We start from the raw sequence: 144,179 nt of genomic DNA on the forward strand, positions 1-144,179 counted from the left end.
CACAAAGTGTCAACGGACAATTTCTGTTGGCAGTTGAATGAGAAGTAATTAAATGATATAATGATTGGGCTTGTCGTAAATATTAAAATATATAAATTTGTAAGATTTCTTATAAAAATAACATGAGTGCTGTTTAAACTCTTAGATTATTCAGCTACACGAAAATAATAAAAGTGGCTATGAAGCGACTTTTATTTTTAGGTATAAAGTTTAGTGTCCACACCAGAGACAATTTAGGAAGTTCATTCTAAATAAATGAAGAAGTTAAAATTATGTTGAAACTGAAAATTACCAGGTCCACTCTGGCCTCATAAAAAAAATTACAGCCGATTTTTAGTCGTTAACGTACGATTTGTTTTTGTACTGGGGAGAGTCTTATTTATTGCATTTTTAAGGAAATTTCAGTTTATGAATATTGTTGCGAACCTCAAGAAATTCTCGATAATTTAGAACTGTCGAAAAAATACAATTAAAATTCTCTTTACTAACAGCACTACTATGATAGTAGAATTTCACAATTCAAATTATTCGTATATTTCACATAAAACATCTTAGAACCAAACTGAATCATCATCACTTGAACTGCTCTGGTACACTCAGTTGCCTCGTTAGACTATTTCTCCTAGTGTCTCGACTTGTGGTGAACAGCCTTCTCGATTAGTCCCAACCAGTATTGTTGCCAACGGTAATGCTGCGAACGTCGCTTCTAGCTCTAGCAAAAAGAGGTAAACTTCTATTTATGTTGTATATGTTTTAACATTTACCACCCGCTATTCATAGTGTAGCGAATTTTAAAAAATTCTTATCTTTCGATTCACTGAACTGTCGAATAAATACAACTGAAATATTCAGTAAAGCAAACTGTTCGTTATTTCTCACACTACTTTGGTAGTAGTACTTTAGAATTTAGTTAGTCTCGTACTTCACTTATAACTTGTTAAATTCAAACTGATTTATTATTCCTCAGCTTGCGCTTCTTTTATACTCTCAGTTGCTTCATTCGCCTTTTTCTCCAATGATCTAGACTTTTCACGAATAATCTTCTCGAATAGTTGTATCTCATAGTTGGTTATTTAGCTATATATATGTATATATGTAAGTTATGTCATCTTGGCTCTGAACTGATGATTACATGTAAGTTATAACAGCAGTATTCAGTGGTTGACCCATTTACTCACGTTGCTGAGCATGTGACCGCGCTATGTTGCCTGTTGAAGTTTCGCTGACGCAGCACACGCGCACAACAAGCGGAAGTTAATTGGGACAACGATTGGTGTAGTTGCAGAAATTGTGATTGAACAGCATAATCTAGTTTTAGTTAAGTAAACTATTTTTTATACAATAATTGTTTAGCATAGCAAAATTACTTTAACACAAGAACTTAGCTGCTAGGTAAATTACTTTGTTCGAGTCAGTTCAATTTGGATAGTGCAAGAGCACAGAATAAATTTTATAACGTTGACGAAATTCTCGTGTTTATTTTAATTCGGTGAACGGACAGTTCACCGCAACTTTAATTTTTTATCGCCTCGCTTGTTGAGAGGCTTAACTGGCGCCCGAGCAGTTCTCGGTGCAGAGTGATAAAAAAGGACCAATTAATAAAAGTCTTTAAATCGAACATAAAAAAGTAAAAGTGAAAGTAAAGTGAAACTAAATTTGATTAAAAAAAAGTGACAATTAACAAAGAGTATTCAAATCAAACACAAAGGGGAAGTAAATTGAAACGGAATAATTAGTAAATCGAGCACGCAGGAAAAACAGCGAGTATTCAAATCAAACACAAAGGGGAAGTAAATTGAAACGAAATAATTAGTAAATCGAGCACGCAGGAAAAACAGCGAAATCATAAAAAACAAGTACCAGAGTGTCAAGAACCAAAACACCAACAGCGGCCGAATGAAATTGTGCTATTTGTGAGTAGATAGCGCAACTGTTAACATCCTTTTTTCTTTTCTGTATATTCCTAGAAACATGAACACTGAGGAAATGAAGAAATCCCTTTTGGAAATGAATGGCGCAGTAAACGCCATTCTCTCGCAACTAAACCGCTTCGAGGAACGCCTAAAGAGTGTCGAAACAAAGAGCAATGTAGAGTCCATTCAGGGACTCAGCCAAAATTTGGTAAGGCTAGAAGAACAACTAGAGGATGTGCGCAGACAATCTGCAGACACCGACCCACAACCAGTAGAGGAGCCACTCGTAAGCCCTCGGACTGAGGGCGAACTGAACGAAATTTCAAAACTTCCAGATTCTGTCAAGGAACTCCAAATATTTGACGGATCACGAGAACACTATTCCTCTTGGATCCACAGCGCAGAACAAATCGTTAGGGATTATCACGTTGTTCGGCACAAGCCGATCTATAGGGCCATATTAAGGCATATTAGGTATAAGATTAGGGGGGCAGCAGACGCTGCACTGGTATCCCACAATATCCTGGATGCTGATTGGAAAAGTATTAAGGAAATCCTTTCCCTACACTATGCCGATGCTAGAGACATTGAAACGCTCGATCAACAACTAACCCACATGACTCAAGGACGCCAAGAAGTTTCCGAATTTTACGCTCAAATTAACAAGCAACTATCCCTAATGATAAATACTATCAATACGGAAAAATACGAGCATAAGGAAACAGTTAAGGCTTTGGCGGAGACGCACCGAAGAAGGGCACTCGACGTCTTTATAAGAGGTCTAAATGGGGACTTGCCGACGCTGCTCCTCATACAGAAACCAAAATCCTTACCAGAGGCATACTCATCATGCCTCGCATTTATGAACATGGATAGCAGAAACGCCATTTATAGAGCCCCACAAACATTCAACAGAAACAACAGAACGTTCACTGATGTTTATCAATCGCGTCATTTACAGCAAGGCAACAGGGATTACCCACCTCAGTACCAATCTAGATATAGGTACACAGCCCCAGCAAACAAAAATCTTATAAATAGAGTCCCAAGCCAGTTAGGACCAAACCCATACCACCCAGGGTCAGGACAATCTCGCGTTAGTAATCAATATTCGCAGAGCTGGCGCAACAACAACAGCCCCTCAGGCGTCACAAGAATGGATGTTGATCCATCTTCCCAAAGCCGGCAATCCAATAGCTCCAATTTCCGAAGAAACGATAGTCTAAAAAGGGGACCTGGTTCTTCAGGGTTTTCAGCAAACAAACAACAAAAATTGTTCCACTTGGTGCCAGTAGATGAAGAGGAGGGCGTAGAAGGCACTATAGAAAGCAATAAGGAACAACACACCGGAGATCAGGTAAATTTTACGGTAGGGGCCTCGTGTCCGGCGTACCGTATTTAGAATACACTACGCAAGGTCAAGGAACACTCAAGTTTTTAGTGGATACGGGGGCAAACAAGAACTATATTAGCGAGCGCATAGCTCAAAATACCATACCGGTGGAGAAGCCTTTCCATGTATTCTCTGCGGGGGGAGAGATAAGAATAGACAGGAAAGTGTGCGGAAATTTGTTTAAATTCGTTGGTAAAGATCTACATACCACATTCTTTGTTCTTCCAGGACTCAAATCCTTCGATGGTATCATAGGTGACGATACACTAACAGAGATTAAAGCAGTCTTAGATAGGGAATTAAATCTTCTCATACTAAAACCAGATATTTTTCTGCCCCTTAAGCGGCAAAAGGTACAAGAAGTCAATAGTATCAACGTAGACATTCCCTTTGACCCCAGTATTACTGACTCTATTAGAAAAGGACTGAGAAAGATACTCAACAAATATGAAAACGTGTTCGGTCCAGTCGATCGTAGGATGGAGATCGAAACCAACGTCCGGGCAGAGATAAGAACCGAAACAGAAAACCCCGTCTACACTAAAAGCTACCCCTACCCAGTCAACATGCGTAGCGAAGTAGAAAAACAAATTAAGGATCTACTATCAGAAGGCATCATTCGTCCTTCGAAAAGCCCCTACAACTCGCCCATATGGATTGTGCCAAAGAAATCGCAGCCTGATGGTGAGAAAAAATACAGAATGGTTATAGATTTTAAGCGTCTAAATGCCGTAACCATTCCTGACACATACCCTATACCAGACATTAATGGCACCATCGCAAGCCTGGGAAATGCAAGATACTTTACTACCTTAGACTTAACCTCCGGGTTCCACCAAATTCCTATGAAGGAGAGCGACATCCCAAAAACCGCATTTTCCACCATGAATGGAAAATACGAATTTTTGCGACTCCCTTTCGGCCTCAAGAATGCACCCTCTATCTTCCAACGCATGATAGACGACGTGCTCAAAGAATTTATAGGCCGCATTTGCTTCGTATACATTGATCATATCATCATCTTTAGCAAAGATGAAGCCACTCATTTGAAAGATATCGAAGCAATTCTTGCTAGACTCTTAACAGCTGGTCTTAAAGTCAACTTAGAAAAAACACAATTCTTAAGAACAAGCGTAGAGTTTCTTGGATATATTGTGACATCCGAGGGTATACTACCAGACCCAAAAAAAGTGGTCTCAATAAGAAACATGCTCCCTCCCTCCAATTTAAAAGAACTCAAAAGTTTTTTAGGATTAACTTCCTACTACAGGAAATTCATCCGGGATTATGCAAAAATCGCTAAACCACTAACCAACCTAACACGGGGCGAACACGCACAGGTAAGAGCAACACAATCAAGAAAAGTACCAATAATAATGGATGAGGAAGCACGAAAGGCATTCAGTAATCTTAAGGAAATACTGACGACCGCGGAAGTCCTGACATTCCCCAACTTCGAGAAGGCCTTCAATCTAACGACTGATGCATCCGATTTTGCGATCGGTGCGGTGCTCTCACAAGACCACGATGGCAAAGACAAGCCTATAGCGTTTATATCACGAAGTTTGACCACCACAGAGGAGGGGTACGCAACAAATGAGAAAGAAATGCTAGCCATCGTCTGGGCCTTAGACAACCTACGAAATTATTTGTACGGTGCAAGGAAGATTCGAATTTTTACCGATCATCAACCGCTAACCTTCCCTTTAAGCAACCGTAATTATAACGCCAAGCCCAAGCGATGGAAATCTAGGATAGAGGAGTATAATTACGAACTCATCTATAAGCCAGGAAAATCGAACGTCGTAGCTGACGCTCTCTCTCGGCTAAAAACTCAGGTAAATCAACTAACAACGACGTCCGAATCCGAATGTGCCAGCGAAAACGCAACCATGGGCTCAACGTCGTACTCGACAAACGACGGCAGCTCAACCTGCGACACCGTTCATAGCGCGGATCGGGATAACTCGAATTTAATTCCATTCGTCGAGGTACCTCAGAACGTGTTCAGGAATCAAATTGTGTTTGGGGGTAGGTTACAAATATGCGAAGAACCTCATCCGGGCTACCTGCGACACTATGTAGGAATAGAGGGTATAGGCGAACAAGAACTCGTTAATGTGCTTAAGGAAAAGCTTAGACCGAATGTAATCAACGGCATCAAAATGCCAGAAGGTCACTTAGGGTTGCTCCAGAAGGTATATTTAGAAAACTTTTTACACTATAAAATACGGGTAGCTCAAATTCTTGTAGAAGACCTACGAAACCCAGATAGAGTCCTTGAAGTCATATGGGAGTAGCATAAAAGAGCGCATCGAAACCCCACTGAGAATAGAAAGCAAATCCTAGAGCGATACTACTTTCCGGGAATGAGCAATAAGATTAGAACATGTGTTTCATCGTGCGAAACATGTAAACTTAGCAAGTATGATAGGCACCCAAATACGCCAGAACTACAAAGGACACCAATCCCATCACGTCCTTGTGAAATCATTCATATAGACATATTCGAAATTCAAGGGGAAAAGTTTTTAAGCTGCATAGACAAATTCTCAAAATTTGCTAAACTTTTCCACATTAGAAACAAATCCACTCTGCACCTTAAAGAGAAAATGGTGAAACTACTACACTATTTTACGACCCCTACAATTTTGGTAACCGACAATGAACGAGGATTGATAAGCCCGATAATACAAAATTTACTCGAATCGTTAGGAATCAGCCTTTATCGTACGCCATCCCAGAGAAGTGAGGTGAATGGCCAAGTAGAAAGGCTCCATTCCACCCTTATCGAAATATTTAGGTGTTTAAAATTAGACAATCCCACTTTCAAGACAAAAGAGCTGGTAAATATAGCAGTAGATCGCTATAACAATACCATTCACTCGGTAACAAACCGAAAGCCAAGTGAGATATTTTTCAATCGTTCAAAAGCCTCTAATTACCAGGAACTCCTAGACAAAAGTAGGAAGATAAATAAATACCTGAAAACACTGCTAACCCAAAAGCAAATTGCCCAGATCGAACGGCACAACAAGAAAAGATCCCTACCGGAGCGTTATGACGAAAATGATGTCATATACGTGAAGGATAAACAGATTAAGGGAAAACAGAAACCACCTTTCAAAAAAGAAATAGTTGCCAAAGACAACAAAGTCACAGTAACCACACTTAGTGGTAAAAAAATCCATAAATTGCACATAAAAAATTTAAAGAAACGCGGCAATGCACACAATGAATAGAAACCATTTGAAATCATAGCTACAAGAGCGGGCTTATTAGTGGGACCAATCGTGCCTTAGTAGGTTGTGGCGCCATCGAAATTGACAAATGGCTACGCTACTCCCAAACGGGATACCCACGATCCCCATAGCTGGTTCGAGAACAGCATGATGAAAAAAAAAAAAAAAATTTATTACTTGCTACAATAAAAAAGAGAAGAAAAACCAAAGAAATGAATTATTTATTACTTGCTACAAAAAAAATATACAAACTTATACAAACTATTACATACTACTATGTAGCGCAAAAACAAAACCAACAAAAAACAAATATACAAGAAACCCAAATGATACGTACAAGCAACAAAAAAAAAAAAAAAAAAAAAAAAAAAAAAAACAAAAAAAATTAGAATGAAAAAACCTCTTTTCTAACAATTTTTTCACTCCCACTAACCTCCTAACCTCACAATAATATAAATAACCTCCAACAACCACTAACCCACTAACACCAATAATGTTAGGTATGGTCTCTCCAATTGCAGACTCCCACTGTTGGCGTCGGCCATCAGCGGCCTCCACATTTTTCTCTATAAGGCACCAATCGTTAGTATCCAGAGCGGAAATGGGTGGATCATCAGCGGATCCTTCAAACTTATACATGCTATCGACCTCCACCAGTATGCTACTATCATATCGAAGATGGAAAAACTGGCTTACCAACTACTAAAACGAACCGACGACCAGCTCCTGGCACAAGTCTATATCAACCAAACTCTGCAACGCCTCGAAGAGCTGACGGGGAACACGAAAAGAATCAGACCCTCCCGATCTATTGACTGGATAGGCTCTGCGTGGAAATGGCTAGCAGGATCACCCGATGCCACTGATTGGGACAATATCCTCCACAGCCAGGGTGAAATCATAGAAAACAATAATCACCAATACAAAGTAAACAAGGATCTGTTCACGGCAACCTTAGAAATTTCCAAAAAAATTAATGAAATCGTAAGCCGCACCAATTCGGTAATGAAGGAAGCTGAGGCAGAACAATTCGAGCAGAGCGCCCTTCATAATATCGTGCTTGTCCGAGAAGAGGTCAATGAAGTAGTACGGGCATGTCAACTAGCTAAACGTGGAATTATTAACACTAACCTACTCGACATGGACGAAGTTAATCAGATCCTGTCAGAAATAGAAACACTACCTTACCAAAATATAATTGAGGTAATTGAATACGGAAAACCATCAATATATACAAATGGGACTATGCTCCTATACGTTCTATCAATACCCAAAGTAACAGAGAAGAAGTATAACCTTCTAATTACTCGCGCTGGTATCTACGAGGGCAAACAACTGGATCTTCCATTCGATAAGATGCTCGTCAACCAGGAAGAAACATATGGACTCAAGGAAAATTGCTTGACAATCAGTTCATCTACGGTATGTGAATCAGAGTCCTTGAGCAAATTGGAAGAGATTACCTGCCTACCTCGGTTGCTGAAAGGAGGTGACGCTAGCTGCCAATTCATCAGGCGCAATGGAACCATAATCGAATTGATAAACGATAATACAATTTTTATCTCAAACTACCAAGGTGTAGTGGAAAGTACTAACGATACCAGCAATATAAATGGCACCTACGTTATCCAGTTAAGTAACGAAACGATAAAAATTGGCAACCAAGAGTTCTCCAGCAACGAAGCAATCACAGCTCAAGCCTTGCCAGCCGTACTAGCAAACGTCAAAAACCACACTACAAAGATCAATCTGGAGTATGTTCATGATATCACGATGGAAAACGTTAGATATCTAGGGTATGTAAATGGGAAAACTAACTTCTCGTTGGTCACGGAAGCTGCCTCAATATTCGCAATAGCCCTCATCGTCACCATGCTATGGAAATGGTATACTAAGAAGCTAAATATTCCACCAGTTCAAATTCCGATGAAATGGGCCACAAACACGAAGATCTTCAAGGGCCAATCTGCCCATGAAATCCGTAACCTGGACGAAAGCGCACCAGTGAAGCCAGTCAGAATCAACATTACGCCAAATAGCCAGATCGACTTCATAAAAAATATATCCACTTCACATATTTTAAGGGGGAGGAGTCATAACAGCAGTATTCAGTGGTTGACCCATTTACTCACGTTGCTGAGCATGTGACCGCGCTATGTTGCGTGTTGAAGTTTCGCTGACGCAGCACACGCGCACAACAAGCGGAAGTTAATTGGGACAACGATTGGTGTAGTTGCAGAAATTGTGATTGAACAGCATAATCTAGTTTTAGTTAAGTAAACTATTTTTTATACAATAATTGTTTAGCATAGCATAATTACTTTAACACAAGAACTTAGCTGCTAGGTAAATTACTTTGTTCGAGTCAGTTCAATTTGGAAAGTGCAAGAGCACAGAATAAATTTTATAACGTTGACGAAATTCCCGTGTTTATTTTAATTCGGTGAACGGACAGTTCACCGCAACTTTAATTTTTTATCGCCTCGCTTGTTGAGAGGCTTAACTTGTATGTACATATGTGAAACATTATCTTCGCTCTTAGCTTTGTTGTTAATATGTATGCATGGCTGATTGCTTCGCTGTTGTTGTGAATTTATTTACTAGCAGCATAGTGATGCATCGATATGCTAACATTCGCCAAAATAGTGTCAGATAGTGTAAGATGCATGAAGAATAATGTTTTTGCTTAGGTAGATGAATCTCCTAAGTTCAAGGAATGGAAAACCAATATAAAGTGATATGGTAAGTAACCCGAGTGTATTGTCTTGCAGATACCGTGCCAACTAGGCATAGAAAAATTAGGTTCCGTAGCGTTAATTTTTAGACCTGAAGTATATCGCGTGTTGTATTTATTTTACTTTTGATGATACTATAATTGTAATGTTGGCTACTCATGAATTATTAAGCATTTTATAATGGGGAAAGACAACAATATCATTGAAAAAGAAATAATCATGCTGCTACTGAAATAGTTCGGGTTAAGCGGAAGACCGAATGATAGTATCTACAAAATGTTGTACAGTTTCAGGCATGATGGCTGATGAGCTGCACAACGGTTTTGAAAATATTGTTGAATATCTTGAGTTAGCTCACAATGATATCTACATATGTGATTACCTAGCAGAACTTTTCGCTTCATGTATGTAGATATTTCGGGGCTGTTCCAGACGTTATAACATTTCAATATGGAATTGCACAAATCTCCCCTCATTTCATCATCATTATTAATTGGCGCTTATTCGGCTAAACGATTTTGGCCATTTCATAAAAACTCACGCCAGCTATTCCTGTTTTGCGACAACTGACGCTAGTTGCACGCGCCAAGGAAGGTCAATGCTTCCTTCACCTACCTCTCCCATTTAAGTGGAAGTATACTCTTTCCTCTGCTTCCAAACAGCGATGTCTACTGGAGTACTTCCTTCCCTAGAGCATATTCGTTCATTCGCATAACATGACCTAGTAACTGAAGCCTTTGTGTTTATATTCGCTGAACTATCTTCATACCTGCGTATAGCTCATAAAGCTCATCATTATACCTCCTTCGATACTCGCCGTCGACATCACGGACAGAACCATTAAACCTCCGGGAAACTTTTCCTTCGAACAATCCAAGAGCCATCACAATTTCTCTCGACACCTTCCATGATTTCGAGCCATACATCAGGACAGGTCAACAGTGACGTGGCTGCCAAGGCGTGAATGCGCCGATTCTTCTTTGGATGAAAGCAATTACTTCGTTTTGTCCTCCCCTTGTTCAGGGGTTCATATTAAATTATTTTCGCATACATACATATATGTTCGTTTTTAATTTCCCGTGACCATCTGTCTTAGCCTCTTAGATAACAAAAAATACTTATTTGAGATGTTTCTGGAAATATTTGCTGCGCCTGCGCCTACAACCATATCCCCTCAACGCAGCTGTTGCGAAACTTTCATACTTAAGTATTTTGCGCTATATTTCGCGACTCATTGCAATTTTTTCTTCTTAATATACATTAAACTGCAGAAATAAGAAACACATTAATTTATATTGCAGCAACGAAGCAATTTGCAAAATCTGTTGCGGCAAACGAATAAAAATAAGGCAGATATTACAAAAAAAAAAAAAAAACAAAATAACATTATTGAAACATGAATAAGCACAAAATAAAGGCGAAAAGATTGAAATGATACAATAAACAAAAAAATTATATCACGCGCTTTTTCGCGTTTGTTTCTTTTTTTATTTTTTGGCAAAGGAAGCGATGCTATCGTAAATCAGCACGTTGTAGCAACTTGTCATCGGCAACAGCGTCGACGGATGTTTTCCAGCTTTGTTGGTGGCTATAATTTCATTGTTGATGTTGATGTTTGTAATTTTGATGTTCATTTATGGCGCTACAATAAAAGTGAAATAAAGCAATTATAATTTTTGTGCAACGCATGCAGCATTTGCAACGAATTTCTGACATAAGTATGGCGACCTAGAAGGGTTGTTGTTAATGGAGGGAGTTTAAAAACAAACATAAGCGCGGTATACACATCGTAAAAAATTGCGTATATGTGTCTTGTGTGAAAAATAGTAGCAACCAAGTTATTTTGACATTTGCTTTCTTCTCTGTTCTGTATGAAGCCGCGTCCCTTACCAGCAAGATACAAAAATATATGCATTAGAGTATGTTTACACAGCCACCGATAAACCGAAAAATTGCAATGTTGATTTTGTTGTTGTAGCGATAAGGACACTCCCCGAAGTCCTTGGGGAGTGTTATCGATGTTGATGGTCCTTTGCCGGATGCAGTTTCGGTACGTTCCGGTACCAAGCCCGACCATCTCGGGAACGATTTGTTAGGACCATATGGGACCTTCTAGGCCATCCCGCCCTCCCACCCTCTACATCCATGAGGATTTAGGTGTCGCCAGAGCCTCGGCTGTTTATAAAACAGGATTCGCCGCGGATAGGTGTAGTTGACAATTGGGTTTGGAGAAGCTATATATTTCGTTGGCAACCTGAAAGGGTTGCACTACACAACTTCTTGAATCTATTTGGTATTTTAGGCGCTTTTACGACAGGTATACCTACCGTGGGTATATTCTAATCCTCTAAGACGCTGGGGAAGAATTGCAGATTCCTTTCATGTAGGTCAAAAATACAGCCACTGTTATCTCTGGTATTTAACCGACTGTATTCTTATAGTGTATGAGTTTCCTTCAGAGGTAGATATTACTTAAAAAAAAAAAAAAAAAAATAATTGGTGTTAATTCAAAAACCAAAATTTTTTATGTATAGTTGTGCCGAAGGCGTCTTATATGAGTAATGAAATGACAGAAGGCTGATGCGCATAAGTGAACAAAAGTTGTTTTCTAGGTTTAAATCGTCAGGTTCAGATGGTGTAATCCCTGCCGTTCTGCAAACCTCGAGTAGAGTGATCGTGAAATTTCTTAAAACAATATTCGATGGGTACATAAGACTGAATCTCATAGCCAACTCTTGGAAAACTACTCGGCGGCGAAGATGAGTTATATATATCCCTATATATCTACAGACACATTTGCTTAACAGCATTTCTGCTGAAAACCTTTGAGAGGCTTACAGATGTGAATATAAAGTTTTCCAAAAACAAAAAAAAAAACATGCGTAACCCAAAAGTAGGTCGGTAGACAGGGCACTGCATTGGGAGATTGTAAATATAAAGAAAGCATGGCTAGTAAGGGTTGTAAGAGAAAACGATCGAGTACGTTTGGTACACGTGCCCTGCATTCGAAAAGCTTAGACTCAAACTTTTAGGCGTGGCACAGCTTTCAAACCTAGAAACACCAGGTAGCATTGGTCCTAGAAAGCTTTTGGTATTTGCTAAGAGGATGACGCTATTTTTGAACAGAGGTCATGATTTCTGATGGGATTTTTCAGTTTGGTCGTTTAGAAAACTCTTTGTAATACTATGGTTCCATTCAGTTCATGTGAGGTCCTCACGGACCAGCTAGTTCTACCTGACCTAACCTTAAACGGTTTTATTTTGCTTGACTTGGTTTGTGTTATAACCTGCCGTAATGCCAACAAAATGCGTAAGTTCTGTATGCTGAATACAACGGAATATAAAAAATTATACCTACATATGTAGAAATATTTACCAACAGAGCCACAGTCATATGCAAACAAAAATCATGCTTTTTACATAATATGAAATAAACATGTTTATTTAGACTTACACTAAGATTAAATAACTTTGTATTCCATTATCTTCGAACATAACATGTTGCTCATGCCGCTGCAGCATGTTGCAAAACGTAAGAGCAACTTAAATAAAGCAAGTTGCACAATTTATCAGTGGAATATCAATGACCGAACAGTAAACGGGAAAATTCAAAATGTATTTACGACTAAGTTGCCAATCAGTGACAACAGTTGTGACAACAGCTAAAACTGCAAAAACAATAATAACCACAACTAAAATGCTGCATATTTACTACATGCGCCACATCATCGTCATCGTCAATGCCATCATCATTAGAGTCATTTGGCAGTAGATCGGCAAGTAAGTTATCTATAAAACTATACAGCAACAACAACTTATCCGATACTATTAATGCATTTGGCACAAAAATAAACATGAAAATATGTGGTAAGATGCGCGTAAACTAATCGGGCTGCATCTTGTTTGGTAACTGCCGCAACAACACAGCAGCCAATGTTCATTAAATAAATTGAAGCGGAAAACCGTTAACTCTCGAAGTATGACAGAGTTATAAAGTAGCTTGCTAATAATTTTTGTGCCATAAGTGAGTGTGTGTGTGTATTAGGCGAGTTGTGCGAATGCGCGCCACTTGTTGCACTACAAAGCCAAACGCTACATATCACTTTGAGAATTCCATCAAAGAACAATTTTTGAGTGCCGCAAGAAAATTTCGCTACTTAGCCAATGAAGCGGTTAATCCATTAGCAACAAAAGTCGTCATATGTATAAAACAACAAAAATTGTGGCTCAATTTGTATTTATGAGTGATTCTGTGAGGTAGTTGTAATGGAGAACCATCTTCTGCTATCGGTCCCACCAAAACATGTTGCCAACTGCTATCGGCTACTCCGTACCACTTGATGCTAACTTTTCCAGAGAGTTTATCCAATTAATGAATTGATGTGTTGGTGCTTAGAGAAAATATCATATCATAGTTTGATTGAACAAATATGTTAATAATCTGAAGATTGACAAGAAATTCCGCTGGGTATGTTGACGGGTTAATGAAATGCTTAGCCAGCGATACTACAGTTCCAGCTCCGGTGGACAGACACTAAAATGAGGTTTGATATTACCATTTCTTTACAGTGCATGCTAACTTGAAATAATTTCTGGGTAAATGAAGTAAAGCAGTATCATCACAATTAATTGGCGCTTAAACTATTTCGGCCGCGTCTTGAAATTTCATATCAGTCATTCCTCCCTCTTTTAACAAATTCGGGTGTCAATACACTGAACGCAAAAAGCATGTTAAGTAAACCGAATTACAGGTCAATTCAATTGAAACTTCAGCCCATTTGTATCCATCGCAAATAGCTGTTGAATCAACATCGCACATACTGTTGATGCTGATTTTACCCGTTCAACAGCCAAATCAGCAAAAAAATGTCATTATACGTAAGCCGTAGATTTGTTAACTTAACAATGATTACTGTTACCTTATTAGCAAAGAGAACTGTTACAACATATTTTTGTAAATATTAAAAAAACAGTGAAGACGGTTGATACGACTCAAATTTCTGTTAGCTTATGTAATTTCATAATTGCTTTCTCTTGAAACGACTAATACAATTAAAACCTTTAAATATGTATATATAGCTGGCTTTAGGTCCGTGTTTTATAATTGAAAAATTAAAAAATACCCTTTGATTCTTCTTTTAAATCGATATATTTCGATTGCTCAACGGCAATCATCTTCAGGATTGTAGCAACTAACAAAAATAATAAAAATAACAATAAACAAATTTTGCATTTTACATTTCACATAAATACATACTTTTATTAACACGTCTGCTTTGTCCGACGTGGAGTATGGTACTGTTTTTTAGTGAGCAGGTGTTTGTAGATATGTGCGCTGTGATCTACGTCGCTCTTATAGTTCAGTCGTGTGTTAGTCGGAATATTAATAATGTGTAACATTTCTAGTGTGAAGCGTTTGTTATAGTGTTGTTCCTGTTGCAGTATTTTAGTCTCATCAAAGTTTGGTGTGTGGCCGCTGTCTGCACAGTGGGCCATGAGTGCTGTTTTTTGATTACTAACTTGATGGCAAAATTTAAAATCAGACTTATGCTGTGAAATTCTCGTTTTGAGTTTGGACTTTGTAGTACCTATATATATATTATTGCACGTTTCATCGCTATTGCCTTTACATGGTATCTTGTAAACTACATTATTTTTTTCCATTATTGGTATTTTCGATTTTGTTTTGTTAAATATGTTTTTTAAAGTGTTCGTAGGTTTATGCGCAATTTTTGTAGTTTCTTTATCATAGTAGTCAGATTTTGCTAAACGTTCTGATAGCCGCGGTACATAAGCCACCGACTTGAAAATAATGGGTTTATCGGGAGTTTTTGGTCTATTTAAATTTTTGGTTTTTCTTAATAAAGTTTTTATGGTTTTTTTCGGAAAATCATTGTTTCTTAGTAATGTGAAAATTTCTTTTTTAACTTCTTCGTGGTATACTTCATCTGAAGTCTGCAACATTTTCCGTATACAGCCCTTTGCTGTATTCATAATCATTGTTTTCGGATGTTTTGAATTAAAGTTTATAATTCGTCCTGATGCTGTAGGCTTTTGATACCACTTTAGTTTTAATTGATTTCCTCGTCTGTTTATTATGGAGTCCAGGTATGGTAATTCCTCGTCGTTCTCTAGTTCTATACTAAATTTTATATTTTTGTCAAAAGTGTTTAGTGTGTCAAGTGTGTTTTGTATTTCATTTTCTTTTATTATCGCGAATAGGTCGTCGACGTATTTGGTAAGTATTCTTGGTTTATGTCGCAACTTCAGCATAGTATCATCTAATAATTTTTCCATAACTATATCCGCTATTATTGGGGATGTGGGTGCACCCATCGGCATTCCTTTTAGTTGCGTATAGATAGTATCATTGAATTTGAAATATCTGCTCTCTTGAATGCAGAATTTAATTATTTCCATGAACAGCGTTTTTGGTATCTTTGTGTATTCTTTAATTGTATTCCATTTCTCTTGTATTATTTCAAGTGCCAATTGTATCGGGATGCTAGGGATCAGAACGTTTAGCAAAATCTGACTGCTATGATAAAGAAACTACAAAAATTGCGCATAAACCTACGAACACTTTAAAAAACATATTTAACAAAACAAAATCGAAAATACCAATAATGGAAAAAAATAATGTAGTTTACAAGATACCATGTAAAGGCAATAGCGATGAAACGTGCAATAATATATATATAGGTACTACAAAGTCCAAACTCAAAACGAGAATTTCACAGCATAAGTCTGATTTTAAATTTTGCCATCAAGTTAGTAATCAAAAAACAGCACTCATGGCCCACTGTGCAGACAGCGGCCACACACCAAACTTTGATGAGACTAAAATACTGCAACAGGAACAACACTATAACAAACGCTTCACACTAGAAATGTTACACATTATTAATATTCCGACTAACACACGACTGAACTATAAGAGCGACGTAGATCACAGCGCACATATCTACAAACACCTGCTCACTAAAAAACAGTACCATACTCCACGTCGGACAAAGCAGACGTGTTAATAAAAGTATGTATTTATGTGAAATGTAAAATGCAAAATTTGTTTATTGTTATTTTTATTATTTTTGTTAGTTGCTACAATCCTGAAGATGATTGCCGTTGAGCAATCGAAATATATCGATTTAAAAGAAGAATCAAAGGGTATTTTTTAATTTTTCAATTATAAAACACGGACCTAAAGCCAGCTATATATACATATTTAAAGATAAAAGGTCGCCAAAAAATTCATAATTTATATAGACGGAAGGCACGCCGCAGGCATAAACAACCAAACATGGGATATGCTACAATAAAAAACAACAACAAAAACGCCAAAGAAACAATCAACAAACTGCAGTTTACATCTAAAAAATTGGTAAAAGTAAAATCAAGTATTAAGTTTCTATTAAAATGTAGGAAATCAAAAATTATTCCGAATTTTATAAAAAACTCCACTAGATGTAAGAATTTATTTGTATCTGACTTGGACAAGCACTCGGACATAGATAAAATGTTACACAGACATACACACTTTTTCCTTACAAAAGTCTTAAGCTTACTTATAAAACAAAAACACTACATATTGCAACGATTAAATCAACAAAGAGAACAATTAACCAACAAATTAAAAATACAATTGAGTGAAAAAGATTTCAAAGAATTACTGGATAGCGAGAGTAATGTCGCTAATAAAACCACAACAACTTTAAAGAAACGTCAGGAGCTGAAATATGAGAAAATTAGAGCGAAACGAAATGAAGTATTCACCAACAACACCAAGCATAAAGAGTGGTTTGTAAACAAAACCAAATTGGAATTCCCGCCAGATATTCAAGCATTGCTAGCAAAGGGGCCGAAGTTCGGACTACCTGTAGATAACAAGAATTTCCCTCTCTTTAAATATATAGCAGACGGCGAAGATTTGGTACAAAGCATAAAAAGCAAAGATCAACAGGAGGAAGCTCGCACAAAACTCTCTTTGTTAATTTCAAATCATGCAACAACAAACAAACATTGTACAATAGACAATGCAATTTTAGATACAGTGGAGCAAACTAAGAAATTCCTGAATGAAAATAAAAACATTAGAATTTTAACATCCGACAAAGGGAATAAAACGGTGGCAATGGAAATTGGAGAGTATAATAAGAAAATGGAAGATATATTAATGGATCTAACAACATATAGAGTTCAGAGACAGGATCCAACATCACGTTTACAAAACAAGAATAATGCACTAGTAGAAAAACTTTTTAACATGGAAATAATCACAAAGATGGAGAGAAAAAGAATGATAACAACCACCGCACAGCCACCCAGAATCTACGGCCTCCCGAAGATTCATAAGGAAGGAACTCCATTAAGGCCAATATGCTCAGCAATTGGGTCACCTTCTTACACACTGTCCAAATATATGGCAGACATTTTAAAAAACGTAACGGCGAGTTCTACGTACAATATTAAAAACACAATTGAGTTTAAAGAAAGAGTAAACAATACATACATATACGAAGATGAAAAGCTTATTTCCTTTGATGTAGTTTCGTTTTTCCCTAGCATCCCGATACAATTGGCACTTGAAATAATACAAGAGAAATGGAATACAATTAAAGAATACACAAAGATACCAAAAACGCTGTTCATGGAAATAATTAAATTCTGCATTCAAGAGAGCAGATATTTCAAATTCAATGATACTATCTATACGCAACTAAAAGGAATGCCGATGGGTGCACCCACATCCCCAATAATAGCGGATATAGTTATGGAAAAATTATTAGATGATACTATGCTGAAGTTGCGACATAAACCAAGAATACTTACCAAATACGTCGACGACCTATTCGCGATAATAAAAGAAAATGAAATACAAAACACACTTGACACACTAAACACTTTTGACAAAAATATAAAATTTAGTATAGAACTAGAGAACGACGAGGAATTACCATACCTGGACTCCATAATAAACAGACGAGGAAATCAATTAAAACTAAAGTGGTATCAAAAGCCTACAGCATCAGGACGAATTATAAACTTTAATTCAAAACATCCGAAAACAATGATTATGAATACAGCAAAGGGCTGTATACGGAAAATGTTGCAGACTTCAGATGAAGTATACCACGAAGAAGTTAAAAAAGAAATTTTCACATTACTAAGAAACAATGATTTTCCGAAAAAAACCATAAAAACTTTATTAAGAAAAACCAAAAATTTAAATAGACCAAAAACTCCCGATAAACCCATTATTTTCAAGTCGGTGGCTTATGTACCGCGGCTATCAGAACGTTTAGCAAAATCTGACTGCTATGATAAAGAAACTACAAAAATTGCGCATAAACCTACGAACACTTTAAAAAACATATTTAACAAAACAAAATCGAAAATACCAATAATGGAAAAAAATAATGTAGTTTACAAGATACCATGTAAAGGCAATAGCGATGAAACGTGCAATAATATATATATAGGTACTACAAAGTCCAAACTCAAAACGAGAATTTCACAGCATAAGTCTGATTTTAAATTTTCCCATCAAGTTAGTAATCAAAAAACAGCACTCATGGCCCACTGTGCAGACAGCGGCCACACACCAAACTTTGATGAGACTAAAATACTGCAACAGGAACAACACTATAACAAACGCTTCACACTAGAAATGTTACACATTATTAATATTCCGACTAACACACGACTGAACTATAAGAGCGACGTAGATCACAGCGCACATATCTACAAACACCTGCTCACTAAAAAACAGTACCATACTCCACGTCGGACAAAGCAGACGTGTTAATAAAAGTATGTATTTATGTGAAATGTAAAATGCAAAATTTGTTTATTGTTATTTTTATTATTTTTGTTAGTTGCTACAATCCTGAAGATGATTGCCGTTGAGCAATCGAAATATATCGATTTAAAAGAAGAATCAAAGGGTATTTTTTAATTTTTCAATTATAAAACACGGACCTAAAGCCAGCTATATATACATATTTAAAGATAAAAGGTCGCCAAAAAATTCATAAATTAAAACCTTTAACAAAAAAAATTGTTTGACTGATTGATTGGAACCAAACTCGGGTGATTAACCATAATGCGATCAATTTTACCGAGTGACTGTTAATTCAAGACAAAACAAAGCCAAATTGTTGATTTTACAATGACAATTTCTTTCGGTGTAACAATTTTCATATTTGCGAGCCATACATCAGGATAGGTTTGATGAAAGACTTATGGCGTCGCCATTGTAGAGTCAAATTTTCGGCTAGTGAAGGCTTTGCTTTTTAATTGCTTTCTTCGCGATTGCAAAACCATATTAGCTTTAGAAGAAACTTCAGTTAAGACATTCCTGCATACAGTAGATAAGCCCAATCGTACGCTCTGAAAAGGTATTTAAAATGCGAAAACCAGATGGTGGGTGTCAATTACTTTATCACGCCAGCACTTAGCATGCCGCGAAAATGTGCTCGACGGCAGACCTACGAGGGCAAATAACACTTAATCAGTTAGTCGAAAGTGGGCTTAGGTCTCTGGCATAGTAACAGATATGCGAAATACCGCAGGCTAATTCCACGGAAATTGATGGGGTTTGCGCTACGATGTTTCCTGTCGACCGAACAGACTACACTTAAATTAAAACTGGGAGTTATGCACTCATCTAGCCATATTTTTCGCAAGACGCTTTTTATCAATTCTACTACTTCGCGTTCGAGCAGTTTTTCGCACAGTTCGTGGTTTCCCAGTGTTTAATTACATTTAAGAAAGCATACTGCTATAATAACCCCGTCATATTTGGCTGGTGGGCCGCATCTTCCATTTTCAGGGATAAAGTAGTCGCATTCGACGTCTCCATCGCTAATGAGCAATGAGGAAAAATATTTCCTTCATAGGTTAGGTACGAGCTGTATATCGGTTACCAGGTCAAAATTATCGTATTTGCTGTAATGAGACATAGTTTTAAATCTTCCTAGATCCAAAAGATATTCTGATAAAATTTTCCTGCGTTAGTCCTATCACATGGTGAAGAAATTATTAGCCTTTTGTTCCATAAGAAGTTCACCGACACTAAACTTCCATAGTGTTACAGTGTTCTTACTTCGCTGCTCAAAGGCACATGCATGTATTGGATGAACCAAAGTAATGATTGAGAAGGATGTGATCAATTCATATTAAGCGTTCATTGATCAGAATACAGCCTAAGAAAATCGAATATATTTTTGTGCTGGAATCTTGAATTTTTCTGGCAAGTAACCCTACTTAAATACGCTGCGTTTTTGATCAATCTTAATCCGGGGGAGGGATGTAACTGTGTGTGATTGTGGAAGCCAAATTTTTGGAATGTAGCACCAAAGGTTCTTTCTTTATTCGACCTGGCATTTAAAATCCCAAGCACGGAGTTGATTTCGTTTCGATAAGATATCGAATTAGCTCCACGAATTAAACCAGCTGACGCACTGGCAGTTGACTAGACTGATAACGCTAAAATAATAAATCGATAAACTTTCGATAACAAATTGGTAACTTTTTGTAAACAATTCTATAAATGTTCGACAACAAACTGACAACAAGTTGATATGAAATTGGTAACACCTCTATAACAAATTGATATCTTTTCGAAACGGAATCGATAATTTTTTAATAACACGCTTTTGGAAAATCGATAACTTTTCGGTAAAAAAGATAACGTTTTGATAACATACCGATAACTATTCGATAGATGATCTATAACTTTTTGAGGTAGAAGTCTAGAACAGGGGTCGAATTTTCTTGTAGTTGTTGTAGTATTGTTGTGCACCGAAAAAAATGTGTGTACAATGGGATTTTGCACGCATTTAATTTTGATCTCATCCCATTGGTGGACCGATTATAAGCGTGGCCAAAGGCCGCCAACGCATAAAGGTGTTCTGCGCAAAAACACCATCGACCCCAGCTCGGTTTCGGAAGGATCCGGGGTCAGTTTTTCGTTAATATCTTTTGAACGAGTTAACATTTTTATTCTTGTCCTTCTGATTATTAATGCTGATGTCAAGCCGCGTCGTGGACGCTAATTAAACTATTACCATTTTCGATAGTAAATCGATGTGCTTCCATAACACGCTTATTAAAAATTGGTAAAGGTCCGATAACAAATCGACAAATTTCCGTTAAAAAATCTACAACACACCGATAAGAAATTGGTAGTACCCCGATAGAAGATGGACAACTTTTCGAAAGCAAATCGATTACTTCTTGACAATATATCAATAACTTTTCTTTTAACTTTTGATAATTTTTCGTTATTAATTGGACATTTCTTCGATAAAAAAAAGATACATTTCATCAATTCGATGACAAATCGATTTCTTTTCTATAACAATAACTTTTCGATAAAAAGAGATAAACTTTTGGATAAATAACAGGCAATTTTTTAATTATAAACTGATACCATTTCAATCCCAAACCAATAACTCGTTGAGCAACAACCGATCACTCATCGATAGCATATTTATATCACCTCAATAACAAATCGATAACTCGCGTTTTACACGTCCATAACGCACCGCGTTAACCCGTCGATATAAGACCGATATTTCATTGATACAAAACCGTTGAAATTTCGAGAACAAATTGATAACACATCGTCCTGAATTTCTTTATCCTTTGCTTCCCTTTCGCTCCTTTCCTTCCCTTTCCTGCCTTGCTGTGGATTCATCTCCGCATACCATACCATGACTGTCATTTTTGGCCACATATTTATTTATTTCTATGGCATCTAAATTTTTACTTCTTCTCTGAGTAATGTGTAAATATTATTATTTCAAATTAGTGGAAGTATAAATGAGCAATATAAATGAATATTTATGAATAGTAATTCATGCTTATTATTACAATCAATATTTTACCTGATTTAATTGAGCTGGCCAACTTAACAAGTTGCTACCGTGATGCTCATCTCATGCAGTAAGAGCAGTGAAGCCAGTCCGAAACATGACACATTATTGTCTGCACGAATTGTGACTAACTAACGCAGCAGAGGTAAATTTTTCGCAGTTTCAAGATTTCTTTAATAACATAAATATGTATGTACTTCGCATTCCTTTCATATTAACTTGTATTCACTTGAAAATATTTGTATTTGGTTGGTCTTCAGTATGAGGCCGGTGTTGATGTAAAGTTGACGCAAGTCGTGAGTTGTCAATTTGTGCGACATTTACCACTTTCAGAATGCAACAAATATTTTAGCTACGAAGTATGAATTTGTAAACGAGTATGGATTTTTTAGCCCTGAGGTGTGAGATACGGTGTTAAATATTACTTGCACTCATTGCACGCTTTCCAACATCTCACATTGGTCTTATTGTTGATGGTAAACCTTAATTAATGGTGCATGGCATTTTGTAGGTAAATAAATTTTATTACACATACTGCTATATATGTGCATATATGGCCATGTAATTAAAATGTGTTATAAGTATATTTTTTTTACTTTGTATAATAAACAAATGGAAAGTTCGAAGTTTGGCGTGCATGGCTAGGATGCTAACAAAAAAATGTCTGTACTCTGAAGGGAGTCCCAACAAAGCCAATGCATTTTACTATTGCTATAAAGTTTGATCTAGTCTCCGAGAACTCCTATGGAATCAACACTTCGACTCCATGAAAACTAGGGCCACGAGGTCCATCATGGTATGCAAACGTCTAGCAGGCAAATCATGGGGCTGTAGCGCACATGTGCTAAGATGGATGTACACCATGATAGTAAAACCTATGATAACATATGGCTCGATAGCCTGGGCATCGAGAACAACTCGGGCGACGACGAGGCAAGCACTGCCAAAACTTCCGCGACTGGTATGTGTGTGCATCACAGGAGCTATGCGCACATGCCCAACAATAGCACTGGAAGCTATCCTCAATCTAACCCCGTTGCATATATCGATAGAGCAGACAGCCAAGCGAACACCCCTGAATATCGTCAAGGAAGGCTCGGGCAAAGGTAAAGTTATAGCGTCCCGGATCATGGAGGAAGTGAGAGAGAAGGTCCCACTCAGGGACTGTCAGGCCGCCCTTAAGGCAATCTCGGCGTTTGAAATAAAATCAGCTCTGGTCCTTGAGTGCGTTTAAAAGCTAAATTAACTAGGAGCACGCAACGAACTAATGCTGGCCTGAGTTCCTGGCCACAGGGGATTTGAGGGTAATGAGCAGGCGGACAGCCTTGCCAAGGAGGCAGCAGCGATACGAGCTATTGGTCCCGAGCCGTTCCTGCCAGTAGGCCCGCAGGAAATAAAGGGGCATCTATTAGTAGAAGAAAGGGAAAAGAAGGAAGAATACTGGCGCAATATGCCAGGTCTGAGACAATCTTAGTTACTATTACGGGTTATAGCACAACTCGATATAGAGCATTAAAAGCCTCTCGAAAGATAACCTAAGAATCCTAACAGCTATTCTTACAGGACACTGCAGACTGAACAGCCACATGCAGAAGCTGGGCATAATATCGAACAACACATGCCGATTTTGTGATCGATCAGCGGAGACGGCGGACCATATCCTCCTAGAGTGTGACGAAATCTCAAAACGTAGGGCTAAGTTTATGGGCTCACCATGGCCAGAGCATTCTCACTTCAAATCGATCAAGCCAGGTGAACTGCTAGGGTTTATCAGGGATGTCGGCTTGGATGAGGTGCTGAGATTTTCATTACGATCGAAATCTTGGAAAAAACCCACAAAAAAGAAATTGAAAGACTTCACTTCACCTCTTTGTCGATTTCTAAGCCGAATTTGACTACACCAAAAAAGGCTGCATATATATCTTAATCTGAATTTGATCACCCCGCAAAACTTATACCGCGTGCAAAATGACGTTGAGCAACTCCATCAGCTCAGTCAAAATCGGAAGAACCTCACCAACCCTTATATGATGCTGGAGAAAATTATACTAGCTGCAGAGCTTAATCACTCTGGAACAATATTGTAACGAATTTACTTGCAATTCCCTTTATTTGCAATCTTCTGCTGAGTTCGAATCACTAAACTGTTGAATAAATAACTCCAATATTTAATAATGCAAAAAGGCCTTTATTAAAGTACTTCACAATAACACTCAAACTTTGCAACGAATAGCTTGCTTAATAACCAAACTGATTGATAGCTCAAATGAAACTCTACTATTCAAGATAATACTGCTCTTGCTCGCTAGATAGCGTCTTAATCGAAATCTCAAATCAAACTGAATTCCAGCGCCTCTACAATTGCCGCCTTTTATACTCTCGGATTTCAACGTTCGCATCTTCTAGGCGCTTCCAGAATCTACTAGTCCAGCAGGTCCAAACTGCTCAGCTGTAACTACAATTGCATATTTTATAGTTTTTCTCATTGCATATTTTCAGGAGTATCTCAGATATATGCATGTGTTTGTGCATTGACTCTCCGCTGCTCGTATACGTACATGGTACATATGTGTAGACGCAATTATTGTTTCGTTTATGTAGATACATAATAGGGGGACTCATGATAGCATATAAACTTATAAGGTGTAAAATTATATCCATTTACACACGCGGTTATATGAACGCACCTAGTAATACTCTTGATAAACTTGATTGTTTTTCAGCTGTATTATTTCCAAAAAAATTTTTTTGATTGTTATACAAATTAAAAATACCAAGATTAAGTGAAAAATCAAAACTAAAACGCCCTTACTTGCTGATGTTGGAGATTTTTGATGAAAATGCCGTCTGTAATGTCTGCAAGGTTGCATTCCTTTGAGTTTACCGCATTTACACAATGAAATGTGCGCGTAAATTTATACAAATTGTGTAAATGATTTTTCATACAAAATTTGACAGCTCGTGCGTAAACTAGATAAATTTATACGTTTACACACTTTATAAGACATTTATACGGTTACATGAGTCCCCCTAATGATTGATCTATGGATGTGTATTCACGTCACTGCTTAGCATCGGCTTAGAGACGATAGCATCGCTCAGTGCTGCTAACATTCGTTACAATATTTTAAAGGAGCGTGATGACGACATTGATATCATGGGCCTGAGCATGCGCGCTGTAAGTTCTGCTTAATTCAAACTGAGAAAAGAAATGGAAAATATGGGTTACTCTTGCCAATGTATGCTTCTTTGGACCAGGTAGGCAATTTAAAAGGGAAGTTCTCCCTCGGCAAACAAAAATCAACCTCTACAAGTCACTCATAGTACTCTTCCTACTAATGGTGCACAGGCGTGGAGCATGAAAACATCAGATAAGGCGGATCTTCAAATCTCTTACGGGCAGCAATTGGCCAGCCGCCTGCATGCTAAGCGTCCTCGATATGGTCGCCTAGTCTAAAGGTTACTCATGGGAAGAAAATACAGGTCTGTCAAATCACCGCTCTCAGAACCACTACCAGTTGTCTTCTTATGTCCCCAGAACACACCCTACACGGTTAGGTGAGAGTACTCTAGATCTGGATAATGTAAGGGAGAGAAATGAAATACTCAATAAACAGTTTCTGTTGAATCATGACGCAATACGGCACCCAATAATTCAGCCGTATAAAGAATAATGACACAAAAAGGTCCCCAATGTAATCCACAAAGAGGTGTCGGACCCCTATGGAAGGAATTGCCGCGCGAAACCCGTTATTAAAATTAAAAACCCTTAACTCTCAGAAGAGGAAATCAATCTTCCTAGGTAGACGCGCGTCACTCTAACTCAACTTCGATCTGGATACTGCAACAGATTAAACTTTTACCTATCCAGGAACAACCCCAACATACAAAATGTATGTCCTGCTTGCACTGTGTTCGCACATAACACCAACCATATCTTCAATTGCAATGTAGAACCAACGCTTTAGCACTCCTTTCCCTCTGGCCCACCTCTGTTAAAACTTCAAGCTCTGGACTTCCATAAGAGGATATTGATGACAATTTGTGAGTGGTCACACCTTTTTGATAGGGCGAAGCACTGCTCCAACAACAGCAACAACAACAAGCGATTTTAGAAGTGTTCGAGAAAATGTTCTTCGAAAGATTTATGGGCCTCTACGCGTTGTAGACGGCGAGTACCGAAGCAGATTTAATGTGCGAGCTTTAAGCACAAAAATAAAGTCCAACGGGTTATGCGAATTAAAGATGATGATTCGCCTATAAAAGAAGTCTTATCGGAATGCGGAAAAGAGAAAAAGAGGGCAGCCCCCTCTCCGCTGGAAGGACCAGATGGAAAGCGATAAAAAATTTCTTGGTGTGGCCAATTGGCGCCAGTTAACCTAATGTAGTAAGTAGTGGCGCTGAGGTAGGTGAAAAGAAATGGAAGAGAAAGAGGAAATGGAGAACAAAGGGGAGGGATGCGATATCAAGGAAGGGGAGAAGAAAATTAAAGAGATACTGGTGAATTTGATGTTGAAAAAATAAGATTTAAAGGAAAGGAAAAGCAAGAGGAAATGGAAAGTACATAGCGAGATGTAAAGAAGTGAACCACCACTTCATGCCCATTCGGATACGAAGACGTAAATTTGTTCCTTCCAATTGATTAAAAGTGGCATCAGTAGCATGAATTTCTTCGAAAATCCCACTAGCATGCTGGATTAACCTTACAGTGCAACGAGCTATTTTTAGGGCCGTTTTTTCATGTGAACTTAAATTGTATCTGCACTATTAATACAAACTTTGGCCATAGTAGTATAGCGTCATCAATCACAAGGCGAACAGACTACCTGATTCCCTATCTGCGCTTCGAGGGAGATCTTAAGGCCACAATAGAGGTGGACGGTTGGCGCAAGGGTGCGCGAATGGCGGATGCGGCGATACATGTGTACACAGATGGTTCCAAAGTAGTGGAAGTAGTAGGGTCTGCGGTACACTGTGCTGATCCGGAAATAAGCAGATCCTACAGGCTGCCGGATTAATGTAGCGTTTTCCAAGCAGCAATATTAGCCGTAACCAAAGCAGTAGACACCTTGGAAGAGAATAGCTTAAGCTGCAACCGTGTTAACTTTTATATTGACAGTCAAGCAGCAATTAAGGAAATAATCTCGCACAGTACAGCATCTAAATGCATGTTAGAGTGTAAGCAGTCTCTGGAGAGAATCGGGACAGGGCGAAGCATACATCTATATTGGATCCCAGGGCATATGGGAATAGATGGGAATGAAAAAGCGGACGAACTAGCTAAAAAGGGCGCATCCCTTGAAGCTTGCACCGTAGACGTCCCAGTTAGACTGGCAGAGATTAAGAGAAGGCAAAAGGTGCGCATGATCGACCAAGCGGGAAAAGCGTAGGTTCAAGCGCTGGCCTGTAAAGTGTCGAAGATTATGTGTAGGTCTTACAACCTTAGAGTAACAAAGTTGCTTCTATCATTAAAAAGAGCGGAATGTAGACCCATGACGGGTATTCTGACTGGACACTGCCTTTTGGCGTCACATGCTTTAAATTAGGCTTGGTCAGTGATACCAGATGTAGGAAGTGCTGGTTGGAGGAGGAAACGATCTAGCACGTTCTCTGCTCCTGCCCTGAACTTGCCAGGCTAAGACTCCAGCTATTAGGAGTGCTACAGCTGTCAGATCTGAAGCAGCAAATGGCTTAAGTCCAAGGAAGATTCTAGTATATGCCAAGAGGACGGAGTTATTTTATAACATAGGTCCTGGTTTTTGATAGGGTTTTTCAGTTTGGTCGCTAAAACAAACCTCTGGTAACACTACGGGCTAAATCAGTCTGTGTGAGGTCCAGTTTAACGTAATTTAACACAAACTTTTTTCTCAAGAATTACATACTTTTATTGGATAGATAAGCCTTGAAGTTTACTTCAAAAAACGGCCCCTTAAACTACATATTTCCTTAAAAATTTTAGTTTAATTTGTGTAAGTGAAAACAATTTGAATGCCGCCAAGCGCAGTGGATAAGTACACACTCAGATATCGCATGTGGCTTGACTCCTTGAAGGCCCCAGGCGACCAAACGTAGTATGAAGCAACGGCAGTATATTCGAGATGAAACGGGGTTTTTTAAAATGATACTTTCTTTCATGAGATGTTTTCAATTTAAATGTTATTATCAGGGATGTTCAAAAATTTGTATATTGAAGTGCAAATCGCTGTACATATACAAAATTATATGTATCCTGAACTTTTTAAATTGAAAAAATAAAAAATAAATAAATAAATAAATTTATTAGTGTGAATTTGAATATCATACCGAAGTGCCTTGGCTTCATATGGAAGTGTATTTTCTTTGTACTTTCATCTGAAATTCAGGCACTTTCATATGAGTCGAAATTATGTGTGAGGGCATATGGCAGTGCAATGAAAATTTGTTTTATATTCAATGTGTGAAGTTGTATCTGTGCCTATTCTTCGGGGCAAAACTAAAACAAAACTGCTATAAGTGTATAGGGTTGCAGTTTTGATTATTATATATAACATAATAGTATATGGCATGATCCCGACTTAAACTATCACGAAATACATAATTCAAGCACAATCATCAGAGCAATCATAATCAAGGCGCTACCACCGGCCATACATACATCATATATAATCCCGACAAAATAACATCCCGAACAAAAATTAAACATTATTATTATAAAATTCTTCAATTATAACCCAGGATCGATTTCTGTGGAGATTTCTGGAAATTGTTTGGAATTGTCTTGTCCGTCTTACGTATGTAGGTAAGTAAGAGTAGCATTAACAGATCTGCAGCACTTAATGGTGCCCATTAAGAGAGCTAATGAATTTCATACATCTTTTAAGCTGTTTAAAAAGTCAAGCTGCTATAACTGAAATCACTTTGGATGGAGCATTACTATAAATCATATATTACTGGCATCCTTTGAGTTGAAAGAAAAAGGGAGGATAAGGAGGCAAATGATACACATACAGCGGCGTATTCTTCAAAAACTGAATTCTATTATAATTAGAGTAAGCTGCTTCCCGAGTTTCATAATGGTACAAAAACAGAACAGATAGGGAATAAACTAAAAAAGAGGTTTTTCAAACTATCTTGGGTTCTTTGCATTGCAGCAGATAAAGATACTTGACGACGAAGCCGAATTTTGTATTTACCTTTGTCCTCTCGACGATGTTACTAATAAGGCAGCTAAACATCCATTCTACTAATAGATCGAAATTATTTGGAAATATTTTAATTGCTTGTTCCTACAGAGGACAAATGGTACAGATACAACCTTAACTCTAGCTGCGATATTGTGGAAAAGTCTTATCTTTTTGCAAAGTAAATTTTTGTTTCTTTGACTCCCATAAAAACCAAATTCCAAAGCTGAGTTTGCATAACTTCTCATTGATGTGTAATCACCATATTTTTCGCTGCTATTTACCTTGTTTTGTTAAAAATCTGTTGTTTTGCTTCATCGCATTAATTTCGTGTATTACGATGGGACATCCAGCAGCGATAAGGTTTCAAACTTTTAGATATTTTATTGTTGTAGCTACAATTGTTTACTTTTAATATTGCTCCCACTCTCATTCACTTCTTGTTGCCCGAAATTGAAAATGGTGTAGAACAAAGGAGGAGCCGATATACAAAAATGCCAGCAAAAAAAGTAATAGGAACACCAATGCTCTGTAGCACATTTGTCATTCTTAGCTTCGTTATCAGACGTCAAGCTGCCAGAATTATCATGAATACAATTTTAAATTGTCATGTCGATGGCTTCATTTTGTGGCGAAATTAAGAACTCATTAAGTCGTGGCTAAGATGTTGAAGCAAGAAACTGCGGTGGTTGTTGGTGAGTTACAAAAGGATGTGGTTCAGGGGCGTAGACAGGCGTTGAGTGGGTAAAAGGAATTATTTTAAAAAAAATGTTAAGTATAATAAAACAAAATTAAAGAAAGTATAATAAAAAAAATTTTAAAAATTAAATTAAATTAAATTTAATAGAATTAAAACAATTTTAATTAAATTAAACAAAAGAAAATGAAATAAAATATAACAAAATTAAATAAATTAAAATTAAAAATATAGAATAAAAAAAAAACAAATAAAATAAAATGAAATAAAATTAAATTAAGTTAAATAAAATAAAAATAAAATAAAATAAAATAAAATAAAACAAAATAAAATAAAATAAAATTAAGTAAAACAAAATAACATAAAACAAAATTAAATACAGTAAAACAAAAAATAGAATAAAATATAATATAATAAAATAAAACTAAATAAAGTAGAATACAAAAATAAAAAAATAGAATATACTAAAATAAAATATCTATATATATATAAAAAGAAGTGTACATTTTGATTGTCACTCCATAACTCGAGAACGGATTGAAAGATTGCCATGAAATTTTTAGAAAAGGCACAGGAAGGAGAGGTGATGGTTAGTTGATTTTGAAATCACAAATCGGTTTAGCCATATATCTATATATATAAAAATGAATGTTTGAATGTATGTCATCGATTAACTCAAAAACTTCTGGACCGGTTATTATGAAAATTGGTATATATATATGTATTTTTCCACGGGGAAAGTTTGTATAATGAGTACTTTGATACCGGGTGACTAGGGTCTCGAGATATAGGCCGAAATATGAACCCAGGTAACTCCAGGAAGTGTTTGTACAATATGGGTATCAAATAGAAGCTGTTTATGAGTACTTTGATACTTGGTATTTTTTGTACCCCAGTGTGGCTAGGGTCTCGAAATATAGGCCAAAACACTCGGGCACCCCTAGAATGTGTTTATACAATATGGATATCAAACGAAAGCTGTTGATGAGTGCTTCAGTACAGGGTAGTTTTAATATCTATTGGTGACTAGGGTCTCGAGATATAGGCCAAAACGTGCACGCGGGTACCCCTAGAATATGTTTATAGAATATGGATAACAAATGAAAGCTGTTGATGAGTACTTTAGTAGAGTGTAATCTTCATACCCCTGCGTGACTAGGGCCTCGAGATATAGGCCAAAACGTGTGCCCGTTAATGCCTAGATAGTGTTTTTACATTATGGGAATCAAATTGAAGCTGTTGATGAGTGCTTTAGTACAGGATAGTTTTCATACCTATTGGTGACTAGGGTCTCGAGATATATGCAAAAACGTGGATCAGGGTAACAATGGGATGTGTTTTTAAAGTATGGATATCAAATTGAAGCTGTTGATGTGTGCTTTAGTACAGAGTAAGTTTTACACCCCTGGGTGACTAGGGTCTCGAGATATAGGCCAAAACATGGACCGGATACCCCTAGAATGTGTGTGTATTATGGATATCAAATGAAAGTTGTTGCTGAGAGCTTTAAAGTAATTTTCATTGTGATATTCGATTTAGTCGCATCAACCTGGCAAAACTGATAAATATGCATGCGAAGCCGAAATAAAGACATGAATTAATAATACCCACCTACCTATTTACATACATCCTATTCGATTTGCCTGAAATTTGGTATATAAATTTGCCTATATTAGTATTTACGATGCTTTTTTCCGGGAAGTAGACCAGAGACGGACTGGGACTGTGATTAGGACTAGGACTGAGACTGAGACTCGGAGTGTGACTGGGACTGAGACTCGGAATGGGACTGGAACAAAATCCATACCACCCTCTGGGACTGGCAATAAGATTTGAAGAAGAATGAGAAAAACTTGAGTGAAAAGAAAATAGAGAAGGAGAAGGAGGCTGAGAAAGAGATAGAATGAGACGAAGATGGAGATAGATGAAGTGAAAAATACGGAGGGAGGAGTGAACACAAAGATTAGGAAAAAGAGTAGAGGGGCGAGGGCAGATTTAGATGGAAAAAGCTTATTAAAATGTATGCAGATAGACCAAATTTAGGGCAGAACAACGTCTGCGGGGTCTGCTAGTAATAAAATAACATAAAATAAACGAAATGAAATAAAATAAAATAAAATAAAATAAAATAAAATAAAATAAAACAAAATAAAATAAAATGAAATAAAACAAAATAACATAATACAAAATTAAATAAAGTAAAATAAAAAAATAAATATACATAAAAAAATAAAAATAATATAACATAAAATAAATAAATAAATAAATGATCTAATAAATACAGTAAAATAAATAAAAATTAAAAAAGAAATAAAAAAATAATATAAATCAAAATAAAATAAATTAAAGCGAATTGAAGGGAGATCAAATAAAATAAAGTAAAACAAAATTAAACAAGTAAGGAAGGTTAAGTTCGGGTGTAACCGAACATTACATACTCAGTTGAGAGCTATGGTGACAACATAAGGGAAAATAACCATGTAGGAAAATGAACCGAGGGAAACCCTGGAATGTGTTTGTATGACATGTGTATCAAATGAAAGGCATTAAAGAGTATTTTATGAGGGAGTGGGCCATAGTTCTATAGGTGGCCGCCATTTAGGGATATAGCCATAAAGGTGGATCAGGGTTGACTCTAGAATGCGTTTGTACGATATGGGTATCAAATGAAAGGTATTAATGAGTATTTTAAAAGGGCGTGGACCTAAGTTCTATAGATGGACGCCTTTTCGAGATATCGCCGTAAAGATGGACCAGGGGTGACTCTAGAATACGTTTGTACGATATGGGTATCAAATGAAAGGTGTTAATGAGCATTTTAAAAGGGAGTAATCCTTAGTTCCATAGGTGGACGCCGTTTCGAGATATCGCAATAAAGGTGGACCAGGGGTGACCCTAGAATTTGTTTGCCTAATATGGGCATCAAACGAAAGGTGGTAATGAGTATTTTAAAAGGGAGTGGGCCTTAGTTCTATAGGTGGCCGCCGTTTCGAGATATCGCCATAAAGGTGGGCCAGGGGTGACTCTAGAATTCGTTTGTGCAATATGGGTATCAAACGAAAGGAGTTAATGAGTATTTTAAGAGGGATTGAGCCTTAGTTCTATAGGTGGACGCATTTTCGAGGTATCGCAATAAAGGTGGACCAGGGCTGACTCTAGACTTTGTTTGTACGATATGGGTATCAAATGAAAGTTGTTAATGAGTATTTTTAAAAGGGAGTGGGCCTTCGTTTTATAGGTGTTCGCCTTTTCGAGATGTCGCCATAAAGGTGGACCAGGGGTGACTTTAGAATTTGTTTGTATGATATGGGTATAAAATGAAAGGTGTTAATGATTATTTTAAAAGGGCGTGGGGCTTAGTTCTATAGGTGGACCCCTTTTCGAGATATCGCCATAAAGGTGGACCAGGGGTGACTCTAGAATTCGTTTGTGCAATATGGGTATCAAACGAAAGGAGTTAATGAGTATTTTAAGAGGAAGTGGGCCTTAGTTCTATAGGTGGACACCTTTTCGAGATATCGCCATAAAGATGGACCAGGTGTGACTCTAGAATGCGTTTGTACGATATGGGTATCAAATGAAAGGTGTTAATGAGTATTTTAAAATGGAGTAATCCTTAGTTCCATAGGTGGACGCCGTTTCAAGATATCGCCATAAAGGTGGGCCAGGGGTGACTTTAGAATTGGTTTGTGCAATATGGGTATCAAACGAAAGGAGTTAATGAGTATTTTTAAAAGGGAGTGGGACTTCGTTCTATAGGTGTTCGCCTTTTCGAAATATCTCCATTAAGGTGGACCAGGGGTGACTCTAGAATGAGTTTGTACGATATGGGTATCAAATTAAAGGTATTAATGGGAGTTTTAAAAGGGAGTGGTGGTAGTTGTATATGTGAAGGCGTTTTCCAGATATCGACCAAAATGTGGACCAGGGTGACCCAGAACATCATCTGTTGGATACCGCTAATTTATTTATATATGTAATACCTGCCAAGATTTTAAGGGTTTTTTATTTCGCCCTGCAGAACTTTTTCATTTTCTTCTACTTAATATGGTAGGTGTCACAATCATTTTATAAAGTTTTTTCTAAAGTTATATTTCGCGTCAATAAAACAATCCAATTACCTTACCATATTTCACCCCTTTTTCGTATTTGGTATAGAATTATGGCATTTTTTTCATTTTTCGTAATTTTCGATATCGAAAAAGTGGGCGAGGTCATAGTCGGATTTCGTTCATTTTTCATACCAAGATAAAGTGAGTTCAGATAAGTACGTAAACTGAGTTTAGTAAAGATATATCGATTTTTGCTCAAGTTATCGTGTTAACGGCCATGCGGAAGGACAGACGGACGACTGTGTATAAAAACTGGACGTGACATCAACCGATTTCGCCCATTTTCACAGAAAACAGTTAACGCCATAAAATCTATGCCCCTACCAAATTTCAAAAGGATTGGTTAATTTTTCTTCGACTTATGGCGTTAAAAGTATCCTAGACAAATTAAATGAAAAAGGGCGGAGCCACGCCCTTTTTTAAATTTTCTTTTATTTTTGTATTTTGTTGCACCATATCATTACTGGAGTTGAATCTTGACATAATTTACTTATATACTGTAAAGATATTAAATTTTTTGTTAAAATTTTACTTTAAAAAAAAAATTTTTTTAAAAGTGGGCGTGGTCCTTCTCCGATTTTGCTAATTTTTATTAAGCGTACATATAGTAATAAGAGTAACGTTCCTGCCAAATTTCATCATGATATCTTCAACGACTGCCAAATTACAGCTTGCAAAATTTTAAATTACCTTCTTTTAAAAGTGGGCGGTGCCACGCCCATTGTCCAAAACTTTACTAATTTTCTATTTTGCGTCATAAGTTCAACTCATCTCCCAAGTTTCGTCGCTTTATCGGTCTTTTGTAATGAATTATCGCACTTTTTCGGTTTTTCGAAATTTTCGATATCCAAAAAGTGGGCGTGGTTATAGTCCGATATCGTTCATTTTAAATATCGATCTGAGATGAGTGCTCAGGAACCTACATACCAAATTTCATCAAGATACCTCAAAATTTACTCAAGTTATCGTGTTAACGGACGGACGGACGGACGGACGGACGGACATGGCTCAATCAAATTTTTTTCGATCCTGATTATTTTGATATATGGAAGTCTATATCTATCTCGATTCCTTTATATATGTACAACCAACCGTTATCCAATCAAACTTAATATACTCTGTGAGCTCTGCTCAACTGAGTATAAAAATTAAGAAGTACATTGTCATATTCATTAGCCATTCATTACGATAGAAGGACGATGCTCAGATTTGCGTTAGGGTGGGCTCATTTCACATTCTTGCAAGGTAATTTCGAATTCTGTGGAAGATGGTAGTATTGCTCATTGCGTCATTCAACACAGCCCAGGTAGTTTTTCCAAAACACCATTTTCAGACATAGAAGTACATATGCGGTTTCTTTAAATATCAGTTCGCAGATCACGTGCTCGTAGTACATATGCAGCGGACTTTTATGAAAAAATGTTATGCATCAGTAGAAGCTATGTATTAAAATACACTGCTGTGCAAACCTTAGCTGGGGACAATTGAACCCCCTTCGTGCCCCTTTTCACATCCATCCTGTTGGCAAAAACGCATGTTTGCTTTGATTTTTGTAAATAGAGTAGAAACCAAAGACTGTGGTATACTTAGAAGCAAGTCTCAATGAGCAGTCTTATCACATGCTCCTCTACGGCGATTGCTTCTCACAAACGGTTCAACCTTATTTGCAATTATTTTACGTCAAGCGCAAATTATACAAGTTTATATGTTTGTATGTGCGTATGTGGCTACAGTTTAAATCAATGCATACGAAAATTATTAATTTCTTCCTAATTTGAATGCTTTGGCCATTACTCGGCATGACTTTGTTAATTAGCAAAATATGCGTCGCGATTAAATCGCTGCACCCAACTAAAATTGTATTGTTGTTGCATTTATTATTACATGCGCTAAAACACTTGGTGCTGCGCGTGGAATTGACAACAAATTCAATGCCATTGCCTGCAATTAACGTAAGCTTACACTTGGCTGCTTCATTTTATCGTGATCGTGAGCAAAACATGCATGCAAATGCAAACATTGCAAGCCGAATACATATCAATGCTGATAATGTACTTCGTTTGATAGCTGCTGCAACGCGAATCATTGCGTCCTTCATGCGAACTGGCACTGCAGATAAATGGCGTGGCACGCATGCGTGCAAGTGCAATGATATGTGCGCAATGCAAATTGCTTAAACGCTTCGGCAGGTAAGCGCTTGAGCGCAAGTTTAACATGCGAGTGACTGCTATTGCTATCAATCGAAAATATCAAATGAATATAGAATGGGAACGAAAAAAGAGGCACCCATAAACGATAACTTTGTACATTTTTGGTTCAAAAATTGTTTACGAAAACAAAAGGCTTTATTTATCTTGACTATGGCATACAGTTTGGGAGTAAGGATCATAGTAGCTCCGGGCCTAGTATATTTTATCTCAATAGCTTCTTGTCGATTGAGTCTTAATTCAAATGATCTCAGGAAGTTTTTTTTCAATTTTGACTAACTGAATTAAAATTGACGGTCATATGAATTTTACAATTTTCAGTTGTCCTTATTTTATTCCAAATTCAAAAATTATAACAAATCAAAGTTATTGCATAGGATTTTCACAATATCATGTTGTCCGCTAAGTTTCTAGAGACTTCTTGGAGGACAATCTTTCAACGCTTCTGGGAAATAATTGACGTCGCTCTCACCTAAAATCATTCACTATATCAAAACCTTAAGATCACCTTTGTGCTTTAAAGTATTGGGGGTCGGCTATATGAATAAATTGAACGAACGTGTGTGTTGTGAAACCGGGAAAATTAGATCGACCATGTAATATAACAAACGTATCCCTTTTTTTCCAAATTAACGAATTCGGAACTTCGGATTATGCATACCAATGAGCCCGGGTGCGTTATGCTAAACGTTAGCAACAGCATTTTTTAATACGAAATATATAACATTTGTCCAATGGCAGCTTTTGACAGAATCCAAAAGACTCATCTTATTTCTAGAAATGTAAAAAAAGATGGTGAGCTTGCTCGGAAGCACGGTTCGAGTTAATTGGAATTTATGCAACATTACCGATCACTCCTGTTCGACTGTTTTCTCCATCAAGTGCGTTGAAGTATTCGCTATCCACAAGACATAACTGGCACTAAAAATTGTCGTTATAAGTGTGGCCTTCTCCTCTCCCTTCTTAGCAACAATAACATCCAGTATAGTTGATCCACCCTAGCAGGGTAAGGTGCGGTTAAAACAACAAATCTAATCAAAGCATCTAACTTATAAAAAATTGCTGAACCAACCACAAATGAAAGATTAATACTAGTCAAATCTCGAGAATGAAGGTTGTTCAAAAGCAAATGTGAAATAGGAAAATTATGTAAAGTTTTGATGACAAAATCGATAACTTTTCCATAAATAAAACAAAATCTTCTTGACATCTCATCACCAATTTGTTGATAACATATCGATAACTAATTAATAAAACTCTGATTTGCTATCGATATCTTCTCGTTAATTTTTTAATAACATAACTTTTTGATAAATAATCAATAATTTTTCGATAATAAACTTAAATACATTTCCGAGAACGATTAAATAACTTTATGATAACCTATCGATAACTTTTCGATTTTAATGCTATACCTTTTCGATAACATTTATGATAAATAATTAATACCTTTTCGATACAAAATCGATAACATTTTAATAAAGTTTCTCTAAATTAAAGACGTATAATAATAAATGGATAGATTTCCGATACCAAATCGCGATATTTGATATAACATTTCGATTAATTTTCGATAAATAATAAATAACTTTTCGAAAAGAAATCGATAAATTTTCAATAAAAAATCGATAACGTTTTTCAGAACATCGATAATATTTTCTTTCCTTTCTTTGCCTTTTTTTAACTTCGCAACCGTGACGATAACAATAAGCGTCGTTATTATCATCGACATCATTATTAACATGCTTATTATACTGCTCCTATTTTTCCTAGTCTTCCTATATCATCTTTTTATACTCAGCTGAGCAAAGCTCACAGAGTATATTAATTTTGTTCACATAATGGTAATACGTAACGGCATAAACTAATCGAGACAGATATAGACTTCTATATCTCAAAATGATCTGGGCGAAAAAAGAAATTCATTTAGCCATGTCCGTCCGTCCGTCCGTCTGTCCGTCCGCCCGTAAACACGATAATTTGAGTAAATTTTGAGGTATCGTGATGAAATTTGGTATGTAGGTTCCCGGGCACTCATCTCAGATCGCTATTAAAAATGAAGGAAATCGGACTACCACCACGCCCACTTTTCGATATCGAAAATTTCGAAAAACCGAAAAAGTGCGATAATTCATTACCAAAGATGGATACAGCGATGAAGCTTGGTAGGCGGGTTGCCCTTATGACGCGAAATGGAAAATTAGTAAAATTTGGAGAATGGGCGTGGCACCGCCCACTTTTAAAAGAAGGTAATTTAAAAGTTTTGCAAGCTGTAATTTGGCAGTTGTTGAAGATATCACGATGAAATTTGGCAGGAACGTTACTCCTATTACTATATGTATGCTTAATAAAAATTAGCAAAATCGGATGAAGAACACGCCCACTTTAAAAAAAAAAATTTTAAGTCACAGTTTAACGAAAAATTTTATATCTTTACAGTATATAAGTAAATTATATCAGAATTCAATTCCAGTAATGATATGGTGCAACAAAATTCAAAAATAAAAGAAAATTTCAAAATGGGTGTGGCTCCGCCCTTTTTCATTTAATTTGTCTAGGATACTTTTAATGCCAGAAGTCGAACAAAAACATACCAATCCTTGTGAAATTTGGTAGGGGCATAGACTCTATGACGATAACAGTTTTCTGTGAAAATGGGCGGAATCGGTTGAAGCCACGCCCAGTTTTTATACACAGGCGACCGTCTGTTCTTCCGCTCGGCCGTTAACACGACAACTTGAGCAAAAATCGATATATCTTTACTAAACTCAGTTCACGTACTTACCCGAACTCACTTTATCTTGGTAAAAAAATGGCCGAAATCCGACTATGACTGCGCCCACTTTTTCGATATCCAAAATTACGAAAAATAAAAAAATTTCATAATTCTATACCAAATATGAAAAAAGGGATGAAACATGGTAAGTGGATTGGTTTATTGATGCAAAATATAAATTTAGATTGTAAAATGGGTGTGACACTTGCCATATTAAGTAGAAGAAAATGAAAAAGTTCTGCAGGGCGAAATCAAAAGCCCATGGAATTTTGGCAGGAATACTGTTCCTGGTATTAAATATATAAATAAATTATCAGTACCCGACAGATGATGTTCTGGGTCACTCTGGTCCACATTTTGGTCGAAATCTCGAAAACGCCTTCACATTAATACCTTTAATTTGATACCCATATCGTAAAAACACTTTATAAAGTCACCCCTGGTCCACCTTTATGGCGACATCTCGAAAAGGCGTCCACCTATAGAACTAAGGCCCACTCCCTTTTAAAATACTCATTAATACCTTTCATTTCATATCCATATCGTACAAACAAATTCTAGGGTCACCCCTGTTCCACCTTTATGGCCATAACTCGAAAATGCGTCCACCTATAGAACTAGGGCCCCTCCCTTTTATAATACTTATTAACACCTTTCATTTGATTCCCATATCGTACAAACAATTTCTAGAGTCACCAACTGGTCCACCTTTATGGCGATATCTCGAAAAGGTGTCCAACTTTTAAAATACTCTGAAATACCTTCCATTTTATACCCACGTCATACAAACACATTTCAGGGTTTCCCTCGGTTCATTTTCCTACATGGTGATTTTCCCTTATTTTGTCTCAAAAGCTCTCAGCTGAGTATGTAGTGTTCGGTTTCACCCGAACTTAGCCTTCCTAAATTGTTTATATTTACTTCTTTTCCTTTGTCCTTTCAGATTCTGCTTAATATATGTACCAAAGCGTTGTTTACTTCCATTAATTGATTCGCTGTCTGATTTCGTTTATATCAACTCTACCACGTACATTGCTGTTGTTATAGGAGTGCTTCGCCCCATCCAATAGGCGCGACCGATCACAAATCTTCATCAATATTCTCTAACAGAAGTCCAAGGACATTTGCAGTTTCAACAGTGGACCATGTTGAGAGGGGTGTTAGAGGCATTGGTTCCACATTGCAATTGAAGAGATGGTTGGTGTCACGTGGGGACACATTGCAAGTAGGACGTACATTTTGTATGTCGGTGTTGATTCTGGATAGGTAAGGGTTTAATCTGGTACAGTACCCAGATCGAAGTTAAGCTAGAATGACGCGCAATTCCCTAGGCAGAATGCGTTCCTCTTCTGCGAGTTCAGGGTATTTTTCTTTAGGAATTGTATTGGCCGGGCAATTACTGGTACAGAGGTCCGACGCCTGTTTGTGGATATCACTGAGGACCTGCTTGTGCCTTTTTGCTTCATACGCCTGTGTTCTCATGTGCCGAATTTCCTCATAATGCTTACGGAGATCAGTGGCGTAGTTAGGTTTTCTTGCGCCCGGGCAAAAGTTGTAGTAACCAAACGGGATAAAAATACCACTTTCTGTTTAGATGAGCTGGACACATACTACTTAGCCGCAAAGTAGTTTTAAATCAATTAAAGCCATTGCTGGTTACTATTTGAATAGTCACTTAGTAAGTAAGTTAGCTAGCCATTATCGATAGCTGCTGTCATTATAGAAATTCCCAGTAATGTAATTTACTAATTAAATTAGCATTTGTCCTCATTGCATAGCAGCAAATGATAAGAGCAATTGGTAGTAAATATGCGTTTGTGTGCGTGAATAGAAGAACTATATTAATTAGACATTCGAAGAGCCTCGTTTATAATTTCTTCAGGAAACGTAGCATGAAGCAACCATAAACGTTACTCACTAATGCAAAAGTTGTGCACTAAAAGAGCTGTCCATTTCTGGCTTGTCCACCTTATCGTAAATGACACGCAAAGCGTGCGTGAGTGAGATAATAATGCCAGACGTGCAATGAGAAAAGTGAACTCAAAATGCTTGATTATAACATGTTCATACGCACAAAATCAAATGAGTTTAAAGGGGAATTACTTGAGGTTGTACAGGGGAACTATAGGTAGGAAGCTGCCCTACTCATATAACATACCTAAGTAGCAAGATCATATTTTCACGCCATTCTAAGTAAAATATTATACTTTATGACAAATAACAGAAACTGTTGTCACTTTGGTGCAAATAATAATACGGCTCCGGGAATGTTCCAGAGAAAAGTTCCTCGAAAAATTTAGGAACCTCTGCGCGACGGCGGGTACCGAAATAAATGCAATGATAAAGCTGTATGAGAAATACGCTGGCATAAAATACTACATTGGCTAGTTCATGTTATGCGAATGAAAGGTGCTGCTCCGGCCAAAATGGTGTTCATATTGGAACCTACCGACGGAAGAACTGGAAGAGGGCGGCCATCGTTCCACTGGAAGGACCAGATGGAAATCGATTTTAATTCCCTAGGTTTTACCAACTGGTGCTGGTTGGTCCAGCGAAGAAGGGACTTGTGGGGCTTGTTGGACAGCCAGAACAGATAATGGTTAAGCGCCAAGTAAGTAAAGGAGACAAAGACTCCTTTCACCTAAGTGTGTCGATTGAGTTATTAAACGGCTATGCTGTCGTTGTTTTCAAACGCAATGTAACAGATGGTGGTGATTAGGGTGTTTGGGGTTTTATCCCCATCACGTTTTTCTTTTGGTCTTTATTTTTATTTTTTTTGGGCCACCGGTACGGAGGAAGTGGATATTGAACCGATAGGAGCTCCGCTAACGAAAGTTCGATCACGAATATAAAGATGGTACCACGGGAAGCAGAAAAACCGCAGAGCTTGCCTCGTTTGTGTTCATTAGCGGTAGGTGGCTATGGTTGATATCTGAATACGGTAAGAGCTAGTTATCTCGAATATGGAAATGCATAGCAATCAGGTGCCATGACCCATAAATTGGAATCGATAACTTCATTTCCATCTAAGTGTGATACAAATCATTCAAAAATGTGTAGGTAGCTGAAGAGAAATTGTCTTATATGTAAACATAATGACCTTCTAAATAGTTTTCTTCAATATGGTTGAAGGAATATGCAGGTATATGCAGGTACACAGAAGATGGATTAAATGAAGACAAAAACATAGCTGTGTGGGATTGAGCTGTACAGGCCGTAAGGGTCTCACACAGACTAAATTTGTGTATAGCGCCCACCATGAAACTTCTGGTCTCTTATTTTAGTGATAAAAGCAGCTTTATTAGTTTGCTGTCGTAAGACTTGCACATGATTTCGCCACTTTAAAGCCCACGCTGCATGAGTCGGTTTTAGTGTGGTTTATCTGCCATATATTGTTCAAGGTTTTGACTCTCTTTTGGCAGATCCACCGTTCATTCACTGTCTGTTTCCATGTGACATGAGATTTTCCTTTCTATCTCAATTATCACTAGTGCTTGTTTACACTTAAGCACACGTCGAGATGCTGTGCTATGCGATATTATCGCCTAAGTGGACATAATTTGTTATTTTCACCATTCGGCTAGCTTTCATAATATGCTATTAGCGGATCAGCACAATATACCAACAAAAAAGACGAGCTTCATAAATATCATGGTGTGATGGTAGCGTGCTCCGCCTACCACACTGTATGCCCTGGGTTCGCACCCCGGGCAAAGCAATATCATCAAAATTTTAGAAATAAGGTTTTAAAATTAGAAGAAAATTTTTCTAAGCGGGGTCGCCCCTCGGCAGTGTTTGGCAAGCGCTCCGGGTGTATTTCTGCCATGAAAAGCTCTTAGTGAAAACATGTAGGTCTCGTCCGAATAATTTGTAGGGAAAATCAAGAGGAGCACGCCGCAAATTGGAAGAAAAGCTCGGCCTTAGATCTCTTCGGAGGTTATCGCATTTATTTATTTTTATAAATACCTAGGCACGACAAAAGGCCTAACGTAAGCCCCAACATTAGTAACATGCAAAAAGCGCAGTCGCCACATTCTTTACTACCTCCTCCACATTAAGTTTGCATGGAAATTGTTTCACTAATATGACTAAATTTTTTACCGTGTTTCCCAGGCTTGGGTCAGGTCCAATTCGCATTTATACATTCAGTTCATTATTCAGCGTTAACGGTCTATTCGAAATCATATGGCTAGGTTTGTACAACCCAATGCGTCTGAGCCATGAAAGTGTTGATTGTTGACAAGAACTTTCCACACATGATTATTGCAAAATCCTCTGCCTGGGTGCTGGGGTTCACGTGCCCCCCGTCGAACTGATTAAGCTTCTTTAGCAGAGGTGGAAGAATATCATCCTGCGGGGCGTCCCGTTAACTGTTTTAGTGGCCGCAGACCCCATATCTTAAAGTAGTATTTCTGCAACTTACCATCTGGAGGATATATCTTGTCAAGTTTGGAAGTACTTCAAATACAACGAAGAACATCCATGGTCCCCATATCGAGACATCTTTGAAAGCCTCGGCAATGCATAAGTTGAAGTGACAATTCTTTACCTTCATAACCATTTATGCAGTTTAAAGTCCACCGTCGCGTTTTAGGTTGAGAAGAACAGTTTTTCGTCTAAGCTCAACTTTATATACACATCAATAAGTCACAAAAATTTGGAGCAAAATTTATGTTTATCTAATTGGCCGGTGCCTTTGGTGGACATATGGCTGATTTTCCCGCCTTTGGTAGGAGAGCACCACTTAAATCTATTTTCTTCCCATTTCCTGATGACATTTTCCAAACGGCAGGGAATATTTCATATAAATCTGGCGATATATTTTGATCAAAGTCGCCACCGCTAATGCGATCTTTATATCAGTCACCGGCCTTGGCATGGAGCGGATAGGAGTATGACTTTACAAAAATATTGTTAGCACTAATTCGAAGATAACAAAACCAACTGAAACAAGAAGCTGCAACAACAACTTCAAGATTGGCAATTAAAACCACAAGTGCGAAAACAACAACAGCACAGCACAACATTAGCCACAACAACAAAAACAATGGAAGTGACAAATTTCTGCATAACCATGAACAAAAACGAAAATAGTAATACCATTTTTTTTCTTTCGCTCCACTACAAATAGCAAATCGTTCGTAGTTCTTAAGCTGCAGACATTGGTGCTTTATCGGTAGCCATATCGATAACCTTATAACAGCTGATTCGACCAACCTTATGAGAATCAATACAATCGATTATTGATGCCGCTAAGGTCGTAACCGTATCGTAGCCAACCAATTGGGTTTTGGTTTACCGTCGTAACGATAAACAGCTGATTACGTTAGGGATACGGATACAGCGATACGACATACGGCACCAATGACTACAGCTTTAGCCTGCTATTTGCTCCGCTCAAAAATGATATAGCTCATAGCAGAGCGTAAGAATTGCTACCACGTTTTAATGATACCGCTCTGTTCTTGACTCTGTTCGTGTTCAGTGCGGGAGCAGTATCAGAGCATATTCTTCGTTGCTATCTCTATTTGGAGTAGGAAATGCAAACACTGGTTTTATTTAGGCCTCGTGAAAAATTGTCAATTTTATAGCAGGGTAACACTCGATTAGAAGCACAAATACAACTTGTCAATAACTTCCTTTTTAGTACATTAAAATGTTAAATTAAACGTGACAAGATATAAAAGGCAAGACACGAGAAATGAGAGAAGCTAATGAAAATTAACTATAAATATTCAGTACATTCTGGCGTCACAGACATGAGCACATACTCATTTAATAAAAGTTGACGCCAACGCCGATGAAGCTTTGACAAAGAAAACAATGTCCAACAACGTGCAGATTACAAAACTCGCAACAAATGAACTCCATTTGAGAGAAAAAAATATAATTTTCTTCAACATTTGCTTAATTTTTATTGGTGTTGCTTACTGGTCAGCAGCATCCGCCAGGCGTTGATGAACGGCAATGTGGCGCGACTGACCAAACAATCGAATGAAAAAAGTAAACAATCAAAACAATAAAAGAACAACACTAACAATGCGACGCTGATGAGGCAACACAAATGTTGCAGACAGATGCGTGAAGGTATGAAGAAAAAGTGCAATAGCAACAACAAAACCAATAAAAAAAAACATTTGTGAAAGCTGTTGCTGCTACTGATGCAGACAAACAGCAAATTTGGCGCTTTTCAAGTGCGGCGGCTGTTGTGCGAAGAAGAACAGTTACCTGAGAGCCACTGTAGAGTGAATTTCATTGTGGTAACAACAACACAAACGCATATGCAGTGGCATGCAACACACGACTCGCGCACAATTACCGCAACAAATGAACCCGGCAAGCCTACACCGTTTGTCACAACAGTAACAAATCCAACAGCAATATACTCGTAATATGTATAGAGTGTTTCTGGGGTTGTTGTTGGTGCTGTGCATTGCTATATCTATACTAATGCCGAGCTGCCTTCAGCAACACCACCACTAACACCACAACAGTCGAGCAACATTCAAAATTTCACTTCCAGTTGCTAATTCAATCATCACCTGTCATTGCCATCGTCGCGACTATCGCATGTGGTTATTATTGTTTGCCGAATATTTAGTACAGACAGCAGTGTTGCCATTAACGAGTTTCTTTTCAATAAAGAACCTTCACCAATTTCTTAAACGACTTTCGAAGAATGAAAAATATACGATAAACAAATTTTTTTTCACATGGTGAAGAAAAGACAATGTACATCCTCTTCTAAATAGAGAAAATTGAGACAGCGATGTACCGCACAGGGATGATGAGCACGAGTCGATGCCTGACGATAGGAATCTAAGCGCTCTTTGCCTAGTAAACAAGAAGAGGGATCTTACAAACTGCGCCATCTATCGCGAAATCAGCCTTCTTAATAAATATTGAAAACCACCGTGAATCGGCTGATTGGACCTTATCAGTGCGGCTTCAGTACTGGTAAATCTAATATCGACCAGATTTTCTCTAGGCGTCAAATCTTGGAAAAAAAAACGGCGAAAACAGAATTGAAATAGATCTCCTCTCTGTTGATTTTCAAGCCGCCTTCGATCAATAGGAGAGGCCTTTATGTCGCTTCCCTGCAAAACTCAGTTAGATTTGAGAGAGTCCTCTCCGAGCCGTTCGAAACTAAACGAGGTTTCAGATAGTTAATGTATGTATAATGTATTTATTTATTACGGCTTTCCTAAGCCTAACTTAAATCTATTTTACATGTTTATAATTGTCTTCTGGACTATGCAATCTAGAATAGTTACATCTATGTCCTACCTTGGAGTACTATGGATGGGAGACTTCCAGATCATGCGAACAAAGCGTTGCGATTATGTAGTATGTAGGCATTTTACGCATGTTAGTAAAGCGCGAAGGCAACATCTGCACGGCGATGCACTGAGTTAATCGAGTGATGCGTTTCAGTATGTGCTTCGGCAACCTTTTTTGTATGCGCACAAGAGCTTGGAAGTCTTGGCGCTACACAGCAGTATAGTTTCGCTGCACTTCTATCGATGCTATGGAAGTCCGCCTGTCCAGCACTAAATTGGTAGTGTTCTGCAATAATTGTACAATTTTTGTTTAAATTTATTGGAATGACATGATTTAATATCAATCGGTAGTTCATTATATGATTTAAGACCTTTATAATACAGATTACATTTGTCTGCTTCAGTTTTATAAGCCGGCAGATTAAAATCATTTTTATTACGAGTATTTACAGAGTGCATATCTTTTACATATTTTATATTAGTCCTCAAATACGCAGGAAAAGTTCCTTCTATTATGTTTTTAATAAATTTTATGGTATATAAAAAAGTTGCTGTCTAATGCTAAGCCAATTAAGAGAGCATAGCATGTCTCTGATAGGTGTGTCATACCGTTTTTTGAGAATGAATCTCATAGCGCGGTTCTGTTGCTTTTGTAGCTTGTATATCTGACTATCTCGCAAGATGAAAAATATAGTTGGGCAATAAATAAAATTAGGTTCGATTATAGATCTGTAGACGATGATTTTATACCTTCTATTTAAATATTTGCAGGTTCGTTGTGTAAAATATAACTTTTTCGCTATTTTTCCTACCGTATAATCCACGTGCTCGTTGAAATTCAGCTTATCATCTATTTTTATTCCCAAGTATTTTATAATGCTGACTTTTTCAATTAGTTCGTTATTTATATTTAAATTTTGTAGCTCATTGTTTTGAAAATTGCGTCTAGATATAACCATAAATTTCGTTTTATTGACATTCACTTTTAGTCTGTTTACGCATAACCAACCATATACGCTGTTAAGATCTTCTTGCAGCTTAGCATATATTTCAGTAATATTATTCCCACTTATCATCAGCAATGTATCATCAGCAAACAATTTTATTTCACAGTGCTTAATGGAGCTAGTTATATCATTAATATATATATCGAACAGTATGGGTGCCAGCACAGACCCTTGAGGTAGACCAACAGGTACCTCCCTTTTATCCGATACGGACGTTCCAATCACTGTTCTTTGGTATCTGTTAATTAGGAAGTCTTGAAACCATTTTAGTTCTATACCAGAAACGCCAATGCAAGAAAGCTTTTTCAGCATTAATTTTTGGTCGATCGTCTCGAATGCACGCTTTAAATCCAAAAACACAGCTAATATGTGTTTTTTCCTGCTTAAGTCTTCTTTCCAGTTAGCTAAAACCAAATTCAAAGCACTTTCACATGAATGTTTTTTTCGAAAACCAGATTGTTGAGGTATAATAATTACATTATCTTCTAAATATTTTACCAGCTGAATTTTTACCACTGTTTCCAAAATTTTTTCATCACATTGTAACGTGTTAATAGGTCTTATCTCCTCAGCTTTGATGGTATTTTGAACTTTTTCTAATGGCACAACTATAGAAGATTTACATAAACTAGGAACGAGACCTTTATCTAAGCTCTCATTAACAAGCTGAGAATAGAAAAAACCTGTATACGTTATGGAATCTTTAACGACTCCTTCCGACACAAGTTTCTTCCCTCCAATTTTATTTTTAAACTTACTTACTATATCAACTATCTCTGAAGTGGAACCTTTCTGAAACTTAAAAACATTACGGCCATTTTGCTCATCTATAGTACCTTCATTACTAAAAGAAGTAGGAATATTCATGCTAATCTCCAATATACTATCAATGAAATAGTCATTCAAAGACTGCGCTATTTCATTTTCCTCTGTGTAGAGTTGGTCGTTTATTTTAATTTTTTTAATACCATTATTTTCTTTAGCCATGCTTATGGAATTTTTCAAGTTTTTCCACATGACCTTACTATCACCAGCACTATGGTTGATTTTGTTTTCAATGTACTTGGCTTTTTTTATCTTAATTAGCCGTTTATATTGGCGTTTCGCAATATAATATTCACACCATTCTCCAGTGGATAGACTGATCTTGTAAACATTTAGCTTACGTTTATTTAAGTTAGCCAGCTCAAAATCATACCACTTGTTCATAAGTTTGACACTGACTTCTTTAGAGTATGTCAGGGTGGTCACTGCGCTTGATAGCGTATTACATAGGAATGTTGCCTTATTTTCGATGCTCAGATTTTCACAGTCAGTGTAGTTAAGCTGTCGTAATTCATTAACAAGGCTGTCGCTTGTATAATTTTCCCAAGAAATTATTGTTCTCTTCGTTCTCATCTGAAATAGCTTATGTAATTTGATTTTGAATTTAATCGTTTCATGATCTGAAATCTGAAACTCTTCTAATTTTAAACATGATATAGAGCTACTATCTGTAAATAACAAGTCGATCAATGTATCTGTCTTATCGCCCTTTCGTGTATAAAAATCTATTTTTTGCTCCATAGCAAAGGATCGAAATAAGTCAACTAACTGTTTACTATAAGTTGTGCTCTTGTAAAGGTTTATATTGAAATCGCCCACGAAGATAATATTATCCTGTGTTTGGCCATATATCTTGCGTTTTTTTTTAATTTGTTGCTGGAGAAAATAATATTTATTGCAGAAATTAACCGTAGAATCACTCTAGCCAATAAATGCTTTTTAAGACTGGGTAGGCAATTAAAAAGTAAAGTCCTCGCTCGGCAAACGAAAATCCTGCTCTACATGTACCTTAACGTACCCGTCCTGCTGTATGGTGCAGAAGCATGAACAATTATAATATTAGATGCGGCTCTGTGAGTGTTCGAGAGGACATTTTTTCGAAAGATTATGAGCTTTGGTGAAGGCGAGTACCGAAGAAGATTTATTGATGATCTGTGCGAGCTTACGCAGACATCAACATAGTCCAGCGGATTGAAACACAGTTCGTATGCTCCGGCTAAGAAAGTATTTTTATCGTAAGCCGGCTAAGGAAGCAGAGGAAGACTCCACTGGAAACAGCAGGTGGTAAGCGATTTAAACTCCCTAGTTAACCCAGCGAAGAAGCGACTGGCGCGCCTTTTTGGACGGCTCTAGCCGTTTAAAAGGTTAAGCGCCAATTAAAGAGAAAAACTAAAGAAAAAGAAGTCCTTGGTGGTAAATATCTATATATCTAAACAATAGGACCATGCCCACATTAAAAGAAATAAAAATGCTTAAAGCTTTAACCTTAACAAAATTGTGTTATATACTCATGGTATATGACTTTATTACTAGTATCTAATGATATGGTGGTGCAAAATACAAATATTACTAAAAACAAGTAAAGGTGTCTAAGTTCGGGTGTAACCGAACATTATATACTCAGCGTGAGCTTCAATTGCACATTTTATTTCAGATAAATTACTTTTCTACATAACAGGTGGCACCGCCCGTTTAAAAAAAAATGTTTCCCCATTATTTTTTGCTAAGTTATAGCTTATTATTCTAGCCTACGAACCTTTTAAATTTGTTTTATATCTAAGTTGTCGTTGTCTTTAACCGACCACGTCCATATTTACTAAAAATATTTTCTGCTATAAGGAAAATATTTGTACACAATTTCATTACGAAAAAAAAAAATGAAAATTGCTTAGTCATAAAAGGGTGGTGCCTCGCCAATTTTTAAAAATTTGAAGTTCGTCCTATTTTCTTTTATATATCTACTTGGGAAATGAAATACCATTGATATAAAGCTCTTTTTTTGCAAAGATATAGCATATTTTATTCGTCCACAACCCTTTTAAAAATCTTTTCTATAAAAGTGGGCATGGTCCTTAACCGATTTCGTTAATTTTTCTTCAAAGCATTCCTTAAAGTAAAGGCAACCTCTCTGCCGAAATTTGTTACGATAGGTTTAACGATTTTTGATTTATGATTAATAATATTTGTAAAATTGATTTTATCACTAGTGGGCGGTGCCACGCCTATTTTAAAAAAAAATTCTAGGTATGTTATTTACTAAATAATCAGGTTTTTTGTGTTTTCCAAAATGTTATATATATAAAAAGTGGGCGTGGTTATTATCCGATTTCGCTCATTTTTAACACCAATCTAATCTGGGTCCAGATAAGCTCGTGTACCAAATTTGCTGGAGATATCTCAATATTTACTCAAGTTATCGTGTTATCGGACAGACGGACGGAAGGACGTGGCTCAATCAAACTTTTCTTGACATTAATGATTTTGATATATGGAAGTCATTATCTATCTCGATTCCTTTATACTTGTACAACCAACCGTTATCCAATCAAAGTTAATATATTCTGTGTGCAAAGCACGCTGAGTATAAAAAAATGTATCGTTCTGGTCCGTTCTAGTGGGAATTGAAACTAAATTTGTTAGGGTACTTTTAAATGAAAGCGTTAGAAAGTCGAAAACGTATTTATTGTTTGTAACAAATGAAATTTCTTTTAACAAAAAATAGTTATTTATCCCAATTGCCTTCCTTGAATATTTTATTCTTAGCACAGTACATACTTTGTATGTAATCATGTGTTAAAGTTATGCTTTTTATTGAAGGAAATTGGGATAAAGTTTAAGACAATTAAGGCATGACGTGGCTGAAGGTGTTTGTAACACTTCAACTATCGTGCGGGTTCAAATCCCATTCCCGGGAGAAAAGGCTTTGCAGAGATTTACAAGGTATAATCGAAACAGCTGTCGCCTTGTCAATCCTGATGTCACGTTGTTTGAATTAAAAAATTTTACTAATTCGTTAAAAAGTTCTTTTTGCAAATTTCAGCGCTAAGTGCGTTTGACTAACTAAAAATAACAATTTTTTTTTAGTAAAATGATGCATAAAATTTAATTCTCTATAACTAACATAATAACAGTATTAAACATTAAAATTGTGAAACGCGCCCTAATGTCTCTCGAAATATGGTTAAAGTTTTAAGATATATTATATTTCGATTTTTGAGGGTACACCTGGCAAAGCCGTACTCACTGCATTATCAAATTTGTAAGGAACAGCTCAAAATGGCAACCCTGGACGAAAGTGGTCAGTTACGTTGCTATTACATGCCTCTGGTTTTGTATCAGTTCTAACGTGACTTTTCCTCATTTTACTCAGTTGTTGATGTTCTTTATACCCATCTGCGCAAGAAAACAACTTACAATACACCTATAAATTTATTCCATCACTGATGCTAACAGTCTAGACATGAGAAGTGACAAACTTCGTAGTTGTTCATGTAAAGTCATTCATATAAACGGCACCCTATTCTAACAGTATACAAAATAATTAAAAAAATGTTTAAGTTAAACGGTTTTATTGAAAACAATACTTACATGAAGTAATGATAATACTAAAAGCTAGAAAATACTTAGGTAGGTCCTAGGTACTAGAGATATACGCCGCCGCCGCCGATTTTTGTCGTTTTCGCACGCCGCCGTCGAATTTCAAAAATATCGGCGGCGGCGGTGGCTTCTTCCGGCGCGTTACTATATTTTCTACTCGTTTAAAATTGTTTAGACCATTTATTGTTCATGTTGAAAATTGGTTGGATATGGTTGGAAGTGGTATCAACGGATGCGCACCACAGCCAGTTATAAGAAACTAATTGCGAAATTTAACTCTTTCTAACTGTTCAAAAGTTATTTAAAAAAACAAGCGCTTTCGATGTCAGCTTAACACGGACTTTGCATCACCCAATTCACCTAGTTATTAAAACAAAACAGTAAAAGAAAAGTTATAAAATAAATTTATATGCTCACTTTGTATATTTTTTTCAAAAAATTAATAATGAACAATGAATTCAAATAAAATGACCCAAGGCGAACATGTTTTCAAATTTTCCTCAAGTTGTTAAAAAAAAAAACAAAAAATGTGCCAGTTTTTTTTTTAAATTTTATATTGCGATTGGCTGAAAAAATAAGCGAAATCAGTGATGCAAAATCCTTTATTAGGTTCTAGGGGCATAAACACTCCTTTGAAATGATTCTTACCTCATACTTAAGTTGAGGATATATGTACGTATGAGAAGGTTTTGAAAAATCATTTGCGCTTACATTAAAAAATCTGTTGTTTATTTGCGAAACTATACAATAGCGTCTGAGATGTTAATTTTGATTTTCACACTTCATCCTTCAACACCCAAGTCTCCCGGTTTGAAATTTCCTAAAGTTGGCGGCCCTATCCAAACTAGTCCCATGGAGTGAGTCACATTGATTATAGTCTATCAACCAAGTTTAAATATCACCTACAAGTTGCGGCTCCCTTTACAAATGTGAATACGTAGACAAATTTATGTATTTACCAGGTGAGGCCTTGTCCTTCGCAAGAACACCCAAAGTTGTGAAGCAAAAGCTTTCCCAAGACAGTCGAACTAATGACCGTGTGTGCTACTACCCTAACGTAGTAGACAGTCGAGCTAATCTGAAAACTGACGCGGTCATCCATAATGAGCTCTTATATCATAAGGCCGGAAAACAGCAGTTAACCTCTTTCAACTTAAAATCGGCTGAGTTTCATTCTAAAATATCGTTTTGATTCAACGAAGACTATTGAAATCAATGTTGTGAACACAAACATCTGCAAACTTTGGTCTACATTTAAAAAATGTTATACAGGGTCCTTGTATTCTATTATTCACCCATTACGCAATGACATCCACTTAGACTGCTTATGATTTCGAGGGCGGCATCTTTGGCCGAATAGTCACTCCCTAACGTTTCAAAGTATTTCTCTGGTGTAGCTCGGCAGCATAGCGCGACAAAAGCATCCGTTGGAAAATCTTCCGAACTGCACCTAGAGATTCTAGGAAGTGACGTCGACGAAGGTATGCGTTCGAAGTCGCAGTCCTATAGCTTCTGTGCTGGCATATGGTGTGCGGGTTAGAAGGCGTGGTAGCAACTGGTGGTCGGGATTGCTACTGTTCGGACATCGGGAATTGTAGCTCGTAAAAACAGCCGAAAAAACTGGAGCCGACCGGTGCCACGAGAGTCATGAGTATTAATAAACCATTAATAGCAACCGTGAGTCGCCTTTGTGCGTGAACGCCTAGGAGCCACAAATGATTTAAAGGAATTGTGGTCGCGACTATTATTAGGAGTTAACCCTAGGTGAAACTACGCTTTGCACGAGATATGCAGATAAAAGTGTGGCTATTTTATGTATCTCTATTTCTTTTCAGCAGACGTAGCAGTACCAATTCCAAAGACCGGGGTTAGGTTCGAAGCCTCTCTGGAGTAAGTGAACGAGGGCCAATCCCTCCGCAAGAAGCTACTCCTGAAATTTTTTTAACGGTCTGCGAGATCTTGAGGTAAAACCCCGGGATCTTTCCGAAATGGCCAACACATTGATTTCCTTAAATACATACAAACAAAACCTTTCCTAAATACTAGAAACATTAAGCTTTTTAAAGTAAGAACACCGGCGTACGCCGGCGCGCCATTCACGCCGCCGCCGCCGTTATATAATAGAACCTACGCCGCCGCCGCCGATTAAGTGATCGGCGTAAACCTCTAGTACCTAGGACATACCTAATTATTTTCTAGCTTTTAGTATTATTATTACTTCATATAAGTAATATTTTCAATCAAACCGTTTGACTTAAAAATTTGATTTTAATTATTTTATTTTCAAGTTTTTAGTCTTAATTTAATTGCCTATTTCTCATTCTATTTAGTTAATTAAGTGACTCATTATTACAAGGACTCTTTCCTGACAATTTTTTACAATCTAAGTCCTGAACAGATAATCCTTCCAAAGACTTTACTCGACTCTGCGCCACTTATGATTGTCCCTCCTCCAACTCCAAAATATTTTATTGTCACTTCTACCGGACTGTATGTATTATTTGTTCCAAATATGGACCAAATCGGACCACAAATACGATTTTTGTGTATATCTCGATCCTTGCGCCACCTAGCGGCGATTTTTTCCTTATTATTGCATTGTCATCGTGTTCTGAACTATACTCCAAGTTTCAAGCCTGTAGCTTATCGGGAAGTTACTTAAATTTCAATTTCAAAATTCGTGCCAGTCAACTTAAGCTAAATAAAACCATTTAATAAAAACAAATAGCTTTTCATAGCTGTTCAGATGGGAGAATATTTTATCCTATTCACAATTCAATGTCTCTGAATTTCTTTACAAAAATTCACAGCTGGTTATATAAAAACCTATTAACATCGAGTTAACACTTTTCTCACTTGTTTCTCTTCTCATTTATTCTTTCTGTTGCCATAGGTGTTTGGGCTACAAAAACACACCAGTGCTTACAAAAACAAAGACTGCAGCAACAACATGTCATCCAAGGAGGCAGCTTAGATGTTAATGAAGGAAGTGCTTTGAGAACAACAATAAAACAACACAAAAATTAAAAAAACACGACAGCAACGTAAAGTGTGAATTGTAAAAACAATCGTTGTTGTTTAGTAAACACTCTACTAATGTTCTTATAGTTGTTGTTTTGTTGTCACAACGATATGCCATTGATTAGGTAACAAATAACGCTGACTGTCCAAATATCAAATCATTCACTGGTACGCTGAGTCCACATAGAAAGGAAGCGATGACAAACACATCGACATAAAATAAAGTTAATAAGAATCAGTTACAACAACAAAATTAAAATATTTAAAAAAAAATAAAATCCAAGCAAAACAAGTTAGTTAGTGTTTTGTTTTTAATTCAATGACTTCTTAGTAATTATTACTGGGTTTATGAATAGTGCTGCCAAGTAGCGACCGTTATTGCAATTGGGTACTGATTGTTATTACCATTGTTGTTTTTGGCTGGCTCGAAAATGAAATATCATTTTCTAATTGCGCTGTGCTATACGCAATCTTTTCACCGTAGCGTAGGAAACATAATGACATTATCCCCGGAAAGTAAACTGAATGAACGGTAAGTGTGGAACTACAAGGTGAATAATATGGAGGCTATTATAGACATTACCACCTTATGAATTCGATTTTTGAATACGCACATCAATAAAGAAACGTCTTTTCTGTTCCAATAATCTACAAAATGACAATTCAAAATGTGCATTCTTTTAGCCAAGACTCTTACCAAGACTTTTTACCCTTCACATAAAAGTTCACATAAAATTCCTTATAATCAATATTAGCCGTATACTTGCCACAAAAGTTTACCTGCGAAGAAATTTTCCCATTTATCTTAAAAGGGTTAGTATTAAGTTAATATATCGGTTATACAATAATTTCTTGTGTTTTATTACACCTGACCTCGAGCCAGCTTAACTCACAGATTAAAAGGGTTAGGTTAGGTTGAACTGGCCGGTCAATAAGACCTCACATAGACTGAATGTGTCCACAGTGTTACCAGACTTTGTTTGACGACCAAACGGAAGAACCCTAATCAGGTGCCAGTACATATGTTATAGAATAACTCCGTCCTCCTGGCAAATGCTAGCAGTTTTCTAGGACCCAGCTTAATTGCTGCCTCGAGATCTGGCAACTCTGCCGCCCCTAATAGCTGGAGCCTTGACCTGGCGAGCGCAGGACACGAACATAGAATGAGCTCAACCGTTTTTTCTGCAGCGCGCACTTCCTACACTTGCTGTTGTTGACGAGGTCTTACTTATAAGCATGTGATGCCAGAAGGTAGTGTCCAGTCAGTATACCCATCGTGAGCCTTAAGTTCTCTCTCTTCAGATATATGAGCCACTGTGTGCGTCTAAAATCGTAGGTTTTGCACATGATCTTAGAAATTTTGCTGCCCCGCTACTTTTTCCATGCCTTTCCTACTTGATGGATCATATGCAACTCCTGTCTCCGTTTAATTTCTTACAAACGGATTGGGACGTCTATAGTCGACTTAGCGAGTGTTGCACCCTCCTTTGCCATCTCATCGACCTTTTCGTTACCTTCTATCCCTTTATGACCGGGAACCCAGTATAGATGTGTCATCCGGCCTGATCGAGGTTTTTCCAATGCTTATTTGCATTCCAGAACACTTCTTGATAAAGTACTGTGTGAGATTATTGCCTTAATCGCAGCCTGACTATCAATACATAAATTCACGCGACTGTACCTTAAGCACACTTCCTCCAGAATTTCTGCTGTTTTCCTTACTGAAAAACCCTGCGGTTATCTGGCAGCCTGTAAGATCTATTTATTCCTGGGTCGACACCAGGCATGCTTAACGAACGAAACGATATCATTTCGTTACGATAATCAACGTTAATTTGACGATCTTAACGTTAATAAACGAAACGAAGTGACTTCGTTCCGTTTATTAGCGTTGATTATCGTAACGAAATGATATCGTTTCATTCGTTAAGCATGCCTGGTCGACACAATAAACAGCAGACCCAACCCCTTCCATTAATTTGGAACCATTCTTATACACATATTATGTTCTGCCATTTCTGCACCCCGGCACCAACCCTCCGACTCATCTGTGGCCCCAATATCTCTTTCGAAGCTCAGGCACGGGACCATATATTCCTTTGGCCCTATATTAGATGGCGAACTACTGCTGTGGCCATAACGCCTGCACTCAAGCTGCCCCGGGGCCTTAAGCCTTTGAGAGTGCTTTGATAATTTTTGTTCATTTTCCACGTAAATCAAGTCAATGCAAAGTGTTGCCTGACCCGGAGATTAGGTTAGACTAATTGTGAAATACTGCCGTTTATAGCAAAAACGCAGTAAAGTGCACTTACTGCCTTTTAGGAATTTTAATGCAAATAAATTTATGTGACTTCAATTTACTCATTAACTAAACAAAATTTTATTTAAAATTCACAGTGAGAGATAAAACAGAGTTTAAATTTTGATATTTACCTAAAAATCTTCAATTTCCCAAATGAGAAATCAATTTTCTCCGATTTAACTTTATATATTTTACTGCCTTTTTGCTGTGGACGGTAGTATGATTTACCAGAACGTGGACATGAAGTTATAAGCAAGGTTTCAATTGCTTACTGAAAAATAGTAAAATTTACAAATCTTTGGCTTTACCAGCAATGAGTTTTTTATCACTTTGGAATTTTTGTATACAGCTTTCATTTTTATTTGAAAAATATTTCAGCAACAGAAAAAAGCAAACAGATATGTTTTTTTTTTCATTTTACTTCAGATGTAACTTTGATAGATTCGAGCTGTCGTCGTCAGCAGAAAAAAAAACTTGAATATTTTACTGTGCTTTGAAGCTATAAATATTTCATGATCAATTATTTTTAAGTAAATATTTTTCAGTTTTTTAACAGCCGAAATTCTGGTTTTGAATTACTTGCTGAAAACAAGTAAAAATAAATTTTTTTACTATTTCAGCAGAAATATTTGATTTTCAAAGGGACATAAAAACAATTTTACGATGTATTTATCATAATAGCCTTAAGCTACGAGTAGGCATTTCTTGTTTTTATGTTGTTTTAACCCCCGACACATATATATACGCATGCTTCTACTGAAAAAAAAAGACAAATACGTACGTACAAAATCTGCACCTCCATCGGTAGCTTGGTATATGTACTGGAGTCATTCGAGGTTTTTTCCAGGACCATAGCATGGCATTTCAATGTAGAATGGCTCAATTTCTCGCGGATCGTTCAAAACTTGTCATACAATGAGTAGCTCCTTGTGGAGAGACAATCCTTTATTCGGTCGTAGAGACTAGCACTGCCGCGTCTACCGAAGAAATACATATTCATAAAACGGGTACATATATGTCACATGCAAAACGCGATGTTTTAGACTAACACCTAATACTTGTTGTCGGCGCGATTTCTTTAAAACATGTAAGGCTCCTTTCTGTTCACAACCAAGAGCAATTCATGCCACGTTTAAGCGCACCTCCGTTCCTTCAGCATCTATTAGCACCAACGCTGGTCTGATAGCCAGACAAAATTCTGGTTTGTTGCTAATTTTTGTAATGAAATTTGTAGTGCCACTACTTTCGAACACGAGTAAGGCTCCTACAAGAAGTGGCCGTTATCGGTATATAGCCACGCAGAGTTTTTATATATATATCAAATATATCCTGTAAATTCACTTTTCGATATTTGAATACCTAATTGAGATATTGCCTTCAAGTCGGGAGCAATATCTTCAGATATTCCTATTCTAGGAGGAAGTGCTAACAAAAAAGAATACAATCGGCAGACAACTACGCCACCTTTCTCTATAACAAGTAAGGAAGGCTAAGTTCGGTGTAGAAAATGCACCTAGGGTAACCCAAAAATGTGTTTGTATGACATGAGTATCAAATGGAAGGTATTAAAGAGTACTTTAAAAGGAGTGGGTCATAGTTCTATAGGTGGAGGCCATTTCGGGATATCGCCATAAAGGTGGACCAGGGGTGACTCTAGAATGTGTTTGTACGATATGGGTATCAAATTAAAGGTATAAATGAGGGTTTTAAAAGGGAGTGGCCCTTAGTTGTATATGTGAAGGCGTTTTCGAGATATCGAACAAAATGTGGACGAGGGTGACCCAGAACATCATCTGTCGGGTAACGCTAATTTATTTTTATATGTAACACCACGAACGAGCTATACGCGGACATAAACATAGTCCAGCGAATTAAAACACAGCGGCTGCGCTGGCTAGGCCATGTTATGTGAATGAAAGATGATGCTCCGGCCAAGAAAGTTTTTCTTTCGGAACCCGCCTATGGTAGTAGAAGTAGAGGGCGGCCCCCACTCCGTTGGAAGGACCAGGTGGAAAACGTTTTAAACTCCCTTGGTGTGACCAATTGGCGCCGGTTGGCGGAGCGAAGGAGCGGCTGGCCCGCCTAGATGGATGGCTATAACCGTTTAGACAGTTAAGCGCCAATCAAGCAAGTGAGTAAGTAATACCACGAGCAGTATTCCTGCCCAGATTCCAAGGGCTTTTGATTTCGCCCTGCAGAACTTTTTCATTTTCTTCTACTTAATATGGTAGGTGTCACACCCATTTTACAAAGTTTTTCCTAAAATTATATTTTGCGTCAATAAACCAATCCAAATACCATGTTTCATCCCTTTTTTCATATTTGGTATATAATTATGGCATTTTTTCTATTTTTCGTAATTTTCGATATCGAAAGATTGGGCGTGGTCATAGTCGGATTTCTGCCATTTTTTATACCAAGATAAAGGAGTTCAGATAAGTTCGTGAACTAAGTTTAGTAAAGATATATCAAGTTTTGCTCAAGTTATCGTGTTAACGGCCCAGCGGAAGGACAGACGGTCGACTGTGTATAAAAACTGGGCGTGGCTTTAACCGATTTCGCCCATTTTCACAGAAAACAGTTATCGTCATAGAATATATGTCCCAACCAAATTTCAAAAGGATTGGTAAATTTTTATTCGACTTATGGCATTAAAAGTATTCCAGAAAAATTAAATGAAAAAGGGCGGAGTCACGCCCATTTTGAAATTTTCTTTTATTTTTGTATTTTGTTGCACCATATCATTACCGGAATTGACAAAATTTACTTATGTACTGTAAAGATATAAAATTTTTTGTTATAATTTGACTTAAAAAATTTTTTTTTTTAAAGTGGGTGTTTTCTTAATGCGATTTTGCTAATTTTTATTTAGCACACATACAGTTATAGCAGTAACGTTTCTGCCAAATTTCATTTTGATATCTTCAACGACTGCCAAATTGAAGCTTGCAAAACTTTTAAATTACCTTCTTTTAAAAGTAGTCGGTGCCACACCCATTGTCTATAATTCTACTAATTTTCTATTCTGCATCATAAGGTCAACCCACCTACCAAGTTTCATCGCTTTATCCGTCTTTGGTAACGAATTATCGCACTTTTTCGGTTTTTCGAAAATTTCGATAAGGAAAAAGGGGGCGTGGCTGATGTTGATTTTCTAGGTACTTTAACCCAGGTCCTTCGGTGTAGTAGGTAACTCTGTTACAAATATGAGTGTATCATACTCATATTTAACAGGCGAAGCTCTGGCGACCCCAAGTTCCCCATGAAACCAGGGGGTGTGGAAGGCGGAATGGCCTAGAAGGTTTAATGTGGTCATATTAACCGTTACCGAGATGGTCGGGCTAGTGACTTAATGGTGCTTTGTTACCGGAACGTACCGGATCTATATCCGGCAAAGGACCATCAAAATCGATAGCACTCCCCAAAGCCTTCGGGTAGTGTCTTTATCGTTGACATACGGTGCACACGGTGTGAGTCATCTTATAATCTTTTCTCACATGAATGTTTGTGCCGGAAATGTTGGTGGTCGGGCATTTCGAGCTTGTGAGATTGTATCTGTTAACTTCAGGCGCCTTTTAGCACTAGCAACAAACGAGAATTTTGTCTGGCTATCAGACCGGCTTTGGTGCTAATAGATGAGGAAGGAATGGAGGTGCGCTTAAACGCGGCGTGAATAGCTCTTGGTTGTGAACAGAAATGAGCCACACATGCTTTAAAGAAATCGCGCCGACAACAAGTATTAGGGGTTAGTCTAAAACATCGCGTTTTGCATGCGACATATATGTGCCCATTTTATAAATATGTATTTCTTCGGTAGACGCGGCAGTGCTAGTCTCTACGACCGAATGAAGGATAGTCTCTCCACAAGGAGCTACTCATTGTATGACAAGTTTTGAACGATCCGCGAGAAATTGAGCCATTCTACATTGAAATGCCATGCTATGGTCCTGGAAAAAACCTCGAATGACTCCAGTACATATACCAAGCTACCGATGGAGGTGCAGATTTTGTACGTACGTATTTGTCTTTTTTTTCAGTAGAAGCGTGCGTATATATATGTGTCGGGTGTTAAAATAACATAAAAACAAGAAATGCCTACTCGTAGCTTAAGGCTATTACGACAAATGCATCGTACAATTGTTTTTATGTCCTTTTGAAAATCAAATATTTCTGCTGAAATAGTAAAAAAAATTTACTTTTACTTATTTTCAGCAAGTAATTCGAAAGCAGAATTTCGGCTGTTAAAAACTGAAAAATGTTTACTTAAAAATAATTGATCATGAAATACTTGTAGCTTCAAAGCACAGTAAAATATACAAGTTTTTTTTCTGCTGACGACGACAGCTCGCATCTATCAAAGTTACATCTGAAGTAAAATGAAAAAAAAAAAAAAAACATATTTGTTTGCTTTGATTTTTTCTGCTGCTGAGATATTTTTCAAATTTAAATTCAAGCAATTTTGTAATACTGAAAGTTAGTTCAGCATTTTCAAAATTTTCTTGAGATCTCGTCGTTTCCAACGTGCTTACAAATGACTACAGCTGCCATTACGGTTACGTTGTTATAATTAGGCCCTATAAACAGCAGCTCAGCGTTTAGTGGTCAGTGGGCTGAAACGATACCATGAAATTATCGATACCTTTACTTGCCAGTAGCATCGAAAAAAATATCCACGGCTACTATATATCAGAATGGAAGTATGGATTCTTACTTATGTATTCGGTACTTTTTTTGTAATACATAATTTAAAACAGGAAGTGCCGGGCAGGTATTCAAATACGTGTTTTGAGCCATTTTATAGTTTACCAGTACTGTTAAACTTCAAAAATCTCCAATTTATGGCGCGATGTGATTGGGATATAAAGAAAAATGGAGTTTTTCAAAACTACAAAGATCCTGGAATCATAATTCTCAAATTTTTTCCGTACGTCTACATTTTATTCCAAAAACTTTGAGATTTTTGTACAAAACAAATTCAATTTATCATCACTGCTAATTACGTGCTCCCCTAAAGCAGATTTACAAAATTGTACACTCTCAGCGGCTTAGAATACACTCGGGGCAGGTATGCCTGCTATAAGAGGTGCAACCCTTTCCAGTAGTTGACAGCGCAATTTATAGCTTTTCCAACCCAATTGACAAACTCACCTTTCCGTTCCGAATCCTGTTTCCTTAGCAGCCGAAGGTTCTGGTGACCTCAAGTTCCATGGAACTAGGGGATGGGGAGAGAGATGGCCTAGAAGGTTCGATGTGGTCATATCAAAACTTTTCCGAGATGGTCGGGCTTGTACCTAAGTGGCGCTTGTTAGAAAATATTTTTTAAATAAACCAAGTTCTTTAACAAAATACAAAACACATTTAATGAAGTATTTGACAACTACAAACTAATTTTTCAGCGCTCGCAGCTGTAAATCACTTTTGCATTGATGTAAACAAATGACTTAAGAAACGAACTTGCGCGGTGTTATTAATTTTGATGAGCATGTACATAAAAAGAAAATGCAGTGTAATAGAAAATTAGCAGAAGAACTCATTAACTGCACATCTAGTATTATACGAATAATGTGATGCAAGTAAATTAAAAACAATAAATACAATAAAAACAAAAAAATATTACAACAACAAGGTCATTATTTTATTTTACAATAATAGCCTACACACAATAACAACAGTGGCATATAACAAAACCAGCAGTTACAAAAAACAAAGCCAACAACTGTCAATAGAATCAGGAGCAGCAACAAAGCAAACAGCTAAAAGAACACAAAATACTTGAACAAATTGCTGTTGGCAGCGATTTGACCCAATTATTTTTTGCAAAGTTTATGCCTGTGAACAGCGATTTGCCATTTGTTACGCTACAAAATCAATAACAAAAACAATTGTCATAAAAGCAATGATAACAAAAATAATAATAACAACAATAATTTCAAGTCAATTTCTTATACTTTTGTATTGTAAATCGTAATAAAGTAATATGTCTACACGTGAATTGAATTGCTTTGTGCAGACAAGTTGCATGGTGCCGCCGGGCTCAAAATTGTTGCTGCTCATTCCACTTGTCATTGTAAATTTTAGCCAAAAGGTCATTACGCCATCAGCTGTCAGTTGTATTTGTTTGTATGATTTTAATTTATTTGGTTGGGAACCCTTGGTATTGCTGCCGGGCAATTTTGTTTTTATTACTTGGAAGTAGGTCAGCTTTGTAAGTGCAATATAAGTAATTAAATTTAATGGAATTATAATTCAACTTTGCATTTAAAATTGACATCCACATTAGCGAATTTACTGCAATTGAGTTTCCTGTATTTCTTTTTTCTAAAAACAATTCAGTTATTTGTTAATTAAAAGCACTAGACCGGAGTGATGAAAAATTTATAGGAAAACTAGAGTACCCGGTAGAATTTGTTCTGCCTGAAAATTGGTTTGCTTGAATCTCAGAAGTGCGCCCTGCTCCCTGTCTTCACTATATATCAAGTACCTAGAACTGTAGAGAATCGCCAACAATGGACAGCAATAGAAACTCTCACACTGGCGGTAGGTAATTCGCCACATTGCCTACTTGAAGATCAGCAAAAAATGCAGTGTTTTCTTTAAGGTTTTACAAAAAAGTGATTGAAAATGTAAACACGTAATTAAATTGTCGGTGTTATATAAAAATTTAATTTTTCTAACGGTAGTTGACGAATTTCATGCCACATTTCCCCAATGGTGAACTACATACCCGCAATTTGATGGTTTACTATTTCCCATGATTCGATGTTTTGGCGGTTCTCTTTACCTTTACGTCTCCCATTATCATCTACTTTATCCATTTTTATAATCAGCTGAGCAGAGCTCACAGAGTATATTAATTTTGTTCGCATAACGGTACCCCGTAACGGCATAAACTAATCGAGATAGATATAGACTTCTATATATCAAAATAATCTGGACGAAAAAAGAAATTCATTTAGCCATGCCCGTCCGTCCGTCCGTCTGTCTGCCCATGAACACGATAACTTGAGTAAATTTTAAGGTATCTTAATGAAATTTGGTATGTAAGTTCCTGGGCACTTGTCCCAGATGGCTATTAAAAATGATCGAAATCGCAATATAACCACACCCACTTTTTCGATATCGAAAATTTCGAAAAACCGAAAAAGTGCGATAATTCATTACCAAAGACGGATAAAGTGACAAAGCTTGGCAGGTAGGTTTACCTTATGACGCAGAATAGGAAATTAGTAAAATTTTGGACAATGGGCGTGGCGCCGCCCACTTTTAGTAGGAGGTAAAATACAAGTTTTGCAAGCTGTAATTTGGCAGACGTTGAAGATGTCAAGATGAAATTTGGCAGGATTGTTACCCTTATTACTAAATGTGTTATTAATAAAAGTTAGCAAAATCGGATGACGAACGCGCTCAATTTAAAAAAAAAAGAAATTTGAAAGTCAAATTTTAACAAAAGTTTTAATAACTTTACAGGATTTAAGCAAATTATTTCAAGATTAAACTCCAGTAATGATATGTTGCAACAAAATGCAAAAATAAAAGAAAATTTTAAAATGGGCGTGACCGCGCCCACTTTTTCGATTTCGAAAATTTCAAAAGATCAAAAAAATGCCACAATTCTATACCAAATACGAAAAAAGGGATGAAACATTGCGACTGGATTGGTTTTTTGACGAAAATTATAACTTAAGAAAACTTTGTAAAATGGGTACCATATTAAGTAGAAGAAAATGAAAAATCTCTGCAGGGCGAAACCAAAAGCACTTGGAATCATGGCAGGAATGCTGTTGGTGGTATTATATATATAAATAAATTAGCGGTATCCGACAGATGGTGTTCTGGGTCATCCTGGTCTACATTTGGTCGATATCTCGAAAACGCCTTCACATATAAAACTAAGGGCCACTCCCTTTTAAAAGCCTCATTAATACCTTTAATTTGATACCCATATCGTACAAACATATTCTAGAGTCACCCCTGGTGTACCTTTATGGCGACATCTCGAAAAGGCGTCCACCTATAGAACTAAGGCCCACTCCCTTTTAAACAACTCATTATTACCTTTCGTTTCATACTCATATCGTACAAACCAATTCTAGGGTCACCCTTGTTCCACCTTTATGGCGATAACTCGAAAATGCGTCCACCTATAGAACTAAGGCCCACTCCCTTTTAGAATACTTATTAACACCTTTCATTTGATTCCCATATCATACAAACAAATTCTAGAGTCACCCCCTGGTCCACCTTTATGGCGATATCTCGAAAAGGCGTCCACCTATAGAGCTAAGGTCCACTCCCTTTTAAAATACTCATTGGCATCTTTCATTTGATACCCATATCTTACATTCTAGAGTCACCCCTGGTCCACTTTTATGGCGATATCCCAAAATGGCGTCCACCTATAGGGCTATGGCCCACTCCCTTTTAAAAAACTCTTTAATACTTTCCATTTGATGCCCATGTCATAAAAGCACATTCCAGGGTTACACTGAGTTCATTTTCCTACATGGTGGTTTTCACTTATTTTGTCTCCAAAGCTCTCAGCTGAGTATGTAATATTCGGTTACACCCGATCTTAGCCTTCCTTACTTGCGCTTTTTGTTCTTGTCCATCCCATGTTCCTTCCATGCTCGAATTTGTTTCCCCACTCATTTTCGCCTCCACTCCTACTTCCAATCTCAAGCCTACTCCCACTAACGCTCCAATTTCCACTCCCACTTTCACTCCAAATTCAGCCACCTCTATCACTCCTTCTCTCTGTACCTCTCTCACCTCAATCTATTCGTATATTGAATCTCTATAAATAATTTGGAAACCTGCTTCAACTGATCGGCCGATTTCGATATCTTTGTTTTTATAAAACACAACAAAACTATATGAAATATAGGTACAATTTTTTATCAATCACTCTGCGATGTATCTAATTTCTCAGTATACAGAAGCATTTTGCGCTTTTTGCCTCTCCCTTCCCCGTAACCATTTGATCCTTGTCTCTCCTCCGTATGTTCGCCATTTCAGTTTCTCCATTTTCCCTCTTCTACTCCCACTCAGTTTCTCTCCCTCAACATTCACATATATTTCTTCATCTCCTTGCCTTCGCTAAGTTCTTACCTTTCCAATCTTCCCCTCCAACTTCCTCCATTTTTATCTCCATTATCTAATCACATTTTTTTCCTCTCCCTCACCCTTTCCCTATTTTTCTTCCTTTCTTTCTCTCATCATTTTCTTACTCTACATGTCCGATTCCCAGTCCTGTCTCTTATTTTCCTTTTTCTCTTTTTCAAACCATGGCTTTTTGTATAACTCTTCCTTTTTCTCTCGCTCTTCTTCATAGACACCCCTTGTAAAAGCACTCATTAACACTTCCCATTCGATACCCATATTGTGAAAACACCCTGGTCCATAATTTGGTCCATATCTTAGAAATAGGTCCACATATGGAACTAAAACCCACTTATAAAGTTATAATATTACCACAAGATTTTTCATTTGCTTTAATATATAAGATCAACCTACTCGAAAAGTTGCCTTTGTGATAAATTTAAACAAATTGCCCAAAAAGAAAGGGTTCCAAATAGTAACCTTGTTGAGGGGTAGTCCCTGTAACAAATTTTAAGCAAATCGCAGCATAAATTTTTCTTTTTGGTTTATTCCATTACATCATCAGCGGAGTCATACGAGCAGCACTCAGTGAATTCCTGAATTAATGAGCTTTTGCTCCCAATCTCTATGTAGAACATATGTTCTATGATTTTACTTGTCTTCCCTTAGTGGCCACGAGTTACCTTTCACTTTTAAGGTGAAATACTTAAGAGTCCGTTTAAGAGCTAAGTTTAACTGGAAGTAAAATACAGAACATAGTCAAACGGGCTTACGAAGGTTGATAGAATAAGGCTCCAGCTACTAAGAGTGGCACAGTTTTCTGATACAGGAGCAGCAACCGGCTTCCAAGCTCTTGTATGCATACAAAAAAGGTTGCCGAAGCACATACTGAAACGCATGACTCGATTAGCTCAGTGCATCGCCGTGCAGATGTTGCCTTCGCGCTTTACTAACATGCGTAAAATGCCTACATACTACACAAGCACAACACTTTGTTCGCATGATCTGGAAGTCTCCCATCCATAGTACTCCAAGGTAGGACATAGATGTAACTATTCTAGATTGCGTAGTCCAGAAGACAATTATAAACATGTAAAATAGATTTAAGTTAGGCTTAGGAAAGCCGTAATAAATAAATACATTACATTACGTTATTCTTCTAGCGAGAGGTTTCAAACGATTTTACCATTACTTCAGTTTAAATCTTTGAATTTGCTACAATATTGGCGAAGTGTGGCTTATGAACATTTCTTTGTCTTTTCGACAAGCGTTACAGACAAGTGTGCAAATTACGCGAAGTATAGAGAGGGTTGAGATATGCCATTTCTTTTGAAACCTGCCTCAGCTACCGCCCGACCCTATTTTACGGAAACTATCTCCCGCTATAAAAACACTCCCTGATGATTTGTCTTATAGGTTGCGTTTATGGACAGTGCTTTGCCACATATGAACGGTTAACTAAAATACTAGCAAATTTCTGATTCTCCTCGAACATTCGGGTATCCCTCGTTAAATATTTTGGTCAGATCCTCTTAAATATCAATTTCGCTAAAATGTTAGAAGTTAACATTACCAGTTATTTTGAAAGAGAAATTAGTCTTCGATTTCAACAGCAATAACATCTGTGCCACCCTTGTTTATCAATGAGCTCTCCCTGGCTACGGGTGCAATACCGTATTTGCTGCAAAAGAACCTCGCCCATATTTGGGGATCCATGATGGATATATCTCATTTGTATTTTTTCGGGTTACACATACATATGTTTTACTTTTTACCATAATTAAGCAATATATATTTATAGGACCTAAGTGCTCTTTCCACTTGGTCTATTTATGTCGACTTTTGAGTTCGGTTTGCCCTTTCTTATCCTTAAGTTGGGTATCTCGTAGTTTAAAATATCGCATCTGATCACCTTTTCATGCAAGGTTTGTTAGAATGGCGGTGCGATCGATTGAATTTTGGGGTGTATAAGTTACGAGCTAACAAAAAATATTAAGCGAAACGTAACATTGTCCTACCACATGGGTCTCCAGTCGAAATGAGGTTGTTTGAGTTTATCAATAAAGAAACGCACTTGATAAAGTTATCTTGAAACGCAGGTTAGTTATATGAATATTGAAGCGCGAACTACAGTACTGCTAGCGTACAGTAACAATAACAATAGCTACACAAAAACATCCATAACTACCCGTACGTGCCACATAATAGCCAATTTTGTTTGCCACATGCCACAACTTCATTCACTCAAATTAATGTGATGCGATCAATCATACAAAACGTTCACAATTGACTGAACAGATCCAAATCGTCAACTGCACAAGCTTCTTCGAGGAATCGATATAAAAATGTGCAATAACTATGCAAATTAGTTGTTGCCAAGCAACCGCAAGCCCGTGTAACACTCAAGCCAAGCAGCAACAATCAATAGTAAGCAGCAGTTAAGCTAAAGCCAAGTAAGCGAAATCAAAAATGCAAATATAAATGCAAAACTGAGAAAAATTGTTTGCAACGCCATTGAATGGCGGCTCATTAGTTGTCAATTGCCAGTTGGCGCACGAACGCATGCGCAGTCAGCCGCAGCAGCAGCAATAAATGTTGACAACGCTGTGCATAAAGGAAAAATGTATGGTGTGAGGGAGGCATGTTATGGGTTGCAGTAGAAATAGCCAAACAATGGTTAAGCACATAATCCGAGGCTGAGAAGTTTATGGAGACACAAAAAATAAGTCAATGCAGCAGTTGTAGCTGTGCGTTTCGTATTTATTGATTGACAGCGTGTCAAGTAGTTTGCATTTTTTGTCTGCAACGCAAGTAAGGCGCTTCGATCATGTGGGTGAATTGACTGCCCACTTCAATATGGCATGCATGCATATGTTATGTGCTGGAAAGCTATAGACGGCATAGCAATCGATCGATCTCAACGAGCCACGCACTGCCAAATGACTACGTAAATTACGCGACTACAAATGATATCAAATTCGCATACGAATTGTCAATCAGCAAAGAGAAATCGCAATCATTTTACCTGTACACGAAATTATACTGAAATTGAACTCAGGCTTGGATCGGATCATATCACGAATGCAAAACATTTTTCTATTTCAATTCAATTTTGCACAACAATTACTTTTTAATTTTGATTGTCTTTCTTATGATTTTTGCTGACATTATTGTTTGTGGTAGGAATTACATTGCATATTGCTGCTGATTTTGCATATACTTGCAGCTGTTGTAGTTTCTGTTGTAGTTAATCATATTTGTAATTTATTTTGAAATTTTGATATTACGCTCCCGTCTGCTACTCGTAGCAAATGCCAGAATTCTGCTGTGAACTGTGGTGCATTGGGCGCGCACTTGTTCACCAACAAAAAGCAACTAATGGTGCGGCTACTAGCAAAGAGTTGCAACTTGCAATGAAATGTTGCTGTTTTCTGTGGCGTAATAGTGACACCAGGGCAAGTGACTTTTGGCATTTGAAATGTCTTTCGAAATGTCACTTGGTTATCGTTAATTAATGCGCCATTTCGAGCATTAAACAACTTTTATAAATACGTATGCACGTTTGCTCAACACAGAAGATATTACATAAGCATTAGGCCCGGCAAAATAGGCGAATAGGATGAAAATTTGGCTTGGAGAATACTTCGTTTGACAATTTGCACTTGGGTTATTAATCCAAGACAAATACTTATACAAAGAAATTTAAAGAATCTAAGTTTGAGTACATCTAGTCAGTAATGCCATGGACTTAATAAAGATATGAATATCAATTTGAATACGAATATGAATAAGAATATGACAATGAATATGAATATGAATATGAATATGAAAATTGGGTTGGGTCGATTTGTATGGAAGAAAGTTAACCTATATCGCGCCATCGATTTTTCGATAGGATTTGGGCTCAGGAAAAAAAGTTCCACTAAGCATACCCAAAAAAATAATTTTTGAGCCTGCGAAAAATAAGTCGATTTTTCGACCAAAATTCCTCTAAATCTACATAAAAGATTTTTTTTTGTTTCAAAAACTGCATTTACCAATTTTTTATTGACACGAAAAAAATACATAACAAATGGTTTTGAGCCTTGAAAATAAAAAAATGCTTAAAAAATCGAAAATATCGATGAAATCGAGGCTCGAACATTATTTTTTGGGTATCCGTAGTGGAACTTTTTTTCCTGAGCCCAAATCCTATCGAAAAACCGATGGCGCGATATCGGTTAATAATGAACATGAATATGAATATGTATACGAATATGGGTATGAATGCGAATATGAATTTAAATACGAATATGATCATGAATATGAGTATGAATATGAATTTGAATTTAAGCATATGAATATGAATATGAATATGAATATGAATGGCGGCCGCCGTGGTTTGAAGGTAGAGTCCTCCACCTACCACACCGAAAATCCCGGATTCACGCCCCAGGCAAAGTAACATCAAAATTTTAGACAGACATTTTTTAATTAGAAGAATATCTTTCTAAGCGGGGTCGCCCCTCGGCGGTGTTTGACGAGCACTCCGAATGTATTTCTGTCATGAAAAGCTCGGAGTCGGCATAAAACAAGTAGGCCCCGTGCTGCCAATTTGTAGAAAAAATTAAATTTTTATGAATATTATTATTTAAATTATTTATTTTTATGAATATGAATGTGATTATGAATATGAATGTGAGTATGCATATAAATATAATTATGAAAATATGAATTTGAATATGGATACGAATATGAGTATAAGTATGAAAATGAATATTGTTGTTTTTGTTGTAGCGATAACGACACTCCGCGAAGGTTTTTGGGAGTGTTATCGATGTTGATGGTCCATTGTCGGATGCAGATCCGGTACGTTCGGGTAACAAGCACGGTTAAGGTATAGCCGCATGAAACTTTCTAGGCCAATGATGCCCTCCCACCCCATGAGAAAATTGGGGTCGCCAGAGTATCGACTTTAAAGAAGCAGGATTCACCACGTCTAGGTGAGGTTGATAAATGGGTTGGAGAAGCTATAAATTGTGCTGGCAACCCCTTAAAAGGTTGCGCTACACAACCCCTTGCATCAATTTGGTATTGTAGTCGCTTCTTATGACAGGCATACATGCCGCGGGTATATTCTAAGCCCCTTAACCCGCTGGGGTAATATAATATGCATATGAATATGTATGGGAATAAAAATATGAAAGATGCAGAAAATACAAAACACCCTTCAAAAACAATTTTTCTTTTAAACTGAATACGAAATTCGAGAGATCTACAACTTGTGTTGGCTACGCTAAGATTGATTGGGCTCTGAACTGCCTATTCCAAAAACTAAGGAAACTTTAAATGAATAGTTCGAAATTTCCATAAAATTGTTTCGAATAAGTGCGGAAATGGGTTTGAGATTGGTTTGCATAGCTTTAGTTACAAAATTTATGGACATTTTTTCTTAAACTCTCTTAAATAAAAAAGTGTTTACTTATTTGAGTATGAAAACATTTAATTCATGCAATTTTTAATCTTACAATTTATTTAATAATTTGGGAAAAATTTAAACAACGTGACATCAGGACGGACAAGGCGACAGCTGTTTCGATTATACCTTGTAAATCTCTTCAAAGCCTTATCTCCCGTTAGTAAATAAAAAAAAATAAAAAATAAAAAGTGTTTAATTGACGAAAAATTTGCCACTGCTCTGTTCGTGTTCTCTGGCTCCTTAGGTCTTCATTGACTAGCCAGTTCAACCAAACTTAACCGAACCTACATTCACAATTTCCATAGACAAGTGTTGAGAATTTTTCTGTTAAATACAAAATTTAAAACCGTATATTTGGTTAAATGGGATACAACTTTTTGTACATATTTGGTCACAGCAAAAGCCATTAAATTAAATCTCGTGATTGTCATATGTTCGTAAAATTCAGAAAACAAGTGACACTCTTTATCTCAATGTACACATTGTTGGCACCAATTTATTTTATGTTGGTCATTTATTTTTATTATTTGTGGTTTTGATTACAATAAAAAATTCAGCATGCCACTGATTGTTCGCGGCTCTGAAAGCTTTCGACGACAATGCAACTGAACCAAAGCGAAGCATAGCAACTTTTTTGCCTGCAACTTCAAAGCGATAGGCAAAGTGCATGTAAATGGTATGATTGTGTACGTACACACACATATATATTTAATAAAAAATTTTAAGTTTATATAAGGCTGATTCATTAAAGCAATTCATTACAGCATGAGACCTTGGAAGGAACTAAGTTTTTTACGTTTCTCCAAATGCGCCTTATGTTGCTAGCAATATGTTTGAGGTTTACATAATTTAAGACCTACAGACTTTAGCACAGGCAATTGTTATAAACTTTTGTCAATAAAATTTTTTTCTTCAAATTCGATAACTTAAAAAAATCTACAAGGAACTTTGTAACTGAAACTAAAAACATCAAGAAAATTTAAGGAATTATCCTTTTATACCCAGCTGTACTTGTTCACAGGCATTATAACTTTGATTGGATAATGGTTGGTTGTACAGATATAAAGGAATCGAGATAGATTCCATACATCAAAATCTTCAGTATCGAAAAAAAAAATTGATTATGCCATGTCCGTCCGTGCGTCTGTCCATCCGTTAACACGATAACATGAGCAAATAATGAGATATACTTAACAAACTCGATATACTTGCTTATCTGAACCCAGAAAAGATTGGTATTGAAAATGATTAAAATCGAACGATAACCACTCCCAATTTTTCGATATTGAAAATTTAGAAAAATGAGATAATTCAAAAACCAATACCCCCAAGCTAATGAAATTTGGTAGGTGGATTGCTTTTATGACCCAAACCAAAATTCTAAATAATTTTGCACCACCCACATTTAGAAGAAGAAAATTTGGAGCTTTAACAAGCCGTTAAAGATATTACATTGAAATTTGGCAGAGAACTATCATTAAAATACTCAAAGAAATATAAAACCTTAAGAACAAAGCTCGAAATTTTCGAAAATATTTCTGAAATTTTAATGTTTTTTCGAAAATGGTTTTAAGTATGGTTTGCATAATTCAGTTACAAAATATTTGGAAGCTTTTTCTAAAATTTTCTAAGATAAATAAGAAGCATTTAATTTTCGACATTTATTTAAAATTTCCAATGTCCTTTTCATTTTCGCTGCTATAAATAATGCTTTCTTGTGAGGTCCTCATGGACCGGCCAGTTCAACCTAAGGCAGCGTTCTTTATCTTTAATGAAAGTGTTGTCGGAAAGAGATTTGAGGATTTTGTAACGGCTCTGGGTATCCGTTACAATTTCGGACGCATGCTCGCAAAAATGTAGATCTTGATCGAACGTCACACCCAACGTTTTTGGATGTAAGACAGTCGGAAGCGCAATGCCATCGACGTGGATGTCCAATATGGTCGAAATATTTTTTTTTTCCACGTTTTAAATAATGTCGCCGATATTCTGTCGGTGACAATGTCAGGTTTCGCGAGGCGAAGAAACTGGGGGATATTCTCTGTTTTTATTGCATACTCCATCAATGGGTGGGCCGGAGCCTGTTGCCATCAGCGTAGGATACAATGGTAACTCCTTCAGGTTGGGAAGCGAGATTCGATATATAGAAGTTAAAAAAGCGGCGATAAGACAATTCCCTGTGGCGCCCCTTGTTTAATTCTTCTGGGCTTAGATGTTACGTTCCAGAGTTGCTCCGATGCCTCCCGAACAGACAAATAACTTGCAGTCCACCTGTTAAGGGTAGAAGGAAAGTGGACCCTTACAAGTGCTGCAGTGACGTGCCGTGATTTACTGTATTAACAGCTTTTGATAAGTCAAGCGCTAGAAATAATAGTCTATGGTATGTTCTTGATTCAATCCGCAAATTTATGTGTTGGTGGCGTTGGTGGTGGTCCTTTTTAGTTTTCGAAAGCCATGCTGATGATTGGCAAGTCGCAGGTTTGCGGTGAAATAGGGGAGCAGAATGGATTCGAGTGTCTTATTTATCAGTCTATGTGATTCTCCTAGTTTAGCTGGTTCACCAGACTTTATTAGTTGTACGCCCCTCGCAATTTCCCTTTTTTTTAAATGACGAAGATGGACAAAGATGGGTTGAAAACAAGCGATAAATATTTGAATCCCTCATTGCCAAGCTTTTTAAACATCGGCAAGGCTATACCGCCCGGCCTACTCTGCTTTGAATGTTTTAGCAAGTGGCGGTGGTGGTATCTAATAGGAGACGCGCTATGTTTGTGTTGATGTGTTTGTATGATGGACGGCCGTTTAGATTTGTCGATAAAGAAATGCATTACGTATTGCCGACAGGAAGCGCTCGCGCATTTCTTCGCATCCGATAGCACTTTAAAGGCGATTGATATTTTGTCGTTGTGCTTAGTTGGGTTTGATAGGGACTTTAGGTAGACCATAGCTTACGTATAACGGTAGAGATGTTACAACTCTTTAAATGTTCCTCCCATTTCGCCCGCTTGTATTTTTCCACAAGCTGTCTGGTGCGTTGGTTTACGTCTCGTATTTGGGGGTTGCCAGGGTCGTGCTGTCTTAATAGTTCAAGCTCTCTCGCTTCCTCTTTGGAAAGCACAACCGGTTCCAGCGGGAATAAAACAAGCCGACGTGGATTCAATGACTTTGCGGAAAGCCCGCTCCCCTTGACGAACATCAGTCGATATTGGGAGGACAGCAAAATGATTTCTGTGAACGTTTTATATCTTTTCACTTTCCTTTTTTGAAATTTATGAAAGTGCATTTCTCTGAAGTAATGAATTCAACTAATTGCTTAAAAGAGAAGAGTATCAGTAGGTATTCGGATGCAAATTTTAATATTCGCTGTCATTTTACGCATTTTATAATTCCAGCGCTTACGATGGAGATGTCTTTCGAGCTATGACAGCTTCCTACCACACTTGTGGCCCGTTTATCATGCAGAACACTGTATCTTCTATTTGATCCGATAGCATCTTACGCCTGCTGTTTTGCTTGTAAATTAGAAGGCCACAGGACGTGGGGCATTGGAATCACCTATAATAGTGAATAGTGCGCTGATATCAGGGAAGTATCCACTGGGGAAGCATATGACAGGAGCGATGTTGATGTCGATACTTTCTCAGCACTATGCAGTCATGAAATAACGCATTCCATCCTTTTTTTTATAGCTCATCCGATTTTTTGCTGGGTAACGTTAGTTACATAAATATGTAAGTATGTAAGCTACACACTTTCGCTTTCATCACTGCCCAACTGTACCATTGTTGAATCAGCCTTAGGCTATCCATTTCAGCAACAAAGATTTGCGTGTGAAATCGAAATTTTCCAATAAAGAGTAATGCTGCCAGGCTGATTCGTTTGCTATTTTTTCATCGTTGCAACCATCCATTGCTGTGCATTTGACTTACTGACCGAATTCTCGTATGATTTATGTAAATATGTATGTAAGTAAGTTTGGTTATGTGAGTAAACACATTTTGATTCTCTGTTGGTAAAGATGTGGCTTTGACCGTAGCTCCATTCGTGTTGTTCTTTAGTTTTTATTTAATTAATGGAAAACTCTGTCATCTTATGTGCAGATATGAATGTGGAAAACTGCAGTCGTATGCGCATGCGCATTTTTATGCAAATGGGTGGCTCGCCATGCACTGTGTAAATATGGAATATATGTCTCCTAGGCTGGTAGTTTGCCAATTCGTTGCCTCTTGCTGTTGCAGACAAACGCCTTTCGGTTGTGCCCATGGATTTATGGTTGTAGCCAATTACGTTGCGAATAAGTTAAACGGTTGGCAGATAGACATGTGGTTACGAATTCAGCTGCTATAATTGCAACTTGATGCTTAGTTGTGAACTTTGTCGCTTGCTGCAAATTTGTATATTTTTGAGTGCTGTTGCAGGTTTTCTTACCAACTACTGATGAAATTTTCTGAAGCACCACAAATAGCCATGCATGTATGTATGTTATTTGCTGTTGCTAAGAGGGAAATACTCTTTTTGCTTAGAGCCAGATTATGTATGACGCCTAACTCACATTCACAGTTACCACTATATAAAAATGTAAGGCACTACAACCTCCGAAAAGATTTGAGTCTGAGCTTCTCTTAAAATTTGCATCGTGCTCCTCTACTACAAATTGGAGGGACCGGACCAACATGTTTTATGCCGACTCCGAACGGCATCTGCAAAACAGATGATTTTTACTGAGAAACTTTTCATTGCATTGTTTGTCAAATCACTGCCTAGGGGCGACCCCGCTTAGAAAATTTTTTCTAATTGAAAAAACTTTTTTCAAAATTTTCGATGTTGCTTTGCCAGGGGCGTGAACCACGGATTTACGGTGTGGTAGGCGGAGCACGCTACCACCACACGATGGCGGCTCCCGCCACCACCATATAATACCAGACATTTCACAAAGGCATTCAGGCTTACTGGCACTCACTTAAGTGAATGAATGCTCTTGTATGATAGGAATTTTTCTTCACACGAGAAAAAATAACTCGTTGCGTTAAAAATAATTCACCCCTTAATGCATAAAAACATTTTTATAAAAATTTTTAATTTTTAACTCACATTTTAATTATTTTGAAAAAATTGAAACAACGGGGCATTGGGGATGACAAGACGCCAGTTTTTTCGATTATAATCTCGTAACCAAATCGCTTCAAAACCTTTTCTATCGGGAGTGGAATTCAAACCCGTTCTACTGCGTTGATCTGAGCGATCTTGTAAACAGACTCGACCACAGTCACGTCTTGTCGTTGCATAACTTGCCAACAACAATGCACAGCTTTCGTGCATGCAACCGTTAAAAGTTATGTTCTGTACGAAAGTATAAATATGTGTAGCAAAAGGTGAAATTGGGAAAGAGTTGTTAAAAAAACTAGACCTAGTTTTGATCGAATTGTTTTTCAAGAGATGAGCCAATGCAGGAGTGCCGAAGCAACTGTCGCCTTGTTCGTCCTAATCTCGCCATGTATAAATGTTTCCCATTTTCATTACAAGGAACACGCCAAGGGAAATTGGGTGGAACCGATCAAGGACCACTTCCTTTCTTACAAATAAACAGACGATTAGTGTAGGCCATATCGGAATAGGAAAATTTGACCGTTAGTTCGGGGCTATCTCCGCATTTGTTTGGAACAATTTCGTTATTATTTTCGGGACTATTCAGGGGTTTGTTTCCCGACTGCCTGCGTATAATTGCCATACCACATAATTGGGACTACCACAAAAACTTATCGGAATTGTTTTAAGTTACATTTCGTAACTATTTCGGAACCCTTTCGAGACACTTTCAGTTTTTTTTTTCATATCACTTAAATATTGTTTTTTTTTTTTTTTTTGAGAGAGAGTTTGGAACTATAGCACGATAATTTTTCCAGGGACTATTTTGGCACCCATTTTCCCATCATTAGGCATTACTTCCAGTAGTGTTTTCGTTTTCCTTGAGCAAAATTTTTGGAACTACCTCGAGATTATTTTGGGATCGTTCTCGATTCTATTTAAAAATCGCTTTTAAATTATTGAGGTAATATTTTACCACTACCGCCAGTAATATTTCCTTTTTGTAATTTTTTGCGCTATCACGTAGCGACCGTTTACCGATATCTTTAAGGATCATATTGAATGGAAGATGAAGTTCTGGAAAACTAGGTATGGCGTAACCATTACGCAAAATTAAAATTTTTTTTATTTATTTCATGTGAAAGAATAAGAACTATCTAGTGTTGTTGTTATTGTAGCAGTGCTTTACCTTATCCAATAGGCGCCACTTACAAATTGTCATCAATATCCCCTAACGAAAGTCCAAGAAAGTTCGCAGTCTCAACAGGGGTAGAACAGAGAGAAAGGAGTGTTAGATACATTGGTTCCACATTGCAATTGAAAACATGGTGGTTGCCATGTGGACACACCTTACCAGCAGGACATACATCATGTATGTCAGGGTTGATTATGCATAGGTAAGAGTTTAGCCCTTTGCAGTATCCAGATCGAAGTTGAGCTAGAGTGACGAGCGTCTTTCTGGGGAAGTTGCTTTCCTTTACTGCGAGTTTGGGGTATTTGACTTTAAGAACGGGATTTAACGGGCAATTTTTGGCATAGAGGACGGATACCTTTTGGTTGATTTCACTACGAACTTTTTTGTGCTCTTTTTCTTCATACGATTTAGTTCTCAGATGTCATATTTGTTCATAATACTTGCGGATATTACTTGTTGTTGTTGTTGTTGTTGTTGTTGTTGCTGTAGCGAAAGGTTGCTCCCCGAAGGCTTTGGGGAGTGTTATCGATGTGATGGTCCTTTGCCGGATACAGATCCGGTACGCTCCGGTACCACAGCACCATTAATGTGCTAGCCCGACCATCTCGGGAACGATTTATGTTGCCACATTAAACCTTCAGGCCATCCCCTCCCTTCCCATCACCAAGTTCCGTGAGGAGCTTGGGTTCGCCAGAGCCTCGTCTGTTAGTGAAACAGGATTCGCCGCGGATAGGTGAGGTTGACAATTGGGTTTGGAGAAGCTATATATTGCGCTGACAACCTGAAGGATTGCGCTACACAGCCCCTTGAATCTGGTATTTTAGTCGCCTCTTACGACAGGCATACCTACCGCGGGTATATTCTGACCCCCTAATCCGCTGGGCTGCGGATATTATTTCTTAAGTCTCTGTTAGGCGGGACCTCTTCAATCAGATGCCTGTTACAATGCTAAGATCTGGGTATTCAGCAGAAACTTGTTGTTCAGCATTTCATTTGTCTCTCTTATGGGGAGTACTATCGCCTCACTATGTAAATGGTGTTCTGTGGATATGAGAAGGCAACCCGTGCAGTTCTGAGAGCGGTGTTTTGACAGACCTGTAGTTTCTTCCAATGAGCAACCTTTAGGCGATCATATCGGGAATGCGTAGCATGTAAGAACTATCTAACAGCACGAAGCATTGCTTTGATAACCAGGGTTTCACCAAAAAAATTACGACTATTTGTAAATGTTGTACCAATTTTCGAATTTTTGCTTTAAAAAATTGATGTTGGAAATCATCTTAACTGAACATTTATCTATATATGAGTGGTTGATGTTGTATTAAAAATCCCTCAAAAATTGTCATAAATTTTATTCATCACCGATTTTTCTAAATTCTTTAATAAAGTTTGATTGATTTCTACGTTAAAATTCCCAAAGAAATACTACTAGCAGCAAGAATGTTTCATAATATCTTGCTCCCGGAAGGCATACACTTCAATCATGAACTAGCAGTATATGGGGCCTGCTGCATATGATTGGAGAAGTTAATGGCTTGCCTCCGTTATTTACAGACCCTAATATTTTAATAAAACCACCGATACTCCCTACAGTTTTAGTACGGCCAGCGCTGTAGCTTTTTCCAAAAGCTGAGTGTTAGCTAATAGCAGCAATGCTGCTCAGCTAACTTCAACCAACTAATACTGCCTCTTGCGTCTATCCTGTCCTCTCTCCTCTTCACCGAATTTCAGATGTTAAAACAATAAGCCCAATAAAAAGGATACAAACTTGACATTATAACATATTATAGAGATACACACTACGAGTATATGTCGCCCATAGATTTAGATAATTAATTTTATTATTTGGTTTCGCTATTTTTGTTTCCTTTTCGGTCTATGTAAGATAATGAGCGGTAACGACGCCGTCAAATAAACTAAAGTTTTTGCAATTCATGCAAATAAATCGAGTTTAAAGAATTTGTTTGGACCAATTTTAAATCTTATGGTTTGCTGGGTTGAACTTATTGGTCGTCTAAATAAGCAAAATTTGTTTTTTTTTAATTTGCTTCTACGCGTTTCAACGCTTCATGCGTCATCCTCAGGAAGCTATTTATTGAAATATTTTAATAATCTTTTAACAACAAACATGAAATTATTACTTACATTGATTAACTTATCTGAATAGTTTCACATATTTTTACACTGTGTATTGACATACATATGTATATAGGTATCTTAATATCAAATTTTACTTGTATTACTTTCTTTCTGCACAACCGCGGTATATACATTATTTATGTTGTTTATATATTCTTTGAAGTTCATTACATTGTTTATATTTTGCTGTATTCTTAAGCTCTCTAAATTAGTCTTGTCTTTTCTCTTATTTCTATATCTAATATTTGTGCATTTTCAAAATCCGCTTTATGGTTACTCTTAGTCAAGTGTTGCGCGAGAGCTGTGGTCATTTTCTTGTTTTTTTGCATCTGCTCTGTGTTCGTTTAGCCGTATACCCAGTTGTCGCTTTGTTGTGCCTACATAGTACTGATCGCATTTTTCATCATCTTTGCCGTTGCACTTTATTTGGTATACTACGTTATTTTGTTGCTATTTTCCCACTTTGTCCTTTGTTTTGGTAAAAATATGCCGTATAATGTTGTTAGGTTTGTGGGCGTACTTTATATTTCGAGATTTTATGGTTCTTTGAAGGATTTGGCTGTCCATTAGGCCCGGTATAAATGTTACTCCGATACATTTTTGGTTTTTCCCCCTTCACAATTTGATATTTCCTTTTTATCTTTGCGTATTTGTTCCTTTGTATTTTCTAGAAGCCTATCAATGAGCACCTGGGTTAGCTGTTTTTATATAAAATACTTTTCACAATGCTTTGGGTTTCTGCCAAAAACTCGATGTCAGTAAGCGTTATGAATTTTCTAATAAGGCTTGTCGCTGTATTAAGTTTTTGATTGTACGGATGGTTCGAATGGTAGTTAATTATTCTTCCTGATGCAATGGTTTTTGCGTTAATAGTTGTTTATTCTTTCTAATTATGTGTAAGTCTAGGAAGGCTATTTTACTTTCTTGCTCTTTTTCTACTGTGAATTTTAAACTATTATGCTGTGCGTTCAATACTCTTTAAATTTCTTCCAGGTCCTTTCTTTTTATGATAGCGAATATATCATCTACATACTTATTTATGTATTTGATATATATGTCATTTGCGTTAAGTTCAGCTGTGCTGTCGTCAAGTATTTTCTCTAGTACAATGTCAGTTATGGTGGGAGATAGCGGATTACCCATGGGCATGCCGTATATTTGTTGATATATTGTTGAGTTGTACATGAAATAATTGTTTTCCTCAGGCAAAATTCGAATATATTTTGAAATCGTTTCTTTATAACATTTTTATGTTTTTCCAACTCTGACCACTTTTTCATTATTGTCTGTATTGCAAGGTGTTTGTAAACAGTGAAACTACATCAAATGATATGAGGATTTTGTCATCTTCTATATGAATGTTTTTAAGTTTGTATTTTAATTGAAATGAATTTTTAATATTATATTCGGCAGAAATTATATTTTTGAGTATAGTCCCGATATGTTTGGATAAATTGTAACATGGCACTTTTGTTGATGATGAGATTGGCCTAAGGGGCATGTTGTCTTTAAGTATTTTGGGAAGACAGTATAGTCTTGGGGCGATCGATGCTGTACTGGATAAGTGAAATTTTTCTTTAATATTGATTTCGTTTCTTTTCAGCATTTCGTTTACGATTGTGTTATTTTTTCTCATAAGTTGTTGCGTTGGGTTTTTTTTCGTTTTGTACACTTTTCCCTCACTTAATAATTAACTTATTTTCTTCACATAATCGTTTTTGTAGATCAAAACTGTTTTGTTGCCTTTGTCAGCCTGGATTAGAACTATTTCGTACTTATATTTTGATATGAATTTTTTTCGTTTCTGCATATGTTTTCATTATAAATTTGTCCTTCGGGTAGTTGCTGGGTCTTCTTTGGTAGTTACTAATTTTCATTGCAATGTTGCTTCGGGCACTATCTTTTGTTCTGTCACCTTCGATTTCTTGAACCGCCTGCTCCAGTTCTGCGATGATATGTAATGGTGAAAAACTATTTTTGGTGACTGGTAGAGCAAATTGTGTGCCTAACGAAACTAACCAACGGTAATCTTCTGGTATTTGAATTTCAGATTTGTTTATAAACCAGTCTTCGTTAAATCGAATCCCAAGTTGTTGTATGTTTTTGGAAATTTGTTTTTGTAACCTTTTTTGGTACGTTTTTTCCATCCCGGTATCGATGTATTTGATGTAATGATCTTGTTTTTCTACAATGTCATTGTAGTCCCCTTCTACGATCATCGTATTCAGTGAGTCTTTTGTGCGTTTTAGATCCTTTCCGATTACTTTGATAGTTATATTTGTTTCTTTGATTTCTAAATTTAAAATTTTTTATAGAAAGCGTTCCTCTATTCTTCCAAAACTGCGACGTGTTGTCTCATGTTTAAAACAATATAGAAAGGATTTTGTCCTACTTCGAAGGTGTGTTGGTATAATTCCATAGCTTTTGCATCTAAGTAGAAATTTTAGTCTTCCCTTTTGTCTGACGATTTTTGTATAATTTTATTGAACTGTCTAATTGCTATTTTCATGTTTGTTGTTAAAAGATTATTAAAATATTTCAATAAAAAGCTTCCTGAGGATGACGCATGAAGCGATGAAACGCGTTGAAGCAAATTAAACAAAAACAAATTTTGCTATTTATACGACCAATAAGCTCAACCCAGCAAACCATAAATCGAGATTAACCTGAGAGATTTGCCTGCAAAAAAGTGTCTAAATAAATATGCATATAAAATATATTGAAAAATCTGACACAAGTGCAACTACTTAACAGCGCTTATCCTTATTTGAGCTGTACTTAGTTGAATTCTAAAGCTACGGCTCGAAGCCGAATCGCTTAACACGCCTTTCAAGCGGCACGTGATTTCCATGTGCATGAGTGCACACCAATCGGCGCCGCCATATGGCGAGGAGAATGCGAAAAAGCATTTAATAATGAATTGCATATAGCACCAGCATCTTAAGTGTTATTCAACTCGGCGACAAAAAAGCTAACAGAGAGCGCAAAAACAGTACAACTTACAGGGTGCAACAATTAAACTATTGAATCATTCTTAGTGTTTTCCTTTTCGATCTTGTTTTATCGGTGAGACGAGAACTCAAAAATGTCAAAGCTGGAAGATTCGCGAGCTTAGCGAAAATTAGTTATTAGTACGACGTCCCCCAAGACCACTGACAAAATATGTTGACGACTTATTTGCCATAGTTAACGAAAGCGAAGTACAAAATTCGTTTGAAAAACATACACACAAAACTTTTCGGAGTAATATTCAAACTAGTTTTGGTGCATTTTGGAATTTAGAACCAAAATAGTGCAATGTGAAAAAGTTAGGTATTATTGTACAGTATTACACTTTTCGGAGTCATATTTAACTTAATTTTGGAGTCAACGCTGTTGCTCGTTGTAGTGAGTAATGACAGATATAAAGAGCAAGCCGCAGTGGTGTAGTGGAAGCGTGATTCGCTTTTCAAACCGAACGTCCTGGGTTCAAATTCCGGCCGTAGCAACTACAAATAATATTTTTTTGTTTATTATTATTTAAATTTTATTTTAAGAATAGCTCTTTTTCAACACTTCTTGGGGATGAAATTCGCACTATTTTGGTTTATATAGAACAACACCACAAAGTGCGGTTATGGCACCGACATTTTTTGTGTGTATAAAGTTTACGACAGAGCTGGAAGAAAACCAGCTCATCTTGACTCAATAATCGTCAGAAGACAAAATCAATTAAAATTAAAGTGGGAAAAAAAAGCCAACCTCATCTGGACGAATCATCAGCTTTAATTCAAAGCACCCCAAAACGATTATAATGAATACACCAACGACCTGTAAACAATGAATGCTACAAATATTTGACGAAATATACCACAAAGAAATGAAAACAGAAATAAGATCATTACTAAAAGTCAATGGGGCATATTCATAGTCAAGTTAAAGTATGCGCTAAAAAAGTTAGAGCATATTTCAATAAAAAGTATACTTTATCTTTATCACAGTCGCAAAAAAGCGGGATTCATCGGTTAGAGCCATCACTAAAGTTAGAGAGGCGAAAAGCTGTCACTAAAGCTATTACTAAAATCTGTCAAATGAAATGAAATTTCAATTTACGTGTGTATTCGGTAATTAAAGTTGTATTTTTGATTCAAGAAGAGTGAAAATGTCTTACTTTGAGAAAATCGAAAGAGATTTTCAAATTATTGACGATTCGCGATTAATGAGAAAGCCAAAAATATATAAAGTACGATTTGATCCATTTGTTTTAGGGTATAAGGTTTCGTTAAATACTAAAAAAACATAATTCGTTTTGCGAGCAAATCTCATTATTTAATATAATTTGTATTCTTTTTGGTATTAGACAAAAAGTGCACACGGCGATGGTTACTAGGGCATGTTTCTGAATTTCACTTCTTCATCGGATAGCGAGCTTCGAAATCAAGTACCTGCATTTGAAAAACAAGCTGATGATGAAGTGAAATTCAGAATCAAGTGCTTGTAACCATCTCTCTAATATGAATAACAAACGTAAGTCAATCTAAATATTTCAAATTTACTACATGTTAACACCGTTCTATCATTTGGTGCTAACCACTTCTTATTGTATTTGTATCTGGATTTGTGTATAAAATAAATAATAAAACTAATTACTACAAAATACTTAAATGGAATCATTCTTCCAAGCAGATATGCGTATATATACATATAAAGCATCGAAGAGAAAAAAGAAGTGCGATTTTTATTAAATTTCGTAAATTTTCTCTAACATCTATGTGGCAGTTTTGTTCTCTTTTATTGTTCTGTAGTAATAAATACAAATTTAATTAATTAACGAGGTTAAAATACATTTTTTATTAACAAATTGCTTACTTTTTGAATTTTTAGCAATCAGGCGCAAGAAATGAATAACAAAAAGCAAACGTTAAGACGAGTGATTTGACAACATTGCGTAATAGATTTTTTTTATGTAATAGCATTTTTCCTAAAGGAGGCTCTCGTTACAGCATGCCACTAAACTGACTATGATATACTTAGAAATGCAATGTACTCTAACTTTTTAGTGCCGCACCAAGTGAAGCATACTCTAACTCAGGAGTATAAATATGCCCCAATTATTTTAAGAGTATAACTCTCAAATAATTTTTATATAACCCAACATAAAAAAATGTATGCACTTTGAAATATGAATCTACGTATATAATGAACCCGGCAGTCATTGCGCTGGTCGAAAATTGTTCTTCCTACATTCAAAAAGAGGACTTCCTTACACACTATCATTCTTTTCCCATCCTCGTCTGCTCTATCCTCCATTTCATGTCTAATTTTTGTCCTTCCCGTAGTCCTTTTATCTCCATGAACTTCTCAATATTCTTTTCTCTTTCACTACCACTCCCACTTCCACAACTTTCTCACTGCCACTCCCAGTCACACTGCCACTAAAACTCAAACTCCTTATGCCAGTCGGCCTCTAACCCCCTTTTCAATTCCCTTTCCCTCTACCACGCTCATATAAATTTCCTTATTTATAGAATCTCTATGCCGATTATTGCAAACTTGCGTCAAATAATTGCGGACATTTAGATGATTTAAATTTTTCTTAATAGGGGGTGTAGCATCATCCACTTTTCCAAACATCTATGCAGCGTATTATATTGAATACATCTACGCAAATATCAAAAGTTTTTAGGCAAACATAGATACTTTTGTTTCCGGAATAGTAAATTTAAATTGCGTGCGGTGGTGGCCGCGCCCACTTTTCCAAAAATGTTTATATGCAGAAAAATACAGAGTAGTTACAAAATCCGAAAAAGAAAATTTCGTCAAAATCGGTTGAGAACTTTGTATGTCCATAGGACACACACACTCACTCGAGTACATATCCATTTATAATTAGCTGAACAAAGCGCGGCCACCGTGGTGTGTTGGTAGCGTGCTCCGCCTACCACACCGTATGCCCTGGGTTCGCACCCCGGGCAAAAGCAACATTAAAATTTTAGAAATAAGGTTTTTAAATTAGAAGAATATTTTTCTAAGCGGGGTCGCCCCTCGGCAGTGTTTGGCCAGCGCTCCGGGTGTATTTCTGCCATGAAAAGTTCTCAGTGAAAACTCATCTGCCTTGCAGATGCCGTTCGGAGTAAAACATGTAGGTCCCGTCCGGCCAATTTGTAGAGAAAATCAAGAGGAGCACGACGCAAATTGGAAGTGGAAGAGAAGCTCGGCCTTAGATCCCTTCGGAGGTTATCGCGCCTTACATTTATTTTTTTTTTAAGCTCAGGGTATATTGATTTTGTTGACATAACAACGGTTTAAACGAATCAAGACCAACACATGCTTTCTATGTCCAACTGATCTGGGCAAAATAAGAACACCATAACTTGGGTAAATTTTGAAATTTCTTATTGAAGTATGATATGTGGCTTCAGTGACACTCATTTTCTATCGCTGTTTAAAATTAACGTAAACGGACGATAACCACGTCCACTGTTATACACGTATACAATTTTTGAAAATGCGACAAACGTGATTATTCAGCAAATAACGCAGCTTCTATGACCAAATTTCATGTGTTGGTTGAAATAGCGACTTTAAATTCAAATTTATAAAAAGAATTTAAAAAGGGGCGTTACACCGCCCACTTCTGCGAAATGACAAATACGATTTTAATCACGGGTCATAAATCTGAAATGATTTAGGTTGTCATATCAAAACTTGATAAACTGATAACCATTGCCATATGGGACACGTAAGGAAGGCTAAGTTCGGGTGTAACCGAACATTCCATACTCAGCTGAGAGCTTTGGAGACAAAATTGTCTTTTTCGTGGATACATACAAATGTAATACTAACAAGTAAGGAAGGCTAAGTTCGGGTGTAACCGAACATTACATACTCAGTTGAGAGCTATGGAGACAAAATAAGGAAAATCACCATGTAGGAAAATGAACCTAGGGTAACCCTGGAATGTGGTTGTATGACATGTGTATCAAATGGAAGGTATTAAAGAGTATTTTAAGAGAGAGTAGGCCATAGTTCTATGGATGGACGCCATTTAGGGATATCGCCATAAAGGTGGACCAGGGCTGATTCTAGAATGTGTTTGTACGATATGGCTATCAAATGAAAGGTGATAATGAGTATTTTAAAAGGGAATGGGCTTTAGTTCTATAGGTGAACGCCTTTTCGAGAAATCCCCATAAAGGTGGACCAGGGGTGACTCTAGAATATGTTTGTACGATATGGGTATCAAGTGAAAGCTGTTAATGAGTATTTTGAAAAGGAGTGATCCTTAGTTCCCTAGGTGGACGCCGTTTCGAGATATCGCCATAAAGGTGGACCAGGGGTGTCTCTAGTTGTACGATATGGGAATCAAATGAAAGGTGTTACTGAGCATTTTAGGAGGGAGTGGGCATTAGGTCTATAGGTGGACGCCTTTTCGAAATGTCGCCATTAGGGTGGGCCAGGGGTGACTCTAGAATGTGTTTGTACGATATGGGTATCAAACGAAAGGTGTTACTGAGCATTTTAAGAGGGAGTGGGGATTAGGTCTATAGGTGGACGCCTTTTCGAGATATCGCCATTAGGGTGGGCCAGGGGTGACTCTAGAATGTTTGTACGATATGGGTATCAAACGAAAGGTGTTACTGAGCATTTTAAGAGGGAGTGGACATTAGGTCTATAGGTGGACGCCTTTTCGAGATATCGCCATTAGGGTGAGCCAGGGGTGACTCTAGAATGTTTTTACGATATGGGTGTCAAACGAAAGGTGTTACTGAGCATTTTAAGAGGGAGTGGGCATTAGGTCTATAGGTGGACGCCTTTTCGAGATATCGCCATTAGGGTGGGCCAGGGGTTACTCTAGAATGTTTGTACGATATGGGTATCAAACGAAAGGTGTTACTGAGCATTTTAAGAGGGAGTGGGCATTAGGTCTATATGTGGACGCCTTTTCGAGATATCGCCATTAGGGTGGGCCAGGGGTGACTCTAGAATGTTTGTACGATATGGGTAGCAAACGAAAGGTGTTACTGAGCATTTTAAAAGGGAGTGGGCATTAGGTCTATAGGTGGACGCCTTTTCGAGATATCGCCTTTAGGGTGGGCCAGGGGTGACTCTAGAATGTTTGTACGATATGGGTATCAAACGAAAGGTGTTACTGAGCATTTTAAGAGGGAGTGGACATTAGGTCTATAGGTGGACGCCTTTTCGAGATATCGCCATTAGGGTGAGCCAGGGGTGACTCTAGAATGTTTTTACGATATGGGTGTCAAACGAAAGGTGTTACTGAGCATTTTAAGAGGGAGTGGGCATTAGGTCTATAGGTGGACGCCTTTTCGAGATATCGCCATTAGGGTGGGCCAGGGGTGACTCTAGAATGTTTGTACGATATGGGTAGCAAACGAAAGGTGTTACTGAGCATTTTAAAAGGGAGTGGGCATTAGGTCTATAGGTGGACGCCTTTTCGAGATATCGCCATTAGGGTGGGCCAGGGGTGACTCTAGAATGTTTGTACGATATGGGTATCAAACGAAAGGTGTTACTGAGCATTTTAAGAGGGAGTGGACATTAGGTCTATAGGTGGACGCCTTTTCGAGATATCGCCATTAGGGTGAGCCAGGGGTGACTCTAGAATGTTTTTACGATATGGGTGTCAAACGAAAGGTGTTACTGAGCATTTTAAGAGGGAGTGGGCATTAGGTCTATAGGTGGACGCCTTTTCGAGATATCGCCATTAGGGTGGGCCAGGGGTGGGCCAGGGATGACTCTAGAATGTGTTTGTACGATATGGATATCAAATTAAAGGCATTAATGGGGGTTTTAAAAGCGAGTGGCCCTTAGATGTATATGTGAAGGCGTTCTCGCGATATCGACCAAATGTGGACCAGGTGATCCAGATAATCATCTGTCGGGTACTGCTAATTTATTTATATATTCAATACCACTAACAGTATTCCTGCTAAGATTCCAAGGGCTGTTGATTACGCCTTGTAGAACTTTTTCATTTTCTTCTACTTAATATGATAGGTTTCACACCCATTTTACAAAGTTTTTTCCAAAGTTATATTTTGCGTCAATAAACCAATCCAGTTACCATGTTTCATCCCTTTTTTCGTATTTGGTATAGAATTATGGCATTTTTTTAATTTTTCGTAATTTTCGATATCGATAAAGTGGGCGTGGTTATGGTCGGATTTCGGCCATTTTTTATACCAAGATAAAGTGAGCTCAGATAAGTACGTGGGCTAAGTTTAGTAAAGATATATCGGTTTTTGCTCAAGTTATTGTGTTAACGGCCGAGCGGAAGGACAGACGGTGGACTGTGTATAAAAACTGGGCGTGGCTTCCACCGATTTTGCCCATTTTCACAGAGAACAGTTACCGTCATAGAGTCTATGCTCCTACCAAATTTCAAAAGGATTGGTAAATTTTTGTTCGACTTATGGCATTAAAAGTATTCTAGACAAACTAAATGAAAATGGGCAGAGCCACGCCCATTTTGAAATTTTCTTTTATTTTTGTATTTTGTTGCATCATATCATTACTGGAGTTGAATTTTGACTTAATTTACTTATATACAGTAAAGATATTAAATTTTTTGTTAAAATTTGAATTTAAAAAAATTTTTTTTTAAAAAGTGGGCGTGGTCGTTCTCCGATTTTGCTAATTTTTATTAAGCAGATATATAGTAATAAGAGTAACGTTCCTGCCAAATTTCATCATGACATCTTCAACGACTGCCAAATTACAGCTTGCAAAACTTTTAAATTACCTTCTTTTAAAAGTGGGCGGTGCCACGCCCATTGTCCAAAATCTTACTAATTTTCTATTCTGCGTCATAACGTCAACCCATCTACCAAGTTTCATCGCTTTAACCGCCTTTGGCAATGAATTATCGCATTTTTTCGGTTTTTCGAAATTTTCGATATCGAAAAAGTGGGCGTGGTTATAGTCCGATATCGTTCATTTTAAATAGCGATCTGAGATGAGTGCTCAGGAACCTACATACCAATTTTCATCAAGATACCTCAAAATTTACTCAAGTTATCGTGTTAACGGACGGACGGACGGACGGACGGACGGACGGACATGGCTCAATCAAATTTTTTTTGGATCCTGATTATTTTGATATATGGAAGTCTATATCTATCTCGATTCCTTTATATATGTACAACCAACCGTTATCCAATCAAACTTAATATACTCTGTGAGCTCTGCTCAACTGAGTATAAAAAGTGGAGCAACTTGCCTTTGCTATCTTTCTTCAGCTATCAATTCGTTTTATTTGAATTTTTTTTGTAAATATGAAAATTTGGTTAAATTAAACGCATTGATTTTTATTTTTTTTTTTTTAAATCACCCCTGAAATATTTTTGAAGCGCTCTTAATCATAAGTCCGATAAGAGTCCGAAATTGTAGACCAAGGGTGACGTTTTTTTGAAACCATTTTCTTTCATCCTTTGTATAATAAGGGTAACCCTGGAATGTGTTTGTATGACGTGATTATCAAATGAAAGGTATTAAAGAGTATTTTAAAAGGGAGTGGGCCTTAGTTCTATAGGTGGACGCCTTTTCGAGATATAGCCATGAAGGTGGACCAGGATTGACTCTGTGTAATGTGTTTGGACGATATGGGTTTCAAATTAAAGTTATTAAAGAGGGATTTAAAACGAAGTGGATCTTAGTTGTATATGTGAAGGCGTTTTCGAGACATCGAACTAAATGTGGACCAGGGTGACCCAGAACATCATCTGTCCAAGGGCTTTTGATTTCGCCCTGCAGAAATTTTTCATTTTCTTCTACTTAATATGGTAGGTGTCACACCCATTTTACAAAGTTTTTTCTAAAGTTATATTTTGCGTCAATAAACCAATCCAATTACCATGTTTCATCCCTTTTTTTTCGTATTTGGTATAGAATTATGGCATTTTTTTCATTTTTCGTAATTTTCGATATCGTACAAGTGGGCGTGGTCATAGTCGGATTTCGCCCATTTTTAATACCAAGATAAAGTGAGTTCAGATAAGTACGTGAACTAAAGTTAGTGAAGACATATCAATTTTTGCTCAACAGTTATCGTCATAAAACTATGCCCTTACCAAATTTCACAAGGAATGTTAAATTTTTGTTCGACTTATGGCATTAAAAGTATTCTAGACAAATTAAAAGAAAAAGGGCAGAGTCACGCCCATTTTGAAATTTTCTTTTACTTTTGTATTTTGTTGCTCCATATCATTACTGGAGTTGATTGTTGACATAATTTACTTATATACTGCAAAGATATTAAATTTTTTGTTAAAATTTGACTTTTAAATTTTTTTTTTTTAATTGGTGGTGCCCGTCATCCGATTTTGCTAACTTTTATTTAGAACACATATAGTAATAAGAGTAACGTTCTTGCCAAATTTCATTTAAATTACCTTATTTTAAAAGTGGGCGGTGACACGTCCGTCATAAGTTCAACCCACCTACCAAGTTTCATCGCTTTCTCCCTCTTTCGTAATGAATTATCGCCCTTTTTCGGTTTTCGAAATTTTCGATATCGAAAAGGTGGGCGTGGTTATAGTCCGATTTCGTTCATTTTAAATAGCGATCTGAAATGAGTGCCCAGGAACTTATATACCAAATTTCACACGATACCTCAAAATTTACTAAAGTTATCGTGTTAACGGACAGACGGACGGACATGGCTAAATGAATTTCTTTTTTCGCCCAGATCATTTTGATATGGAGAAGTCAATATCTATCCCGATTGTTTTATGCCCTTACGGGATACCGTTATGCGAACAAAATTAATATACTCTGTGATCTCTGCTCAGCTGAGTATAAAAATAACGAATTTAGTAAAGGACCGCGCCCCGTTTTGAATAAAAATTTTTGAAAAGAACCGTAGACGAATGCAATAGGCGAAATGTTTGCCAAAAATCTGTATATTCATGCTATTTTGCTTATAAAGTTTCTATTGAGAAGTAGTTTGTTTACGTTTCGGAAGCCATCGGCGGAAGAAGAATTTTCTAGCTTGCAAAAACTTGTTGCTTTTCATTATTTTATAAAATTTCAAATAAAAAATTACGTTGTTGCAAATGGGATTTCCATTGAAGTGTCCTATTACTTTCATATACTCTGACATGTTTCCGCTCTTTAGCTCAGAGATATTTTGGAATCTTAGGGCAGGGAGTACAAACTAATCGATGCAGTTTGCCTTGCTATTGATGTTCTTTGCGTGATCTTTTGCCAACGAACTAAGGAAATATAGGTAATTATTGGCTTCACAACAGTATTACATGGCCCGCATACCGATTTGGGAGATATCCAATATGTTTTGCCATAGAGTCAAGTGCAGGCGAAGTAAGCTTTTGTTGCTTTGTTTAAGGCAGTTCTGTCCTGTGTAACCCCTAGGAGTTTTGCTTCCATTGAATAGGGAGAGTTCTAGCATATATATAGCTAAGTAATCTGTATACCCTTGTGTATCAAATCCTTTAGATTTGACTAAATGAATGAGGTCATATCCTTGTGCTAATCTTCTCTGTTAGGTTACACTCTAACTCAGACACTCTTACTTGTTATTTATAAGATCAGCTGAATACAAAACTTTATAACTTTTTTTTTTGTTTTTTTTCCCACATTCAGCGGCCATAATTTATGCAAACGCATTTCATTTGGGAATGGTCACGAGAGTTGCTTATTTATTTCGCTATTCAGGTTTGTTTCTTAATTTTTTGTTCTTTTCGTTTGTTTGGCAGTTAGCAGCTAATCGCCAGATTTGTCATACTATATTCGGTGGGTTAATGAGTAAATTGCTTTAATAGCCAATTTTGAGTGGAACAGTGACAACTTGATTAAAGCTTTAAACTGACAGTTGTTCAATATATTGCATTGACAAAATTTCAAATTCATATCTGCGATTTATCAAATTTAAATGCAATTGATTTTTCATTGACGTAAAGCCAATTACGAAAAGTCACCTTAAGTGACGTCGCGTTACACATTGGATTTATTTCGCCACCGTACGAAATTGTTTAATACATACATACACACTATAACTATATATATGTTTCTTCAGAAAGCTAAGCTTGAGATATTCATGTGCTTAAGAAAATTGGCACTCTGAGTTGTTGACAGCGGCAGTACAGTTTTTCTTATTTGGCAATCAATTAATTGGTTGGTTCGCTTCTGTGCCCCTGGCCGGAGAAACTGGACCCAAATAGCCCCCCAGGTGCTATTTTCATGCACTTTCACCTGGAAGCAATTACTACCTACTAATGTAAATCAGGCACCACAAAACTGCCTAAAGTGCGGGACCTAGAGCTACATATTGGCAGAGAAAATGTGTGACTATTTCCTTATAACCCTCCTATCTATGGCTTCTACAGCTCCTATGCCGGCCGTTAAAGGGAATACCCATTCTTTCCACCTATAGGCCGAACGGCAAATGTTCTGTAATTGTGTCCGGGAATATAAATATTTCATAGACCTATTTAGTGATTTTCAGTTCTTTTCTGGTTGTATTTTGGCTTGCTTGTTTGGTGATTTTACAGGCGTCTGTAGAATACCCATCACAAATTGTGATTTTCTTGACATTGGACATAATGTTTCTCTTTATTCAGCTAAGTGGCCCTTTGATAGATCATCCGCTTTTTCATTGCCGTCAATATTACTCTGACCAGGTACCCATGCGAGTTCTGCTTGGATGTCAGGGCATATACATACCTCACATCCGCTAACATTATTCCCAAACAGGATCATTATATGGAGAGATGTTATGAGGTGAAAATCGTTTTCGCAGTCCTGTATCCTTTTTTGGATAGTATGAAAAAGGCTTTTAATTGTTTTTCAAAAGTGTATCACTTCCCGAAATCTCAGACCCAAAACACTCTACTGATTTTTACCTTCATAATTTTTTCCTAAAAAGTGGCGGAACGGGACCTACATGTTTTATGCCGACTCCGAACGGCATCTGCAGATGAATCTTCACTGAGAAGCTTTTCATGGCAGAAATATATTCGGGGTGTTTCGAAAATCTCTGCCGAGGAGCGACCCCTGCAAAAACACTTTTTTCTAATTGAAAATTTCTAAATTTTTGATGTTATTTGAAGCCAGGAACTTCGTTGTGGTAGGCGGAGCACACAACCACCACACCAAGGCGGCTGCCACGCCTTCTCTACTCTTCTATCAATATTGACCATCCAGTTTAGCTTGTTGTTTGTTGCGACGCTAAGGTAACTTAGCCCTCGCTGAGAGCGAGATTTCTGTTATACGAAGTAAGGAATTTGAAATACAGATATTTTGGTTTTGTAACTGAAGAGAAACAGTTCTATCTTTGAAATGGCCGTAACTTCAATTGACATTTTGCCTGTTGACTTTTTGTCACCCCGCCGTTGTCAGAGTGCACTATCTAACATTGGTCTGCAGCTTTCATATTAAATTATGTATACATTTATAAAGTGTAGACTTCTTTCTTACGCTTTCCTTAGAACCCTCCCACTCTTCTGTTTTTTTGTTTTTTTTTTTTTTGGAGTCATACGATCATTAATGACGCCATAAAATAGCGCAGGAACTCAGAGATTTTAAAACAATGGCAAAACGCCATACAATCTTTAAGCTTAGCAAACGTAAATGTGTTGTTGCCAAACGTCAAATATTCACCAAAGTGAACGGAATTCGAAAACAAATAAATAAATCAAATGAAGACTACAAAGCTTTAACGAGGAGTAATGCCAATATAACCGCTAAGTGACAGTAAATGTTTAAACATTCGACACACATTAAGCAAAAATGCCGTCAGACAGTCAAACACGCAGTAGTGGGAAGTTTATTATGACAGACAGCCAACCGACCATACAGCTAACGGCCAGTGAGCAGTAAGCAACGAGCAACTGGTTAATAAACATAGCAACGGTTTCGTAAAGGTGGAACGGAGGCGGTGATGAGCTTGCGGGGTTATGCCAGAAGGCGTTGGCGCGGTGCTGCGAAAATGAAAGGTAAAATATATTCAAACTTGTTAAATACTATGAAAATTAAAAACGCCCATTCTTCAAAAAGTGCTCACTTAGATAGATGCGCGCAACAAGGGGCGTAGGCACGGGAAGAAGTAAAATGCAAAAAAGGCCAACTATTTATGTATTTACATACAGAAATATTTATGTGTACAAATTCAAACGAGGCTGAAGATATCATAAATGGCAGCTTAGGGTGTGTAAAGCATGCGGGGTTAGGACAGGGGAGAAACAAATCATTGAAATAAAAAATTTCAAGACAGCAACCAATTAATCACAGACTCTTTTTAATCATTTAACATATTTTTTACTTTTCAGATCACCGCTGTTGTTTTAAGAGGCCAACAAAAGCTTTGTATACAAATGTTAAACTTAAATTGAAATGAAGTGAAACGGATGAAAAACACGCAAGCTGTGTGCCTTAAGCTCTATATGTACTGTAGATAAAAGAATAGCACACCTTATGCATATAAGAATATTTGGATTTCAAAGTTTCAGGAAAAGTAGTTTTGTAATCTATTTTTTTGTCGAAACCCTTCTAGTTTAGGTTTGTAACGAAGACTTTGTCACTGAAGCGATATCATCGCGGCTGCTTTTGACAGCACCTGCAATATAACGAAACACGAAATATCATATGTAAATATATGCATGCTTAGTTACGAACTAGAAATTTGGGAAATTAACAGCGCTGCACAGTGTTTCGTGTAGAACAAGCTAGCTGGACAAAATTATTTTATGAGACTTTCCGTTTCATGTGCAGTCATTTGTTACAACTACGTCATTTTTTTCAGCCATATGTTCTTTTTTTTATTTTTTCCAAAATTTTACTTCATATGCATACATTTGCTTATTTCATATAGAGTAACTCACGTGAATAAGTGACATAGATCCAAAAAAATTTAAAGGACTTAAGAATATTACTTTGTTGTACTTAAATTGAATGGACTACAAATCTCAATACTCTAAAAAATTCTAAAAATTCGGAAAAAAAATTAAATCTTTTTATGAAAATTCGTCGAATTTTTCAAGCATTTTTTAAATATAATTTAGTTTTTGTCATAGATCGTGACAAATTTTCTTATGGGAATTAGTTAAAATAAATTTGCCAAAGCGAAAATTGTAAGAATTGTGCAAAAAGGGTGTCTACTTATTTATGTGAGTGACTGTACATATGTACATACATATTTTGTATTTATTTGAGTATTTATCCTGGCACTACAATTTTTACAAAATTATTTTATAGTACCAGTCAGGAATGTAAAAGTGAATTACAATAATAATAATAACAATGTAAATAATTAAATTAATTATGTGAAAATTACTTATTACAAAAACTTAAAAGTAAAGTATCATACAAAATACAAAAACAATAGATTTAAATTAAATAAAACCTGATCCAACAAAAAGTTATAGAGTAGGTTAACTTTTATAATTATGTTATTATTCGCTATCATGGAATAGTCATGAGCATCAGCAACACTACTGTGAAAGCTTGAAACAACTGGGGTATTTATTGACTCCTCAACATTATCGGGGGACAGTAAGTTTAAGACTTCTGAAGTCAGACTTTAAAATTTTTTCTTAGGTTCTCCCTAAAACTGTTAACTAAAGGATCCGATGTTATAAGCAACATATTCATAACATCTCTATTCGTGGCTTCACGCAACTGCTTTTGTATGTTATCTTCCCTGAATCGTCTCAAATCTTTGTTACGGGCTTCCTGTGCTTCCTCAGAAAGTTGACCAATAGGTAAAATTTCTCATTTTATAATATCAGTACTATGCACTAAGATTTTATGAACTGTAACAGGTATATTAAACCATGGATAGAGATCTATGTATAGTTTTTTAGTCTCGACCGCAAATTTTTCAAATCTTTGGATATTTATATTGTACCCAGATGCTAATGCGCGAAGGAGAGTGTTAAATCTTTTGATGAGCATAACATCCAGTCCCGTAATCTCAGCACCATCCTCAGAATTTTAGAAAAACCTACGAGCAGTGTTGCCGTCATTAGTATTGCCGAAACCTGGTTTTGGTTTATCTACTATCAATCCAAGTTTTGCAGTGTTTATATTACATTCAGGTATTGGCGTAGATGCTACCAAATGGGGTTGTTTTGTGTAACGTTCCTGTGTGGTTATACCTGCATTAGGATTGCTTTGTATGTACCTGTTTTTATGCCTTGGTGACTGGTGCGGTAGGTTGTGGCAGGTTGAAGTCAGTGATCTTCGCCTTTTTGCTTTTGGTGTGCCCTTGTTGACCTTGCGCGTTTATTTTTGTGTGTTTTATGGCTACGTGTTTTTTCCCTGTACCTGGGAATTGGTTTTGCCCTTTGTAGATCACCTTTAAAGGTTCAAATATCTCGTCGGAGCTGGTACGTACATACATCCTATTTTATATGTAGAGATAACTAAATCTACAAAAAAAAAAAATTTATTAAAAATAGATGTGCAAAGAATTTTCAATGGTTTTTTCTTTCGACTATTAGAGAATACTTGCGACTATAACATATGTAAAATTTATCCCGGATATCCGCGGATGTATGTAACTTTTTTGTCCCTAAATTTAAAAATATAGAGAAAAAAATACCTTTTCTTCTTAATAGCGGAAAGTTAAATATATTTAAAATACTCTAATTGCGAAATAATTGCTATTAAAAAAATTTACTTACCTTAGAGCTTAGAATCTATCAAAAAAATTATATAAAAGTGTTCACTTAAAAGAAATATGAAGCTTAATATTCAACAAGAATTTTGCAAATTAATCAATGCATTTTACGGCCACTCCTGCCTTCTTACTTCAATTACTCAATATATATGAGCAAAAATATCAAAAATAAAAAAATCAAAAATCCCGTTATTTTGTTTGTTTTCTTTCATTTCTCATTACACTTTTCTTGGAATAAGAACTTTGTTTTTGTCCAGCTAGCTTGTTCTACACGAAACACTGTGCGCTGTTGCGTTGGAAGTCGAAACTACACCTATCACTGAAGTATCTCCAATAGCATCATCAACCGTCTAAGCGATTTCACGCCAGCTAGTCCTGTTTCGCAATAAGTGATGCCATACAAAAGAACCAAGGGAAGTCAAATTCTACTCCAACTGTCTCTCTTAACTCAGTGGAGGTCTCCCCCTTCCTCTGCTTCCAAACTGAGGTGTCGACTGAAGTACTTTTTTTAGCCGGAGCGTCTTCGTCCATTTGCATAACATGACCTAGTTAGCGAAGCCTTTAGTGTTTTATTCGCTGCACTATCTTTATATCTGCGAAAAGCTCATACCAGATAAACGAAGTCTTTAACAATGGCGTGGCTTCCAAAGCACGAATGCGCCGATTCTTTCTTTGATCACTTGAAGAAAAATCTGCTGTGCTATTTCTTATTCCAACACTGTATACTTGTGCGGCTGAACGTCTAAACATGGCTGAGCGGGTGATGGTGGCAAATAAATAAAGCTGAGTAAGTAAATTGTGAATTGCGCTAACTAGCAATTGGAAGAATCGCGCATCAAACTTCCAACTAGAAAACAAGGCAACAGCAGAGACTCGTACGAATATTTAGTACCAAAAAAGTATTTTGACAATAAAAAAGGAAGACGGAACGATAGGTGCCACCTCGAGGTCAACGCATGTACTATACAATTCAAAATAAAAGTTGCAATGAAATGAATACTAAAAAGAAAAAAATTTTAACAAAGCAAATGTCCAAAAAAGCAAACAATGTAAAAGCAAAGGTTTGTACAATTTAATTGTTTTAATGAAGTTAGCAATTTCTGAACCCCTTTCACCTTTACACACCAAGCTTTGAAAGCAGACAATACAATGTTTGTACGAATGTAGGAACGGCTTAAATGATCGAACTGCCATCCGACGAGCTGATGAACTGCCATAGCGCACAGTGAGACCGCCTGCTGAGACATGCTAAATAGGGATACGACACACCAAAAAATGTATGTAGATGATGGTGGATGATCGTACTTCATTCCTGGAACAATCGAGTTGAGTAAACATGGAACACATGGAGGGGCTAGTGGCGCTAAGAAATCGAACCGAAAGATTTTTTTAAGAACAACACAGCATCCGCATTACCTTCCTACAATGGCTAACATATTTTGGCGGATGTTTGAGCTCATTAGCATCATCACGTTTTAATGATTCAACAGCGAGCATTTATGTGAAAGAATTTTTCATTTAGGAAGAAAAAAATTTATGCAGACAAATTTTTAACAAAAGCAAAATAAGTAAAACTTACAAACAAATAAATTATTTAATTTTACTGCGCTTAACACGAAAAAATGCTGCATTTTACTCTCAAATCAGTCGAGCAAAAAAAGTCAAACTTGACACGTTTGCTTATTGCTATGGCATTTTAAAGCTATTATCATCATTAAATTGTAGCTCCCAGCTGCGCCAATGAATGCAACAAAATTCGATGTTTCAATTTTCGTATAACTAGAATCTTTCGTTAACGTTGAATGCAATTGACTTAAGCTGAGCTTATGAGCTGTCAGTAATGTCTTCAAATTCTTCACCATATTCCCAAGTAGCGTAGCTCAAGTTCTTCTTTTGTCTTGCTTGTCTTAATACTCAGGCTTTCAACAGCATTTCAATGCACTTTAGAACTGATTACTATTTTTATACCAAGCCACACAAAATAATAACCTAACTCAACAGCTGCCACAAATGCAGCCTTCAACCTGCTGCAAATGAATGCTGCGCCTTAGTTTGCTTTATTTTTAGGGCCAATTAAGTTGTCAGTATGCCCGAATTCGACTTTGGGGCACTTTGCTTACATTTGTTGTACATCAATTTAATGCATCTTGAGTGCAGTCTAAGGATTTTGTTGTTGTTTTTTTTTTTTTTAATTTGGCTGGGGGTAGCGTTCTAATATTAATAATAGCAAGTATAATTTTATATTATGGTTGTTTTTGTTGTCGTTGTTGTAGCTATTAAAACAATCTCTAAAGGTTTTAGGGAGTGTTACAGATGTTGATGGTCCTTTTCCAGATATAAATCCGATACGTTCCGGTAACAAGCACCATTGAGGTAAAAGCCCGACGATCTCGGGACGACTTAATATGAACAAATTGAACCTTCTAGGCCGTACCGCCCACCACCTCCAAATCCATGAGGAACTTTGTGTCGCCAGAGCCTCGCCTGCTAAACATGTGATGATACATATATATTTGTAAAAGGATTCACCTCGCGTAGGTGAGGTTGACCATTGGGTTGCCGAAGCTGTGAATTTGAATTCCTGGTCTCACATGGTCACAAAATAATAATATTTTACGGATACAAGAACTGTACTCCGATACTTCCCCCTGCGGGTAAGTGGTCAAGAATATGACCGTGGTAGGTATACCCATAGTAAAAGGCGATTATAATACCTTGGAAACCAAATGTCTCATCATCTAATTAGTGACGCTTAGTTTAATTCCTTGTTACAATGTTAGTTAAATTAGTATACATATGTTGATCATTAAAGGTTTTCATATTCGAACTGTCAAATTAATCACGCTATTTAACCCTAGAATGTTGATAACTCGAAAGGGCGCAATGCGGGCACGTTCATCGTTTGCGTGACATTAGCGCGGTCAATAAAAACTGTACCGCGGGGAGCAGGATAAGCCTGTCGTACCTGATACAATGTATCGCATGATGCTTCGGGTCTTGTCGTCTTAAGAATTCGGATGAATCGCGGGGACTGTGAATTCATATCGAATTTTGCTTTTTTCTTTAGTTATTTCCTTAATCCGATGAGTTCAGTTTCGGCGATGTTGACAAAAAAGCATACTTAATGAAGCTATTCAGCCTCTTCTACTGCCTATGTTGGTTATAAAGTATTATCTTCTCCCTCGAATCATACAATAAAGCATTCTCTACGGAGTAATGCGGTCTTTTTCGTAGGAAAGTTGGCAATAAACTTTTCCCTTGGTCAGACAACAAGGGTAAACTGCCTGATTACTTATTCTAACCTCAGCACAAATATTTTAGAGATTCTTCTGTGAAAGATCAAAGATAAGCTTTAGATGTACATCCCTAAATTATGCATTGTTATTGATAAACTTTGCTGGTAAGTTTAGATAAGCAGATGTCTATCGTCTGTGGATAACAATTGATAATTGAAAAAGTGAGGTAATTGCTCACTCTTCTTTTTGAAATGTTTGAAACTGCGTTAGGCTATGCTGGGGGGGGGCAAAGATACTTGGCTTGGATATCATAAGTGGTTTCAGGCTCTGGATCAGGGACTGATTTCAGTCTTAGACCGGCCATAGTGACGAATGTCACGCGTGATTAGTTTTCACGTCCTGCACGAGGTGCCCCTGCTTCTACTGATAATGGCGGATCTAGAGAGGACAACTCGATAAAACCCGCACCCCCTGAGTCATTGTGCCGAGCTCAGGGGAGGGAGGACTCTTTAAGAGTCAAGATCGGTACACAACGGTGACAAACTGGACTGTTTTAAGGCTTTGATTTGACATTAAATTTGGACTTGATGACTTAGGGATGGTAGGTGCGGTATTCTGCCACTTTAGTAGGTCGGCGTGAAACCCTACCGAAATGGCTGGTAGGCTAATGCTGCACCTGCCCACGTCCCGTTAAAACCGTGGTGGGCCTCAAGGAACGTTCCGGCTCCGTCGCCGTTAAGTTGGTGGTGTAGGTGCGGTTGAAGATTTGCCCGCTTCGCGTCCGGTCTGGCTCTCAACGCATTACTCATAAGGTAATGCGTCAACCCTCGCGTGGCCTCCCTGCGTAGCATAGATAATCACGAGACCGTTAAATGGCGACTACACAATCGGCTCCGGATAGCGGCCTTGAGGGGGGACTTTTTTAGAATGGACAAGACTAATACGAATCCGCCAAGGATGGGGTGCGGAAGAAGAGCACTTTTGATGGAAATCCGTCAAATCTTCAGCACTCTAAGGCGGCTTCCGCAAATTTGTTGCTCTGCCTTGAAAAAGGCGGAGTGGATATAGTCCTTGTCCAGGAGCCGTGGCTGAGTAGTAACGGCAGTAAGATTTCTGGATTAAGGACTGGAAAATTCAACACCTTGGTGCATGGGGAGGCAAGTAGGCCTAGATCCTGTGTGCTTATTAAAAAAGAGATTAAAGCTTTTATTCTCTCTAATTTCAGCAATGCTGACGTAACCACGGTCTGCCTCGAGCGAGGAAGTAATGAAATGTGGGTGGTCTCAGCGTACATGCCCCACGGGGACGTAGAGGGACCACCACCTGCGATACTGGGTAAAATCACCGCTGAAGCAAGGCGGAGAGGTGTTGGCGTGATCATCGGTGCCGATGCTAATGCCCATCATAGCATTTGGGGAAGCTCGGATACCAACACTAGAGGTGAGTCTTTATTTACTTTTATTGTAGATTAGGGACTTTGTATATGTAATAGGGGGAATGACCCGACTTTTATTACTGCGGTAAGGGAGGAGGTCCTGGACCTCACCCTGGTTAGTAGAGAACTGGAAGGTCGGATATCTGGATGGAGGGTTCTCAACGAGCACTCCTTCTCTGATCACCGATATATTCAGTTCTCAGTGAACGAAGAACGTCCCGGTAAAATATCTTTTAGGAACCCTAAAAGTACTAACTGGGACTTGTGTTGTAGGAAGCTGGGAGAGCTACTGCCTGCGGTACTTATCATTAGTTCGGGCCTGTCCGAATCTGAGATAGACGTTCTGGTGGAAAGCTTCACCTCGGCAAGCAATAGCGCCTTTCAGCTGTCCTGCCCATTGAAAACTTACAGGGGGAAGGGCAAGCCGCCCTGGTGGTCGGATTCTCTTGACCACCTAAGAGCGTCCAGTCGGCGGCTCTTCAACAGAGCCAGGAGGAGTAAATTACCCTCGGACTGGGAGCTCTATAAGATGAGTCTGGGGATTTATAAATATGGAATAAGGATAGCCAAGCGAGATGCATGGCGCAGCTTCTGCCAAAACGTAGAAGGCTGCAATGAATCCGCGAGATTTAGAAAAATTCTCTCTAGGAACCCCGCTCCTCTGGGGTATCTGAGAGATGATGGTGGGGACTGGTCGATGAGTAGCGAGGAGTCCCTAAGGCTTTTATTGGACAATCATTTTCCCGATGTCCCAGTTGCGCAGGGATCTTCGCCTGCATGGCCGGCGGTCGTTGGCCATGCAGAAGTGCCTGCCATTTCAATACGGGAAAGTCAAATAACCTGGGATATAGAGTCGTTCAAGCCCTATAAGTCTCCGCGCCCAGATGGAATCATTCCTCCGCAGCTTCAAAGGTCTTTGGGGATTTCCTGCCGCTGGTTGGCCATCATATATACTAACTGCCTCAGGCTTAACTATATCCCGAGGTCTTGGCACACGGTTAGGGTTATTTTCATTCCGAAGGCCGGCAGAAGCTCTCATGTATCACCTAAGGATTTCAGGCCAATCAGTCTCTCGTCGTTTCTTCTTAAGAGTTTGAGCGGTTGATTGACCTGTACCTACGGGAAAGGATACCTCGGGGGTTACTGTCGGCTTCACAGCATGCGTACTGCAAGAGCAGATCGACGGAAATGGCTCTCCATTCGATTGTAAAGCAAATAGAGGGGTCCCTAGAACACAAAGAGTATGCTCTGCGTGCCTTTCTAGACATCGAGGGAGCTTTTAACAATGTCTTACCGGGGGCAATCGAAAGAGCTCTGCTGGGTTTAGGAGTCGAGGCGGCTCTGGTTGAATTTATTAGCAAACTTCTATGCGGCAGAATTGTCGCAGCGGAGTGAGGAGGGGCCATAATTAAGAGCAAGGTGTACAGGGGCACGCCACAGGGGGTGTCCTATCTCCTCTCCTCTGGGTTGTGGTAGACAACGAGCTTCTTGTGGAGCTCAAGCCAATGGTTGTCGGGTGGTTGCCTATGCAGATGACCTCGCTATCCTAGTCAGAGGCAAATTTCTGGGCACCCTGCGCGATGTTCTGCAGGGCTACCTGGATATTGTGGCTAGGTGGGCTGAATCATGTGGATTGGCGGTCAACCCGGGAAAAAAGGAATTAGTCCTTTTCACAAGGAGATATAAGATGCCCGATTTCAGAACTCCCTCGATTGGAGGGGTACCGTTGGTACTCTCTGATAGGGTTAAATATTTGGGGATTGTTTTGGACAAGAAACTGTCCTGGAGACCCAATGTGGAAGATCGGGCCAGGAAGGCCGCCATTGCCTTGTACTGCTGCAGAGGAGCTATCGGAAAGAGATGGGGACTCTCGCCAAGAATAGTACACTGGCTTTATGAGATGGTGGTCAAACCGATTCTGCTATATGGGGTGCTGGTCTGGTGGAAAGCACTGGACACGGCGAGCACCTCCAAAATGTTAGTGTCAGTGCAACGGACGGCGCTGATCGGTATCAGTGGCGCTCTCAGAACAACACCTACCTTGGCACTGAACGTCATGCTGAACATATACCCAGTAGATATTGCGGGAAAGGCGGCCGCGGCAAGGTCGTTGGTCAGGCTTCGTGATATGGGATATAGACTCTCTGACCGCGGACACTCTAGCCTTCTTACCAGTTTCGACTTCATCCCGGATAGAACGGTCTACTGTATGCCGATAACTGCTCCCTATACAACCTTCACCTCAGTTATTCCAGAGAGAGAGAATTGGGGAAGAGGAATTATCTGGGGCATGGGACCGGTTAACTTGTTCACGGATGGCTCAAAGCTGGATGGAAAGGTTGGTGGGGGGTCTTTTGTCAAGAGCTAAATTTAAGCCGCAAGTTTAAGTTGGCTGATCACTGCAGTGTATTCCAAGCGGAAATTGCTGCGATTAAGGATGCGGTGGATGGAATGCTATCCAGTGCTACCACGGTTAGGGAATTTAACATCTACTCTGATAGCCAAGCGGCTATCAAGGCCTTGAGCTCAACTACAGTGCGATCGAGGGTGGTCTGGGAGTGCCTGACCTCGCTTGCGGATTATTTTACAATTAAGATTATCTGGGTCCCGGGCCATAGTGATATCCCGGGTAACTGTCAAGCGGATCTCTTAGCCCGCATCGGTACAACTGAACCGGATGAAGATGGCTGTAGGGATTTCGGGATCCCGCTGGCCACCTGTGGATTGCTCCTCCATAGCTGGGCCTCGAATCAGCTCAGCAAGCGTTGGGCGGATACCACGTCTTGCAGGGTAGCAAAATCTTTGTGGCCAAAAGTGGATGGCAGGAGGTCTGCTGAGACAATTGGGTTCACTAAGGCTCACCTATCAATGGTCATTGGGGATTTGACAGGGCACTGTCACATGGGTATCCATGCGGTACGTCTCAATATACTGGAAACTCCATCCTGCTGCAGCTGTATGGAGGATAATGAGGTGGAATCACCAAATCACTTTATGCTTGATTGTCCAGCTTTTGCCAGAACTAGGCGAAAGTACTTCGGTCGCGACTCACTTGGATCTCCCGAGGATATATCCAACGTTGAGATCGGTATCATTCGGAGCTTTATCGTTGCTACCCAACGATTCTCTAAGTAGCTAGATCTAAGTCACTCTTATTTTTGGTGTATGTGGTATCACAACGGACCTTCGTGTTGTCCAAGTGAGCTATCCTTATCAGGGCAGCTACCACCTAAACTATCCTAGGCTATGCTGAATGATGACATCGAATATAGAGTAAATGTGCCTAATGAATGTGTATCTTTTAACCTATCGCTTTGTCAAGGTGCTGAGGATGTGAAGAGTTGACGTCGAAGTAGTTATTCTAAAGCGAACGCACAATTCAATTCGATATGCTGATGAGGTTGTAATCACATCCCAAAATTGTGATGCAGGTACACCTAGGTACATGCTAGCTTTGTACCAACGGTTCGGCTATGAACTGTTTAGGTCAGGAGCATGGAGCCGATATTTAGGCCACTGATCATGCAATTAGATCTGTTTGTTTTGACAGTGAGATTGAGTCTAAGATGCAGGTACTCACCTTAAAAGAATATTTATTAATTATAATTCGATACCCTTGGAAATAGAGTTGCGAAAGCATCGATTGCATTATCAATAGTTTATTCGTTTCCAAAACTGCTGAAAACCATTTAAATACGATAGTAATAACGATTGAACGTAACCTCAAAAAAATTATCATTAAGGCGATTCATTTAGGCCATCAATGTGCAGTTTTTGCTTATCTTTTTTTCGTCATCAATGATCTTATGATATTGACATTTTCGAAATATTAGTTTGATACTTGTATTTGTCAAGTTAATAGACTACATACAAATGTAATGCGTTTTATAATCAATATAGTATTAATTGTTATCATAACGAAACTTGGAAATTTATACAGTTTCATTTTTGCACATCGTGTATTAAAATGATGGTGATACTTTTTTTTGAGTGTAGTCAATTATATCAGTGGACACAATATAAGCCTATCAATCATTTTAATGTTATCATAAACTACCGAAGGTGTGCCACCTTAGTTAATAGATATATATTATTTTATATCTCCACTTGGAGAAATCTGACAGTAATTGCTATAGCCTAAATGTTAAAATATGCTACACTGCTAAGGCAAATGAATTTTCAGTATTTCAAGAGGTTTCGATAAAATGCGACTTTGAAACGCAAGGAGCGTGTTTAAATATAGTTGCATTATTTAATCGCCAGGGGGCTCGAAAGAAGCAGAAAAAGCTGTCAAAATTGGGTTTGTTGCCAAAATCAGAAATCGTCAGATTGTGCTGGATTTGACAGATTGAGTTCCGTTAGATCCTCAGCACACAGTATTTGGATTAAAAATTTAAATATGCAAAATAGATGTTATCACTGGTTAGAAACAAGCCAGTCATTAAAAAACAACATGTTATCAACACAAATTTGAAGAATAGCAATGCACAAATAACAAAGCTTTTTGTTAACAAAATGTAAAACTTTATATGAAGGGTCGACTGCTAAAACTTCCAAAAATTTTGGACGAAATATCGATAAAAGGTATTTACAAAGGAGAGTAGGAAATTTTCATGTAGTTGTTGGATTTCATGGATTTTGTTGTACGCAAACACACACCTAAGCAGAAATGTGTTACGTGTCCAGATATATTTTCTTTAAAAGGCATCCGAAGGCAATAAATGTAGAAAAAAGCTCCGCGCGGTATGGGGCTATTTTTTGCATATTTGTGCATATTTTTTGAATGAAGCAAATTTTTTGATTTCGGATCAAAAAGTAACCCAAATATTTACCTGTTTGAAAGGCTACCTAAATACCAAATTTCAAACAAATCGCACCAAAAATAAGATTTATTTCTTTGCAAAAATAAAATAAAACTTTTATTTATAAACCTAGTCTTGGAGGTTAGGTTAGGTTGAACTGGCCGGTCCATGAGGACCTCACATAGACTGAATAAGTCCGTAGTGTTACCAGAAGTTTGTTTTAACGACCAAACTGAAAAACCCTATCAAAAACCAGGACCTGTGTTATAAAATAACTCCGTCCTCTTGGCAAATACTAGAAGCTTCCTAGGACTTAAGCCACTTGCTGCTTCTAGGTCTGACAGCCGTATCACTCCTAATAGCCGGAGTCTTATCCTGGCAAGTGCAGGGCACGAGCAGAGAACGTGCTCGATCGTTTCCTCCTCGGGTCCGCACTTCCTACATCTGCTTTCACTTACCAAGCATATTTTAAAGGCATGTGACGCCAGAAGGCAGTGTCCAGTCAGAATACCAGTCATGGGTCTACAGTCCTCTCTTTTTAATGATAGAAGCAACTTTGTTAGTTTAAGGTTGTAAGACCTGCACATAATCTTCGACACTTTACAGCCCCGCGCTTGAACCTACGCCTTTCCTGCTTGGTCGATCATGTGCACCTCTCGCCTTCACTTAATTTCGCCCAGTCCAATAGGAACGTCTACGGAGCAATCTACAAGGGATGTGCCCCCTTTTTAGCTAGTTCATCCGCTTTTTCATTCCCATCTATTCCCATATGCCCTGGGAACCAATATAGATATATGCTTCTCCCTGTCCCGATTCTCTCCAGGGAATATTTACACTCTAACACGCATTTAGATGCTGTGCTATGCGAGATTATTGCCTTAATTGCTGCTTGACTGTCAATACAAAAGTTAAATACTATTGCAGGTTCGGCTATTTTCTTCCAGGGTTTCTACTGCTTTGGTTACGGCTACTATTTCCGCTTGGAAAACGCTACAATAATCCGGCAGCCTGTAGGACCTGTTTATTTCCGGATCAGCATAGTGTACCGTAGACAGTACTCCTTCCACTACTTTGGAACCATCGGTGTACACATGTATCGCCTCGTCCGCCATTTGAGCACCCTTGCGCCAACCGTTCACCTCTATTGTGGCCTCGAAGCGCAGATAGGGAATCAGGTAGTCTGTTCGTCCTGTGATTGATGATGCCATACTACTATGGCCGTATGGTCGGCGCTCAAGCTGCCCCGAGGCGACGACCCTGGTTGAAGTTGTTAACGCTTGTTAAGTCTTGGAGGTACCGCTGTACCAAATTTTAAGCAAAAAACGCCATAAAGAAAAACGAAGTGCCTGCTGTCATCGAGCAAAAAGTCATCGTTTATTTGGAAACCAGTATTAATACAAACAACAACAACAGCTCTGAGAAGCGGCTTTAGTTGTGTTCGAGAAAAAAGTTCTTCGAAAAATTTACGGAAATTCACGTGTTAGCGACGGCGAGCAGAGAAGAAGATTTAATAATGAGCTGTACGAACTTTACGCAGACGTCAACATAGTCCAGCGAAATGAATTGCAGCGGCTCCGCTAGCTAGGCCATGTTATGCGAATGACAGATGATGCTCCGGAACCCGCCTATGGAAGCAAAAGAAGCGAGCGACTCCTACTACGCTAGAACCGCTTTGGGCGATAGAGATTTAGCTCTAGCGATGTTTGTTATCTAGATGCAGGAATTTTGCTTCCGTTAGAATGGTTACAATGCATCGATCGAAAGAGTTAAGACAAGCACTTCAAGTAATTAGTGTAAAATTTCATGAACTTGCTAAAATTTAGACCAAACTGTCCAAACCCATGAGGTTTATATTTTTGGTGAGGGGGATGTGTTTGCTATGCATGTTGCAGATACAACCGCCTGGCATAAATTTTAAACGAAATTCCATAATACGTAAATTCGGAGAGGTGCACAGTTGCTTTCGGTTGACCCTTGTGATGCCCAGATTGACAGCCAGACCCAGTCAATGGCCTTGGATGAGCAATCACAGACACCAGTTAGTGACACACAAACATTCACTACACATAAATAAATTGAATTTCTATTGAATAAAATGATGTTATCCATATGTAAAAATTTAAACACAACAAGTAAGGAAGGCTAAGTTCGGGTGTAACCGAATATTACATACTCAGCTGAGAGTTTTGGACACAAAATAAGGGAAAATCACCATGTAGGAAAATGAACCTAGGGTAACCCTGGAATTTGTTTGTACGATATGGGTATCAAATTAAAGGTATTAATGAGGTTTTTAAAAGGGAGTGGCCCTTAATTGTATATGTGGAGGCGTTTTCGAGATATCGACCAAGATGTGTACCAGGGTGACCCAGAACATCATTTGTCGGGTACCACTAATTTATTTATATATGTAATACCACGGGCGACCACCGTGGTGTGATGGTAGCGTACTCCGCTTACCACACTGGATGCCCTGGGTTCAAACCCCGGGCAAAGCTACATCAAAAATTTTAGAAATAAAGTTTTTCAATTAGAAAACAATTTTTCTAAGCGGGGTCGCCCCTCGGCAGTGTTTGGCAAGCGCTTAGGGTGTATTTCTGCCATGAAAAGCTCTCAGCCTTGCAGATGCCGTTCGGAGTCGGCATAAAATTATGTAGGTCCCGTCCGGCCAATTTGTAAGGAAAATCAAGAGGAGCACGACGCAAATTGAAAGAGAAGGTCGGCTTAGATCTCTTCGGAGGTTATCGCGCCTTGCATTTATTTTTTTTATTTATTTAATACAACGGGCAGTATTCCTACCATGATTCCAAGGGTTTTTGATTTCGCCCTGCAGAACTTTTTCATTTTCTTCTACTTAGTATGGTAGGTGTCACACCCATTTTACAAAGTTTTTTCTAAAGTTATATTTTGCATCAATAAGCCAATCCAATCACCATGTTTCATCCCTTTTTTCGTATTTCCTATAGAATTATGGCATTTTTTTCACTTTTCGTTATTTTCGATATCGAAAAAGTGGGCGTGGTCATAGTCGGATTTCGCCCATTTTTTATACCAAGATAAACGGAGTTCAGATAAATACTTGAACTAAGTTTAGTAAAGATATATCGATTTTTGCTCAAGTTATCATGTTAACGGCCGAGAGGAAGGAGAGGCTTTCCACTGTGTATAAAAACTGAGCGTGGCTTCACCCAATTTCGCCCATTTTCCCAGAAAACAGTTATCGTCAGAGAATCTGCGCCCCTACCAAATTTCACAAGGATTGGTAGATTTTTGTTCGACTTATGGCATTAAAAGTATTCTAGACAAATTAAATGAAAAAGGGCGGAGCCACGCCCGTTTTAGAATTTTCTTTTATTTTTGTATTTTGTTGCACCATATCATTACTGGAGTTGAATTTTGACATAATTTACTTATATACTGTAAAGATATTGAATTTTTTGTTAAAATTTGACTTTAAAAAAATTTTTTTTTAAAGTGGGCGCGTTCGTCATCCCATTTTGCTAATTTTTATTTAACACACATATAGGAACAGGAGTAACGTTCCTGCCAAATTTCATCATGATATCTTCAACGACTGCCAAATTACAGCTTACAAAACTTTTAAATTACCTTCTTTTAAAAGTGGGGGGTGCCACGCCCATTGTCCAAACTTTTACTAATTTTCTATTCTGCGTCATAAGGTCAACCCACCTACCAAGTTTCATCGCTTTATCCGTCTTTGGTAATGAATTTCCGCACTTCGGTTTTTCGAAATTTTCGATATCGAAAAAGTGGGCGTGTTTGTAGTCCGATTTCGTTCATTTTCAACAGCGATCTGAGATGAGCGCCCAGGAACCTACACACCAAATTTCGTCAAGATACCTCAAAATTTACTCAAGTTATCGTGTTTACGGAAGGACGGACGGACGGACGGACGGAAATGGCTAAATAAATTTCTTTTTTCGCCCAGATCATTTTGATATATAGAAGTCTATATCTATTTCGATTAATTTATGCCGTTACGGATTACCGTTATGCGAACAAAGTTAAAATACTCTGTGAGCTCTGCTCAGCTGAGTATAAAAGGTGTTATTATTATTCAAATGTAAAAGGTGATTGGATTGTTTCCATGCGCACACTTGATATCTTAACATTAACATCTACATTTTGTACATAACACCACATAAATATAAATATATATACATTTGTGTTAATATAATTTTAGCAAGCAGAAATCGTGAAAAGTTTAACTTTTTTTATAATCTTTTGATATTACTGTAGTTTTCAACATATTCAGTTTGCCTCTTAGGCGAATGTCCCACGATGATGCAATGCGGTCAATACTGGATCATGATTCATATTGGTGGATTTCTAAGTTTCGAGATATTTTTTGATCCGAAAATAGTGATGGATCGTTATCCGGAACGCAAAATATGTAGAAATTTTGAAGTCCATCAAAATGGATCTCGATCCAATATTGACAGCATTGCCTTCCCATGTGACATTCGCCTTAGCAATTAGTTATCGAAATTTTATCAATTTAAAAACCAAATCAAACCAAATTTTCTTGGTTTTTGTGTAGTTAAAAAAGATTTTGCGATTTGTTTTAAAAAATATTCATATTTATTGATTTAACTGGAGGTTGGTCAGCCTGTTTTGGTGAAAAGAAAAAAGTCAAATGAAGCTCTCCGAAAGGTTACTATCCTCCAATATTCACAATTATCGATTTAACTCTGGGTCTCCCTGTGCCTGGTGAAAACGAAAATGACAAATAAAGATATCTGAAGAGTTTCTTACTGAAATAAGGATGGAGAAAACAGTCCCGTCGAATGGTGCCTTTAATGGTGGCCGCTCGTTATAGTCCCTTACAAGTACATGACTACAGCTATGTAGGTCTTTATGAATAAACGCGATGTGAAATGAATAATTTGAAGCGGGAACAGCTTTCAGATTGACTATTATTTTACGCAATACACTAACAAAATCACTTTGGGTGCACTCTTCACATGGTTGATCAGCACAACTTTCAGGGTAGTCACAATGTTGTCCCGTAGAGCATTTCTGTGGGCGATGCAAGCCGGTCGGTTTTAAAGGTAGTGCGGAGTCCCAGTAAAACGAAAGAGGTCTGCTAATCTAGTTGGCAGCTGTATGGATTGCGATTGCAATGTAAGATGTATGTATATGTACGTTCGACAAGTTCATTAGCCTGCGTGTGGTATGCGGTATTGCGTAAATGCTTTGACCTTGTAAGATGGGTTAATTTCTTGAAGCACTTTGACTCAAATTCCCTGCTGTATCAGTGCTGATGGCTCTGGGTAACCCATAGCTTGCGATCCATCCAGATAAGAAGGCGTGTGTCACTGTTTCCGCGGTGATGTCTTCAATGATTGTCGGGGCATCGCATTAATCGATCATTATACGTCAGTATTTAAGGACAATGGACAGGGGCAGCGGGTCAATCAAATCGATGTTGACGTGCTTAAACCGCGTGTCAAGTATATTAAGTATATCGTTTGTGTGGCGGTTGTGCTTACCAACCTTGGACTTTTGACAGATGATGCAGTGCTTAGCCGGCTGATTTCTTGATTGTTTCGGGAGTAGTTTCAGTGTTATTTCCAGATTATTTCTACTTTGCTCGGAAATAGTATTTCTATATATTTCTAGGCTGAGGCACCAATAATCGATGACAATAGGTAAGGTTAAGTCTACAGTAAGGTTGTAACGTATGCTTTAAAGCTATCTCTGGTTTACTTCTAGCCTTCCTTGAAGGAATGCATATCGATTGGTTTATCGGAGCTACTAATTTTGATATGGATATTTCTCGTCAAAGAAAAATTTAAGCTGAAAGACTTTCATCGCAAATAAAAGTCAACCAATAAGGTTAGAATTATGAGCCCTGGAAGTGTGGTATGTGACCAGCTGACTTTATGGAACAAGCTGCACACGTTTGTCTTAGTTGCAAATGTGTCTTCATATCTCGAACCCTACTTTCCCTTCCAAACTAACGTTTGGCCTACAAAGTTGGAATATGTTGGTGTTGGTGTGCTTATCTAGGAAACCCATATAAAAAATTTACAGGAAAAATATTTTATTACCTCGTCCGTTAGTTGATATTCAAGGTATTCCTTTTCATTTTCATAAAAATGTCATTTTCACACTTCCCAGAAATATCAAAAGCAATAAAAATATGAATTCGATTTAAAAGTAACAAGGGTTTTACTCCGCTTTAATCCATAAAGCTGATGAAATCATAAAACTACTAAAAGAATGACATTTTAACAGCGAGAAAATTGATTTTCCCGTTTGACTGGCAGGGCATTGACTTCCTTCAGTATATAAATGTTTCACACATATGTCCACCAAATAATTTACCCCTTATGTAAAGCTTATTTCATTTGATCAATCAGCGAATTGAAATTTGTGTGGAATTCTGTTGTATTAAACGCTACATTACTGATCCTACCATTTTCTTATACTCAGCTGAGCAGAGCTCACAGATAATATTAATTTTGTTCGCATAACGGTACCCCGTAACGGCATAAACTAATTGAAATAGATATAGACTTCTGTATATCAAAATGATCTGGGCGAAAAAAGAAATTCATTGAGCCATGTCGGTCCGTCCGTCCGTCCGCCCTTTAACACGATAACTTGAGTCAATTTAGAGGTATCTTAATGAAATTTGGTACGTAGGTTCCTGGGCACTCATCTCAGATCGTTATTTAAAATGAACGATATCGGACTATAACCACGCCCACTTTTTCGATATCGAAAATTTCGAAAAACCGAAAAAGTGCGATAATTCTTTACCAAAGATGGATAAAACGATGAAACTTGGTAGGTAGGTTAACCTTATGACGCAGAATAGAAAATTAGTAAAATTTTGGACAAACAAATTTTAAACTAAAATTTTAACAAAAAATTCAATATCTTTACAGTATATAAGAAAATTATGTCAATATTTCACTCCAGTAATGATATGGTGCAACAAAATGCAAAAATAAAAGAAAATTTCAAAATGGGTGTGGCACCGCCCTTTTTTATTTAATTTGTCTAGAATACTTTTAATGCCATAAGTCGAACAAACATTTACCAATTCTTGTGAAATTTGGTAAGGGCATAGTTTTATGACGACGAGTCGACCGTCTGTCTTTCCGCTCGGCTGTTAACACGTTAACTGGAGCAAAAATCGATATACCTTTACTAAACTTAGTTCACGTACTTATCTGAACTCACTTTATCTTAGTATTAAAAGTGGGCGCAATCCGACTATGACCACGCCCACCTTTTGGGCATCGGAAATTTCGAAAAATGAAAAAAATTCCATAATTCTATATCAAATATGAAAAAAGAAATGAAACATGGTAATAGGATTGGTTTATTGACGCAAAATATAACTTTAGAAAAAACTTTGTAAAATTTGTGTGACACCTACCATAATATTAATTAGAAGAAAACGAGAAAGTTCTGCAGGGCGAAATCAAAAGCCTTTGGAATATTGGCAGGAGTACTCTTCGTGGTATTACATATGTAAATAAATTAGAGGTACCCGACAGATGATGTTCTGTGTCAACTTAGTCCACATTTTGGTCGATATCTCGAAAACGTATGTTATATGGAATTAAAAACCACTTATAAACCATATACGAAACTCTAGGGAACCAACGCAGCTAAGCTCTCAGCTAAGTATGTAATGTTCGGTTACACCCGAACTTCTTGCTTACCTAATAAATAATGTTGTGTACAGCTGCTTGCCATGATGGAATCACCAGGTGAAGTAAATAAAAAAGACAAAAGATGTACGCTGGATGTATTTTCGACGTCCGAAGAGGGTAACATATTTACCCGCTTTGAAAATATCGGACTAGAAAAATAAATACCTTGCTACGAAAGCATTTACAGAACTTACTTTTTTAACATATCAGTGCCACCTAACGCCAACGCAGAAGGGAATACAAATGACCAGTGCGAGTTTACATTACTTTTAGGATCGAACAAGAATAAAAAATTCAATTTGGCCACTTAAAGTGACCTCAACTTCAACTGCAGTTGAAAGTTTCATTGAAAAACTGGACATAAAAAAAGATGTGTTATTCATTTATAGTACACACATATAAACGTTAGTTATTTAGTTGAACTTTTCTGCCTTTTGCGGCATTTAAATGGGTTTCTCGTTCGATAGATGAAAAGTTTTACAGTCACACTTGAAATTTATCGTCATACTCTTAAATGTGTTTCCATCCGGTAAAGGTCTATCGATATTCACCTACTAGTTTATGTGAAAAAAGTACTAAAAGTGACATAACTTACTCCTGAAAAATGCAAAAAGGAACACTTTTTCGGGAACAACATTGGTGGACAATTTTCAGATAGCTGAATGACATGACAAAGAAAAATTTAGAGCAAGACAATTGACGTCTTTCTTAACCTGGTTATTCCAACATGCTTCGCGCATTAAATTCTTTATCGATAATTTAAGAAAAAATTCCAGAAATGTTTTAGTGGAACTATACGAACCAGCCAGTAAACATTTTTCGTGATATTTGTAGGAAAATGTCTAATTTTTTATTACGAGTTTTCAGAATCTGTTTGAGTATGCCGTTTTGAAGCCTAAGAAATTTTAGTGTAACGAAGTAATATATATAAGTCCTTCATAATTCGAACTGCTTTTTGAAAAAGCAATGAAGTGAACACAAAAATGACGCCGAAACTGTAATGATTCGTTTAATAATGCCAAAGTGATCCTGGAAAGACCCTTTCATTGGTTTCGAAACAGTCTCGAAACGACACTGTAGTGATATCAGAAAAAGTAGTCTTGAAGTGATCCTGAAACTATTCCAAATTGGTCCTGAAATAGTCCCGAAATGGTAACGAGTATAGTACAGAAGTGATGCTCTAATTACCCCATAGTTTCGAATATATTCTTAAAATAATCCTGAAGTGCTTCTGAAGTCATCACAAAATGTTCACGAAGCAGATATTCCTAAAATAGTGCAAGAATATATAGTAGGCTATCTCCTCCACCGAAGTACCAGCTTCAAAGTCTTTGGTCAGACTTTGCCAGCCGCCGCTACTACTTACTTCCCAACTATTTAAAGCCCCAAATGTACGAGTACTCCGGTCTACACATAACATATGAACTCAATCTTCACACAACCTCCCACATACCCCGCTTCGCTATGAGAACTATGCACTGTTAGCAGAAAACCCAGAATCATATCAAATCTGAATTCAGAACTTTATGCCACAAACAAAACATCCCGGATGTACTTACACTTCATCTTACCCTTGCTCAATACGTTTGCCAAAAATTAAAAACAATACCACTCAACTTCCTCTTATTAAGATACTAACCTCTCTTCACATCATTGTCGGTAATCCAAAGTGAATGAGGTAGCAACGGCTTACTCAAATCCTTTCTTAGCCTAAAGGAGATAGCACGCTGTATAACCATCAGTATAAGAGGGGTTCGCCCATTAATACTTTCAACGCATCTGTCGATTCAGTAAGTACCGGTGAACATCATACGTCAGATATAATGAACAGTCTTAACCATTCGACACCATATGGCGGCTCTACATTTGGGACAAGCTACAAAGACGTCATGATATACTGTACGCACAGCACGATGACTCAGACCGCAGTCGTTCCTCACAACGCAACGCACCTGCCCTGAAGTATAATACATTTTCTTCTTCATACACTCCAAGGGTGCTCTCCTCAATGGTCAGCACCAGGTATCTAATTTGAGTCCACATATACGAATAACTGGTGGACGACTTCTGGAAAATCTGCCCTTAAGCAAAATTGTCACAGTTTTGTCCACCCATATGCCCACATCAACACCCATATGCCCCAGTTAGACACTACTTCACATAGTGACTCACTAATGCCCACTTAAAGTCAATAAATATGCCGGAAACATATTTATTGACCTAGGTTCAACCACACTTTGAACATTCATCCAGGCATCTGCAACACTACGCCCTATCTTGAAACCAAACTGCCTAGCCGACTAATTACCACGATAAATCTCCTGAAACCGCTTGACCATCACCCTTTCCAGTACTTTGCAAAGCACACGAAGGGGGCTGTTACCCCGATAGACCAAGGGCCAGACCTTATTATCTCGGTACAGTATACCTTGTTTTAAGACTTAGAACTGCATGGGTTTTAATTAGCTCGTTATAAAGTTTGTCTGTCAGGGAGCGCTGCTACCTTATACCTTTTAATCGCTTACATAATTTTATGCGGAATATATACACATAAATTAAATATTTATTATAACTTTATACATATGTATCTACATATTTGTTTGCCTGTGGTGCATTAATTTTAACTACTTTCTTGCTTTTTATTGTTGATTTTTCCATTTTCTTCTAATTTTTATGTGTTTTCCCTAGCATTGATTTATAAGTTTTTAATAGCCCTTGTGGCATGCGATATGAATTCAATCATCGCAGTATGCCCATACATACATACCTACAACCTCATCCCAATCTTGGCATGGACTTCCTCACTGGCGCAGTTAATTTTTGGCGCTAGCAGATTATTAGTTTTGGCGGCGGTCTGACCATACGACACCCTCTTAACACTATTGTTTATGATTCACACTAAAATACTCAAAAATTCTATGAAGCATTAGCACGGCATAGAGGGTTAACTACTTTAGCTTTTCCGCCATCAAATTTTACAGCGACCGCTATAAATACACAAATAATAATAAATTCTAGAAAAACTCATAAAACTAAAACTTTTCCCCTTTCCTGGGGATATTTTAGTGTGAAAATTTAAAAATTACTTAAGTGGCATATCGAATTTTATGACAGTGAAATATTATACATCTGCTTATTTTTAAAAATATCAAGATATATATTCATTTATATATGTACTAATAAGGAGATAAGATATTCGTTTCTAAAGATCGAGCAAGTATGTACATATTTGTAATAAATTTAAATTGCAAGTAAAATCAGTAGATGCGCTTAAGTAAATGGGAACAACCGAGTCAATTGTGTCCACTAGGGGATTCCGTCAAGGGGGTGTACTCTCTTCCTTCTTGTGCGCCCTAATCTTAAAAGACCTCCTTCGGTTACTGAAATCCAATTAGTTTTCCGCGCAAGGAAGTTGACTTAGTAATCTGTCCGAGGAAACAATATGCAATCGCATGCAACAAGCCCTGCGCATCACAGAAAGATGTTATGTTACCAAAGGACTGTCTATCAATCCTAACAAAACTGTCCTAGCGCCTAGACCAGGAGAAGAAAACTATTTATGCCAGAAACATCCCTAGGTGGTACCAATATTAGATTTGCAATGGAATCAAAATACTTAGGGGCTGCACTGGACGGAAATCTGACATGGAATGCTCAACTGAATTCGACCTTAAAGAAAGCAAAAAGAGCTAACCTCGCCTGCACTCTTACACTTGACTTTATGGAATCTATGGGATGTATCTCCCAAAATGGTATACTGAACATTAAATACTCTTATGAAGCCAATAATCACCTATCGTACCCTCCTGCTATATAGCGAAGAAGCATGGAACATGACAACAATAGATGAGGCGGCTCTGGGCGTGGTCGAGAGAAAAGTTCTTCAAAAGATTTACGAGTATCGAAGAAGATTTAATGATGAGCTTTATGCAGACATCAGCATAGTCCAGCGAAGTAAGACACATGGACTGCGGTAGTTAGGTCATGTTATCCGAATGAAAGACGTATAGCTGACCTCAAAATTGAAAAAAGTTGAAATTTAAACATATATTTTTGATTTTTGAATTTAGAAGCAAGCGTTTTTTTACAGAACTTGAATACAAATTAACTAATTTGTAATTTCATAAATTTTTTTTACTTATTTCTAAAATGCGTTTAGTCAACAATAGAAGATCTTAAATATGATGTACCATGTACCTACCAAAAGTATGTAAGCCGCCATTATTTTATTCAATTGATCGCGAATAGATTTCCATCAGCTCATTTTTATTTCGTGGAAGTCACATCGGTTGAGCACAAACATCTCAAATATTGTCAGCTATCTTATTACCGCGTTAGCATCTTGTTAGTGTATGGTATTGTTGTTGTTGTTCATCATTAAGCCAATTGACCCAAATCACTGTCACTTTATGAACGAATTTTTGGCCTTGTGTTAATTTAAAAGGGCATATAAAAATATATAAGGACAAGATGAAGTACTTGTTGTCATCATAGAGCAATTGGACTCACTCGTGTTTTGATAGTCACGTTAATGTTATTTATAACACATTTAGGTGAAAACTATATTTTCTACGCCAGAACCACACACATAAGTTGTTTTTGTCTCTAAATTCCACGAAAAGTTCTGTAGTGATTTCTTTGATCGAAGAACAAATTAACAACAACTAGAAAAGTAAAATTTTAGGGTCTACTTGCATAAGAGCAAGTCTTATTTTTAACTCAGAATAAATGAAGCTTTAATCTCATAACAGGTTTGACCTATTTTAAAATTGACTCTGAGTTCAAAAGTCTGATATTCTTTTATCCGTTTTGTTCTGGAATATATATAGTGCCCGATCAGAAGAAATGGCGCTTAAAATGCAGCCAACAACTGCAAAAAGGCTCAATACTTCGGCCATACGTCCATAGTAGTATAGCGTTTGCATGCTACGCAACCCCGATATGGTCGCCGAGCCTTGCGGTTACTCACTGGAAGATAATACCGGCCTGTCAAAATGCCGCTTTCAGAACAGATACGGGTTGTCTTTATATGTCCCCTGAGCACCACCTACATAGTGAGGCGAGAGTACTCCCCATTAGGGGGAGAAATATCATACTGAAAAAACAGTTTATGTTAAATACCCAGAAGACATCTGATTGAAGAGACAGACATATAATAAAAAAAAAAAAACTCTTGGTGCGATTTACCTCCGAGGAGATTTAGATCCAGCTTCTCTCCAATTTACGACTTGCTAGATATTTTATACTGTTTTCACACAGACGGCTTATTGAATAATAAAGGCAGTTTTCTGCATTAAGACGCTTATTGAGCTCAATCTTCCCTACAAAATTGGAATCTATAATTATTTCATTAGTAGCTAATCGAATGCCTAATGAAGTCAAAAGCACAATACAATTCTGTTGGGAACATTCATTTCTTAGTTTTTGGTGTGTTCAGTGCTTAAAAATGTCATTTGCCAAAGTAAATGTCATTGTCTGCATGGCGGAACGATACAAGATGGCCGCATCGAACAGCTGTTTATAACCTTTTTTATTTGATTTAATACATCAACTTCCGGCGCAGTACTATTTTGACATTTGTCCATCGAATTTACAAAAACAGAGTACATGGAATTCTTATTTATGTATGTAGGTATGCCACCATGCTGCCACCTTGTATCGTTCCGCCATGATTGTCTGTAATATAGCATTGTCATTTTATTCGCTTGAAATTTCATCCTTCATACTAATCGAGCAGTTACTTCTGTGTGAAAGCAAAAAATTTAGTGAGATCATTAAGCTTCTGTGTGAAAACAGTATTATGCCGGTTCCGAATGGCATCTGCAAGCAGATGTTTTTTCACTAGGACGCTTTTTATGGGAGTAATAACTCGGAGTGCTTGCCAAATCACTACCGAGGGGCGACCACGTTTGGAAAAACTTTTTTTTAACGTTTTAAGTAGATCAAAAATCTTTTAAGTCAATTAAGATTCGTGACGTTTCTCTTCAAATGTATCATGAAAATATATGTAAGAGCACAGAAATGGGTATATAATGTTCGGTTTCGTCCAAACTTAAACTTTCTTACTTGTTTTCAATTAAATTGCAAACATACGATATCATTTAAAACAAGAAGTTTCTTCACTTTTATTAAAAATTCCGAAGTACTGAGTACGAGTACTAGCATCGATACTTTGATCCGAGTATTTGATACGAGTACCGGTATCGATACTTTTTCTATAAGTTCTATCACTAACTGCGATTGATCTAGAATGGACGAGCCAGGACTCACTTTATAATTTATGAGTTTTCATTTATGTATATAGCCATAAAATACAAATTCTAACACATAAGGCTATCATGATTGTTAAGAGAGCAATGAAAAAACTTAAAATTTATTACATTCATTGCATTGACTATCGAAATCAATGATCTCACCATAGCGGAATGATACAAGGTGGCAGCATGGTGACATACCTACAAACATAAATTAAAATTCCATGTACTTTGTTTTTGTAAATTTGATGGACAAATGTGAAAATAGTACTGCACCTGAAGTTGATGTATCTAATAAAATAAAAAAAAGTTTATAATCAGCTGTTCCATGCTGCCACCTTGTATCGTTGCGCCATGGATCTCACTGGTCATAGTTATTTTTGTTGATTTGCGCTTCACATTCAAATTGTCAATCGTGTCAGCTACCGTTCGCTATTCATCGCCTGTAATGACAAAGCATTGGCACTAAAGAACGTTTGAGCACATGATGTTGAGACATAAATTTAATGTGTCTGGATATCTTTTTAAGCTGTCAAATTTATTTTTCAATAAATAAACAACAATGTCCACCTCGAAGAGTTTATTGATCACAAAAACACCAGTTTTGAAAACTTGCTTATCTGATTTCAAATATTCTCTAGCAGGTAGTAGCTCCCGTTGAGCAACACCATCACATCAGTCAGAAGGAGCTCTCCGAGCCATTCAGGGTGACCCCCCTATCGTGTGAACTATTTAATTTGAACCTGGAGAAAATTATACTACCCACACAACTTAACTACTCTGGAACAATATTCTATAAAAGCGTGCAATTACTGGCATATGCTGATGACATTGATATAATTGTCCTAAACACCCGCGCCGTTAGTTCTGCTTACTCCTAACTGCAAAAAGAAGCGGTAATGATGGGTTTGATGGTGAACGAGGACAAAAAGAAGTACCTGCTGTCATCGAACAAAGAGTCAGCGCATTAGCGCCTTGGCAATCACGCCACTATTTCGAAATAGTAAAAGACTTCGTTTATTTGGAAACCAGCATAAACACAAACAACAACATCAGCTTGGAAGCTGAATAGTCACTCTAGCCAGTAAATGCTTTTTTTGACTAAGTAGGCAATTGCAAAGTAAAGTCCTCGCTACACAAACCAAAACCATGCTCCACAAGTCACTTATCGTACCCATCCAGCTATATAGTGCAGAAGCATCATCTTGGCTGAGGTGGTTCTGGGTGTGTTTGAGAGAAAAGTTCTTCGAAAAATTTATTCGTGAGCTGCATATGCTGTGCAAGCTTTGCGCAGACTTCAACATAGTCCAGCGAATCAAGATACATCGGCTACGCTGGTTAGCAATCTTATGCGAATGAAAGATGATGCTCCAGCTAAGAAAGTATTTTTATCGGAACCCGCCTATGGATGCAGAGAAACAGGACGGCCTCACACCGCTGGAAGGACCAGGTGAAAAATTGTGTAAACTCCTTTGGTGTAACCAATTGGTGTCATTTAACCCAGCAAAGAAGCAACTGGCGCGCCTTGTTGGACGGCCATAATCGTTTAAGCGGCTAAGGTCCAGTTAAGAAATTGGTAATGGCAGCTTATAATTCGGAAATGTGACGCCATTTTCTTCATATATCTTCGCCCCATGGTAGGAATGACCTTTTCCCGATTACAGCTAAAATTATTTATTAAATATATTTTAATGAGCTTTTACTCTCCTGTAGCTCCAATATGCAGTTGTGAATTTTTAATGAGAAATAGCGACCCAGCGAATGTGTACTTTCTATCCTATATGCTTATATACGAGTATGCACCCTATAGGCTTATACTGTGATTGTCATAATATTTTCATACGATCCTTCCATCCTCTTTTATTTTAGTTATTTCAGTTCAAGTAAAACCATTGAAATCCAGGATGCTGAATTTATTTTAATTAGTTTTTGAGGTGTTCTACATTTAAAACTGCTGGATTTAATTGAAATACAAATAGAAATGAAAAATAAATAATTGGAAATGGTAACGGTTAGCTTAAGGATTAGCACGATAGAGACTAGAGCTTACATACATATTTACTTAGATACACATATATCAAACCTGCAGACTTATATCTCATATTGGTATGTATGTATGTATGTATGAACGTGTACATTGTTTTGCTCCTATTTGGTCTTTATAACTGCTAGGATTTAGGAATTAAAATACAATAAAGTTTTCGGATGTTGAAACTAAACTGCTCGCAAACTATTTCAAGTCAGCCGTGCTTTTGCCTGCTGACTGGATCGCAATGTTGAATTTTTGCACCGATTCAACAATTAAAAAAAATCTTTAAATCTGAAAATCGAATGAAGTAGCTTCATGAAATGAATTTTTTCCACTCTAATGCCAGCAAAATCTTTGGACTGGGAGCGGATAAATATAATATCATGGTGCCTCGGAAGACAGGTAAACCAAGATTAAGGTTGCTGGCAAAACGAAAGAGAATAAAGAATTTCGTTTGCGTAGTTTTAGTAATGAAGAGGTGATAACGATCTGTGTGGATAAAGGCGAGCAAAAGTTTTAGCTAAACTCTGCGTAGATGGGCCATGACGATGAATCCGGGTCTCCGCCAACAATTATCAGCAGAAACAAAGATAAATCAAGACCGAGAGGTGCAGGTTTTATCATTGGAAGCATCTAATAGGCCCGACCTCTTAGTCTTCATATTATTTCCCAAAGAAATATTTTTTAGGAGTACCAGAGAAACCTACTGGGAATTAAATGGTTGTAAGCAACTTGTGCGGATGCGGTAGTGGATATTTTATTTATGACATACAGTAGAGCTTTAAATTTTTTCCGTAAACACAGAGATTACGATGGTAAGTGAAAAACTTCGTTGTGGACCGAGACCCTCAGTGGCTTCATAGCTGCCAGCATAATGCTCTTCGAAAAGGCCAAGAACTGACTGGGATCTCTACAAGATGGAGCTGGGTTTTTTCAATTCGGAGATAAGAATAGCTAAGCCGGCTTCCTTGTAAACTTTTGCAAAAAATGTATGATCACCCGCGAGGCTCAGGAAGATTATATCGAAGAATCCATACATATTTGGGTACTTCAGTGATGTTGATGGAAGCTGGTCACGAGCGGTAAGTAAACCTTTATGTAACTAATGAGACTCAAATTCGTGATGTCAAGACCTGTAGAAATCTGTTTTAACGCCGGCCATTGCCGGCCTAAGAAGAATGTCATCCATCCACCCTGGTGATAGCTAACTGGCATGATCCATATATTAATAAGTCCTAAAAGTTTTCGAGGCTTCAAAGATCACTAGACGCTTCCTGCAACTGTCTGATATTGGGCTATATCACCAAAGTCCTGGTATATGGTCAAAGTCAACTTCATTCCATATTGCTTGCAAAGTATTTAGATCAATCAATCTATTTCCGTTTCTTTTAAAACGCTTAAATTCCTAACTGAGCCCTAGAGCAAAATTCATCAATTTATGTTTTAAAAACACTTGGCGGGATTTACATCCGAGCATATTTAGGTCGAACTTCTCTTCCAATTTCCCTACGAATTGGCGGGACAGAGCTACATGTTTAATACTGACTCCGAACGGCAGATGCATTTTCCCTGAGAAGCTTTTCATGGAAGGAATTCATCCTGCTTCGAGAACAATTTTTCTAATAATAAAAGCAGTTTTCGCACTTTTTGGTGTTGCTTTGCCCGGGCCTTGAACCCAGAACTTACGTTGTGGGAGGCCGAGCAAGCTGCCCATACACCACGGCGGTCGCCGTGCTAGTTTCGGCATCTCAAAATCGGAATTATTAAATTGTCTACAGAAAGAGCTCTTAGTTCGGTTGCCAAACTTATAAAGAGACTGAGGGTTTTATCCGTTTGGTAAAAAGTCACGCCAGATATTCTCGATTCGCAGCAACTGACGCTAACTGGGAGCAAACATTTCAAATGTTCCTCCACCTGCCTCTCTAAACTCATTGGCAGTCTCCCCTTCCTCTGCTTCCAAACTGCGGCGTCGAATTTTCTATTTACTTAAGAGGACCCTCTCACAAAAGCATTTGGAATTAATTCGCTGCAATATCCTCGTATCTGCATAAACCTCATATAGATCTTCATTATACTTCCTTCGATATTCACAATCGGCATCGTGGACAAATCCATAAAACTTCCGGAAAACTTTTCTCTCGAACACGCCAAGCGCCATGTCATATTCTCCCGACAACGTCCATGATTCTGAGCCATGCATTGGGAAAGGGAGGATGAGCGATTTGTAGAGCGTGGTTTTTGTTCGTCGAAAGAAGACTTTACTACTCAGTTGCCTACTCAGTCCCACGTAGCACTTGTTGGCATCAGTTATTATACTCAGCGTGCTTTGCACACAGAGTATATTAACTTTGATTGGATAACGGTTGGTTGTACAGGTATAAAAGAATCGAGATATCAAAATCATCAGTATCGAAAAAAAAATTGATTGAGCCATGTCCGTCCGTCCGTCTGTGCGTTAACACGATAACTTGAGTAAATTTTGAGGTATCTTCATGAAATTTGGTATGTAGATTTCTGGCCACTCATCTCAGATCGCTGTTTAAAATGAACGAAATCGGACTATAACCACGCCCACTTTTTTGATATCGAAAATTTCGAAAAACCGGAAAAGTGCGATAATTCATTACCTATGTTGGATAAAGCGATAAACCTTGGTAGGTGGGTTGACCTTATAACGCAGAATAGAAAATTAGTAAAATTTTGGACAACGGGCGTGGCACCGCCCACTTTTAAAAGAAGGTAATTTCAAAATTTTGCAGTCGTTGATGAAATCATGATGAATTTTGGCAGGAACATTACTCCTATTACTGTATGTGTGCTAACTAAATATTAACAAAATCGGATAAAGAACACGCCCACTTAAAAAAAAATATTTAGAGTCAAATTTTAACAAAAAATTTTATATCTTTACAGTGTATAAGTAAATTATGTCAACATTCAACTCCAGTAATTATATGGTACAACAAAATACAAAAATAAAGAAAATTTCAAAATGGGCGTGGCTCCGCCCTTTTCATTTAATTTCCCTAGAATACGTTTAATGCCATAAGTCGAACAAAAATTTACCAATCACTGTGAAATTTAGTAGGGGCATAGATTCTTTGACGATAACTGTTTTCCGTGAAAATGGGCGAAATCGGTTGAAGCCACGTTCAGTTTTTATACACAGTCGACCGTCTTTCCTTCCGCTCGGCCGTTAACGCGATAACTAGCGAAAAAATCGATATATCTTTACTAAACTTATTTCACGTACTTATATGAACTCACTTTATCTTGGTATAAAAAATCCGACAATGACCACGCCCACTTTTTCGATATCGAAAATTATGAAAAATAAAAAAAAATGCCATAATTCTATACGAAATACGAAAAAAGGGATGAAACATGGTAATTGGATTGGTTTATTGACGCAAAATATAACTCTAGAAAAAACTTTGTAAAATGAGTGTGACTCCTACCATATTAAGTAGAAGAAAATTAAAAAGTTCTGCATGACGAAATCAAAAGACCTTGGAATCATGGTAGGAATACTGCCCGTGGTATTACATATATAAATAAATTAGCGGTACCCGGCAGATGGTTTTCTGGGTCACCATGGCCCACATTTTGGTCGACATCTCCAAAACGCCTTCACATATACAACTAAGGGCCAGTCCCTTTCAAAACCTTCATTAATACCTTTAATTTGATACCCATATCATTCAAACACATTCTACAGTCACCCCTGGTTCACCTTTATGGCGATATCTCGAAAAGGCGTCCACCTATGAAACTATGGCCCACTTCCTTTTAAAATACTCTTTAATACCTTCCATTTGCTACCCATGTCATACAAACACATTCCAGGGTTATCCTAGGTTAATTTTCCTACATAGTGATTTTCCCTTATTTTGTCTCCAAAGCTCTCAGATGAGTATATCTATAATATTCGGTTACACCCGAAATTAGCCTTCCTTACTTGTTTTTGGATTGATTTCTAAGCCGGCATTCTTTTTGCTGTTAACGCTGGTTCCCAATTTAACTAGTTTCCCATATAGAATTGATTTAGTATATATATAAACTTTTAAAGCCAAAGTGTAGACTTAATTTATTTTGAAACTCTATTTTAAAGCTTAAGTCAGGTTAACGATAATGATAAAAGAAGCAAATCATCTTTACCCAACTTAAACGCCATGACCACAAATCACGTTTCGCTTTCATCTTTTTTGCAAAATCATTGTTTGTTATATTTTTTCATTTCGTTGGGGTCTTGCAGATAGTTAGATTTCGATTTTTCACATTCAGATTCAAAAAACATACTCGCAACCGTTTTCTTTTTTTTTTCAGTTTTAAAACTATAAAATTTTTTTTTTCGTATGAGGTCAAAGTTGAAGCACATTGACTGTCGCCTTGCTACATGATATCGTCCTCCACCACGCTGCCATACACCCACACTTAGGATGAATATGCGATGGACTCACAGCGTTTGGTTTGTTCCGCTCATAAATGAAAACATTTCTGTGATTCGCCACAAATAAAAAGGTAGTCAAAGGCGAAGCCACAAAAAGCCAACAAGGTAACAACAACGACAAAAAAGTACAGAAATCTTAATTTGGTTGCAGTTGAATATAATATACCCCACTCAGTGCATTGTGCTATTCAAACATATTCGAAACGATTTAGCAAAAGTTTCACAAAAAAGCAAGGTAAGGTTAAGTTATGTGGTAGCTTCCCGGTAGGGTAAGCTCCCTTGGACAGCATGAAGATCCTTTCTGGTACCACATTAAATAACGGTGACGTAAGCTGTAGCTACTTAGAGAGTTGTTGCATAGCAACGATGTAGTTTGGAATAAGCCGATCTCAACCTTGGATACATCATCCGCAGATCCAAGTGAGTCGAAACAGAAATACTTTTGTCTAGTTCTGGCAAAAGCTGTGTAGACAAGCATAAAGTGACTCGATGTTTCCACCTCATCATCCTCCATACAGCTGCAGTAGGATGGGGTTTCCAGTATATTGAGATGTACAACATTGATTCCCATTCGACAGTGTCCTGTCAAAGTACCAATGACCAAAATATTTAGGAAAGTTGTACGGATCGTAAAGCTACAAACCTGATCACTCAGACATAGTAGAAAGCCCAGTGTCAATGAATTTGATAAGTGGGAAATTTTCGGTAGGTGGCACCCGACGCGAAATATTAAATAATTCTTACCATACGTGGAAATTTTGGGATGAAGTTTTCAGAAACTTTCTAATGAACTACAAGGTTGAGCTCTCACTCATAGTTTATAGGATGGATGCAACAAACGGAGATATACTGTGACTGTGTGGCGCATGGGACGAATTAATACCAAAGTTCAAACGAGGTTTTGTTGAGTGCATAGAGGTCTTTACAACAGTATAAATGCGAGTCTACACGAAAAATTTGCTGAAAAAGAAGTGAATTTCAGAAGTATGTCCTAGTAACCATCGCCATATAATTTCAGAGGTCAAAGGGAGCGAAATACCTATCACAGGTTCCAGGGAGCGCACTGATCTAGGTATGACGAAAATTTTACGGAAGAGGAGGCATTTTTAGAGACTTTTCATTGAGCTTAGAACTTAAAACTTCACGTAGAGTTCACAGCACCGACACAATGCAATAGACAGGGAAATTTGTCCGCTAGGTGGCACACAGGTCTTAATAATTAGAAAATTCATAGCTTGGAATCTTGCCGTCGGTGAGTAAGAGATTTGAGATTTTTAACGAATTTCGGAGGCCAAAACGGAGTAGAATAAATATCACAAAAATTTCGCCTATTGGACGAACAGATCGTTTGCGATCAATCATTATAGGACTTGCCATTGAGATATAACTTAAAACTTTAAACATAGATTTTACCAGTGCATCTTACGGTCCCGTAAACCTTCCATTGACCAGATTTTCAACATGCGCCTTCCCAATGCCAGTCAGAATTGGGAAGGACCACACCGAGTATCTTCAAACAGAACAAGGTTTCAGACATGCTTGCCGCCTGTCGGGCGACTAATTTGATCCTGGAAAAAATAATACGAACTGCAGAACTTAACCGCTCAGGAAAAATATTCTATGAGAGCGTACCTACAACAATTGACGTATGCTGATGACATTGACATCATCGGCCTGAACACCTGCGGCATAAGTTCTGGGGAAAAAAGTACGTGCTGCCTTAGATCAAAGAGTCAGCTCATTTGTGATGTGGCAACCACGTCACGATTGGCAAACATGATTTCGGAATAGTAAAAGCCTTCATCAGCTTTGAATTCTAGCAAGGAATCACTCTTGCCGATAAATGCTACTTTGGACTAAGTAGGCAATTGAAAAGTAAACTCCTCTCTCTGGAAACGAAAATCGTTGCTCTACAAGCCACTTATTGTTCCCGTTTTGCTATATGCTGCAGAAGCTTGGACCATGACAACATCAGTTCAGGCGGCTCTATTAGTGTTCGAGAGAAAAGTTCTTCGAAAGATTTACGCACTTCTATGCGTTAGCGACGTCGTACACAGAAGAAGATGTTATGATGTTATGATGAGCTGGATAGGCCATGTTATGCGAATAAATAATGATGATCCGGCTAATTAAATAATTCAACGGTACCGGCTACGGAAGCATGGGGAGAGGGTGGCATTCAATCCGCTGGAAGGACAAGGTGAAAAACGATTTAAATTCCCGTGGTGTTATCAATTTTCCCCGGCTAGCGCAACGACGAAATGACTTGCTTGCCTTGGAAAACAGCTTTAACCGTTTAAACGGTTAAGCACCAGTAAGGCCACCTAGTATTCCTTGGACGGACGTATGTCTTTTAGCCATTACGAACTACCGTTATCCAAATAAAGTTATAGTACACTTGTGCACACTGGGTATAAGTATATTGAATAAATATGTATGTAGGTAAGCATTTAAAACAAAGCATGAAAGAACGTACATAATTGTTGTTGTTTTTGTTTTTTCTTTACTTATACGCCTTGTAAATTTGATTGCCAATGAACGTGATCCGACCCCAAGAGTGCATACCCATTTATACAGGCATCGAGTTCGTTTGATTTGTTGAGCTTCGGTGGTTTAAATGTTGGCATTCGTTTGCCCGCGCCTGAGCGAAGCCATTTAAGCTTTGATATGTTAAGGAATGACTACGTTATATTTATGTATATTTGTATGTGCGCTATAGTGGGTTCCATGTGGCGCACAACCCACGCACAACGGGATGCCGACGGGCGCAGCCGCAGGCTAGCCCAACTGGTGTATGCGACCGCTTGAGCGTTAAGCTAAACACAACAAGAAAAACAATGAAAATCGAACAAAAAGTCATAATCATTCATACCTCGCACACCCTCAATCACGCTGGCATACCAACACTTTGCCTCACCTATCTACATACAAACTTTAGTCACAAATGGATTGCTTGCTCCAAATGCTCCAACAGTGCGCGCGCATGCGCAGATGATAGCGTAGCGCCTTGGATAGACGTCGCGATTCTTCGGTCTTCTATCGCTTCGATACGCTGATTGTGCAACAATAATTACTACGTGCATGCGTACGAAGACAACAATAATAATTTCAATAATAAAAACAACCAACTTATTGTTATTCTGTCTTAACCCATTGATTCCCGCTGTCGCTGGCCTCTTTGATTGTTTTTTAGACTTTTGTACGATATTTGATTGCGTATTTTGTTCGACTGTCAGTGTGATGGTTAGATGCGTCATTATTTGGCCGATTTTGCAGATTTGGGGCAAGAGAAATACCCATTGTTAGCTATAAGCACAGTAAAGAAGAATAAAGAACAAAAAGAATATAAATAACATCGAAAATCATTTAACAGTGTTGTTGGTATCATTTGCATCTTAAACAAATACATAAACCGTTTTACTACAATTTCAAGCCTATTTATTCGTTTTTGTATTTACAAAAGCTCTAATCATTGCACCCATTATTCGTATAAATAAACAAATAAGGAAGGCTAAGTTCGGGTGTAACCGAACACAACATACTCAGCTGCCAAATTACAGCTTGCAAAATTTGTAAATTACCTTCTTTTAAAAGTGGGCGTTACCTTGTCCAAAATTTTTCTAATTTTCTATTCTGCGTCATAAGGTCAACCCACCTACCAAGTTTCATCGCTTTATCTGTCTTTGGTAATGAATTATCGCACGTTTTCGGTTTTTCCAAATTTTCGATATCGAAAAAGTGGGCGTGGTTATATTCCGATTTCGTTCATTTTAAACAGCTATCTGAGATGAGTGCCCAGGAAATTGCATAACAAATTTCATCAAGATACCTCAAAATTTACTCAAGTTATCGTGTTAACGGACGGACGGACGGACATGGTTAAATGAATTTCTTTTTTCGCCCAGATCATTTTGATATATAGAAGTCTATATCTATCTCGATTAATATATGCCGTGACAGGGTACCGTTATGCGAACAAAATTAATATACTTTGTGAGCTCTGCTCAGCTGAGTATGAAAACAAAAGACACTGAAAGAACTGTATATAGTATCCAAGAAATATACATAAAAGGGACCAACAAAAGTTCGTTTAGTTGATCAGGTATACATACATACAACTCAATTCACACTCCTACATACGTACGTTCCACATCCTCCAGTTTTCATTTTTCTGCCAAATGAAGCACTTTTAACACTTTTATGTGAATATAAGCTTGAAAGTCAATAAGTCGTTTAGCCCTTTTATGCATAACATGGTTTAAATAGAGCCAATTGACTTTCGAACTTGCTTACAATGCCTGAGTGCTCATAAACGCCTACTTGCCACACCAAGCGATCCATAATTCTCGAATTTTAACTAAGCTTTCACGAGCTTGTACATGCTTATCCAACTGACCTAGTGACTTATTGACATTTAGTGTTTGTCAGAAGATACGATGAAATTAAGAATGGATGTAGATATGGTCCCATTACTAAAGTCTTTGGGAAAATCTGTTTTCTATATGAAAACAGTGATAAGGCATCGGTAAAAGATGTGATCGTCAGTTTGTTAAAATAAACTACTTGCATGGCTTTAAGCTCCTTCATTTACTACGTATCTACATTTTTAATGACCAATCGTCTATGGGGGAATCCTAAATATAAGCGTAAGGGGTAAAGTGAAAGCGTAAGCGTCATGCTATGTTTTGCCTTCTATATTACTCAATAGACCAATAGCTCTCAATACACCTGCATTAAATACATATGAGGCAAGGAAAGGAAAAGGAAAGGAGACCGAACCGAACTCGGAACCATAACCGAAACCGAATGGCATGTTATCAATTTATTACCGAAATGTTAACGAATAGTTATTTAGGAGTTGTCGCTTTGTTATAGGTGTTATCGGCGGGTGTAAACTAGTTATATATTTGTTATTGAATACATCTACATCTACATCTATTTTTAAACGGTTTTATTTAGGTTGACTTGACAGGCTGCACGGCCAGCGCGAATTTTGTAATTAAAATTTAAGTAACTTCCTGATAAGCTACAAGCTTGAAACTTGGAATATAGTTCAGAACCCGACGACAATGTAATAATAATAAAAAATTGCCGCTAGGTGGTCCGATTTCGTTCATATTTGGAACACATAATACATACAAGAATATAAATCGACCTACGAAAAAATCACCGCTAGGTGGCGCAAGGATCCAGATTTCCGATTTCGCTCATATTTGCAACACATAATACATACAAAAATAGAAGCGACCTGTGAAAAAAATCGCCGTTAGGTGGCGTAGGTATCGAGATATTCAAAAAAATCTTATTTGTTCGCTGACTTGGCTCTAATTTAGAACACATAACACATACATGGCAAACGAAATCATACTCTACAAGTCACTTATCGTTCCCGTCCTGCTACATGGTGCAGAAGCATGGACCATGACAACATCAGATGAAACAGCTCTGAGAGTGTTCGAGAGAAAAGTTCTTCGAAAGATTTATGGACCTCTACGCGTTGGCGATGGCGAGTACCGATGAAGATTTAACGATGAGCTGTACGATCTATACGCAGAAATCTACATAATCCCACGAATTAAGACGCATCGGCTGCGCTGGCTAGGCCATGTTATGCGAATGAAAGATGACGCTCCGGCCCAGAAAATGTTTCTATCGGAACCCGCTTATGGAAGCAGTGGTAGAGGGCGGCACCCACTCCGTTGGAAGGACCAGGTAGAAAACGATTTAAAATCTCTTGGTGTGACCAATTGGCCCCGGTTTACAGAGAGAAGGAGCGACTGGCGCACCTTGTTGGACGGCCATAACCGTTTAAACGGTTAAGCCCCAATTAAGTAAGTAAGTAATAAATACACGAATAGAAAGCGTCCTCTAAAAAAAATCGCCGCCAGGTGGCGCAAGAATCGAGAAATTAAAAAAAATCGTGTTTGAGGTCCGTTTTGGCTCATAGTTGGAACAAATATTACATACAGTCCGGTAGAAGTGACATCAAAATACTTTGGAGTTCGAGGAGGGGCAAGCATACGTGGCGCAGAGTCGAACAAAGTCTTTGGAAGGATTATGTAATGAGGACTTAATTGTAAAAATTTGTCAGGAAAGAGTCCTTGCAATAATGGGTCACTAAATGAACTAAATAGAATGAGAAGTAATAGACAATTAAATAAAAAATAAAATTATTTAAAAAAAATTTAATTCAAACGGTTTTATTGAAAACAATACTTACTTGAATTAATAATAATAATAAAAGCTAGAACATAATTATATAGGTCCTAGGTACTAGTCATCACACTCCTCATCAATCTAGGGCGTTGATCAGACAAATAAAAGTGTTCGGCGAGTGTAATTTCTAAAAATGTGATTAAGGTGCAGTTGGTCTTACTTATGACTATCAACAAAAATTTGACGCGTCCAACGCTTTTATTTAATTGTCTGATCAACGCCGTAGATTGATGAGGAGCGTGATGACTAGTACCTAGGACCTGCCTACTTATTTTCTATGGTTTAGTATTATTACTACTTAATGTAAGTATTGTTTTCAATAAAACCGTTTAACTTAAAAATTTTGTTTTAAATTATTTTATTATACAAATACGCCACATGCACAATTTTCAATTCCTTTTTTGAACACATCGTTTAGCCGATTTGGATAAAATATGCAACAATTTGTAGGAAATATAGTTCTTTAGTGCATCGGGGCTACTTTTGGTGTTTCGGGAGCGTGGCATCTGATATATACACCAACATATAAAAAATTATATATCTCTAAGGGTACTAATGCTAGGCATCATTCACTTGGCAGACAGATGTCCAACATCGATATTATATCAGTGTAGTAAAGTGAAAATAATTGGAAAAGAGGGTGTGGTTTCTTCCATAAAAAAGTTTATTCCATATGACATATCTTTTGGACCGCTAAATGATATTACTGAAATTTGGCATAGCTGCCATGGCTTAGCTGTCGATATTCTCAAGGGCAAAGTTTTAACGAAAATTTGAGTATATTGTAAAAAGACGCTTTGCATCTCCCATACAAATTCATATTTCTTTATAACACAAATTACATACTAATGCACTTGAATCACTGTAATTTGGTCCCAATTCCTTTATTGATTTTATGAAAGTGCTAAAACTCGCAAAAAGTGTGCGCGCTCACAGAACGCCACACGCAAATTTTCTAACTCCTTTTTTGTACGCACCGTTTGGCCGATTTGGAATAAAAATACAGATTTACAGTAAATTGAGGTCTTCACTGCATAGGGTGTAATTTTGGTATGTAGGGGGCGTGGCATCTCTTATATATACCAACTTATGAAAAATTAAATAACTGTTACCAGAACAGTGATACTTAGTAGGCAGATGCACTGGATTTGTATTGTTGCATTGGAATATGCAATGTGGAACCTCCCATACAATTTTGATTTCTATTTCACATATGTATATCCTGTACCGATTAATCCATATTTCTGGAACTAGGTATAGCTGTCAATATTAATAATGCCAATGCTTAACCAAAAATTTAGGCAGATTGAAGAGAGGGGTGTGGTACCTACCATACAAATTCAAATTTCCAAAATGTATATATCTGTAACAACGGAATTTGCATCACGGGTATTCGCTGGATATTTTTAATATGGAAAGTCTTGCAAAAGAAAGTGTGCACTCATATAGGTAATTCTATTATCATATCGTCAGCTTAGAGTGTAAACCTGTTAAGTATCAATTTATTTTAAAACCACTTTTTGATGCCATTTGATAGAGCACCAGCAAAGCGAAGTAATAACCACACACCAAGTTTAAACCCCATATGGCGATTTTACTTCATATGATTTCCATGAAAAAAACAAATAGGTTTTTGGCTGCCTTGTAAAAAAAGTTTAAGTCGGTTAGCAGGTTTATATTCTAAGTCGACAATATATTTTAATACATAATCGGAAAAATAGTTCAACTTTATTTCAGTAAGTTGTACGCCGACTTCACTTTAATCGTATCATCAATGTATGCCCTGAAAACTTGGAACAAATAGCTGAAATTCCAAAAACGACTGGGTAGTGAAATCCGGCATCGTATTACGTGTTATGATCAGCGACTGAAAACTATTTTAAGTCATACGATAACTATGCAACTGTCACACTATTTTTAAAAATTATAGTCGTTATTACACATACATGTAAACAACACCTAGAAGCATAGAAATTATTACTCACACAAATACAAGCATATAACTAGAAGATAAACTTCAATATAAGATAGAGAAATGAGAAATAAATAAGCAACTGGTCGAGAAGGTTTTTCGTGAAAAGTCTAGACCCTAAGAGAAATAAGCAACTCAGTATATAAAAGCACCGCAAGCTGAGGAATAATCGATCAGTTTGCATTTAACATGCTATAAGTGAAGTACGAGAGTAGAACTACAATAGTAGCGTTGTTAATAAAGTACATTTTGCTATACTGAAAATTTGAGTTATTTATTCGACAATTCAGCGATTCGAACTATAATAGAAGCAGAATAATCAAGAAATTCTAAAATTCGTTAAAATAACTTATGGATCTAACAAGTACTATTTGTTTCTTGTTCACATATGTCAGTAATCAGATTCACCACCTCAGAGCTATTGTTATTTAAAAACTGAGTTTCTATGACGGATTGTAAAACATTATAGAGGCCTTGGTTTGAAGTATAAAAACCGTGCTGTACAGAGGAATAGAAATTATGCTATAGGGGCTCAAATCAAAAGAAATTTGTGTGTCCCATATATAGAAATCTCAATTAAAGATTTAGTTTGGCATACCATATTAAAGAAATTGGATTTTTGACCCCGGTTTGTTAACGAAGTGTTATTGATATACCATTAAAAAGTTATCGATATATTAAAAAAATTATCAATTTGTTATCACAGTGTTTTCAAATATTTATTGCCGTATTATCGATTTGTTATCGACGACTCTTCAGTTTCTTATGAAAGAGATACCGATAAAACTTCAAAAAAACCCGGTATATAGAAAACGCTCAAGAAATTTCTTTATTTTCCTCCTATAAGCCACACTTGAACATTTTTTATTTTAAACTATGTATTTTCCTTTTTCATTATTCACTTTATTTACAAAATTCCTTCCTAAATGCGTGCTGCAACCTTTAAGTTAAGTCTGCAAGTATTTCTTGAGCATTTATTCAAGGGTTAATGACCAATAAATCTTTGCACGTTTCAATGGATACATGTAGAACGCATTTCGAATGAAATTCAGTAAAGAAAATGAATAATATTGAAAGAAAATACACATTTTGAAAAAGTTAAAAAAAACCTCAAGTTTGGCTTCCAAGCGGAAAATAAAAACGTTTCTTGAGCTTTTCCTTGTGATCGGGATACCACTCTTTAGCATAAAACCGCACCGCAGTAACCCGCCGCAGATAGGACAAGATGTATTGGGGATACTCTTACCAGGATATCTGCTTACATAGCTATATTTTTTAGTCTAATTTAAAAATAAAACACAAAAGCTGGTCTCTTTTATAAAAAGCTTTAAAACTTTCTTATAAAATCGAATGTGAGCAAATGCCCACTCTTTATGCATGAAGACCACTATTTAGACCCAAAACTATGGTCCAATTTTAGTTGTTGGTGAGGTCTCGTGTTAATAGCCACACTTAATTTTTTCTTTGTGTAGTAGTACCTACTAGTGTTTTGTATATAATCTATGTACCCGAAGAACCGTCCCTGTCATCTCATTATAACGCTATCACTGTGCTGGCTTGGGGACACAAAGAAGCCGAAGTTCATATTTTTGAAGCTGTTCACTGTCTTGCTTGACTGCAAGACCGTTCAATAACCAAATTATTAGTGCGGCAGCATAATGACTGATTTAATGCTACCACATTGCTTTCTCGTTCTCTTGTATAATGCATTCGATCGACGAGGTGGTGATCTATTTGGCATGCGGTGAATATAATGCTTGTGGTACAGCACGTTTTGAACGTTTATTTTCTGCCACTGCACTTTGTGTGGTCGAACCTTTAAATAAAACCACAAATTTGTCGTTAAACAGATGCACGAAAGTCGTAGAAAGTCTGATGGTTGCATTATCGCGTGCCCGCAATGCTGCAAGCGACTTCAGTCCTGCTTTGTTAAATGGAATGCTTTATTTGACACGACTGACCAATTGAACTATGCATTTACATTTTATTTAGACTTGTCCCATCAGTTGGATTTTTGAAGAAAAGATTGTGGAAGGAGATCATACTTACAAGAAGTACGATTCCAGATTATCATCTTAGAATTCGTATGCGGAAATCCTCAATGTCAAAAGCGCCAAGGTATCTGAAGGACTATTGTAGCTTCTTGTTGCTACTCGTTGGCGTAGGAGGGCGGTGGGGGTCAGTAATCAAAATGTGGCTTTTAGAATAGAGAAAATAGAAAGAAAATGACAGAGCCCCACGACCGCGAGTCACATCTTCCCGCAACAACAAGACATATGCCCCTAAAGCTGCAAAAATGAGAGGGAAAACTGGGGAGAGGGACGCGCTTAATAAGCCAAAGTAGCTAATTGATCATAGCAATCCTTATGGGCAAATGTCTACCAAAAATGAAAATCAGTACAACGGTCACGATGATTTGTGACGTGTCGAGTTATTAGCGAAAACAATTTGATGCAACGGGGTTTTATAAAGAGTTTACGTGATAAGTGCATATCTTAAGATGGCTAGAAGGAGTTCTTTCAAACCTTTAATGGTACACCTCTTGGGGGAGTGGTTTTCGCGCAGATCCACACAATACCAATGGCTCCGGAGACGAGCTGCCCTTGGCACATCGCCAGAGTATGCTCACACCGAATTGGAAACAGTGTATTCGGAAAATAAGCGGGAACAGAAGACATTTAGTTTGAGAAAATTATCTAAAGAGTGGAAAAAATTTAATCGCGTCTCATGAGAAGAAGCCAGAAGCAAGCGAAGGGGGAAATGAAATCGCGAACTTTAAGCTAAGTAGTAAAAACCAGAAGAGGATGGTGTAACTCTAAAAGTATTGGAGGTGAATCGCGAATTACAATGATATTTAGGTCCTGCAAGCAAACTTTCAAAACAGTAGGCATTGAGAGTTTATTTAAGGTTTCGCTTATCCGCCTTCAAAAAAACAAAAAAATTATAGTTCTTCGGAAACAAATAAGATAAACATGGAACACCTTGTGTGCAGATATCGAATGCTCTTATAAAATAAGTTGGTAGAAAAGACCTTTGGGGTGCGAAAAATTCAGTGATTTTCAGGGTTAATGCAATATTCCATGCTATGCGATAAGACGGTCGTAGAATGGCTCAATATAATCATTGATGGAGAAAAACCTTAGCCATTTGTGCCTCAAAGACTACAGGCCCTTTTGTCCCACATCATTTCTGCTCATAAGCCTTAAGCTTAAACTCTATTGAAATTCAAAATTGTACGAATAGCTGTACATGAATAGCAAGCCGGTAGATATTGCACACCTCAAAGTGGTTATAGTAATATAGTAAATTTGAAATACAAGAAGTTAAGGTAAAATGCTTTCAAATACATTGCCGCTGCTTTCAATAATATCTAAAAACGAAGAATCAGGAATAGTCTCCATTCCATAGAAGTAGATCCAAGATAACTTCGGCCAGCCAAATGCTGCAGGATGATTTCTTCGAAATGGAGGCTATTTCAAGCAACGAAATCACCTCTGCTGTGGGCATTGGCTTTCAATATACTGTTTAGTCGGTTCGAAGGGGATGCAGACTAGCGGCGTATACAGATTACGTTTCAGTAATTATAAGCTAAGAATTCCTGCCAGCAATTTGCTTTGATGAATCAGCCACTTCGGGATATATATGCCCAGGCATCTGATGCTGAATTAACTACGAATGTGGGAAACTCGGTACTAGTTTTGTTTGCTAGAAAAGATCAGATAAATAGATGGACTAGGACTAAACTGAGAGGTATAGATCTTTCCTGGTTAGTATGATTCGTACATTACTACAAAAGAGTTAGTCTTGTCGCTGAAAAATAAGGACTGTATTTTCAATAAATCTCGAAAAAATATTGTATGCGATATTTATTATATATATGACCGATCTTGACGCTTTTTTTAGGCAACAATCTATGTCATGTACATATGTAAGCATTGCGTGAGATTAAAAAAAAGTCTCTTATCTCAAAACTTTGTTGTATGGGTTATACATATATGTATATAGTATAGTAGTCCGAACCGGTCGCTTTCGACAAATGCATAATCGAGCATCAAAATCACATCTCTTAAATTAAGGTACTAATTTGCTTTCAAACAGGCAGACAGCTCATCATCCTCATCATTTCGGTGTACTTATTGGTGGGTCTAACTCTTAAGCACTTGAAATTTTTGTAATTCGCTCCAAATTAATTATACCATTTCATTTTTTTGAAATTTTTAAAAATAAAAATAAATACAAGGTACGTTATACCTCCGGGGAGATTTAGGCCTTCCAATTTCCATCCTACTATTTTTGTATATATTTATCCCACAATGCGGTCCAATGTTTTATGGCGACTGAACGGAGTCTGCAAGCTGGTGAGCTTTCGCTGAGAAGGTTTTCATAGCACATATTCACTCGGAATATCTGTCAAGCCATTGAAAAAATGTTTCTAGTGTATTTTGATACTGCTTTCCAGGGACTTGCAGCTAAGGCCTGGTCCATCAGTGTGTCGAAGTCAGAGTTGGGTTGGACATTGCCCACAATGGATTGAATTGAAAAGTGGTGCGATTTGTATACGAAACGCGTAAGCTGCTGAAAAGCTAGGCATGGCAGCGCCAGTTGTTTGAAGCTTGGAATGTTTAGATGAGACTTTTTTGAGGTATAATCCACCCACCCGCTATTTAATGCGATATGCGCAACGATGACAGTGTTTTGAGATATTTTGTGCTGTACATATAAGGTTTTCCCTCCATTTAGGACCTTAAATTTCCTAGTAAATAAAACTAGATCATTTTTTTCCGCGTTGGTGGTTAGCCTGAATTCAGATGCCCAGGCATGTATGTACATCCCGAAGAGCCTGATCCATCAGAGAGCTGATTTTTGGTAGACGTCTGCCGCGTATGATGAATGAAACGACATCTGTATAAGCCGTTAGTTTGACTGGTCGTCAGTTAAATCGCTTATGCAATAGGTTGATGACAAGCGTCCACCGCGTTTTTGGTACTACCCCATCCTGCGGCGTTCCTCTGTTTACAGATTGTGTGGCCTCGCATAGACCCCATTGCGACGTGATCATTCTGCAGCTTGACTTGGAGCGATTTCTATACAGTACACCAAAGAGCCATAGAACCTTCGCGACTTGATAAACACTCCCTGACTCCCCGAAAAGAATGCTGTTAAATTAATGAGATAAATGCTCTAAAGTGAGTTTGACTGTGCTCCAAAAAACAATACAACAAAACCAAAACATTTTTTTAAATTGCTGACACAATAAATGGAAGAAGAAATATCGAAATCAGCCAAAACAGTGCGCACTGCTGCAGACATTTATGATAATGGATAACTATGCCACCTACCAGCGTCCAAACCGCACCAATATAACTCACCCAACCAATGGTGCCAAGTCGAGTGATATTAGCATGACAGCTCACACGGTATACATGGTCCAAAATATCCAACACCCACATAGACATATGGCATATACTTATTTACTTACGCGTACGAAGTCTTGTGCTCAAACAGTGACAGTGAAAACGTGAGTTATGAACCGCCAGTAGTGCGCCGTTCGAACGAACCAACATCCACCGACCAACCGCTGGCATGGCATAATATTTCAGAAGGTGTTTGCGCTTTGTTGGATTTTGTTGCTTTTTTTGCCATCGAGCTACATGGCGCGCAAAAACAATACAAATCCAATAAAAGCTATCATCAATAACAACAACAATTCCATAAGGTAATATGCGAGTAAATGCTGCATTCAGCAAACGTTGTGTGGCATAATTTTTTTGTTCATTAAACTGAACGTGAATTAAAATTCAAATATTTTTGTTGTTGCTTTGAAGCTGGTGGAACGAACGACATTTCGACTGTTGCTGGCACAGGTATTTTTTGCAGCAAACCCAATAACAACAACACAATAAATGCGATATGCAAAGGTGCCACTGCACATTCAGGCATTTAAGCTTTTGGGGCTCTTTTGCCAGCAGCCGGTCAGTCAGGTAGATTGGTATTTCATATTCAATATTTGCGGTTGCGGTTGTGGCTTCAGTTGCCCCCTTGTTCAATGACAGGCACGTGTACTTTTGAATTTTTGTGTCCCTTGCGTTTTGAAGGTATTGTTAAGCTATTAGAGAATATTATCGATTGTTTTAATGATTGAATGTCACACTTACCCTCTCCTGATATGTTTATTGTGTGAACATATTTTTTTGAATAAAAGAAAATTTAAATATAGAAAGCTGTCTGTAAGAGAAGAAAATACCTAGCAGGTGCTGCAAACTAGACTTCATAACAGTGTGTACCACTATCCTAGTCAGTCTTTATTAGTCTATATTTGCTTCATCGATTGCTTTAAAGGACCCTTGAAGATAGCTGCGTGTTATACGAAACGCGAAGACTATTGAAAAGCTAAGCAGATGAAAGCAGAGGCTACCCTCTATTTAATGCAATATCAGCTACGATTTCAAGGTTTTGAGGAGTTGTTACGCCTTCTCTAAATAGACTGCTTATCAAATCTAGCTGTGAATCTTATTCAAGCGAATTTGACCCGTATTTTTACTGAGGCGAAGCTTTTGTTTTTATTTTACTTATGGAATAGGGTGGTTAGATAGCCAATAATGGTCGACGTTCTATCGGTCCCTGGTACCTTAAGTCTCTGAGGTTCTACTACCTAAACGTACCAGGTCCAATTTCCTTTCACTTCAGTTGTCCAGTTTATAAAATAACAAGGCTTCCGAACTTATACAATGGCTCACTCGGTACTAAAGAATCTCAGTGCCAAACGAGTCAATGACTCGAAGATTTGTTTTGCTAATTTTTTTATTCGATCACGTGCAGCCTTCTTAATTATGACACCTTTCTTACAGTTATCGACGGCCGCTGTGGCGTGCTCGCCTATCATTACGAAGTTATCTGTTTAACGCCACGAAAAAATTTATATAAAGATACTTTTGTAACAGTTTTTTTAAATCAGGGTTGCCCGTCGGCAGTGGTTTGGCAAACACTCCGAGTGTATCTCTGCCATGAAAAGCTTATCAGCGAAAATTGATCTACCCTGTATATGTGTCGGCAAAAAACATATAGGTACCGTTCCACCAGCTTTTCGGTTATCAAAAAGTCATTAATGTTAAAGGAGGAGCTTGACACGATCTTAAAAACTAATCACTTCTTTTCTACAGCAGCGTAATATTCCACATTGCACAAGTTGCTCTTCTGTGCTTTTCTTGGTTAGGTAATGCGAGCAAATATTTCTTTCAGATAGCAGGTGAGAGAGTCAATTAGGGTATCCTCTGTTGTTTATTTTTCCGGCAGGGCAAGTGTTTGGAACGTTATTCCGTCATCACTTCGTCTTGCATAACAGGTATTCAGTTTGTATGTATCCGTGAGGCGTGCTCGTTTTATGTGCTATTCGTTGGCAAGTAAAAGTCAGTGATTCTGATTTGTGGGTCAAAGTCAGTGATTTTAATATATTTTTCTTTGCAGGGTTGACACAAAGTCGAAACTAGTTTTTCTCAAAACGAAAATTAACAAACTATGCCGGAAACCCGACGGAAAATATTTCTACAGAGTTATTTTGGCTGACACAAGATGTTGGTCCAGGTCTAGATTGAATAAGCACATATATGCTACACCCACGAAGTTAGGTCAAGTCTGTAGTAGAGCAATGCATGATCACTGTGGTCTCGCCTCTATGATTAGGAAAAATTTTCTAGCATACACATATTCATTCGAGAGCCTGATAATAAATATACCCATAGTTGGAGTGAACTTAAGTAACATAATTTTTTAGGTGAGTTTTCCAGGGCAGAGAATGAGTAAAAGCAAAACGAAATAATGTCTGCCATCAAAGACTGACTGTTGACAGATTTAATTTTGAAAATGTGAAGGGTTGCAGGGAATGCAGTATAAATAGTGACAAAAAATGTCAGCCTAATAATTCAACTGAGATTACTTCTTGCCAACAAATTTTATTTTGGACTGCATGAAGACGCTTGGGCCCAGAAAATATTTCACAGTTTTTAAGCGTAAAAACACTTCGTGAATGCTCTGGAGTTATAAAGGATACAGGCAATCCTTTAACGCATTGAATCCGGTGGTAGCTTGACTACGTTTGGAGCCATCTTTTCATCCCCTAAACATTAGGGTCTATGGAATTACGATAGGCCTGCCTACCATGGGAATTCGTGATTCAAGGGATTCGTAAACGCAATTCAATGCTTTATAGCTTCACAGCTTCCACAACCAAATTGTCAACCTGACCTAGTACCTTAATGGTGGTTTTTACCAGAACGTACCGAATTTATATCCGGCAAAAAACCACCAACATCTATAACACTCCCCAAAGACTTTG

This window comes from Eurosta solidaginis, chromosome 4 (assembly GCF_040869045.1).
Source record: "Eurosta solidaginis isolate ZX-2024a chromosome 4, ASM4086904v1, whole genome shotgun sequence".
Taxonomy (NCBI): Eukaryota; Metazoa; Arthropoda; class Insecta; order Diptera; family Tephritidae; genus Eurosta; species Eurosta solidaginis.